The sequence below is a fragment of the Camellia sinensis genome, chromosome 12 (genome assembly GCF_055761805.1).
Source record: "Camellia sinensis isolate YWXY chromosome 12, ASM5576180v1, whole genome shotgun sequence".
Taxonomy (NCBI): domain Eukaryota; kingdom Viridiplantae; phylum Streptophyta; class Magnoliopsida; order Ericales; family Theaceae; genus Camellia; species Camellia sinensis.
In genome coordinates, this window is record NC_138972.1 from 157739414 (window position 1) to 157883592 (window position 144179).

The 144179-nt window shown below is 35.5% G+C and overlaps 6 protein-coding genes and 2 pseudogenes across 33 annotated transcripts; 4 read left to right on the forward strand and 4 right to left on the reverse strand.

Annotated features, from left to right (window-relative positions):
* Nucleotides 1–5972: 5972 nt before the first annotated feature.
* Nucleotides 5973–14834, forward strand: LOC145789344 (uncharacterized). Of its 5 annotated transcripts, none has more exons than XM_082897852.1 (13): nt 5973–6439; nt 7306–7602; nt 7731–7789; nt 7887–7985; nt 8083–8151; nt 8748–8850; nt 8940–9034; nt 9629–9731; nt 9830–9901; nt 10280–10344; nt 10986–11574; nt 12716–13029; nt 14101–14834. In XM_082897852.1, exons 1-13 carry the CDS (start codon nt 6152–6154, stop codon nt 14201–14203), a joined length of 2256 nt encoding a protein of 751 aa, XP_082753978.1. In that variant the 5' UTR covers nt 5973–6151; the 3' UTR covers nt 14204–14834. The 5 variants fall into 5 exon arrangements, with proteins under 5 accessions (XP_082753978.1, XP_082753982.1, XP_082753980.1 ...); XM_082897856.1 differs by having other exon boundaries at nt 10307–10344; XM_082897854.1 differs by having other exon boundaries at nt 8949–9034.
* A 2575-nt stretch (nt 14835–17409) lies between these two features.
* LOC145804126 (DNA mismatch repair protein MLH1-like) lies at nt 17410–32743 on the reverse strand (annotated as a pseudogene). Its single transcript, XR_014345739.1, has 18 exons — nt 32384–32743; nt 32055–32265; nt 31628–31776; nt 29592–29690; nt 29303–29372; nt 29050–29185; nt 27945–28039; nt 27741–27849; nt 27299–27464; nt 26366–26527; nt 25505–25679; nt 21630–22786; nt 20409–20534; nt 20169–20227; nt 19349–19565; nt 19067–19123; nt 17936–18010; nt 17410–17837 (listed from the first exon to the last, which is right to left on the reverse strand). The product of XR_014345739.1 is annotated as a DNA mismatch repair protein MLH1-like (transcript).
* A 5718-nt stretch (nt 32744–38461) lies between these two features.
* Nucleotides 38462–62170, forward strand: LOC114316774 (lysophospholipid acyltransferase LPEAT2-like). 11 transcript variants are annotated; one of them, XM_082897880.1, is made up of 7 exons: nt 38462–38629; nt 39658–39702; nt 45971–46041; nt 47019–47085; nt 59076–59195; nt 60182–61580; nt 61853–62170. In XM_082897880.1, exons 1-5 carry the CDS (start codon nt 38597–38599, stop codon nt 59112–59114), a joined length of 255 nt encoding a protein of 84 aa, XP_082754006.1. In that variant the 5' UTR covers nt 38462–38596; the 3' UTR covers nt 59115–59195; nt 60182–61580; nt 61853–62170. The 11 variants fall into 11 exon arrangements, 9 of the variants coding, with proteins under 9 accessions (XP_082754006.1, XP_082754004.1, XP_082754002.1 ...); XM_082897878.1 differs by having other exon boundaries at nt 38466–38629; nt 61491–61580; XM_082897876.1 differs by lacking the exons at nt 59076–59195; nt 60182–61580; nt 61853–62170 and adding exons at nt 49845–50113; nt 50213–50260; nt 50398–50759 and having other exon boundaries at nt 38467–38629.
* Nucleotides 62171–62558: 388 nt separating this feature from the next.
* LOC145804006 (two-component response regulator ORR26-like) lies at nt 62559–67035 on the reverse strand (annotated as a pseudogene).
* A 1557-nt stretch (nt 67036–68592) lies between these two features.
* LOC145789123 (small heat shock protein, chloroplastic-like) lies at nt 68593–69483 on the forward strand. The gene is made up of 2 exons (XM_082897415.1): nt 68593–68761; nt 68891–69483. Exons 1-2 carry the CDS (start codon nt 68593–68595, stop codon nt 69388–69390), a joined length of 669 nt encoding a protein of 222 aa, XP_082753541.1. The 3' UTR covers nt 69391–69483.
* An 8964-nt stretch (nt 69484–78447) lies between these two features.
* Nucleotides 78448–87107, forward strand: LOC114280029 (uncharacterized). Of its 9 annotated transcripts, none has more exons than XM_082897859.1 (12): nt 78448–78933; nt 79829–80125; nt 80254–80312; nt 80410–80478; nt 81075–81177; nt 81267–81361; nt 81993–82095; nt 82194–82265; nt 82644–82708; nt 83235–83823; nt 84971–85284; nt 86352–87107. In XM_082897859.1, the coding sequence occupies exons 1-12, from the start codon at nt 78859–78861 to the stop codon at nt 86560–86562; spliced, it is 2052 nt and encodes a 683-aa protein (XP_082753985.1). In that variant the 5' UTR covers nt 78448–78858; the 3' UTR covers nt 86563–87107. The 9 variants fall into 9 exon arrangements, with proteins under 9 accessions (XP_082753985.1, XP_082753991.1, XP_082753986.1 ...); XM_082897865.1 differs by having other exon boundaries at nt 83235–83790; XM_082897860.1 differs by having other exon boundaries at nt 82647–82708.
* A 2592-nt stretch (nt 87108–89699) lies between these two features.
* Nucleotides 89700–94951, reverse strand: LOC114280067 (K(+) efflux antiporter 2, chloroplastic-like). Of its 3 annotated transcripts, none has more exons than XM_082897869.1 (7): nt 93894–94951; nt 92682–92735; nt 92443–92501; nt 91624–91839; nt 91342–91398; nt 90208–90282; nt 89700–90109 (listed from the first exon to the last, which is right to left on the reverse strand). In XM_082897869.1, exons 4-7 carry the CDS (start codon nt 91768–91770, stop codon nt 89987–89989), a joined length of 402 nt encoding a protein of 133 aa, XP_082753995.1. In that variant the 5' UTR covers nt 91771–91839; nt 92443–92501; nt 92682–92735; nt 93894–94951; the 3' UTR covers nt 89700–89986. The 3 variants fall into 3 exon arrangements, with proteins under 3 accessions (XP_082753995.1, XP_082753996.1, XP_082753998.1); XM_082897870.1 differs by having other exon boundaries at nt 92322–92501; XM_082897872.1 differs by lacking the exon at nt 93894–94951 and having other exon boundaries at nt 92322–92501; nt 92682–93852.
* A 1416-nt stretch (nt 94952–96367) lies between these two features.
* On the reverse strand, nt 96368–113509 carry LOC114308655 (DNA mismatch repair protein MLH1). 3 transcript variants are annotated; one of them, XR_014345737.1, is made up of 20 exons: nt 113156–113509; nt 110913–111043; nt 109993–110279; nt 109753–109855; nt 107689–108036; nt 107367–107539; nt 106621–106693; nt 104785–104919; nt 104456–104666; nt 104033–104181; nt 101957–102055; nt 101668–101737; nt 101415–101550; nt 100303–100397; nt 100099–100207; nt 99657–99822; nt 98815–98887; nt 97854–98028; nt 97081–97241; nt 96368–96676 (listed from the first exon to the last, which is right to left on the reverse strand). XR_014345737.1 is itself a non-coding variant. In XM_082897858.1 (20 exons), exons 5-20 carry the CDS (start codon nt 107950–107952, stop codon nt 96632–96634), a joined length of 2223 nt encoding a protein of 740 aa, XP_082753984.1. In that variant the 5' UTR covers nt 107953–108036; nt 109753–109855; nt 109993–110279; nt 110913–111043; nt 113156–113509; the 3' UTR covers nt 96368–96631. The 3 variants fall into 3 exon arrangements, 1 of the variants encoding a protein (XP_082753984.1); XM_082897858.1 differs by having other exon boundaries at nt 98726–98887; XR_014345738.1 differs by lacking the exons at nt 109753–109855; nt 109993–110279; nt 110913–111043; nt 113156–113509 and having other exon boundaries at nt 107689–108071.
* Nucleotides 113510–144179: the final 30670 nt, after the last annotated feature.

Sequence of the window (144179 nt, forward strand, 5' to 3'; positions counted from 1 at the left end):
CCCCTTTTTGAAGCAGCTTTGGTAACTCTAGCAGGAGAGGGTGAGGCTGCAGGAGTAGTTTTGGCAGCTGTGTAAAGAGAGGGAATGTTCTCAACTGTTGTTAATTTAGCCTTCGAAGGCACTCCTAACCCTATTAGTAAATCATGAGGGTGTACGGATAAGCGCACTTCCATATTGGCTGTCCACCAGTTTTGAAATCTTTTCAGAGCCAAGCCAGAGGGAAGGAAGGGGACAAATTTGAACTCACTCAATTCTTTTAACGTTTAAATGTTGCCTCTTCCAGTTTTGATTTGGGTATTCTCAAGTCTCTGGCTGTAAAATGGACATTCGAGAGGCTGCAAAGTGGAATGGGAATCCCCTGAGTTAACCCAAATTGCCTGGCAAATTGAGAAGGGCAGTACACCTCAGCTAAACACTTATAAGCTCAAGGGTTTAAAGTGCCAATGAACAGCTCCCTCGGCAGCAAAATAGAAGCCCACATGTCTTTGTAGGGTGGGGTGGAGCACTCTTTATCAGCTAAGAATGTTTGCAGCCAAGTAGGTCCTTTGTTAACATCAAAGGGGCAAAAGAAGGTGGCAGATGAAAAAATAGGAAGTTGGTGAAAAAAAGTGAGGTAGTAGGCAAAGGAAGCAGGATAAAGAATAATTCTAGCATATTTCTCCCCATAAGTGCTAGGGTCCTAAACAAGGAATTTTAAGCATTTAGGATGCAAATCAGTGAAGTAAGCAAGGAGCCAGAGTTGGAGCACCCAAAGGGGACCCCCTTGGTTAACATCAAGAGGTTTCTCACAAAATTGGGAACATGCTCTATAAACATGGCCTAAGAGGTAAGGAGCCAGGGCTATGCATTTTTTCAAAACAAGTGCCTTCGCAAGTGGGGCGAATTCAGGCATAATCCTTTGAGATGATGTACAAAAGAGACACTTACACAGCCAGTATAAAATAAAGGAAAAAAGTTCTCTATCTCTCACGGGGCCTACCCTTTTGTTTTCAGCCTTTATAAAGTCACTATAGGAGGAATTTAAGGATGGAAGGGGAAACTTCACAAGAAGGTCCGGATAGCCGGGTGTAAAAAGAGTACTAAGGGGTGAAAGCCCTAGGAGATGGCAGATATCAAGAACGGTGGGGGCCATCATGCCACACCGAAACTGAAAAAAATTAAAAGCCATGTTCCAAAAGTAAAGAGCAGTAGGAATTAAAAAAGGGTCTTCAGGAATGCTAAACTTGGAAAAACGAAGGGCATCGAGAATACAAAGCTCTTGCAGGTCATCTTCTCTTGCAGGCACAACTCTCTCATACCATTCCTCCCATTCAGCTCTCAATGTCGGCCAGCAACGGTGAGGTCGGGTCATTCTCCAATTTCCCCAGTCGAGCCCTCCTTCGTAGAGAAGAAAGTGGTCCTCCAAGCGAGGGTATAAAGCTGGAAGTTGAGCAGGAGTTTCTCGAAAGATAGGACCGAGGACATATTCTTGTTTGTGGCTGTGACGAGGAACAAAGAGGCGTCCATCTATGGCACTTGACCCATCAATTGTTAACTTGGCGATTTCTTCATCGATACATCTTTTCAAAGCCATGGTTGGGCTTATACGATCGCCAGCAAGTACTTTCAGAGAAGAAGAATCCATTGGTAGCAAGCAGCGAGGAAGAGAGAGTTAATAGAGGAGAAGGGTTTATGTGTTAAGTGAGCGAGTGATTTCAGAACACGAAATAAAAGGGTTTTAAAGAACTTTTGTGTCTTGAAAATATATCGTGTAATTCGTAAAGTACTAAAGGTACAAATACGAAGAGTTTCCTTCAATATTGATACTTTTGGAGGGAAAAACACATCCCAGATGTTGATGTCAGCTTCGGAATAAAATATTTGGCTTCGAAACCAGATTTTGGTGCCAAAAGTCAAATAACAGCGGCTTCGAAACTGAGAAGCCGCCTTCGAAGCACATTCCATACCTAAAGATGTATGAATGCACAAGTATTTGTTTACTTCAAAGGGATTAAAAACCTGTTTTAGGCTTTTTAATGAGAGTAATGTCCTTCGAAGCAAAACTTGATACCCCTTAAGGATGGGAATTGGTGTTCGAAACATCAAAACCAATAGTTGGTTTATATATACTGAAAGGATTGTCTTTTCGGACTAAAACAGTGCAGCCCTCAAAAAAGGCTTCCATATTTTTGAAAGTATGGACTGTTGTTCGAAACAAAAATGGTCAATTTAAAACTGATTGATCGTATTAACCATGACCATATTTTGGTTATGATTAAAACAAGCTTTAAGGGGCAAGATTATTAAATTCGAAGCACTGATTCTAAATAAAAATCAGCAAAAACTGTCAACTATAATCCATAAATTGGAAAAGTTCATGTTGGTTTTTTAGTGTTTCATTAAAAGCGATTGAATCCAGATTCGAAGGATAAGATTGTTCAGTTTGAAGCCCTAAATTTGCTTTTAAAGACAAACGGAGACAAAATAAAACAATGCCAAACAACTTAGTTGTATTAAAGCAAAAACAATTATATCGAATGGCCCTCTTTGGGTACAAATTCGAGCTCATAAAAGTAAGGAATATAATAAATAACAAGATCATGGAATTTGGTCCAGCTATGGTCAATGAATTTCTGTTCTTTCTTTATTCTATCCTCTATTTCTTCCAAAATTGGCTGCTGAAGTTGATGTGCTCTCACTTGATAAAAGAGCTCTTCAGCCTTTTATTTCGAACGATGTTTCTTTCAATCCTTGTTCCAGCTCGTCCATATCCAAGTCATCCCAGTACGCAAAATCTTTATTCTTGAAGTTATCGAATTCTTCAATGAGGTTCACTGCTTCGTACTGGGCATGAACTCGAAGGGATGAGAGTTGGTCCAAAGATTGAGTGGTGGCCACAGAAGTTCGATACCAGTGAAGAAACAATGGGAGTTGGTCCAAAAACATGTGAAGCTCTGCTTAGGCGAGGGGGTTGAGGACGTGACCCCGAGTCAGAATGTCACAAGCCCATCGAAGGTTCTTGAGAGGGATGTCGTCCTCAAGAACATTGAAAGACAAGTGAGAGAAGGCCGCAAGCAGAAGTTGGGCTTGCTTCCTCTCAGCTGGAGTAGGGAAAGGTGGAGGCTTGTAAGAAGGAAAGACCTTATTCGCAGAGAGGGCAAGCCTCAGTCTCTCTGTCCAGCAAGGATTTGGCGGAGGAGGAGGTATGGAAGCTTCCACTTCAGGAGAAGGAGCAAGGCAGAAGAAACAAGGGCATTAATATAATCGAGCCAGTCAGAAGAGCAAAGTTTCACCTTCTGGGCTAAGAACGATGGATTGTACCCTTGTGCCTCTTTTGGGCGTCGGGTAGCGTGCACTATCTTTGTAGGCATGGGAGATGTGTACTATGCTACAAGCAGATTGTCCTCCAAATTGCGTCATCGGTCGATGGGTACGTAAGGGTAAACCACCGAGCTTCGCGCATAGGAAGGGAACTCCAAAGGATCAGTGAACTCGACAAAGTGATGGTTAATTCGCTCCCTTAAATCACAGGCCTCAGGTTCCGACCAGCTTGCCCAGTCAGAAGCCCCAGAGGAAGAAGAAGCCACAGCCTTATCCCATGCAGAGGATTGTGAAGAAGAACTTCCCATGTCCATATTTGCAACTTTCTGAATCAAAGGATTGAGGGCAGTTTGTTCGTAGTCTGAGGGTGAATCAGAAGAAGAACTTCCCATGTCCATATTTGTAACTTTCTGAATCAAAGGATTAAGGGCAATGTGTTCGTGGTCCAAGGGTTGATAGTTTGCAAAGGCTTCCATGACTTAAATATAGAAAGGTGGGTAAAGGTGGCTAATTAATGCATGGAGGTTCTTTCGAGGAGGAACAACATCATCAGATGACTCTTCGTGCGCTCGATCAATGGAGGAGAAAATTGATTCGGCCATAAAAAATGTATCAGTCTGTTCGAATACTAAGGTGGTGGGGGTGTTCAAAAGATTGAAGGAGAGTTTAATGCAAATGATGAATGACAGTTGCATTTCTAGAAGAATGCAAAGCCTATGCACGTTCTAAGACGTGGATAAAAGACCTTGATCCACTAATATCACAAAGTATTGGGTATATTAGTGCGGGGGGTAATGTTGGCTACATATTTTGTATAAGCCAATTGCAATTCGACGCGTGGCAGAATAAGGGTAATACAGGAAGACTATTCAAGTCTTCAATCATAATCGTACACGTGGCAGTTAGCATCGGTTATTACGAGATCTAAGTAGCATTAGATCAGCAAAGAGATGCGGAATGATGTGGCTTCAACGGTTACTCACATTCAAATTCCAAATTATGAGGGAAGCCTAACTGCAAGTGATGGCATAGTAGAGCTAATTATAAAGCAACATGATCAACGACCATGGAGGAGCAGTTCGACGGTTGGAAATGCAGTTCGATAGTCATCCTTGAGAAGTATAAATAGCAGAGAAGGCCCCAGAAAAAACCCCCAGACTCAGATCCAAAAAACCAGTCTTATTCTACTTTATTTCCTTTCCAGTTTTACATTTCATGTTCTTTACATTTCTGTACTTTAAAATTCCTGCACTGCACTTCATTCATAGGAGTAGTTTCAAGTAGATTGTTGCTGTAAACCTCTATGAGGCTGAGTTTGGATCATTGTAAGTTTTCATCTTAATGAAATGCTTCATTTGTTCTTCATTTAATTGTTATTTGCTTAATTCTCCTAAATCAAGTCACCAGTAAAAGTCTTTTTCATTGAAGTTGAAAGAACTAAAACACAATCGTCTGATAATTGGTTGGCAATTAATTTTCTGTAAGGACTGATTGATCATTGCTGGCATGCTCATAATTACAAAAGTTACCTTCGAAAGCCAAAAAAGCCAACAACTATGTAAGGATTGAAAGTCTAAAAACAATATAAAAAATAGATCCAATTGAAAAATAGATAAGTTTATTTTAAATAAGAGAGTTGCGCTATATTTATAAGTAAATAATCCTTTCAAAAATTAATCCAAGTTTTTCTCAGATCAGAAATTAATTCAAGTTAAAATTAATTTTTTTGCAATCCAACTAAAAAGCCATGGAACACCCAAAATAAAATTTTAACTAGAATGATATGAATCTCGTGTAAAACTCACACTCAAAAACTGACTTGTAAGGGGAGAATGTTTAAGAGCTTAGGTCTCGTTTTCGTTTGGAAAGTGTTTATTTTAGTTTAAGTTAAAAAGTTATTTAAAGATTAATAAATTATTAAAAAAAGTTAAATATTCTTTTTTTCTAAAATAAAAAAATATCATAAGTGTATCAATTTTTTTACCTCATATTTTAGCCCAAAAAAAATCAAAAAATTGCAAAAATAAAAAATTCACAAACGAGGTCTTATATGCACGAGTGATAATTCGGTAGTCCGGAAATACGGTCACGTGGTGTTTCATGGTAGTATAATTGGTAGAAAAGGTGGAATATTAATTATTTGTATTATGGTAGTATAATTAGTAGAAAAGGTGGAATATTGATTATTTGTATTGGATAATTGAAGAATATAAAGAAATATAATAAATGATGATTGGTAAAGGAATATAGATACGTGATACTTTAGGACTATTATATAATTTTCCTATATGGACATTGGCAAAGCCTATGTTAACCAATTTGAGATTGTAACAGAAATTAAAAATCCCATCCAAAAGAATTATTTGGTTTCTTTGCATTCTAAATTCAAATCTCCAAACAAAATTTTAAGAATTTTAAAATTAAATTGAAACAGATCAAATAAATTCTCACAAATCCTAATTTAAAGAAAATATATCAAAATCAAATTAATTTAAGGATAATTAATAAACAAAAAAATCAATAAGTATGCAATGTAAAAAAATGTTTTCACCAACTCCTCCCCCAATTTTTAAACTATTAATCAATTGACCTATCTTCTAAAATAAAACCCTCGTATTAATCAATTGACCTATCTTCTAAAATAAAACCCTCGTGAATGTGAAGGCAAACTAGTGACACTAGGCTATGAGGACTGCTGTGCAAGGAAAAGAATAAGAAGAGGAAAGAACAAGGTCAGGAGAGAATAAAGGCAAGGTTTGAACAAGGAAAAAAAAGAAGAAAAGGAAAGAATAAGCGAGGGAGAGAAGAAGGCAGGGTTTGAACATACCTGTTAGGAGCCTATAATCTAAATATGGAATATATTAACAAAGTGAATGAACTGCATTCTCGGAGATTCCAAGATTTAGAAGAGCAAAGAAGACCCCATAAGAGAATCAAAAAAAAGAAGACCCTATACGAAGAAGATACAGAGAGAAAGAAAGAGGATTCAGGGAATCATAGGGTAGGTTTCTTTGGGTTTCTTTGGGTTTCTTTGAGTTTCTCTCTCTTCACTGCAAAGACAGAAATGGGTGAATCGCCAACTTGTCTTGTTCGATCCTTCTCTCAACCTGCTGGCACTACTTCCACCGAACCCGAAGAGGTTTGTCCAAAAAACACAATCTTCTTCATTTTCACAGAAAACCCTAGTGGGTTTTGATTTTTCTGACATGGGATTGCTATTTCTTTGTCGTTGTTTTAATATTATTTTGACAATACTTGATTTGTTACTGTTCTCAGTATTTGGTTTTTCATTTGAGTTCTTGATTTGTCCCTTTTGCTAGTTATAGTTTCTTCTTCTTCTTCTTCTTCTTCTTCTTGTGCTCCTTTCTTTACTAATAACTGCAATCATCAACCAATTGCACGGGAATTTCATGTAATGCTTAGTCGATGTTGTTACAGCAAATTACACCCGTAGTCTTGTAGTTTGTTTCTTGTGTCAATTTCATTCTTATAGATAGTTCTAATTTGATCAATTCTACCCTTGAATTCTTCACATTTTGTGTCAGTTTAGTGTAATTGATAATGCCCATTTAGAAATTGAACTGAAATCAAAGGGCAAAATAGTCTATTTCAAAGTGATTGATGGATTAAAATGATTAATTCACTTTTTAAATGTACCATTTTCTCTTTGATTTTTGTCTAATTTCTTAGCAGATGTTTATCAATTGAACTAAATTTACACAATGTGAAAGGTTAAGAGGCAAAATTAATACAATGGGAACTACAATGACTAAATTGACTAAAGAGTCAAATTATAGACACAACTGGTATAATTTGCCCATGTTTTATTAGAATCACAAAATAATAGGGTACCTTGTTAAAATGTTTCTATCACGTGTTCTTGAAGTAGATTATATTTGGAGTTGGGTATGTATGTCTTTGCAATTCTATTTAAAATATATTAGTGGATACATGTGTAAGCTTTGATGATTTTACTAAGAAACACTTGAAAGAATCTCATTACAGGGAGATCCTTATTGTGCCCTGACAACATCAATCTCATTTCGGAGGTTCATGTTGGAATCATTGGCGTGTGAAAAACGGTCGTGTTTCTCTAACAATCAGTACTTGGAAGAAGCTAAGAAATCTTCTAAGCCAGGTTTAGTTGCCCAGAGGAAAGCTTATTTCGAAGCCCTTTACAACAGAAATGGTGCTAAGAAACCTGCAGCATTGCTTGAGGAGCAAAATGCAGCGTGTAATGAACCAAATGTTATGGAAGAGACATCCAGAGACAGCTCAAATCCTCCACGAATTCCAACTACGGTGCTTACTTTACTTCCTTGCCTTCACCTCATTCACCTTGTTTGCTGCTTTGTGCATGTGCAATAGCGTGCTAGTGCACACTGTAACACATAGCTGAGATAACGTTTTTGGTTTTTGGTAAACTGCAGGCATCAGCAAATGGGTTATCAGTGCATTCTTCAACAGCTCCTCAAGAAGAAAGAAGAAGGTTGTTTGTTTGCTTAACCCTTTAAAATTGTGCCATTTTTCTACGTGTATGTATATTCGTCTTCTTTCACTAAAATGTTTAATTTCATGGTTTACAGAAGTAAACCAGTGGATGATTGCTCAGTTCAAAAACTGCAGGCATCAGCAAATGGGTTATCAGTGCATTCTTCAACAGCTCCTCAAGAAGAAAGAAGAAGGTTGTTTGTTTGCTTAACCCTTTAAAATTGTGCCATTTTTCTACGTGTATGTATATTCGTCTTCTTTCACTAAAATGTTTAATTTCATGGTTTACAGAAGTAAACCAGTGGATGATTGCTCAGTTTCTAGAAGGAGGATAGCAGATGGGAAATCACATGGGATAGAGTAAGATCTTAGTTTGTCTATGTTGTGGATTGTAGAGTTTTGATTAGATGCTCATATCACTATCTACTGAGTGTAAAGATTTTGTATTGCATACTAGGAACAATAGCTCCAAGAAAGTTCCAAAAGTCCTGCTAGTATTGTGTTTCTGGCACAAGGTATTGATAAGACGTGGATGCAACCTAAAAAAAGTAATAATAATAGTAATAATAAAAAAGTACTCCCAGTTTAGCGCCCATAGGATTGGGGTCTAGGAGGCATAGATTGGATACAAGCCTAACTTTGGCATTATTTGCACAAAGTGGTTACTCTCATGGTTGAACCCACAAACTATCTATCCAAAATGAAGTAGCTTCCCTTGCACTTTCTGTTATGCTGCCTTCTGTTTGTTACTACTCATGCCTAATTTATTTCATATTAAATACATATGTCAATACCATCCTTGCCAGTTATACCATTACAGTTTATAGGAACCAATTTTGCAATTCAAGTATCACTCTTCCTCATCACATGTGAGAAAACCTAAACAAAATTTCGTGCAACACAATTACTCTAACGATGTTACGCAATAATTCTAAATTTTATTTAACACTATGCAGCCATTTGAAGACCTCAGGTGTATCTGGACCCAAAGCACGACGTCCCACAGTACCCTCCCCTTTTAGCTTGAGGTGTGAAGATAGAGCGGCAAAACGTAAAGAGGCAAGTCCAGATCCATTCACTCCATGTATATCTGCAGTTTTACTCATTTATTGTTATGCTAATGTTTTTTGCTATCTTTTTATCATTAGCTGTTTCAGTTCTTTCAAAAGCTAGAAGAGAAGACAAATGCCAAGATCTTAGTTTCTGGAAGGAGGATAGCAGATGGGAAATCACATGGGATAGAGTAAGATCTTAATTTGCCTATGTTGTGGATTGTAGAGTTCTCATTAGATGCTCATATCGCTATCTACTGAGTGTAGAGATTTTGTATTGCATACTAGGAACAATAGCTCCAAGAAAGTTCCAAAAGTCTTGCTAGTATTGTGTTTCTGGCACAAGGGATAGATAAGGCGTGGATGCAAACTAAAAAATGTAATAATAATAATAATAATAAAGTACTCCCAGTTTAGCGCCCATAGGATTGGGGTCTATTAGGGGTAGATTGGATACAAACCTAACCTTTGGCATTATTTACACAAAGTGGCTACTCTTATGGTTGAACCCACAAACTATCTTTCCAAAATGAAGTAGCATCTCTTACACTTTCTGTAATGCTGCCTTCTGTTTGTTACTATTCATACCTAATTTATTTCATATTAAATACATATTTCAATACCATCCATGCCAGTGATACCATTACAGTTTATAGGAACCAATTTTGCAATTCAAGTATCACTTTTCCTCAGCACATGTGAGAAAACCTAGACAAAATTTCGTGCAACACAATTACTCTAACAATGTTATGCAAGAATTCTAAATTTTATTTAACACTATGCAGCCATTTGAAGACTTCAGGTGTATCTGGACCCAAAGCACGACCTCCCACAGTACCCTCCTCTTTTAGCTTGAGGTGTGAAGAAAGAGCGGCAAAACGTAAAGAGGCAAGTCCAGATCCATTCACTCCATATATATTTGCAGTTTTACTCATTTATTGTTATGCTGATGTTTTTTACTGTCTTTTTATCATTTGCTGTTTCAGTTCTTTCAAAAGCTAGAAGAGAAGACAAATGCCAAGGAGGCAAATAAAGTGTATCTCCAAGCAAAAAATAAGGTCATCTCTCGACCTATATTTTAACGGTGATTGGATTAATTGGTTGAATTTTTTTTTCTTCTTTTTTGACACAAGCAATGCAAATGAAATGCATACCTCTCACAGACCTGAAGAACTAACAAGAGCAAGTGCCTAAATGTCTTGGTCCGGTTTCTAAGTAATTCATGGACGAAATAATTGAGAAACACAAATAGCCTCAGTTGATCTGAAGTTGTTGGGTTCAATAATTCATGAGAAATGTTTAACAGAATTTGAACCCCTTGGGTGTCATAGGGGTTCAATTTCTGTTAAACATTTCTCATGAATTCTTAAAACTATTTGCTTTTCTCTTGTACCTTCCCTGCCAGCACTGAACCTGTTAATGTAAATTCTTTGTAGCAGATCTCACTGACACAGCCTATGCAGGTTAAGATGAAGTTAGTTAACCTGGGACATGCTCAGAGGTAGAATCTCATGACATTCCGTCTTGTTATTTCGATTTTTGGTTCTGTTATTTTTCTTTCTATCATCGAATTTACAAGTACTTGGTTATTCATAAACTTTCTGGATATTCACTAACAAAAAAATCCTGGATATTCTGCTTGTCTTGTTAATTGATGTTCTGGTCTTTTAGATTGAATCTTAGATGGGTTCAGTCATTTGGGTTCAGTTAATTGATATTTGTTTTTCTCTTTTGTTGGTTCTTGGAGGCTGAAGCCAGAAAAAGACTAAACTATTTTAATTTTTTCCTCCTTCATTTTGTAATAATTTGTGCCTTGTTTACTGTTAATATTAGTCTGTTTTCTTCTTCAAATATGAGATTTTGGAAATTGAGAAGATTCAGTGAATTAGATGCTTGGCATTACCCTGGTTTTTGTAATAATTTGTGCCTTGTTTACTGTTAATATTAGTCTGTTTTCTTCTTCAAATATGAGATTTTGGAAATTGAGAAGATTCAGTGAATTAGATGCTTGGCATTACCCTGGATTTGTACTAGGGCCTTCTTTAAGTCTAACAGGAGTTTTGAGTTTTTGACCTTCAGTTTGTAATTTTCCACATACTGCTTTAATCACTTTATTTACCATGTTCTTTATTGATTGTGCAGCGAAGAAACAAGGATGAAAATTGGCAATGGAGTGCAAACGGGGTGGGAAAGGCGCCGTGAAAAACTGAAGCTGCAGGAAACTTGCTACTTTGAGTGGCAGAATTTGATAGCAGAAGCTTCTAGAAAGGGATTTGTTGGTGAGGAAGAGAAGCAGTGGGACTCCTATGAGATCTTGGATGAACAGCTCGAGCAAGAATGGTTGGAGAGTGTTGAACAAAGTAGAAAAATGGCAAGACCGAAAGGTAGCAAGAGAGCACCCAATTCTCTTGAGCAAAGGAGGAAAATTTCAGAGGCCATTTCTGCCAAATGGGCTGAAACTTGCTACTTTGAGTGGCAGAATTTGATAGCAGAAGCTTCTAGAAAGGGATTTGTTGGTGAGGAAGAGAAGCAGTGGGACTCCTATGAGATCTTGGATGAACAGCTCGAGCAGGAATGGTTGGAGAGTGTTGAACAAAGTAGAAAAATGGCAAGACCGAAAGGTAGCAAGAGAGCACCCAATTCTCTTGAGCAAAGGAGGAAAATTTCAGAGGCCATTTCTGCCAAATGGGCTGATCCTGCAAGGGCATATGTTGCATTTTCTGCTGAGAATGTATGCTGTTTATTTGGCCTAGTCCATCTTGTTTGCTTTTCATCAAGTGATCATTTAATTCACTTTGTCTAACCCTCCAAATGCGGAAAACATTTTCTGCTGATTTTTGGTGTTTGGTACAACAGGAAATGGAAAATGTTTTCCATGGTCAACGAAAAATAAAATTATTTGGGTAGAAAATATTTTCCACCACCATCACCACTAAAACCACCACGCCACGGCCACCACCACCACTAATTGCATAAGTTTGAAGAATGTAATGAAACATAGAAAAATGTTCTCTATGGAACATTTTCTGGAAAAAAAGGTTTCCGTGGAGAATATTTTCTGCTGAAACAAGCGAAGCATAAATGTTCTGAAAAAGGGGTGGTAGCCTAATCCTATCTAGCTCTGGGTTTTGCTGCCATTCCTAAATGGATGACTAACTTATTACTAGTACTAGCCATGCATATGCCCCTTAGACTACATTAGCACGAAAACGGTGTGCAAACAGCTAATTGATGGGTATTTGAATTGAATCCAAGTACACAGAAAAAAGTAGAATATTTGATGGACGAACGAGGGATCCTTTTGAGTGTGTTATAATAAGAAAAGCCTTATATCTTGAAATTAATTCATGAAGTTGATGATAAAAATCTATAACATATTATTGGAGCTTAACATTCCAAGATATCGATTTGTAGATGTTTCAACCTACTTTGTTTTTTGTCTTGTGATACACCATTGAATGTCCAATGAATAAATCCTTATACCCTCCGTTTTTTGATTTAAGACTTGAACTTCTATGCTACTTTTTACATAGAATTTCTCCAACTTCTTTTTTTTTTTTTTTTTTGCCCTCTCTTTTATCCTGTGTGTAAGTTCCCAACATCTACTGATTATTTGTGGAGAGAGAAGTATCAAACGATTGGTAAGTTGGACTGAATATAAGTTTTCCCTTTTGGGCCCAAGGCTCACTTGTGATTTGTGGTGATAATCTGTATATTTCATTGCAAAGTATCAGAAGAAAGATAGTAATATTTGTCCCACTATAATTGAGATAGTCATTATAAGTTAATAAACCCTTTTGACTTTTTTTTATATATCACATTAAATTTGCCAAAACATGGTTTGTTAAGCAAGTTTTATCTTTTCCCACTAGGCATACCGTGACAGGGTTTGCACTGCCCTTTATAAATATCATGGCACACCAGTTGGAGCAGAAAGGAAGCGAAAGAGAAGGCCAAGTAGTGAGAGACAACCCAGAACACAGAATCCCACAAAGAAGAAAGCTAATGACACTGATAATTCCACAGGGAATGTGACTGAAAGCCAAAAGCGTCGTACTAGGTTAAGAAGTAATATGCCCTTATTTAAGGATCCTTTGGCAAGTTCCAAACTAGAGATGATAAAGAACATTAGAGCAGAGAGAGCAGCTGCTGAAAATAAGAAGTCTGAAGCCATTGAACGAGCAAAGTAAGTGCCAATTCTTCTTCAATTATATTGTATTATATATTTAACAAGGAATTAAGAGAATATGGAAGCAATCCACTGCTTGTTTGGTGCAGCTTTTGGGGACTACTTATCAATTATTTTATTTTATTTTGGGAATCTATGTGAGAGTTTGGTATAGCTTCTACTTACAACTAAGAGGACCTCCAGTCTTTGATCTTTTTTTCATCGAATTTGAATGAAAATTTGATTAAAACCTTAGTGATTGTTTGGCATGTGCTAAAATAGCACATGCTATTTTAGCACATTATCCTATTTAGGTCACAATTATCATATTGAAGTCACATCATCTCTCTACCACATTACTTCAAACCCAACTCATATTTCACGTTTGTACGTAAAAGGTCAAAAAATATACTAATCTAGCACTTCCCAAACAACCGCTAATCTGACACAGAACACTATCATCCTTTCTCTTTTTTCATTTTTCATTTTTCATTTTTTGGTCAAATATTTTTGAAAATTTTCGATCTTCTCCTAAAACCTTGTTTTAACCATTTTTGGTGAAAGAAAATCATCTCCAATCCTTACTCTTTTCAAAATTTCATCAAATTTGAGTGAAAATATGACTGTTGGGAATTTGGTGAAAGATTTGGTTCGTCATTGATTTGTGAAAAAATAGCCTCTCACTTGAGATTTGATGAAGAAGTTGGAGCACACTTTTAACCATTATGTAAGATGCTCTAACAAGCCAAAAATATCTTAAATAAATTGAAAAAGCTGATTGTTGAGAAACTAAGGAAGGATGCATTTAATTTCTACTTTATGATTATTATCTTTTAGCTTATAAGAAATTGTACCAAACAAGCCTGACTCACTAACAATCGGTGGCTGGCTGAGTTATTGTTTGTACCTGTACATCTGTCACTACACATCATATGCAGAAGTGCAGAAGTCAGAAATGAATTGCAAACCACCACCCCCCCCCCCCCCCCCGCCCTCTCTCAGTTGACGTCGAGTCCCCGTTGATATGTTAGGCTGGTTTAGCTATGATTTATCTGAGGATTCTATTCATAGATTTATAACATTTTGCAGGTTATTGAAAGCTGAAGCTGAAAAGGCTGCAAAGGCTCTTGAGGCAGCTGCAACAAGGAGCCCTCTCGCTCAAGCTTCCTCATTGAAACTAGGAATCTCGTAGCCAAAGCAATTCAATCCATAGAAATTGGACAGATTGATTCTCATGGGAATGGTAGACACCCTTCAATCGCCTTAGCAGAACTGGTCAACCAGGCTGAGAGAAAATAATCCAAGTATTCAAGGTCTGAGCCAAACAGATCACGGAGAAATCAATCATTGTGTTTGGTTCCTATTTTCTAATTCATTGTTTTGAAAATTTTGGAGTTTTTGTTTGGTTATTTTGAAAACTAACATGGGAGTATTTTTTGATGTGACAATTTTTTTAAAAAAAAAAATTTATTTCTCTCCTTAAATTGTAGGGAAACTTGAATATGCAATAATGCATTTTTTTTAAAACCAAGCAAAGATTCTTTTTCAAAATAGAGTTTTAGGCATCTTTGCAGTTATTGCTGTAGTTATTGCTGGTTGGAAGGATGATATATTAGTGTAGTTATTGCTGTAATGCATCTTTGCAGTTACAATTGAATTAGGCACATCCATGTCATTGTAGACCTATATAATTTTATTTTATTTATTCTGGTTTTGTATACAATTTTATTGTATCATGTTTGAGTTACGGAAATAATGGCCTTGCAAAAAAACTCATTTTAGATTATATAATTTTATTCAAAATCTGACACAATTCTCTCTAATGACGTTTTGATACATTTGGTGGGTGAGTTTGGATTTGTTAAAGTTGAAAATCTTAATAATACATTGTCAATTTGAACGGTTTAGATGTTATTTGATCATATGATTACTTGTATATGATTAACTTAATTTTTTGCATTAGCTTGTCACATGAGATAAGCGGTTTAAATCACTAATATAGACATCCCGATTGGTCTTACAATGCACCAATTTCACAGGATCATCAATTTTAGCAAATCTAAATTCTTGGTTGATTTACTTCATATGACAAAGTTGTGTATAATTTTGTGACCAAATTACGTGAACTTAAATTTTTTTCTAATGTAATATTTGATTTATTTGAATGAATGTGGAATCGAATGATAATTCTATTAGATTGTTTATTTTCACGTTTGAATCACTAACTTTTATTTTTTACTTTTTAAAGGCATTCATCCAATAGCAAATGAAAAGTTATTATTTCATGAGGTAACAAGGAATGAGCATTTTTTTTTATTACACTTTCATTTTAAGAAACCAAAAAAAAAAAACATTTTTTTATATATATAACCCACAAATATCACAGAAAATACTTAATTTTTAAGAAAATATTACTCTTAAATGTGTGTCTGGTTAGGCTTGGCCGAACAAAATTTCCACCATTGTTAAGGCACGAGAGTCGTTGTTATTAAAGTTGATTGGGCAATATTTTCTTCCACCACTTGCATTATTCTTTGAAATCGCGCCAAATTTATGCATGTTTTTGTTAGTCTTACTAGAATCTATAACTTGTTTGCTTAGAAATATAAGTGTCTATATTTTTTCACCACAACGTACATTTTATATCATTAATTTTATAATAATGTGAGTTATTACATATCAATTATTAATTTATTTAAAAATTAATATATGAGACTCAATTCCTGTCCCTATATGAATATAATTAATTTCTTTTCGTGTGTGTATATTAACTTACATATCTTATTATATATGTACATGTGTGCTTATATATATATATATATATGACAAAAAAATTTATTCAAATTTTGACTTTTCTAATGATAAAATTTTGATTTCGTCCATACTATGTAAGAAGGATTACTTGAAATATAAGAAACACTTATCAATGTTTTAATGGATTAAGGATTAAAGTTACCTGATATGTAAGAGACACTTATTAATACTTTAATGGATTAATGTCATTCTTAGTCATCAAAAGTAGGGGTGAATTCAAAATTCAAATGTTATTCTTATTAATACTTTAATGGATTAATGTTTTAATGGATTAAGGATCAAAGCTACCTGAGCACTTTCCACATCATTAGAGCTATATTAGAACTTTCAAATATTATTTTTTTAAATATATTAATAATTACTTTACAAGGGATAATTTTGAAAATTTTTAAATTTAAAATTTTGACTTTCAAAGTGGACATACATTTTGGGACAACAAAAAATGTAATAATGGACCAATAAAATAGGATGGAGAGAGTATCATCGGAAGAGTCAAAATTTGAATAAATTTTTTTTATCATATATACAAGTATCCTTGTACATATACAATAAGATAAGTAAATTATATATATACACACGCGCAAAAAAAAAAAAATATATATATATATATATATATAAGGGTTAATTACAAAAAAACTTCAAAATTTCCTGCATTTTTCACTTTAAATTGCAAAACAATTTTTTGTTACTTTACACAGACAAAGATGAACAGAAGAAGCACGTTGAGACACAAATGAAAATCTGAACTTTAACTTGTCTAAATTGAAATACTGGGTTTCAAAACAAAAAATACGTAAAACCTTAGATTTTTTTTTTTTTTTTGGAAATTAATTCATTTTTTTTTAGGTGTTCAAGATTTGGGCCTAGTTTGGGTAAAAGACCAACAAATTTGGGCCGGAATAGGTTTCAAAGACAAAAAACTATATGCCTTACTTTTTCGTCTTTCTCATAATTTTTAAAATTGAAAATTTAAGATTTATTTAATCCTCTTAAAAATAAGATTTATCTGAAAGAAGTGATTTCATGAAAGAGGATTGATTATATATATATATTTCCTTTGGATTTTTTTTGAAAAAAATATTTATATATGATTTTTTTTAGGTTAAACATATTGTTTTGGAAAATATATTTTGGCCTACTACTCATTTATTTGTATTAAAAAATAATTTCAAGTAAGAATATCGAATTTTGTTATAGCTACAATTGGGAGGACAAAACTCAAATCTCCACATTATCAGTGGGCATCTTCAACTAATTGATGTGTCATCAATGTACTGATTTAATAAATCTCACCTTTGATGTCTTATAACAAATACATTAGTAACACAAATAATCTAAAATTTAGTCACCGCAACATAACTAAAATTGAAATTATCCAAACAAGCAATTATTAATACAATAGACAAACAAAAAGGAATCCAAATATGCAACAAATTCCTGCTGATGAACATCCAATGCAATCAACCAATCCATAAATCTACACATTCTCACAAAAACAATTTCTCTATATGTAGCATCATATCATTTTGAACATTTGCATTATACAACATGATCAAAACTAACAGCTAAGAAAGTACTGTAAGATTATGGAATGCAATGTGATTAGTGAGATAAGAAAGTCCTTTTAGACAGTTTTACGAGGGCCTACCAAAATTTATCAGATCAAAATACAATTGAAGAAAGAAAAAGAACAGCCGCCCCTTTCATGCAGGGGGCATTATTAGAACAAAAATGTCCATGTGACTAATCAACAAATGCGTTTGCTACTGCCACTAATTCAACTATATTTCTATACAATTTATACCAAAGGGTTCAAGTAAACCACTGTACAGTTCTTTGTGATCTGTTTTTTGATATTATTATGTCAGTTCTTATCTTCGGGTGATGGGTTATATTACCAGTGTTCCTTCAGTGATTTGATTATCATCTGAAGAATCAAAGGGTTGAGATTTGGGTTTACTCATGATCCGAGAGTATCCATAACCGAGAGAGCCTCCACTTGCTTCAGAGAGCTACATGCAATATTTGATTGTGGTACCTCAGTCAAAATCCAGCATGATCAAAAGTAACAAGACTAACCGAATTACGAAAACCAAACATTAATAAGTACCTCAGTAAGCTCAGAAAGATGGTGGGACCTAAACTTGTTGATAATAGCTTTTATTTCTGACATGGGCAGTTTAGCCTAACAAGGAAAAACAAGATAAAGTAAGAACATTCGAAAGATGCCAAACCAAAATAACCAAACTTCTGTAATGTTTTTGACTTTCCATAGCACACGCTAACAATTTCACAAGCAAGCATCAACCAACAGTAGTAACTAAGGCTGCAATCGAGCCGAGCCAAGCCGAGCTTTAGTATGTTAAGGCTTGTTTATCAAGATTTTAAGGAACTCAAACTCGAGCTCAATAAAAATTTAACGAACCGAGCTCGAGCTCTTAGGCTTGACTCGAGCTTGAGCCTGTCATGAGCCTTAATGAGCCAAAAAATTTATAAATTCATACTTACGTATGAGACTAAAGTTACAATTAAAACTTTGATTATACAATTTTATATACAATATATATAAACATTCTAAAAAAAGTCAATATTTTACCAAAATAATAATATCTACTACCACTATTATATAAATGTACCATCTATAATTAAATATTATTTATATTTATATTTATATTTTTTAAATATATAAATAACATATTTATCTTATTTTTTATACATATTTTTATATTATTTAATATATAAATAATAAATATTAAACGAACCAGCTAACGAGCCGAACTTTAGAATGTTTGGGCTTGTTTATTAAAAATTTAACGAGCTCGAACGCAAAAAAAAATTAACAAACCGAGTTCGAACGAGCTCCTACCGAGCTGAGCTTGTTCACGAACAGCTCTGTTCATTTGCAGCCCTAGCAAGAACAAGAGTTTGAGTTGCTGCATTGCAGCTGGCGGATCCACAAGATCAGATCCAAATGCCTTCAGTTTTCAATGCGTTAACTGAGTCAAATGCGTTTGTGTGTGTGTGTGTCTCGTGAAAGTGAAATTATATCATATAAATCACAAAACACTTTGGAGAAGCAACAGCCGCTTCTACTTTACGATCAAAGAACCAGCATGGACATAAAACAGGTGCTCAACAATGAAGACGATGTACACAAATAGTTAAATTGAGACTTAAAGGTAAGCACGTAGCAAGTCACTAATTCAAATTAAAATATCCAATAAGATGCACTGTTTTTTACCTGTGCAAGAACAGCAGCAGCTAGTTGGAGACTAGGTTCCAAGGTCTCGGGGACAACCTATAAGAGTTTCAACTAAAACTCAAGATATGATGTAATTTGAACAAAAATTTGATCTTTATATAGATAATGCAAGATATATTAGTACTGATAAAAGATTTATACACAAGTCAAACAAGAATAATGAGATCCTCAAACATAATCCTAAAATAAAATTGTAAGATTAATCTATATAGGCAATTAGGAAGAGTGAAATAACTAATGAAAATAGCAACAGAAATGTACCGCTGTTGCTTCCGCCTTTTCCAAAATGAGGCCATGATCAACGTCATGAGCACAGACAAATGTCTTGACATTTGGGAAATACTTGCTCAAAGCCCACACTGTTCTATAGTTTGCACCGGGGTTATCTAAAGTTATTGCTGCTACACATGCACTTTCAGCACCAACTTTATGGAGCACCTCATGGCCAGGAATACAAGCAGCATGTCAGACAATGAACCTGCACAAAGCATATTTAAGTTTGAGCAGGATCATCTATCCCTCTCGACTACCAGCATCACCAAAATACACAGGAAGATCAAGTGCACAACCAACTACTACTCAGTCACTGAAATGATGGAAAATCTAAAATCAGTTATCTGGATACTGTTGTAAAATATTCTCATAACCATTTAACACATTCTCAGTAAGTCATGGACACGGTACCTTTTCTTTTTTGCCAATTTGCATTTATGTTAAAATGTTCACAGAGATTCAGGGAATATAAGTAAATATAGGAAAATATGGAACCAAAGGCTGGATAATCCTGGATATTCACTTCATAGACTTGAAATCCCCATGTTGTCCTTGGCAAGTAATACTAGATTTTATCATAAAAAATGGACGTCATAAAAAGACAAAGAAGGCATACCCCCAGAACAGAACTACATGAAATAGTCATCAAACTGGCATAGATTACCCAAAAGGAACTAGAAAACTCACACAGCCCACACTCATATGACTAAGATTTTCAGCAGAATATTCAATCAGCAATCCCTTCTCTCTCTCAGCCCCAAAATTGACTTTATTCCAGGAATATCAATTCATTGTGAAGGAAGCATACCTCCTCACATCAAGAGCAACAAATGGAATAAGTCGTTCTGAAAGAAACTGCGCAATGATCTGAAAGAACAACAGAAGGAAATACTACTCTTAGACAAAACATGATACATACATCCATACATGAACTACATTATTTTTTGGGGTACGAATCTATAAATAAACTACATTAAAAATAGATCCACCACAACAAATGATTTAAAACAAATTCATCAAAAAAAAAAAATGCAAATAGTGACAATACCTGGCCAACACGTCCAAATCCACAGATAATGATATGGTCCTGCAAATCATCTGTCTGGAAACAAGCCAAAGGAAATCAACGATCAATACATTCAGTGAATATTTCGGTGTAATAGCAACATCAACCCTATATCAAAAACAGACAATTCATCCCATGGTCAGATGTATGGCTGCACCAAACATTAAAAACGATTTAAATTATTGAATAAAAATTTAGTAGATCCTAGGTACAGTTGGACATACTATATTCAGGAGTTTGAATAGATTTAATAACGGATCATATCTTATACAAATATTGCAAGACCAAACTTAGTTTAGTGCACAGGCTTTATGGCAGCCAGTGGTTCTTCACCACCTTCATCCATCATCATCAAATATTTTTGCATGAACTCAAAATGGCAAGACTTCGAGAAGTAATATAAACACAAAATACCAAATGCAAGCGAGTAAGTGTTTACCAAAAATTTCTCAAATGCATAAGCGCAGTGAGTTTATTGAAACCTAAGATCAAAACAAAATTCATACACATACATGGTTCAACATTAAAAAAGGCTTCATGATGTTGACAAAGAGACTTTTGAGAGCACATCATAAATATTTCCCCACATTCTAGTGCAATAACTAATAAAAATTCTTATAATACTTTTTTCTTTTCTTTTTTCTTTTTTCTTGGGTACAAAAATAGATATGCAGATAGGCTACTCCAACATATCCGCCAGGGAGTATTGCCCTTAGCACCTACATCATATCTGCAGGGAACTCCATTGCACCTACGTTGGGGCTGAAGCTTAGGCCCCCCGCGTGCTCCAGCGCTAAAGAGTATGTTTAGTCCCAACAAGGGACTATGGAGACGCGAACCCAAGCCTTGAGCGAGAGATTCGAAGGTCTTATCTACTGAACCAACCCCTTGTTAGTCATACAACAAAAAAAAAAAAAAAAAAAAATACAAAGTTTTTTTTTTTTCTTTTTGATTTGCGCCTCCCATGATATAGTTAGAATGATCACTAGAAAATCTATGCTCCATTTTCCTAACCATGCTGAGTTTGAAAAGCTAAGCTACCTAGTAAGCCAATCCTGATTGACAAATCATATCCATAACTAACATAGTACCAATGAACTACAAATTATTATCTAGTGGAAATAAATAAATGAATTGAATTCTGTAAACCACCAATATAAATGCTTACTCAAATATCATCAAACTTGAAATTATGAATTCTACCTCACTCTCTAGAGGCTATGAAGCATGGACACTCCAAAATTGGTGCCGTGGCGGTGTCTGACACGCGGACACGCCAGGGACACGAGGACACATACGGGACACGCCATTTGGCGTGTCCCTTTAATTTAATGAATTTTTTTGTAAGGGACATGGCGGGGACACGCATGTCCATATCAGGACATGGCATGGGACACAACGGAGCTGAATTTTAATTTTGTTATATTTATTTGGGGTCCAAGTGTAATATTTAAAAAGTAAAAATAAATTAATTAATTAATTAATTAAAAAAAAATCAACTTGCCCTAATATAGTCTATCAGTGTTGCTGAATTGAAGAGTAATCAATCGATTGAAGAGTATCATCAGTGCCCTAAACCAGTCGATCCACCACCTCCTTGAACCAGTCGATCCAGTCGAAGCTTCATCCAATCGAAGATCGAAGACCTCCAGTCGAAGCTCCATCCAGTCGAAGATCGAAGCTCCATCAATCGATCGAACAGTCGAAGACCCTAGACGACTTCGAAGGTAAACCCCTCTCTCTCTCTCTCTCTCCTTGTCGAAGCTGAACGAAGCTAAAGACTTTTTTTTTTTTTTAAATTAGATTTATATATATACAGACTATTTTCAACCTTCGAAGACTTTTTTTTTAAAAAAAATTATAGGTTTATATATATATATAGACTCTTTTCAAATTGAAGAGTGTTTATAGGTTTATATATATATATATATAATTTGAACTATAGGAAAAATATATAATACATATTATAAGATGATATATACTTATACATATTAATTAAAAAAAATAAAATAAACACATAGGTAAAATAAAATAAAATAAATTAATTAGAACACATTATTTAAAAAATATAATAATAAATAAAATAATTAATGTGTGTTAAAATAAAAAAAAATTATAAAAAAATTAAAAAATTTGTCGTGTCCCCATTTTTCAGAAATTGCCGTGTCCCGTGTCCGTATGCGTGTCCGTGTCCGTGTCCGTACTTGTGCTTCATAGTCTACAGGTAACAAACTCCACACATCATGCAGCTCAAAACGAGAGGCTAGTAACTGGCCTCTGGCAGCTAACCATGGGGTGAGGGCAATTGATACCCCTACCACAAGAAACAGCAAAGACAACATCTGACAAGACATTATACCCTGCAAAAAAGGCCAATTAGCAAACAATTAGTTGTGCTAGCAATACTAATGGCAATAGTTACCATTTATATTGTTTTGTTTTATTTATCTAGTGTGGGAATACCAGTCCTACACAGTTTATTTATCTACTGTTATGTATTGAAGTTCACAAAAACATATATATGTGTGTGTGTGTGTTGAAAAATAGGAATCAAAAGGGGGAAAAAAAGACCTAAAATAATAAAGGGATAGCATGAATTTCAGTCAATAATACTGGCTTCCATTCAATGCACCACCACAGATTTGCTTAGACTCCCATTCAAAAAATCAAACTCTCAACACCAATCCAGTCCTATGATCCTTTAAACATAAAATAACCTAAGGTTCACCCAATCTTGGTGGCCTATGTAACTTTGTCTAAATAAAGCCCACATCATTTTCAGACCTTGCAATGCTAAACTGACCTAAATTTAGTACTATATCACTTTCATATACTTTTGAGCAAGTATTAAGTACTTATGCTGGTGCATTCTACTAATCAAAGACAAATGATATGGCATATCATCAGTGCATAATGGATAACTCGGATATGGGTGTAAGGTGCAGGTATGTGTCTAGGTGTTGGATTAATCTAATTCTCATGTCCAAGGACACCACAACATCACTAGATTTCATATTTCTTAAACATTTGTTTGTTTTGAATTTTTTTAGTATAGAATGGTATTTGCAACCAAAAATTGTTATGAATGAAATGAAGGTCTAATGCATAGTGATATAGTAAACTCAAACCATTTAGACATCCTTGTTTGGTGCATGTCCAACTATACATGTTGGATGCATTTCTCATATGGAACCCTTACCCTTACACACGTGGCATGTCTATGTATCAAACACATCATATGGCTTGTCAAATTATTAATTATTATTTTTTGCAAGACATGTTGAGAATACTTCATGGACACACGTCCTATGTCTAGACAAGTCTCTTAGAAAACTGATTTGGGGTCAAAGTAAATATATGGAAATCGATGCTTCTCATATCTCTGTTAATATTCATATACATAGCAGATAAAAATATATATAAAATAAATAAATAATTTGTATCCCCCATGTTCATGTCTTAATTTTTTTGAAAATTCCATGTCCCATGTCTGTACTCGTGTCCAGGTCTCTTAGGCTGCCACTATGAAACCTAAAAGATAAGCGAAAGCACTTCACTTTCACACTCAAAGATGGTAGGAGACTATCTAGAATAATAATAATAATAATAATAATAATAATAATAATAATAATAATAATAATAATAATGTGTCACAAACTCAATCGAGATATCAAATCCATTCATACATTAGCACCTTCTTAATAAGCCAACCAAATGGAAAACCACAAATATAAATTTTTTACTTTAAGCTCATATGACGGAAATCCATCTCGTGGACTATGTTTAGATCATGGATTTGGGTTTTCAATCTCCACCCAAATCCATGATCCAAACAGAGTCTTAGTCGATGCATAATACACATGGAAAATCATGGGTGCCTAAAATTTTGGATTTTAAGTTTTAGGAGACCTAAACCTCCAAGATTGTCCTAAAATGAGTTTTCCTTCAGTATCAACTTTAAGGTGAATATACAATTCACACACCTTTTAGCTATGACATGTATGCACATATATGCACATTTAAACAAGTAATTTATGTCTCACCAACTATGAACCCTATTATATGGATCACAAACCCCAATGCATTTGTAACCACAATATGCACACACCTTTTAGCTATGAATCCTATTATATGTGATTCTCATGTTCGCCTAGTTACAAACCAAATATTCATATTAAGTAATGCTCACTCACTAAAAATAAATAAAGTCAAGTTTTTATTATGTGGGCCCACAGACATGCTTGAATGCAATACCCAGGAATTAGTAAAATTAAACAAATAAACAAATAAATAAAACAAAACAAAAAAAGTAAGGCTGTGTTTGGAATGATTTCCAAACTGTAATTCTATCCAATGTTTTCAAACCCGGACCAGACCGGCCGGTCGAACGGGTTGAACCGGGAACCGGGCCTCGTTCCGGTCCGGTCAACCCCCTAAACCAGGAGTGGGGCCAAAACTGGGAAAAACCGGTGACTCAGTGGTCGAACCGGCAAAACCGGTGACCCGGACCGGGTCGAGAGGGTCAGACCGGTCCTTTTTTTTATTTATTTATTTTCTTTCTTTTATTTATTTTCTTTCTTTCTTTCTTATATATATATATATATATATTTCAAAAGTTTGACTAAAAATTCTTATTTTCAGAGCATCCACTGGACTAAGCATGCATGTTTGAGTGGTGTGTTAAGAATCCAGATAAGAAAACTGGGAAATCTTAATGGCTCATCTCATGCTTTGAATGCAAACAATCTTTGTGCAGCAAACGACAAAGCAAAAACATGGGTATACCACACAAAAAATCTCTTGGGCACATCACACACACAAAACGCCAAAATAAAATAAACAAAGTGATCTTAGAAGAAAAAATTTACTACTATAGACTATAGGGTACATCATCGAGGAAAACCTTGATGTTCACAAAAATAATCTATCAGCAATTAAAAAAGAAGATCCTGGTTATATAGTCAGCAAGGTTTCTCCATGGTCCAAAGAACACAAGGTAGGTGGTCAAACCATTCAAGTTAGTCAGCAAATATAACCAATATAAAATGGATAGGATCTGCAGAAGGAAACACCCATACCAGTATTCTTCATGGAATTTTCTTCTGCTTGGGGACTTCTGAATGGTTTCCTCCTCTTGTAAATTTGCAAACCATCACCTGATGGATTGGGCAACAAAGGTGGATGCATGGCATAAAAGTTTCCAAGAGCAGCAGCAATTGATTGGAAGCAACTTTTCTCGTCCTCCCAGTCAACCTACAAATATGAGAAAAATTCACAATACGGATCAAATAATTCATAAGACAGTAAGAATGAAGAATAAGAGCTTGAATTGACAGATGTTACATGCATTGTTGATCATCATGATTTTACTACCACAATTGAAATTATGAAAAAGACATTTACAGCTGTCTTAGTTAAGTAAACAAGCAGGAAAGATGGTTCAATTAAAAGCACCAAAAGGAGCAGGTGTGAATCTTCGGTGTTTGAAGTTCGTTCACAAACTACAAGATGCAATACCCAAAGTATACAACTAATTAAAAAATAAATATGACTTTTTATAGATATAGAATAAAGATAAGCAAATTACATCAGAAGACAGAAAATGAAACCAAGACCCAACTCGTACCTTTTAGAGGGGGATGGAGACGAGGATATAAAACATGTGTCATGATTAAAATGGGTGAAATTCATTTCAATTTTGCGCATGTCTTAGTGGTACAATCTCTAGCACAGAAGAGAACATAATCTCTCTTGAAAAAAAAAAGGAGCCAAAAATCTATGTATGGGTTTCTCTACTGTTGGAATGGAATTGTCAAAAAAAATGAGTAATGTAAAATCAATAATTGAATACAACCTTTGGTACTACCATATTGCTATAAACATAGACAAAGATAAAAAGAAAGAAAAGGATGTTAGAAAAAATAGATATCAGAACTTACATCATTTCCCAAACAAAGTACAAATTCTGGGACCCGGTCCATATCAGGTGTGTACTGGTCAAGTATGACAGGAAGCCTAGACAAGTTACCTTGTGAATCAACATAGATGCAAAAATATTCCTCTAGCATCTCAGATTTATTCTTGAGCAGCTCTGTGTTCATCTGAAGAAGAACAAAAATTTAACTTTAGTCATATAGTACAAATGAAGACCAGCCATTGTGAAAGAACCCATTTTACACCACTTGACAAAATTTTACATAAGGTTTGCCTTTTATGAATAATAAGATTTTTTCCAGTTTCTGCCAGATGGAAGAAAAAAGGATCACCAGTGCCAAATCTCAAGTATCAAAAGAAAGAAAAGAACATATAATCAATACATGTATGTAGAAGTATTGTCGACTGAGTGTTTCCTCAACTATGGGACAAACTTTTTTTTGTGATAAATCAAAAGTGAATCGCACGATTCATAATTCGATTCATGTTTTATGATTCATGCAACTTCTGAAATTATCGGGATCAATAGATTCTGACCCCATTCTGACTCTTTTTGGTGAAAATATCAAGATACAACTTCTAAAGTGTTTAGTATGAAAAGTAACCAATATATATACATGCTTTGTTGTTATTTTGGGATAAAATAGTTTAACAGGATCCAATCAGATTGCCCTACAAGTGAAACTTGATCAATACGAATCATGTGACAAATGTATAGTATACATAAAGTTGATCAGCATTTGCGAACAAAACCAAAATAATACTAGCAATGGAGAGAGAGAGAGAGAGCACTTAAACATTATAGAAATACTAAACAATCATACACGAATTAAACAAAAAAGGATCCATGAACTCAACAGCAGAGGCAAAACAGGATGACAGGAGCAAAATTAAGTGCAAACTGAAGCAATTAATCTGCTTGGGTTAAGATCAGTTACTTCTGCAATCTTTTCTTTCAGTTCATCCTTTTCATTGCATTCTGGGTCTACATCCTCCTCTTTCAGTGCCAGCATAATCAACTCAGGCAGTGGGGCTGGGTCACTTAGTTGTATTGCATTAAAATGAGCAAACCGACGTAGGACTTGCTGATACATGAGCTCTTTGCTGATACATGGAGGCATAAAAGCAAATGATAAAAAAGAATCAATAACTGAAGACATAGAAGTGGAGCATTGAGTAATCAGTGCCCCCAAGACCAATTTGAACTAGACAAGAAGCAAGACAAGCTCAAATAGTTTACTCTTCAGAACCTGCAAGTGGGTCAGTCCTACAAAAAATTATATGACAACAAAATTCATCATGGTATCATTGTTTTCCAGAAAGATCGATAAGTAGAAATTTAAGTCCATCATTTTAAGAAGCATCGAAGAGCATTATTACCTCAAAGTCACCATATTGGCAAGAAATAAGTGAGTATTATGCTGAAGCAGAGCAAACACATCGTCTGCCATCCCAATATAGGTGCAGTGTCTTACAATGTCCAGCAGAGCTACAGAGATACATTATTGGAAAGAATTATCCAAATTTATTCAACTTTAAGAAAACTTTCCAATGTCAACGATGGTGAATTTGGTAAAAACATACCAGAATGGCATTTGTTATCAATGTCATCAATAAGCTCCTGAATACTAGTTAGATCGGCAGCCTCCTTTGGGTTCCTCCTTTGTCGGATAGAAGACCTGCAGTTGGAGTGAGGTCATAAATCATAAATCATAAAATAACTAAATATGCATCTACAACTTATTCATGGATCATGACCAGTGTAGATACCTCCTAACCTACCAAACGTCACAGGCAAGTAATCAATGGCATGTACCTTACACATCATTAATTATACACACTTGCACGTGTCAGCCTTCAAGGGACGTGTATTGTTCATGTATGTGGTCAGACAAACAAGCTTAAAGGACCAACAGCACTTCTTGTAGTTAAAAATAAACATTAAAAAGGGAAAAATAATAAGAGAGAAAAGAGGCACAACGTTATGCTGACATCAGCATAATTCAGCATTTGTATGAATGCCGTGATCGGGCAAACACACAATCTAATTTGTCTTGCCCTCCTGGTAATCATGGTGATTTTTGTAGATTTTTTTTTTGAAGTTGTTTGATTTAAGTTTTCATTTTTTGTATTATTTTTGGAATATAAGGGGTCATTTTTTAAATATGTGATTTGTAGCACTGCCCAGCGAAATATTTGTTGGAATCAAGTCTATGGGTACGAACCAGGCTATAGGAGGACACCTTTGAGGTTCATTTTTATTTGTCGCATTTGCAATGACTATTGGGCCTAAAGATAGTTCGGCTGAACTGTAGCAGTCCACTTCTGGTTTGAGCAATCAGCTTTTTGGTGTCATAGACTTGAGTTTGTTCTGTTTCACTGGTTTGCATCCTCATTGGTTTCTCGTGGTTGAGGCAAAACCTCCATTACTTAAGGATGATGATTTGCCCAAATTGATTACTATGAAGAAACTGAATGGTGATGATTCTGAGAAAAATTTATAATTAATTCTTGTGTGCACGTTAGAGAACATGACACTCATCCTTGCCTGCATATTTTGCATATTTGTTATGTGGCAAGATTTAGAAGTACTTCAGTTTCAGTTACCAAAGTAAATGGATGCACTTGGACTGTTTATCCCAAAAAAAGAAAAAAAAAGGGATGAACTTGGACTAAATACAAGTCCTACCTCACAGATGTCAAACTGGAATTATTTTCATGATGGCTAGAAGGTTTAACTTGCAAGTAGGCATGCAACCTCCCTGCAGGATCCAGTGAATCTGTTCATACCATTTTGTGGACTGGAACTTTTTGCAATTTTGTCCCTGTAGTAAGGCAACAAAATTGGACAATTCAATCGAGCAAATCCAAAATGACAATACATTTAATAGATCTGCCAATAGATGAGACCAGCCAAATGCGAAAGAAAATGTTCTTCATACCAGAAGCTGAGGGATTAATTGGGGAATCTTTGCTCCTAAGCATAGGACTAGACGGAGAGGGATCTACCACCTGTCTCAATTGACATAAAGTGAAAAATTCAGGGATAAAATTGATGCAATTAGAACTACAAGGACCAAATTAACACAAGAGACAAACAAAAACAACAGGGACTAAGATTGTAATTTGCCCAAACTCCCAATTAAATCATAAATACAAATGACATGACCACTAATAATATTTGTTTACCATCACTAAACTATAAGCTACCAAGTTTGCAGAAAAATATACCTGTTCTTGAAATGTCCTTGCCTCATTGGAGTTTCTCAATTTTGACTCCACTGCAGATTGTATCTTCTCAATAACAACTTCCTGATTCAAAAGGCTTACCTGCATTTATATAATGCGCTAATGAGGTTGAAAAGTTTAAACCAACATTTTAGTACAGATAAAACTGAACAAGAAAAAAGAGCAGCTCAGAGTGTTTCCAACAACGAGGTTGTAAGTGTGAAAAATGGTCATCTTAGCTACAGGAAAAAAATCACCTCATAGTCAATCCCGTACTCTTGAGAAAACCACATTGGATTGCACTTTATAACACTCCACATAACCATGAGTGGATTTGAATTTCATATACCCACTTACTAGCAAGGGAATTTTTATTGGCAGACAAGGAAACCAACTCCCATGTTCTAGTCTTCTCAATAGACGCTAACTCATTTATAAAGCTTACTTCCCCAGAAACAGGAATCCATTATACTTTTTTCCTCTTTTTTGTCTTTTATTGTGGTTTGCTTATGTTTCAATTGGGGGTTTCTTCTCTTCAGCCTGAGTAAGGGTTCCATCTTGATGCTCCATTGTTTATCTTTATTTTGCCTCTTCTTGGTATTGTTGGGCTTTGTTCTACAGAGACTCGATGGTGAACAATGACGACAGTGAGTAGAGGAGAGGAGACGATCCGCAAAGGAAATGTCAAAGAAGAGGTTAGTTCAATAGGGATGGTCTGTTATTTTGGTGGGTTGATATCAGGTCAGATCATTTGGTGGGTTGGACACTGGGGGGCTGGTTGAACAGAGGGCCCAATTCACCAAAAGAGGGGAGGGACCTGTATTTCAAGCTCACAACAATTATAATAAAATGTTGGTGGCCTGGGCCAATAGATTCATGGGATGGATTTGGGTGGATTAGAGGTGAAGAGATCTCAAGAGGCCTACACGACTTGGCGAAGGTTTATATTTAAGTGTGGGCCTCCGATTGATGAAGTTGTTAAGCTAAGGTCAACAGGACAGTTAATTGAAGGAAATGCGCAAGACAACATTTACATTGAGGAGGGTGCCCTCCATGGATGTAGGGGAAGCTTACAAAGACTATCCAATCTATCGAAGAATTGACAAATGATGGTGAGAGAAAGTTGAATCCAACAAAAAGGGAGCAATTATGAAAGAAATGAAGTGCTTCATGGGGGCAAAATTCTGACGGTATCTAGTTGTTCAAGGTGTTTTGGCGAAGAAGAGATCATTTGAAGGTAAAGAGCACCTCTCTAGGGTGATGGAAAATTTTGGTCTACTGCATTGCTTAGGGTTAGAAGAAGGGGATTTACAATTGGTAGAGAGCATAATGATGGAAGTACTTATCAAAACCAAGTGATGGAGGTTGTGGTGGTGGAAGAGTAGCAAAGTCGGTGTTGATGGTGGACAAGGGAGGTAGAAAGTATTGCTACTAGTAACTCTTTGGGTGAAGGAAACTATGAAACCTAGTAGTGCCTTCATGGTGTTCATGGAGGAGTTTAAGAAAAAGTACAAACAAAACACCCGAGCAAAAATTCAAAGAAATGGAATTCGATGACTAATGATGACAAAGCTCCATGGTAATTGGTAACGAAAAGGAATGGCAAGGATGGGGAAATGAAAGATGATGTCAAAAGTCAGGGAAGGACCCTTCAAGATTTTGGCATTTTATTGACGCATTATGGAATAGAGAGCAAATGGTTTTTTTTTTATTTTACAAAGATGGTCTACCTTTTAAAAAAATATTTATTTAATTTTCTTTTTGTTCAGTTGTGTATAGCTTGTGCCTCCTTGACACTTTCTCCAAGCAATTTCCTTTGTTGTTGATGGTTAGATCGTCAACTATCACAAAAGCATAAACTATTAGGAAATCGATCCAACATTTAAAATTGGTTAGATAGCCATCTTAATGGATTTCAACCACATCATTCTGCACAAAAATTATGCACACCTTTCTATTTGTGTAGCATTAGTCTTATCTACAATGATAATTATTTTTAGCAATAATAATCATCAATTTTTGAGAAGAAACATTCATACCTCTCGCTTTGTTGGGTGTACATTCACATCAACATGTTCAGGTGGCAATAAAACTAACATATATATGAAAGGTTTTGATGCTTTCGGCAAGGTTGCAGCATAAACAATTTCAATAGCTCTCTTTAAAGCACTGCACTCAACCAATCTATCTAGATAATAAAATAGAGGAAAAGAAAAAAAAAAAAAATGAATGAATACAATACCGATTGCTATTTGTTTGCTTTCCCTCATAGTAATCTATGTTAAGGGGTAGCCAGAAAAGATTAGTGAGCATATCAGTAATGAATAACCAAATAAGATCATAGATGTAACTAAGAATGATAAACCTCCATTTGTTATTTTTGTGGGTAATGATAAATCTCAATGGATTACAATAATTAGACAGTTACTCATTAATTCCAATATACAATAGAATATTCATACGTACCATTTATAAAAAGCACCATTGTGATCTTCTTAGCAACGTAATTAGAATTGGAGATAAAACCATCCATCTCAAAAACTGAACTAGATGGGTCATCGTCTGAAACTTCTATTTTCATCAGATTGCGCGCAACTGACACTCCGTAAACAGATCTGACTGCATCAAGCCTTGAAGCTGTCGCAACTGAATGAACATCTGCCCTAGCAGCTCCATGCTAAGTACAGTGGAAGTTTAATGTGGGAAATTGTTAATCATCACATATGAAGAATTGAGAGAGGGAAAATATTGTTCACAAAATGGAAAAATTAAGAATCAAGGGTCAACAGACCAACCTTTCTACAAGAGAAGCCCACATTTATGTGATGAATGGCAAACCGGCTTAATAAGTCTACTATTTTTGGGTAATCATCAGCAGAGTTCTGAAGTGTTTTTCTCCGAGCAGTCATGTTATAAAACAAATTCTCAATCTGAAGAAATACATGAACAAAAAGAAGAAAAAATAGAAAATAAAAATATCAAAAGATTGGATTACTTAGATATGCACAACAACATTTTTATGAAACGCCCAAGTTATAACTCATCAATTATAAACTGCTTTTTTGTGTCCTGAAACCCATTGTGCCTCATACAATTTAAATTACAGAACAAATCTTTAATTTGTCTTACAATGAAAATAACTCCCATATTCAATCTAGTGAAATTTTATCCCAAATAATTCTAGAATTTATGGCATTTGATTTTGTTCCCTCAATATGCTTTTGTTTCCACGTGCTCAGGGAAATTTAAAGCCAAGCCCTTTTGAAAGCCCTTTTGAAAGGTTTAATTTTTCTCATACTGTCAGGGAAATTTAAAGCCAAGCCCTTTTAAATAACTCCCATACTGTCATGGGTTACTATTCATTGCCCCAGAACAGCCTTAATTTTTCCACATAAATTCTTTTCTCCTAAGCCCAAAAACAAATCCTAGCAGCCTGACAAACTTGCATTACATCTACTAGAGTTGCATCAGTTTTGGTATTAGAGCTTAAGGTTTTCCCACTATATTCTTACAAAGTGGGAGATCCTATTTGCCACAATAGATCAAACAATGTAAGATAGAAGTTCAAATTTTGAAAGAAGGGATGATCCTTTAGTGTTCTCCAATTAGCTTGTTTCAATTGAGTAGTTCTTTTTTTTATCATGATAGGATAAATGATTGAAGGTGAGATTTGTTAAGATGAAACTTGTAGGTTTGGCACAAATGTAGTGGTATGTGTTGAAGAAAATACAAGAGGATTGGAAGTGCAACCAATAAGCACATGGAAAGAGATGAAATTTAAGCTTCAAAAGAAGTATATTCCTATCAAGTAAATTCATGCAAACCGATGGTGTTAAGAGGAAGGGACTATGGGAAACTTTGAAGAATTTAAAGAGAAATTTTATTAATCCTTGGTGCTTGGGGGGTGATTTTAATGAGATTCGGTTCTATTCTGAGAGGGTCGGTTGTTCCCAAAGATGTGGCGGTATGAAGGATTTTAACGAGCTAATCGAAAACCTAGAAGTGTGTGACTTACCAATGTTGGGGAGAAAGTTTACTTGGTGTAATTCTCAAAATGGTGTCAAATGGAGTAGGCTGGACAGATTTTTACTCAGCCCAGATTGGTTGCAAAAATTTAATTTTAAATTGTGGGGTTTACCAAGAAGGCTCTCGGACCATTGTCCTATTTTAATGATGGAAGATGAAAGAGATTGGGGTCCAAAGCCTTTTAGGTCTCTAAATGCCTGGTGTCTTCATCCGAAGTTTAAGAAAGTTGTGCAGAAAGTTTGGTCTGAATCTCATGTCAGTGGTTGGGCTGGATTCAAATGCCTACAGAAATTGAGATTACTTAAAGCAGCATTGAAAAGATGGAACCTGGAGGTGTTTGGTAAGGTGGATTCAAAGCTAAAGCAACTGGAGGAGGAGATACATGACTTGGATTTGTTAGCTGAGCAAAGAGTACTCACTGAGTCAGAGAGATCTAAATTTAGGGAATTAAAAGGCGAAGCATGGAATTTGAGTAAAATGGTTGAATGGGTATGGTTACAAAAGTCTAGAGCTAACTGGTCATTAAAAGGCGATAGAAATACTAAATTTTTCCATATCATGGCCTCCACGAGAAGGAATCGGAATGCACTTTGCTCAATTGAGGTTAATGGGGTCTCCACTGAAGATCCTAAGGAAATTAGAACAGAAGTGCTTAATCACTTTCAGAGGCAGTTTTCAGAATCATGGTTTGATAGGCCAAGTTTAAATGGTCCTTTTAAGTCTATTGGGGAAGAAGAGGAGCGTGTTGTTTTGGAAGCTGAGTTCACAGAAGATGAAGTTATGGCAGCTATTAAGAGTTGTGATGGAAATAAGGCCCCTGGCCCGGATGGATTTAACCTTTTGATGTTCCAGAAATGTTGGCATATAATTAAAGGGGATGTGATGAAGTTCATGAGTGAGTTCCATACTAACTCTAAGCTGGTCTCTGGTATTAATAGCTCCTTTGTTGCCTTGATTCCTAAGAATGAAAATCCCTATTCTCTTAGTGATTTCAGGCCAATCAGTCTTATTGGATCATTGTACAAAGTGCTCTCCAAAGTGTTATCTAGTAGACTCAAAACTGTTTTACCAAGGATCATTAGTGAGTCTCAATCAGCTTTTATTGGGGGTAGAAGCATCCTTGATGGTATTCTGATTGCTAATGAGATTGTTGATGATTGGAAGAAGAAGCAAAAGAAAGGTGTTGTACTAAAACTTGACTTCGAGAAAGCATATGATTCAATAAATTGGGGGTTTCTATTTTCCATGTTATCAAATTTTGGTTTTGGTGCAAAATGGATCAGATGGATGAAGGAATGTGTCTCAACTGCCAAAATTTCTATTCTGGTGAATGGATCACCTACAGCTGAGTTTAGTCCTCAAAGGGGTCTCAGACAAGGTGATCCTTTATCCCCCTTTTTATTTAACATTGTAGCTGAGGGTCTTAATATTCTGTTGCATAGAGCTGTCCAGGCTGGACTAATCAAGGGTGCATCAGTTGGTTCTAATGATCTTACTATTACCCACCTACAATTTGCCGATGACACAATCTTGTTTTGTGAGGCAAGGAGGGAGGAGGTGCTTAATATCAAAAGAATATTGAGATGCTTTGAAATCTTGTCTGGGTTGAAGATAAACTATCACAAAAGTGTGGTGAGTGGTGTTGGTATTAATGAAGACCTTACCAAAGAATTTGCTGCCATACTGAATTGTCTGCATCAAAAACTACCTTTGAAGTATTTAGGGATGCCATTGGGGGCTAACCCAAGGAGGAGAAGGTCTTGGCAACCTGTCATCGATCAATTCAAATCAAAGCTTGCTTCATGGAAGCGTAGGCTTCTTTCCTTCGCTGGTCGGTTGACAATGATCAAGTCTGTGCTATCTTCACTACCAGTGTTTTATTTATCCTTGTTTAGAATGCCTGAAGGGGTAGCCAAAGAAATTGATAAAATTCAGTCCAGATTTTTGTGGGGGGGTGATGAACTTAGAAGGAAAATTCATATGGTAAAATGGGAAGAAATTACTCAAAGCAAGAGTAACGGGGGTCTAGGTATTAGAAAGGTGAGAACCATGAATGAATGTCTCCTTCTTAAATGGTGGTGGAGGTTTGGGAGTGAATCTGAATCTATTTGGAAAAAAGTGATTATCAGCAAGTACCCACATAATGGTGGATCTAGGTGGCCAGATCAAGATGAAAATTCCAGATATTCTATGGTATGGAGGGATATTTTGAAGGTGGCTCTTAAGTGTCCACAGCTGATGGAGGTACTTAAGGCCAACTCAAAGATCACCATTGGGGATGGGAGGCTCATAAGTTTTTGGCTGGATCAATGGGTTGGTGGTGACTGTTTAAAGAACCTATTCCCTAGATTATACTCTGTGTCTATGCAGCAAGGTGTATCAGTGGCAGTGATTAAGAGTACAAGTAATGGTAGTGGGGGGTGGGACTTGTCTTTCAGAAGAGTACTGTTTCAATGGGAAGTTGAAGAATTGAGGAAAATGAAGGAGTTGTTACAAACTGCTCCAGAGCTCAGGTACGGGGTGGTAGATGGGTTGTCCTGGGCTGCGGACAGATCTGGAATATTTACCGTTTCGTCTGCTTACAAGTGGAGTGAGTTAACAACTACCATGCCTACACAAGTGGTGGAGCTCATTTGGAAGAATGCAGCACCTCCGAAAGCGCAATTTTTTGCTTGGCTAGCATGGAAAGGGAGGATCAAGACTTCTACATATTTGCAAAGAATTGGAATCCTAAGCCCCAACTCTGATGTTAATTGTGTATTCTGCAGAGAGGAAAAGGAAACTGTACCCCATGTGCTACTGTGTTGTTCATTTAGTTGGAGAGTTTGGTCTAATATTATTGGATGGTGGGGCATATCATGGGTACAGCCAGGGTCAGTGGTGGGTCTTATTCAATGGTGGGCTGGGTTTAGATGCAAAAACAGATTGAAGGTAATTTGGAAGATAACTCCACTGGCAGTGCTTTGGTCGTTATGGAAGCTACGGAATGAAATCATCTTTAACGAGTCACAGTTGGATTTTGGAAAGCTGTGTGATCTTATCAAAACACGGGTTGCAATGTGGTTCAGGGCCTTTAGTCCTTCCTTTTGCTATTCTGTTGATGATCTGGTGTATAATCTGCAAAATGTGAAATTCTGCCTAATGCACTGAGGTTATAACCTGTGTACTGCTGTTTCTGAGTGTTTCTGTGTTGGTGCAACTGATGCAGAGGATGACCTGTTTAATAGGGCCGTAGTAGTGAACTGCAGATGTGTTGGGCTAACAATCTTGGTGGGTGAACTGCTGTTGCTGCTGTATTTAATTAGTTTGTAGGAATGCTGGCTATCTGTTCTGTCTTGGTGCCTAACTAACTGCAGGACCTGATCTGTTTGGTGCTTCAACTGTGGGCTATCTGTTCTGTTTGCCTGCTCTGGTTTTGGTGTTATTGGTGCTTCAAATGTTCAAATGTGTTCTTCCTTTGTTTTGTTTGGCTCGTTGGTTTCTCACCAACTTGGAGGTTGGAGCTTGTTTTAAGCTCCAAGCTCCCCTTTATTGATGTAATCTTTGTTTTTCCATCAATAAAGTATTCTTTTTGCCGATCAAAAAAAAAAAAGTAAATTCATGCAAACAATTTGTTTCTTCAAGACATGCCAATATGTTGTTTGAAGAATATATGAAAAGACTTAGGGCACTTGACACTTGAAGTCCAGCACCAAAAATTCGTTGAATTTAAAGATGGTTTTAAGCCTACTACAAGATCATAATTCATGTAGCATCCAAAGAATTGTGTTAAGCATGCACTACAAGTAGCACAAATAATGAAAATTGTTGTTAAAGATCATAACCTCACACGATTGGAGTTATAAGCAAAGGAAAACAAACAAGATATGCCCAAGGTGAACGATGACAAGATTATGAAGGTTGAGAAAGCCTCCAATTGAAGTTACATGTATTGTCCCTGAAGTAGCAAAAGTTGAAAGCAAAGAATTGGATGATATTTATCGTTAAAGTAACTACAAGTTTGGAAAATTCCTGTCAGCCCTGCTTAAAATTTGCACCTTGAGGTGGCTAACTTGTTGCCTATGTCCTCTGATGAACCATTAAAGGCAATCAGCATTGTTGAACATCAAAGTTTGAAGCCCTTTGATTAACCATTTAGCCCTGAAACAATCTGTAAAATCTTGTGTTTTCATTCTTCAAACCCTACCCTTTTGTTACCCCAAATAAATTTTTGAAAAACCTCTTATGTTTTGCTAACCATTTAGCCAAAAAACACAATTAAAATCAGCCCCAAAAGCCCAAGTTTTCTCGCTAGCATATATTAATTTTAGGCTTATTGCTAGTAGGAGAGTGCAATGTTTTGGTGTGTTTCACTATGTTTTGATGTGTTTCAATGAAAACACTAGAATTTTATTATTCCACTAGTGTTTCGTTTCGACCTCTTGGGAATTGGAAACACTTTGACCATTTCAACGGAAACAAACGAAAATTTTGTTCCTCATATAGATTAAAGATAAATCCATTTCAAAAAGTTTTCATTCATGTATTGTCCACGTTTTCATGTTATTTGGTTCTAAACAAATGGCATATGGTACCTATTAAAATTGGGTGTAACTGCACATGCAACAGCCCTCGTGTCTTCTACATGCACTATGTTAACTTAATACAATTGGAGGAATAGTTTCCTATTGTCCGTCTTTAGTTTGGGAAATTTTTCCCTTTTGTATTCTTTTAGTAGCTGTTGGTGTATTGCCATGATTCCTAGGGCAGAGCCATGTATAACAAAGTTTCCACTGGAAATTTGAAGATCTGAAATTATATACACTCCACATGTTTACAAAATATCTACCTAACTAACTTTGTTACAACAAGTTGAACTAACACTTGACTTGTTTGGTTTGCAGAACAACATATCTCTAGTCTAGTCTTAGATTGAATCCTGGATTGCTGAGTCTTGCTTGGTTACACTAACTGTACAAACATTTCATTCCTATGGGGACATCATGTTGCTTGCAAAAGCTTCCGAGTCCAAACAGGTCACTTTTCGTGCTCCATGTGTTTTGGCTTTTATAGTTAATCTTTCTTTTAGCTCGGCAAAAATGATCTTGTACTTCATTCAAACATTCTATGAAGTGCTAGATTTCAGCTCTTAAACTTAATTTGAAGGCCTTTTTTGCGATGGACCAAGAATATTTGATGCAGCTGCAATGATGGAATTTACATTGTCTCCTTGGGATCTCATAATATGTTAGGTGTAGGCCTTGAAGCACACCATTTAACGCTTGTAATTCTTGTTTTCCAAAATAAATAACTTCAACTCTCTTTCACATGCATTACTAAAAATATTTTAGTGTACTCTGGTTTGCCAAGTTTGATTTCTTTCAAATTGGGTATTTCAGTATTCATTTCTCCGTTGTATGTTTCCACTTTGATGGAAGAGTATTTTTTTTTTTTGGCCAAATTCTAGGGAGTATATATGTTGTTTGGAAACATTGTATTTGTTCATAGTGTTTATTGCCTAGCCTTAGAAAACTGTCCAGGAACTTTCCCGGATGCAACTTTAGCTTCATTGGTTTCTTTAATATTTTTTCATATTTACTTGGAAAACTTTTTGTAAATTTCTCATCTTGTCTACTAACTTCTATACAAGCCTTTTTCTAATAAATAATAATGCTAAATTATTTAAAGAGTCATGCTAATGACAGCCCAATGGGCTGCCAATAAGGGGAAGAAAACGCCAAAAAACTCTCAATGTATTTTTTACACATCCCAAAGCATTTTCACAAATTTGGACACACTTTTTACACGTCCCCTGGTACTGTTGACAGCCCAAAGGCTGTCTTTAGCATTTTTCCTTATTTAAATTATGCAAATGTATTCCATGTCCAAGAGATATGCTGGAAGACTCATAGGAATGATGGAAACAACCGTAGAATACCACATGTTTTATAAAATTAAGTTGCATCTCTCTCTCTCTCTCTCTCTCTCTCTCTCTCTCTCTGGGGGAGTTTGAAGTCCTCTATGGAGTCCACCCTAATTTTTTTGTCATTTGTATGCTTTGCAGGAAAATCCCTCACTACATACTGTTGAAATGGCAAATGTGGAATCAGTGAGTTTTTAATTGAATGATTTATATATGAATACTTTAGTTGTGTTATAATATGGTGAAAATACAAATAGATTCATATCATATCTTCAGGGGTTGTGTTGGTAATTGTGTTGGGCTAAATAATCACAAAAGGACAAAAAAAAGTCAAAAAATCACAAAAAGCCAAAAATCACAAAAACACGAAAAAAAATCCACCATTCCAAAGCTAAAAAGCTAAAAAGCCAAAAAAGCCAATCAAGAATACCAAACGAACAAAAAAATCCCAGGCTAAAAAAGTCAAAAAAAACCAAAAAGTCAACTAAAAAAGTTATTGCCAAACGAAGGCTCAGTATCTTTTGGTTTTGTTTTTTTTGGTGTGTGTGTATATTTAATATAAATGTATAACACATTTTAGAAGAAAAGAACGAAGCATGCTTTTGTATCTATTGGTTAAAATGATGAAAAATTGAAAATGAGCTTTATAGACTTGTTATTTACATATGGCTCTAGAGAATTATTTTTGGGTGCTTCGAATGCATGTTGTTGTGTGTTCCTATAGTCAAGAGCACTCTATCGAGCTTGCCCATTTATTTTTTGTCCATGACCCATTTTTGGCGTTTTATCCTTTCAAAACGTTACTCACCCAAGGTTTTAGTTCAATTGTGAATTTTATTTTCCTCCCAAGGAAACCTTCGAGGAAATAACTTAGAAAATATGAAGAAGAAGAACTCCGAAAATATGAGGAAGAAGGAATATATTTCTGTTATATTCAAAACTTCTTATCTTACAAGACCAAATGACACTCCTTATATAGGAGATATTACAAACATCATCATAACCCATTATATGCCACTTACATATTATATATTACCACTATCTACCACTATCTTATTATATACATGCCACTATCTACCACCAACACCACTATCATATTCTATACATGCCACTATCTACAACCAACACCACTATCATATTCTATACATACCACTATCTACCACCAACACCACTATCATATTCTATACATGCCACTATCTACCACCAACACCACTATCATATTATATGCATGAACACAATTTCCAGCACTCCCCCTCAAGCTGGTTTGAAGATATCTTCCATAGCCAGCTTGCTAGTCAGCTTATCAAATTGCTTCTTGTGTAGTCCCTTCGTTAGCACATCAGCTAATTGTTCACCTGTTGGAAGGTAGGTCATACAGATTATGCCAGCATTGATTTTCTCCTTGATGAAATGTTTATCCACTTCTATATGTTTTGTGCGATCATGTAGAACTGGATTATGAGCTATAGATATAGCTGCTTTGTTGTCACAATAGACCTTCATAGGTGTCGGGTGAGAAAGCTTTAATTCTTCAAGAATTCTTTTAATCCACATTACTTCACAGATTCCATGGGCAACAGCTCTGAACTCTGCTTCTGCACTACTTCTAGCTACCACATTCTGTTTTTTACTCCGCCATGTAACTAGGTTCCCACCTACAAAGGAGCAGTATCCGGATGTTGATCTCCTGTCTGTAACACTTCCTGCCCAGTCTGCATCTGTGTATACTTCAACTTGAAGATGTCCATGTTTCTTGAATAGTAAGCCTCTCCCTGGAGTTCCTTTCAAATATCTTAAGATCTTATAAACGGCCTCAAAGTGCTCTGCCCCTGGTGAGTGCATGAACTGACTTACCATGCTGACTGCAAAGGCAATATCAGGCCGCGTATGAGACAAGTAAATCAATTTCCCTACAAGTCGCTGATATTGTTCTCTCTCTTTGACTTCTTCAGCCTTAGCAGCTTGTAACTTCAAGTTAGGCTCGATCGGAGTCTCCGCCATCTTACAACCAAGCATACCTGTTTCTCCAAGGAGATCAAGAACATATTTTCTCTGATTAACGAATATACCTTCCTTGGATCTTGCAAATTCCATTCCGAGGAAATACTTGAGGGCTCCCAGATCCTTAATGTGAAATTCTTTTGCGAGTTTCTCTTTGAGGGCTGCTAACTCTGCTTCATCATTACCAGTTAAAATGATGTCATCAACATAAACAATCAAAATTGCAATTTTACTGTTTTTTGAATGTTTATAAAATATTGTGTGATCTGCTTGACTCTGCGAGAAGCCACAACTGATAACTGCCTTCCCAAAGCGTTCAAACCACGCTCTTGGTGATTGTTTGAGTCCGTATAATGACTTGTTCAATCTGCATACTCTGTCACTTCCAAGTCTCTGCTCAAATCCCGGCGGTAGGCTCATGTACACCTCCTCTTCAAGATCACCATTGAGAAATGCATTTTTAATGTCAAGTTGATGTAGAGGCCAATCTGAATTTACTGCAAGAGATAACAGTACTCTGATGGAATTTATTTTAGCAACAGGAGCAAACGTCTCCTGATAGTCAATCCCATAAGTTTGAGTGAAGCCTTTAGCTACCAGTCTCGCCTTGTATCTCTCAACGCTTCCATCTGCGTTACATTTTATCGTAAACACCCATTTACACCCAACTGTTTTCTTGTCTTTGGGTAGATCAACTATCTCCCAAGTACCACTTCTCCTTAAAGCATTCATCTCCTCCATGACTGCTAATTTCCAATTTGGATCATCCAATGCTTCCTGTATATTCCTTGGAACAAACAAGTGTGAAATCCTAGATGTGAAAGCTCTATGGTTTTTAGACAGTCTTTGATAGGAGAGGTAATTTGCAATAGGATGTTTAATGCAATTTCGGACACCTTTCCTAATTGCTATAGGTACATCAAGGTCGGAAATAGAAGGAATAGGATTACCTAAAATTTCGATGCCAGAACTCGGGTGGACATTCGGGTCATTAGGATGGACATTCGGGTCATTATTCCTCAGATGAAATCGCTTCCTAGTATAAACCTGAAGCTCAGGATTTAGATCATTTTGTAGTACTTCTCCCCCTAAACAAGAATCTTCTTGACTAGGCACCATAGAACTTGGTTCTCCTAAGTGATCATTATCAGACAGATGTGGTTTTTGTGTAGGATAAATGACATTGGGGAGCGGGATAGAAATATCCCAAAAACGGTCTTCTACTCCACTTGTCTCCCCCTGAAGAGAAGTGTTGGGGAAATAGGATTTTGTTTCCACAAATGACACATCCATACTCACATGAAATTTCTTGTTTTGAGGATCGAAGCACTTATACCCCTTTTTGTTTGAGGAATAACCCAAAAAAACACATTTTATAGCACGGGGGTCAAGTTTTGAACGAAATTGACTGGGAACATGAACATAGGCAGTACATCCAAAAACTTTGGCGGGTAAATCAGAAAACAACCTCGTGTCAGGAAAAAAAGTTTTGAGACAATCAAAAGGTGTTTTGTATGTTAACACCTTTGTAGGCATCCTGTTTATCAAATACGAGGCTGTTAAAATTGCTTCACCCCATAAATATTTAGGAACATGCATGTAAAACATTATAGCACGTGCTACTTCAAGTAGATGTTTATTTTTTCGTTCTGCAATGCCATTTTGTTGAGGGGTATCCCGACATGTAGATTGATGAAAAATCCCCTTTTTTTCCAAAAACTCACCCAACTGCTCATTGAAATATTCTGTTCCATTATCAGAATGTAAAATACCAATTTTGGTTTGAAATTGGTTTTCAATCATATTGTAAAAATTTGTGAATAAATTTTTCACGTCAGATTTTTTATTCATCAAATAAATCCAACATAAGCGGGTATGGTCATCAATAAATGTAACAAACCATCTTTTACCAGAAAGAGTAGTGATTTTAGAAGGGCCCCAAACATCACTATGAATCAAATAAAAAGGTTTTGAAGCCTGGTAACGTTTTGGCAAATAAGTAGAGCGATGAAATTTTGCAAAAATGCAACTTTCACAATGAAAAGAAGAACAATCAATCCCTTTAAATAATTCTGGAAATAAATGTTTCAGATAAAGAAAACTAGGATGTCCTAGCCTATAGTGCCATAGCATTATTTTTTCTCGAACAGAGATTGAACTGGTACTATTAAAGCTCTGAGCTTTTTTATTACTAACAGGTACTTCATCAAAGTAGTAAAGACCTTCAAGCATCCTAGCACGCCCAATCATCATCCCCGAGTTCTGGTCCTGAAATTCACAATGGGATTCAAAAAATGTAACACGACAATTAGAATCCTTAGATAGTTTACTGACAGACAAAAGGTTACAGGCTAAGTTGGGGACGTGAAGAACAGCATTGAGATTAATTTTCTCAGTTAGTTTAATAAGTCCTTTTCCTGCAATAGGTGAAAAACTACCATCGGCTATTCTGATTTTGTCATGACCAGAACAAGGGAAATAGGTACTAAATAAATGGGAAAAACTAGTCATGTGATCGGAGGCACCGGAATCTATGATCCACGGAGAGAAGTTTAGGCAAGAGAAGGCTTTAGGATTTCTACCTGTTTGTGCCAACAAAACACTAGGAGTACCGGTTGAGGAGTTGGATTTTATCAGCTTTAAGAGTTGATCAATCTGCTCTTTGTTGAAGGGACCTGAATCGGCTTCATTAGCGGTAGGAAAGCCACGATTCTTCTCTCCTTGTTTGCTGCTTTTCCAGTTGACAGGTTTGCCATGAATCTTCCAACACGTTTCGCGTGTATGGCGAGGCTTGTTGCAAAAATCACACCAGACCCGTGGCTTATCATCAAACCTGCGCTGGTAATTTGCAGCCTTGTTGGCCGCAGCATCGCTAATTAAAGCAGAAATTTCAATTGATTCACCATTACCTTTTTTCTTAAGCATGACGCTCCTTCGGCTCTCTTCCCTTCTGACTTCGGCAAATACTTCGCCAATGGATGGGAGAGGAGGTCTGCCAATAATTCTTCCTCGCACTTCATCGAACTCAATGTTGAGGCCGGCAAGAAACTTGTAAATACGACTGTCTTCCACAGTTTTCTTGTGGTGGTTGCAGTCGTCAACTGATTTCCATTCGTATGTGTTGAAGATGTCAAGATCCTGCCACAACCTTTTCAACGAATTGAAATATTTGGTGACGGAATCATCTCCTTGACGAATCTCTCCCAACTTCAAAGTTAATTCGAAAACTTGAGATTGATTTCCTAGGTCAGAATACATCTGACTAACATTATCCCACAATTCTTGTGCAGTAGTATAGCACATGTAATTAGAGCTTATATCCTCCTCCATGGAATTGACCAACCATGTCATAACCATGGAGTTTTCAGCGTCCCAATTGTCGAACAGCGGATCATTAACCGCAGGAGCCTTCTTGTCACCAGTGATGTAACCGATCTTTCCTTGCCCACGGATATACATCCGGACAGATTGTGACCAGCGGAGAAAATTATCACCATTTAGGCGGATGGTGGTGATTTGGACAGAGTGAGAGTTGGACGTTTTCACCGGAATGGCAGCGGCAGGGGTTGTAGTGGTTCCGGACGTGACTTCCGACATGGCTATGACGGTTTTAGGGCTGCTGTGTTTTTTGTTGCTCTGATACCAACTTAGAAAATATGAAGAAGAAGAACTCCGAAAATATGAGGAAGAAGGAATATATTTCTGTTATATTCAAAACTTCTTATCTTACAAGACCAAATGACACTCCTTATATAGGAGATATTACAAACATCATCATAACCCATTATATGCCACTTACATATTATATATTACCACTATCTACCACTATCTTATTATATACATGCCACTATCTACCACCAACACCACTATCATATTCTATACATGCCACTATCTACAACCAACACCACTATCATATTCTATACATACCACTATCTACCACCAACACCACTATCATATTCTATACATGCCACTATCTACCACCAACACCACTATCATATTATATGCATGAACACAATTTCCAGCAAAATATATTTGAAAACCTTTTGAGATCATTAAATTTACGATTTTGGAACAAAAATTTACCATGTTTTGGAACGTGCTTTCCAAAATCTAATTCGTTTGGGTGTTAATGTTTTGTGGTAACACTTTGGTTTTATGGATTTTGTAGAGAGCTTATTTCCATTGGTTTTTTAATTGGGGTGCATTCTGCACATAGCGCATGCCTATTGTCTCTGTTGGTTTGCAATAAATTATCCTTGTTTTTTTTAAATGCAGAGGAAGATTCAAGTAATTTGATTACCATCAATTATTCTAAATACATTGATCCCTCTCTAAACCAAATTTCTCTCTTCTTATTCAGTATTCTAGTTCATCATTAATGGATTACTCTCAATTTTATATTAATTGGTCAATTGGAAAGAAGATGAAATGGATTATATCTCTTCTTTGCCAGACATTCGATTTAAGCAGTTCAAAAGCTATGGACTTTCTGGATACATTTCTATCCATGAATCCAAATTCCAGGTATGACGACAAGAAATTTTAATTTTAGTGATATTTCTATAATACAATAATTATCATGTATGGCTTCATTTTCCTGTAAGGAGCTATTTATAATATACTTTTGATCAAAACTACTTGAGTTGTTCATCTAGAACTTCATGCCACCTTACCTACATGCAAGTCCCTAAATGTGATCAATTTTCCTTCATTCTGTCGCACAAGATTATTGAACAGGGTATTTGAATCATGGATGAGTGATCTACTTGTTTTTTTATTTTTTATTTTATCCTTCATTTCATGTGCTCTTTCTGTCCTGTTTGTTTTTCCTTTCTTTCACTTGTAGATGTGATTTTTATTTGAGTTTATTAAAAAGTATATTTTCATTGAACTAAAGCTGCATCCATGCCAATGATGCAAATGAAGGATTTTTTGGTGGCTAAATGAAATTATTCTTGATATTTCATTATTTGATTTAAAAGCATATTTAAATTGCTTCTTCCCATTTTTCTCTGATATATCAAATCCTTGGTAGGGTTATAATTAACGTTGATCATGAGTATTTCTGTGAATATATATTTTTGCCCTCATCAGTATGCTGTGTCTTAGTTGTGCACTGGATAACCCTACTGTTGCACTGAAATTCATTAATCATTATCATATCAGGCTTTTCTTTTCTCTTTATTTTTTCTTTTATGCATGATTTTAAAACAAGTGAGCTCAATTTTCTTCCAATAACTGGGTTTCGAAATTGACACTTTTTTTTATATTGTGATTTGTGACTATTATAACATACTGTAGTGCTTCACTGAACTGAAGATGTAGACCATATGTATCTAAATATGCTTAACTCTGTCCTAGTTGCAACATGCAGCACTAAAATGCTTTCTTTTCTCTCTTGAGTTTGTCTAATTGCATTTAAGTTTATGTTAATAACAATAGCCCTTAAGTTGACGGTGATGCAAGAATTGTTTATCTCACTATTTGCATCCTGCTCATAGCAGACAGGTTAGAATCCACGATTTCTTCAGGGTCCTGAGATTGAAGGCTTGTAATCTTTCTGAAAAGGTTAGTTACCAAGTATTTTTCACTTTTTATGTAACCTGCTGATCTTTAATATGAATATCTTGTTTGTGTCTCTATGCTTGAAAGGCCTCTTTTAAGTATGCTATCTCTGTCTAGTTCTTTTTCAATTTTTGACATTTGAACTGCAAACTCATTTGTTACATATATATATTTTAAAAATTAATTTGCCATAGAGTGAAGGTCGATATACATTTGAACAATAAAATTGTCACAAGACAGGCATGACAATTTTTAACAAGGATTTGTGTTTGTGTCAAATGCCAATACTTTTCACACTTCCGGAGTTATGTAGAACACATTTTAAAGCTGTTCTTTATTCAAAAATTAAACTTCATGATTTATGACACTTGGGCAACATGTCCTCACACTGGCCAATGTGTAACCCGCAGAACTCATTTGTTGTGTTACTAATTTCATCTAGTTTAGAGAAAAATTTTAATCATGAAGAAATATCAAGTCAAAGGCTCATACAAAAATTTTCAATTTGACCATATTTTAAAAGAGGATAAATTACCTGTAAGGAGTGGGGTGTGGAAGGAGAGAGGGTGTGGGAGGAGAGAGAAGTCATTATAGTAATCTGCACTTCTGTGCTTGACACAAATTCTGCTCTATCTGTCTCTGTCACCATCAATGATTATATCAATATAATTCACTACTAGAAAGTTCAATTACAACTTAAACGATCCCATTACAAGGGTGAGGACACTCTAAATACACATATTGCCCAATTAGAAGCAAATCAATTAGGAAATTGAAAGATGATTGATTATTATCCGTGGATTGATATGACTACTTTCAGTATGTATACATAACCAAGTAGGACTAGTTTAGTTGACCAGAATTCTTGCATCGCTCATGTAGGTCAAGGGTTCTTGTCTTGCCATGGACAAGGTTCCCCTCCTCGCAAGGCTATGATTGCAAATGTCCAAAAATAAAAAATAAAATAAAGAAAGATATTACCACTTGGAACTTGCAGACTGGGGACCCTGACATTCCAAAGTTGTATAACAGAATGCTCAGCTCCTGATTGGATTCCAAAGCTGCAATGGCTTGTCACACTTGATTAAAACTTGTGTTAAGTATCAAATGAAAAAAATACTAGAAGCATGTTTTTCCTTTATTTTTCTTATCAACCTGTACAGAATTGAGTGCAGCAAGTATTGAACGATGTTCTCCAGGAACTTTGCACCAGTGACTGCAAGGCTATGACAATTATCATGGTCATTAATTCCTCTGATTTACTTGAACAAAAATACTTAAGCATTAAGTTGCACAGATGATAGTTAATTAAAGGAGAAGACAATATACGTTAAGACGACAATATATTAGATTTGTGAATCGTATACTATGCGATTTGCTATGTAATAGTACTCTTATTTGCTGTTGTGTATCTATTTTCTTATGATTTGATGAGTCACTATCTAACTTTCAATGTTGGACTGTGGTGATGTCCCATGTCTGTTCGTACTTCTTAGATGTTGACCCATGTTATGTCTTTGTGATGACTTGAACATAGTTGCTGGTGACACAAAATGGATGTGAAATTATGGTTACTACTAGGAAAATGCAATATTGTATAATTATGAAGCACGGGTACAGATACTAATACGATACGAGTATGTCGATATGGCAAAATCTAAAAAAATTAGAGTACGGATAACGCTTGGTATGTTTGTAAAAAAAATATTTATTTTTAATTTGGAATAATACAAAAATTGATTAAATGATTTAATTTGTTAAGATTCAATCCACAATTAACATTGAATGCCAAAAGTAAATGTATAAACCAAAATTAAATGTCATTACATTAAATAATTTACAAATCACAGCTTAATTGTATTTATAAGGGTAAACTATCAGTAGGTCCTAATAATTAGACTTAATTCTCATCAAATCCTATTGAAAATAAGACCTAGTACAATGTGACAATTTTTTGCATATGTCGCTAAAAATTGACAATTAGTGACCTTTTTTTGTCATGGTTTTTTATAAATTGTTACTAAAACTTACAATTAGTGACTTTTTTATGATAAATTTTTCAAACTGTCATTAAAAGTTAAAAATTAATAACATTTTTTTAAACTGTTGCTAAAACTTATAATTAGTAACATTTTTTGTGACAATTTTTAATCTATCACTAAAAATTAACAATTAGTAGCATTTTTTAATAGTGTATGATAAAAAATGTCATAAATTATCATATAACCTATTAGACAATAAGTCCACTTAGTAGGACCTACACGTAAGTCTCCCATTTTATAATCATGCTAAGCATAAAATTAAAAATAAAAATAAAAAGTCTAGAGAAAGAAATTTTATCTTTGTAGTAAAGAAAATAGTGTTTCGACTAAGGTACGGTATAACTTAGGTATATATTAGGTACGTTTGAATATTCCAAAAATTTGAATACGTGTTTCGTGTATCCAGTAGGTGTGCAGAAGTACACCATACGAAGTACCATTCGCCAGTGAGTACCCGGTACTGGTATGGCTTGTTTGCCAAAATACCCATGCATCATAGTTGTATAACTATGTAGACAATACTAGGCCTTAGTCTTGAATGGATGGATATGAGGCCTTTGCTGGGGAAATAAATTAGATGCGTGACTAAATTTTGTTGTCCATGAAATGTGAAACAACATTACAATTTACAGCTACTTGATTTGAGAAAGTTTTCATATTTAAGAAGTTATTTTTTCTTGATTTCATCACCTATCTCATGGCAATTATTCTATGTTGTAGATATTTGGAGTCCTTGATGTGGAGAAAAAAAGGGTAAAATAGCATTCAAGCAAGGGATAATCTCTCTCTTAGTTATACATGCGATCCCCAATTGCTCCCAACTGTGTCTGCACAAAGCCAATACAGAGCCTCTCATAGATGGAAAATCTATTGTTTGCAGTTCCTATATGGGTCAGCTCATGTCCTACAGCAACCATTTTCAGACGAGCCGTGAATTGGCCTTCGCTGAGTGTCACACTGGTGGAAACCATTACATTTCCGAGCAAGAAGTATGTCTCATACTCTTTTCCTTGGTATTCCCTTTTATTTATTATACGTTTGGATAAGGTTTAAGTTATGTACTCTTCGTTGGTAAATGGATGGCTCAGTTGGGAGATTCCATTAAGCTGGCTATTCCAAACATGGACGAGTTTGAGGTGAGTAATTAACATCCTCATGGGTTCAATAGACATGTCAGTCTAATCCATACAATAACCTTAGAAAAGTAACCACAACGATATATTTTTCTTGAAATTCTTTCGAACTGAAGCTTTGTTTTACTTTACATTTGTAGATCCATGAACTATTCAAATCATTTGATACCGATAGCGATGGGAGGATCAACAAGGATGATTTTATCGCCTGTTTAAGAAGAAATCCGTTGCTTGTTGCACTTTTCTCTCCCCAGTTAATGCACAAGAACTTGTCTAGAGTCGATACATAGGAGGTTAAAGGAGATGGTGTGATGGATGATGGGTTGATGAGTCTTCTTGTAGATTTGGCTCTATGAAACATTTTAGCTCTTTCACAAAGGGCTTAAGTGAGGGATAGGTCATTTGCATATAATTCTTTTTCTTTTGAAAATAGTCACTTAACTTCTTGTGGTTTGTTGAATAAAATATACCATCTTCATCAAAATTAACAATGTATTACACATGTCTACGTTTTCAAATAGTAGGGGATTATGTGTATATATAGGGGTACAGTGAAGTGTTTAGTTTAGGGGATTTTGTGTTTATTTCAAATGACATGGGTATTATGTGCACATAACTTGTACTATAAAGGGATAAAGTGAAATATTGGTTTTTTTTTTTTTTCTTTTTTTTGGAGGGGAGAGGGGATAAATTATAGATATGTTACTTGAAATTTGTCTAGAAATATAGTTTACTTCTTGTGATTTTAGAAATTACAATTTTTCCCTCGTCAAAATTAGTTTATTAACAGAGTTGACAAAAAAAATAAAATTAACCCTTTTTTTTCCCCATAATTAACATTACCGTATTACCTATCTCCCTTTCCTTTGTTGTTAAACTTGTTCTTATTTTTCTTTCATTTCAACCACTTTCTATCCTTGTCCCCCACTCTAGCACCCGACCCTCTCTCTTTCTGCTTCACAGCTACCATTGTAATTTCTTTAAATGGTTGGTGTACACTTTCTTTCCTAGTCACCTCCACTCCCTTCCCTACTTTCGCTGCTTACTCTCACTCCCACTTGTACAATCCTTTCTTGAAACACTTTATTAGTGCTCTTGTATTAAAATCTAATCAGAATATACCTGGAGCCATCTCCTTATTAATATAACCTTACCCACCACTCCTACTCCCAGTTGTACTTGAAAAAGAAAATAATAATAAACAAATAATTATCAATCCCTCAGCCAAATAAATATTGGTTTAACATTCAGAATTGACACCATTGTTGTGTGATTTCAAAGAAAGAGACTTGCATATTTTTTTCTTTATTTTTTTGTATTTTAGTAAATGCTTTTGTGACTACTTTCTTCTTTCTTTGTGGGACCTACCATTATTGGGTTCACACTCTCTTCTTTTCTGTTTGTCATTTTTTTTTTTTGGGTTAATTAAAAAAAAAATCTAAGGTTTCACACCATTTTCATTTTAAATCTTAGTATTTCAATTTTAACAAATTAAACTTTGGAGTTCCATCTGTATTTTAATGCGTCCTCTTCTCCGTTCATTTTCGTCTCTATAAGATAATGGAGAATCGTTTTGAGGTTTAAAGTAAAAAGCACTAGAGTTTAAAGTGAAAAACGCATGAAACTTTAAAAAAAAATTGTAATTAACCCTTATATTTAGGGGTTGTTTGGCGTGTTCTATATAAGTGCAATTTTTATCTTTTTGGACTAAAAAGTTGAGGAAAAAAATATGGATGTTCGAGTTAACTTTTTGTCTTTTTACGAAAAAATGTGTAATAAAAAATTGTATAAATAAAATGTATAGGGGAAGAAAGTTGAGTAGGTAGTATGGCTGCCTTGCTGGGGGCAATGTGTCTTACACAGTAAATTATTACCTCCTTCGGGGCAAAGCGTTTGGACAATGATGGTCGATCCATGGGGGCCACCACAAGTCCCATTTTAATAATCTGAACCGTTCAACATGTACAACTCGTCGAGTATCATATTCCTGTAAAAAATCACGTTGATCGGATATCGATAGCTATATGACCGGATTAGTTTTTTTTTTCAACAGTTAACTATCACACCATCCGTTTTGTTTATACAAAACTAATTTGATCATATCGTTAACGATATTCGATTAACGTGATTTTTTACAGGCATATAGTCTCGACGAGTTCTACATATTGCACGGTTCAGATTATCAAAATGGAACCCTTAGTGGGCCCGTAAGGGCCTAATGTTACCATCAAACTTTGTGGCTTTACATATGTAATTTTTTTTTTGCCCAAAAAATGTATGACCTACCTTCTTGCTAGGACAGTACGGCTGACAGTGTAATGAAACTTTTGTATTACAAAAATGTATAAAAATATTTTTTTAATATTTTTTATTTATAAATAATAATGGCTTTTTTTCTTTTTGTATAACTTTTTAACTTTTTAAATTTTTTAGGACTTGCCAAATCTAGTCTTAATATTCTCACCTAATATTTACATAATTTTTTAAAACTAATAAATTTGGTTGCTAATATATTATTATCTTTAGGACCAAATATTTTCGTCATTATCCATTAAAAATATTTTGAGACCAAATATTTTTATTATTTTAACAATTAAAAAGTTGGGCCCTAACTTGCTCATTCTCACTTCAACGGTTTGCTCAATCTTCAACCCTAAAGTTGGGATCTCCAAGGCAGATTGGGAGCTCAATCTTCTTCAAATGTTGGCGCTTCTCTCTCTCTCTAATCGATCTCCGTAATCGACCTGTAAGAGCTCCAATTCGAACTTTCAATTTCTTATTATTTCATAGATTGAACTTTTTGTGTGTGTATATATGTATATATCTTAATGCGTGTTGGAATTGAAGAATTCTTTACATAGATTGAACTTGTGTGTGTATATATGTATTGTATATCCAATCTAATGCGTGTTGGAGATGAAGAATTGTTTTCTCGCATAGTTCGATCAATACTGTATTTCGTATGCTGTTAATTTGTTGTTTCAGTGAGTTTTCAGGTGTTACACTATCATTTTTCTTTTTTTGATTTCCAATTTCTGATTATTACATGGATTGAACTTGTGTGTGTGTGTATATATATATATACGGCCTTCTTCTCTGTTTTCTCTCACTAAGAATAAGAATGATGAATGAATCGTCTCTCAGTTGGCCTTATGTATCAAACTCTCCATATGTTGTCAGATTGGGTTTATCTCTGTTTTCTCTCATTAAATCATCCTCTTCTTCGTCGATGGATTGAACTTGTGTGTGTATATTATCAAACTCTTGAGATCTTAATGACAGTAAATTGCCTACTACTCAACTAATGACAGTAAATTGCCTACTACAAGAAATATTTAGGGACTAGTTAGATTTGGTCCCTAAAAATAATCTTTTAGAGACAAATCTAAACTTATGATAATTTACTTATAAAAATCTTCATAACTTTTGGGAATTCTTATGAGTTTACTCGCAAATTTAATTACCTAAGTATATGTTTTTTTTGGGTCCCTCACCTCCCGCACGTGTACGCCTCTTCTTCATTTTTCAAAATAAAAATAAAATTACCTAAGTACATTTTTTTTGGGGGGGGTCCTGACTCAGTTTTCTGAGTCGGTACCGAGTAGTAGTTCCCAGGTGATATGATTTCGGGAAGCTGTGCTGTGTGTGGAGATTGTTTAGCTGATTTAATATTATTACTATGTTTATAAATAAAATTACCTAGAGATTTTGGGTTGTTGATATTATTAGATCTAAAGTAGTAGTTGACAACTTGACACAACACAAGTATATGTTTGTAAACATTTAGTCTACAACAATTCTAGAAATTAAACGTCCAAATATGGAATAGAGACTACTATGGCAAATAAAATTTTTGGATGAATGTAATTTGAAAATGTATTGGTGAATGATTACTCATGAGTAATAATGGTGAATCATTAGGATATGCTTGTTTTGAATTACCAGTGAAGGAAAGTAACAAATTTTTATTTTGTTTTTAATGACATTAACTAAAGTAGCAACTTAACCATGTCCCTTGTGTATGAGGTGCAGTTTTTTTGGTGATGCAAAGAGTTGAAGGATTCTTTTTCTATACTTCTTCCACAAATTGTTTCCTATAAGACTTTTGAGAAAGTCAAGAATATCATTTTACCTGACTATTTGCATCAAGGTAGCATTAGCTAAAAAGCTTTTAATCATTCTGAGGAATTTTGTTTCTTATACATGATAATGCCTGATTTTGTAGCAATTAATCAGTATACTTTCAATGTTAGGATGGATTTCTTGATTTTCATGACCAAAAAATTAAAAATAGGCATAATTAAAGTTGAAAGATATATTTAGACATATCTACATGAATTCAGGGACTTGGTGTTTTACGTAATGGAAGGTAAAGTAGATCTCCAACTTTATAAACTCCACAATAAGTGAAATCTAACAGAGTTTGCAATTTTTATTTATTAATTGTAAATGCTTACTGCTTTTTAATCTGGGTTAGACATTAATTCAATTTTTTCTATAGGATGAAGAGGTTCTAGATGAGGTGTATGCTTCTAATGGAAGCAAACCGGCTCCAGATTATTCTAGGCCAAAGAGGAGTAAGCGATCAAAGCGGAAGCGTGCGGTATGAAAATGTATACTTAATTGAGTGTAGTTTAAGTGAGTTCTGTATATGTAAACAAATTGTATCTTAGTCAATATATAGTGGGCATTTTTTTTCTTTACAGCTTATTCATTTAAGGTTTACTTACAAATGATGAAAATCATTCTTTTTTGTCTGATTGAAAAGACTTGCACATCCATCATGATGTTTGAAACTAATATTTATGTCAAAAGTTTTTGAGTGCTCTTTAGGGAACCTTCTACACCATATTCTTTCAAAAATTAGAAATTGTTGAACCATAAATCCCATCAATGGATCAAAGCAGCAAAGCAGGCTGTTTTACAGATATAGAATGCTAGCTTTTGAATATTTTGATAATTTTATGCCCACCAATCCCAATATTTGAGGGTTGTGTTACATGGACTTGGCACTTTGGAGTGAAGTACCCGTGTTGACACGACACGACACGGGTGCGGGTGTGGGATCTGTGTCGGATTCGTCTATTCTCTCTCGGACACGGCTTTTTACAGACAATAAAAGAAATGAAAGAGGAAAGAGCAAGAGAGAACTTGGTCGAAGCTCCATCCAGTCGAAGATCGAAGACCTCCAATCGAACACCCAGACGACTTCGAAAAGCCTCTCTTTCGCCTTCCCTCTCTCCCTTGCGATCGCGATCCATCGATCGCTTTGCTTTTCTCTCCCTCTTTCTGTTGTTTTATCTTCTTGACTTTTCATATCTCTGTTGATTCATATCTATTTGTATCTATCTATACATAATAATAATAATAGTTAATAACTATTATTATAATAACTATAATAATAACTATTATTATTATATATTATATAATAATTATTATATAACATATAATATATTTATAAGATAATATATATTTATATATATTAATAAAAAAATAAATACATGTATGTAAAATCTTAGTAGCAGGAATCGTTCATGCTGCTTACGATTCTTCCTCAGAAGCGCTTCTGACTCAAATTCGTTGAAGAATCGCGATTTTGATGCAAAAGAAACGTGAATCTGATCACGAATCTGTCTTCTTCTCAATCGGAGCTCCATCGCTGGCCATCGCAAGACCTACACAGGCCATCGCAGACTTCTCCCTTTCTCCTTGCTGGTCTTCGCGAGTCGCACACAAGCCATCGCGACTTCTCTCTCCTCTTCGCTGGTCTTCACACGACGCCGCTCTCTGTGATCTTCTCTTCTCAGATTAAAGATATATATATATATATATAATACGTATTATGTATATATATTTGTTTTTATAAATATATGTTTTTATTTATATATTATATATAACTTTTATAAATTATATATATATCTGTTTTAATTTATATATTATATATTATCTTTATAAATTTATGTGTATTTATTTATATATTATATTTATTGAATTAATGTTATTATGCTATTTTTTTAAGAAAATAATATAAAACAAAAAAAAAAATTAACAAAAAAATTTTAGAATAAATAGATAAAATTAACAAAAAAAAATTTAGAATAAATAGATAAAAAAGTAATAAAAATATTTTAGAATAAATTAAAAAAATTCTAATAAAAGCATGTAATTAGAATATTTTAACATATAATTTTTATACTCCCTCCGTCCCAAAATATTAGTCCCTTATTCCATTTTTCATTGTCCCAAAATATTAGTCCCTCTTCAAAAATCAAGTACAAAAATAATATAAATTTCTTATTTTGTCCTTTTTTTAAATTAATAAATAATATAAAAAGTACAATTATGACATTGATATTCCCAAAAAATGTATTATCAAAAGGATAATTTTGGAAAATCAACTTTTTTCAAATGCAATAATTGTACTACCAAAAAAAGTTAGATTCCCCAAAAGGGACCATTATTTTGGGACGAATGGAGTAATTCTTATTTATTTATAACATATAGAGTCCCATAAAAAATATAATCTTACAATATATTTTTATATATTATTTGAAATATATACAAACGCTCCCAACTAACGATTCTTGAAATGTCTACAATTCCACGCTCCCGTTCCCGCTCCCGCTCCCACTTCGTGCAACTGTGTAAGATAAAATAAAAAAATTAATTGAAGCACATTATTTAAAAAATATAATAAATAAATAAAATAATTAATGTATATTAAAATTAAAAAATTTATAAAAAAATTAAAAAATTTGCTGTGTCCCCTGCCATGTCATTGTTCCCATTTTTTGGAAATTGTCATGTCCCGTACTTAGTTGCAGGAATCATGCAACCAGGTGACGAATCTTCGTAAGAAATGCGATTCCGCGTTTCTTAGAAAGAAACGTGTAAGAATCGCGTTTCCATAGAGAGAGAAACGCGATCCTGTCCCAGATGGAATCGTTGGTGGCTATGAACAAAAACCCTAGCTTGTTGGTCAACAAAGAGACAGAGGAGAAAGAAGGTGAAGAAGAACTTGAACGTCATCTCTGGGTATGCCCTCCTTTGCTTCATTTTTCTTCTTCTTTCATCAGTTCGAAGGTCGTCTCTCTCTGTGTGTTTTTGGTCTGTGTCGCAGTTCGTCTCTCTCTGGCAGATCATCTTTCTCTCTCTCTCTCTCTCTCTCTCTCTCTCTCTCTCGCGCGCGCTCGCGCAAATTGTCTCCTTGCTGATCGTCGTCTCCTCTGCCTTCGTCTTTGCCTTCTGTCTTTGTCTCACTCACGCTCTCTCTCTTTCTGGCCTTCTGTCACGATATATATCTAATATAAGTAATATATATATATATATATATAAAAGATGAAACATATATAATCTTTATATAAATACATATATATTTAAAAAATAAAAAAAAAATCAATACATTATTATTTAATAGATATCATATATATACATATAAATATATAATAACATATAAATATATAATAAAAAAACATTAATAAAAAAAATAAAAATATTAATATATATAATCTTTATAATATATATGCATAAAAAAAAACATTAAAATATATAAATATAATATATATATATATATGAGTATATATTATACATATTAATAAAAAAGCACAAACACATATATGTAAAATAAAATTAAAAAAAATTAACAATAACACATTATTTAAAAAATATAATAAATAAATAAAATAATTAATGTATATTAAAATAAAAATATTTATAAAAAAACTTCTAATGTGTATTAAATATATATATATATATATATATATTGTCACTCCCCGAGACGCTCCCTACCTAAGAAACTTCTATCAGTTCACGCTTCTCCGCTCCTGCTCCCGCTTCGTGCAACTAAGGTCCTGTATCTGTGTCCATGTTCGTATGTGTGTCCGTGCTTTATAGATTTTTGTTTGTTATTTATATAATATAACTTATCTTCATATAATAAATATATTTTTTAAAAAAAAACTATTTAACGTATTCTCGTACCCGTATCCGAATTTGGATACATATCCACGTATTCTTAATTTTTAATTTTGAAGTGTCCGACCCCTAGATACACACCCGCACCCGATATCCGTACCCGAGTCCGTATAACTTAGTTTGAGGGTGTTGGCAGGGGTGTAGATTTGATACAGACCTAGCATTTGGCATCCTTGAGCTATGACAAAGGACAATTAAATAAAAGGAAGAAATAGATTATATTAAAGGACATTGCAGCTAAGTCTGCACGATGAACTTTCCCATGCCTTCCAAATCAGCTGCAACATATAAGTCTAGCTTATGCAAAACCGTTATACATGTTGACAAATCACCCCGAATAATATTTGCTTTTCTAATGAATTTATTGTTTGAATATAGTTTCAGAAGCTAGGTACTGAATTTTCCTTGGCTGCATTGAAAAAAATATTAGGAGCCAATATATGTTTTGTTTTAAATCATGTCACGAGCCATTTAAAAATGATGTAGGGGTTTTCACCAACAAATGTGCTAATTTACTATTTTAAAAAGGTCATAGAATTCAGAACGTCAAATATATTGCATCTTTATACAAACATAACACCCTAGACACAAGATCTTTCTAACTTAACGCAAATATGTCTAACCTCCATAAACTCCAAAGAAATATTCTAATAATCTGTTCCACTCATTACGTGACACAATTGCATTCATTGATTCATGGCCTTGATGGGGGACGATCATTTCCGACAGGGTTAGGTCCAGATGGTCTTTTATGATTCTTCTTCCCTTCAACCTGCTTGACATTATTCATCTGTTCAATTACATATTTATTCATGTAGAATATATTTTGCACTACATGAAACAGAAAGGGAGAGAATACTCTTTATACTTACCCAAGCGGTGAAAATTTGTCCATTGGTCTGCCTTGATCCGAGTTTGCAAGTCTGAGCTTGAAATCAACTATACATGGATCGCAATTGCAAAGGTAAGCTTCATTAGCATTTTTGCTTCTTTAAAGCAATTCATATATTATGTTTATATTTGTTTTCTTCCCTCTTATTTTGGTTTAAACTAAAAAGACGTTATAATGTACTTTGCAAATGAAAAGCATTACATTCGATAATGAGTAGGAAGAGAAGATAGGGGTGTCTTGTCTGATCGTGTAGCTTGAACCTTGGTATGGTATTGATATGCTGTAAGTAGAAGCCATAGTAAGAGAAGATGGATTAGGGTCTGTGCTCTCCTCATCTGGGGCTTGAGCTTGAGCTTTGGTTTCAATGTCAAAATGGGATATAGATATTGAGAGTCTTTGGTCATAGTGGCTCAAAAAAGAGAAGTTGGAACATGTATATGTTAGGTAATGATGACTAAACTTGAAAAAGCATGGAATGTTTGTTAATGGTGCTTGGGATACTACTTCAATGAAAATTTTGAAAGTTAGTTGAGTTTGGAACTTGGTTGTGCCAAAATAGAATGTCACCATTGGCGTGGTATAGCAAAAAAATGTCTTATTTTATTATTTATTTATTTTTGCACTATAGCAAGCCAAAAAATGGTTTTTGCCTTGCGCCATTGAAGATGCTCTAATGGCAAAGTGATAAATTTGAGATGCCATGGATGCTCTGCTTTTCTATTAAAACTAACTATTGTTTTATTTTTATTTATTTGTTCTATTCTTTTTCTTGCAATTTTAGCAATCTGATTCATAAAATTGAATTCCCAATCCAAGTAAAAGAAATCTGATTATTATTTTTAGATAACTATGAATGGCAATATATTAGATATAACAACCACAACTAGCTGAGTCCTATTTAATGAATTAGGAATCATTTAGAAACACAAATATCATGAATACATATATAAGTAATCATGAATGCAAGGGCGTCATCTATGGTTTACTTTTCATTTGGATTGTATTTCTAAATATGATCTTACAATATAACTTGATTTTGATGTATTGGTTACCTCCAGCTATTATGCTCCCAAAAAGACAGATTTGGGAATTGGGGACCATCTTTTGGTTTGCATTCTTTTTGCTCCAGATAAGTACACTAAAGTTTGATCAATTTAATAGTTCATCATGACTCAAGCTGGTTCTCTTTGAGATACTCAACATAATATTGACTTAACCTAAAATCTTGTTTTCTATATCCTTGTCCATAACAGTTCTTATGGGAACTTAACTTTAATAGAAACCATATTTATGCAATTTTATGGAGGTTGTTGACTAAAAATGGGCCGACGAACAACACACAGCTTTGTTGTGACCTAAATTGGTTTTTGCACAAATGCATTTGTTTAGGTTGTCAATTTTGTGTATTTTTTGTTTTGGGAAAGTTTTCACTTATCAATTACAGATTTCCTGATTTATATGCTGCTGTTTGTTATGGTAAGTTTCTACTCCTTTCTGGTATCTAAATTTGAGCTGAACTCAAATTTGCTATCTTTGGCAATTGCATATTTTTCTTTATTAATTTCGTGTTTTACAAGGAATTAAATTTGATTACATAACTTCCTAGTGGTGCAAGTCACCTTGTACAATAGATAGACCTACCATGTTACACCTTCTTGGTGCTTTTAGCAGATTGCCTTCCCTACGAAAAGCAAAAACTACAATGTTGGATTAGATTTATAAACATAATTTTCTAGAAGCTTGAAGACATCATAAAACAACATATGCAAATATTTTTGTTTTATTTACTTGTTATTATCATTATTTTTTTATATAGCTCTGGTATCTATCTCTGTGATCCATGGTTCAAGAAATTGGCCAGTACATACCAGTTTGTGGGCCCTCCAATTTGAATACACCCCGGTTTACTGTTGGGATAAAAATTGCAAGTGAATCAGCTGATTTGCAATACGTATCACTCTGAATTGGAATTTGATAGTGGATCATAGCCAAATCCGTCCGGTTCATTAGACATCTTCCCTACCATAGTTAAAAATGACCATGGATATGGCTATTTTGTTATGTAACTTTGTGAACAATACAGGTGATAGGGTGTCATATAAAAACATTGATTCATAATTTTGAAAACATGATTCATTTTATGGTTTGGTTTAGTTTGCAAACTTCTAAGAGTGTCTTAATTGTTTCCCTCATTCCTGCTACAATTCATGCACACACAAATTGGTCTTCCTTTTCATTTTAGTTTGATATTTTAACATTGTAATCCTGACCTGGCTTGTTGATCCAGATCCTTACAAATAATTATCGTTCTGTGCTTTTGATCCTTCCACAGACATATACCTAACAGTTGTTTTGATTGATTGGCAGAATAGAATGCATTCTCTTTGTCCAGATGTATGGTCTGAGCATAGAAGGTGGCTGTTGATGTCAATGATTTGTCTCAATCCGTTAGCGTGTGTAAGTTTGAAACAATGATCATACACAAATACACTGTTAGGATGTGGTTGGTGTCTCATTAGTTCTCCTTGAACAGATTATGTACCATTTTTACTTTTAGTCACCTATATGAATGAGTATTGAGATGAAGCCTTGAAATCATTGTAGCCAGAATAGATGTATGATAATATTGAGATTTTACTAAGCGATTGACAAATCGTGATGAGTATTGTGCAGTAGAGCTCTTCATGACTAGGTAACTCTCTAATGTTTATCACATTTTTCTTCTCTAGTGTCAATGAAGATGAAGGAATGCCAGGCAGAAGTAGATTGGGCAGAAAGGGAAATTTTGGTTTTAAATAATTGTGTCCCTTTCTACCTTAGGGAGCTTTGGTGTTTGTGATGCTGACGAGGAGTCCTTTGATGAAAAGTATAAGAAGCTTCGCTGTGACATTGCCCTGCTTCCTCATAATAGCAACAATTATCTGTTGATAAGAATTACTTGATATGTCAATTTTTGGAAATTTTGAATTTGAAAACTTTGAATATACTCAGAGCTATGTACTCATTATGATTTGGTAATAGAGTGTCTTTGATTTGTGGATGTCAAATTTTTTCTTTTTTTATTTATTTTATGATTGGATGACATTTAATTTTTGTGCATTTTTAGCTATCCCAACTTTGATTTTTAGCGACGAAAATGTGTTGTAGAGAAAGTTATTTGTCTTTTAGGGACCAAATATCATTGTCATTAAAAATGTCATCATTTTGTTTTTCGCGACCAAATTGAGACATTTTATGACGGAAGTATTAGCGACCAAATGTTTAGTCTTGTAAAATCAAATATTTTGTGACAATATAAAATTGGTCGCTAATTGTCATTTTCAGCGCATTTTCAAAAATTAGCGCTAAAGACTTTACTAGGCGCATTTTTAGTGATTTTTTTAGTGTTGAATTTTATTTTGTCACAAAAATCATTTAGAGACCAAAATAATGGTTTTAGTTTGGTTGCAAAAGTCTTATATGTTGTAATGGAGGATCGGGAATATCATGAACCGGAGCTTTCTTGGGTTCTGCCATTGGCAATGAAACAATACCTTTTAGATCACCTTCGTGGATTTTGGGATCGACATTCTGGACAAGAGCCTTATTGCTAGATATTTCATAGATCTCGCTAGCAGCATCACTTTGTTTCATATTGATCGAATTCTAAAGGCCAAGACTTGCAGCAGCGTCTCTTGAAGATAAATCCAATTGCTTTACCCCACCAAACAAAGCCTTTAGCCCGTTTTCCTTCTGTAACCTACTCAAGTAGAGGCGGTATTTTTGTACAATGAAAATATCTCTGTCAAATTTCCAGTGAGTATCAAATAGATAGCATATTTCCCTTCAATCTTCAGAGCTATCATTCAAACACATGTACTTAATTTTAATTTTAATGGAAGAAGGTATCATTCACAGAATGAGTGCGGTCTATCATAGATGGTGAGCTTAGTAATAGAATCTACTTAAGAAAGGCACAAGTGGAATTAGGTAGACATTTATATAAAATATGAGAACCCATAATATCAGATAATTAGGATGAAGCACAATACTACTCTCCAAAGACAACCAATGTAAAAAGTTAACCAACAAAACGTAAATAGGTTCTTAAACCCACTCCCCAACAGCACTCAAAACCCGCTAGCCCCTAATCACGAATGTAAAAATATATGAAACAAACCAATGCGATTGTCAATATATATATTTTCATCACTAACACCTCCCCACGTCGATAGTTAATTCCAGCTAATATTTGAGCAAGAGTTACGAGTATCACCTGCAAGTGGCTAGCAACATTTTCTCTTGTCAACCATGGTATGTTCATCAAGTCAAGAATTTTTTTAGGACCAACTCCTGCCAAACAAAGATGAAAATCATCACCTTCTAGAACACAACAGCCGAATAACAGAAAACCAATTAGATTGCAAACAACTGTAACTACAGAGTTGCACCTAGGAGGTCAAGGGTTCGAATTCCCTTCACCTGCATGTGGGTCTTCTCTCCCACTTAGTTGTAATAATTTACCAAAAACAAAAACAAAAAGAAAAAAAACAAAATAGAATCAGTAGGACTTCTGATTCCCACTTTAAAGGAAAGGTCATAATAAACTCACTATCGAATCCAATCTGATTTACAGCTTTGACAAATTTCTGATGCAGATCGACAGTCCAAACTACTCTAGCTTTCTTCACTGAAGAAGGATCAACAAAGTCTTTGTCGTCATGCCTGTTTTCAGCATCTTTTCTTTTTTTTTCTGAAGTCAAGTCACCTCCACCGAACAACTTCCCATCATCAGATTGGTCTAATCCATGTCTCATCATCTAAGTTTCTTTATAGCCTTTGTTAGAATAGTAGAGAGAGAGAGAATAAAATGTATTGTATTGAATGATATGTCTTATACAATAGAAGGCTTGTGTATATAGGCTGAGAAAGAGTATCCTACTAGAAATCTAACTATGAGAAAGAGTATTCTATAAAAGACCTAACTATGGCAATACCTAATATATCTAGGAAATCAATACCTAATAAATGTAAGAATATATACCATATATACGTTAACATCCCCCCTCAAACTCAAGGAAGATAAACATCTTGAGTTTGGAGAGAGAAACTAAAACATGAAATAAAACTAAATAAAATAAAAGGCAAATAGATTGCAAAATCCGAACGGGAGCACAAGGGCGTTTGAAATAGATCAGAGGCTGGAACTAAAGCCGGGAGACAGTTTATGGTCGTGTCGAACCATTGTAGGAACTGGTTGAAACTAATGCCGGGACAATTTAAGGTAATGCCAAACCGATATAGAAACTGGCTAGAACTAATGCCGAGAGACAGTTTATGGTTGTGTTGGACCATTGTAGGAACTGGCTGGAACTAATGCCAGGACAGTTTAAAGGGGTCATGCCGAACCAATGTAAGAGCCAACCGGAATAATTGTCGACACAGTTTAAAAGGGTCATGTTGGACCAATGTAGGATTTAACCGTAATCAATGTCGGGACAGTTTAAAGGGGTCATGCCAGACAGACGTAGGAGCTAACCGGAATCAATGTCAGGACAGTTTAAAAGGGTCATGTCGGACCGATGTAGGATCTAACCGAAATCAATGTCGGGACAGTTTAAAGGGGTCATGCCGAACTGATGTAGGAGCTTACCAGAATCAATGTCGAGACAGTTTAAAGGGGTCATGCCGGATCGATGTAGAAGCTAACCAGAATCAATGCCAGGACAGTTTAAACGGGTCATGTTGGACCGATGTAGAGAACTGATGTTGAACTAGCAAGCGTGGCACACACGTAACTTATGACATAGTGCTGAATGATAATGGCAACAAATGACTGGGTGTGCCAGGAGACAGCTTGGATGATACACCAGGGAGCGAGTTTGGTGGTACACCAAAGAAAGCGGCTTAGATTGTGCGCCAAAGAGGGGCGGCTCGGGTTGTGGGCCAGAAAGTGCAGCTTGGATTGTGCGCCAAAGGAGGCGGCTTGGGTGGTGCGCCAAGGGACGACTTAAGTTGTGCGCCACAAGGGGCGACTTAAGTTGTGTGCCATAGGAGACGGCTTAGGTGGTTTGTATGGTGTATAACCATACTCACCATGATACAGTAATATCCCCCATCAAACTCAAATAGGCTGGAAGAGAGAAACCAATTTGAGGGTGAAGTAGAGGAAAAGATAGAGTGAAGAAAAAACTGTATTGCGAGTAAAAAATTATGATAGAGATATTTGGAGTAGGAATAAACAGCAGACAAAAGGAAGAGATCACCACGAATCGATACTAACAGGAAAATATGACAGCGGAATAGGTTGAGGTCCGGCAGTCCGCCAAGGCAAGGCTGCTGCCCGCCGGTGAAGCGAAGAATACTAAGAGCTTAACCTATAGCTTTGATACCATGTTAGAATAGCAGAGAGTGAGAGAATAATATGTATTGTATTGAATGAATTATATTATACAATAGAAGGCCTGTATATATAAGCTGAGAAAGAGTATCCTACTAGAAATCTAACTACAAGCAAGAGTATCCTATAAGAGACCTAATTATGGCAATACCTAATATATATAAGAAATCAATACCTAATATATGTAGGAATATATACCATATATACGTGCCTTCATGACCTTCAATATCTCTCACTTCATGTATCCTCTTTCTAAAGACGTGTTGCCATATATGACGTAGTTCTTTCATTCTTATAGGCTTGAGAAGATAATCACATGCCCCATGTTGGACACCTCTCATTACTTTGCTTGTTTCCCTGTCAACAGACATCACTGCAAAGATTAAGAATGTAAAAGCGTTAGAAATAAAAGTTTCAATAGACATGAATGGAAGAGAACAAGAAAATCTAGCAATCACAACAAAGCTTCAAATATTAATCACAAGTACTGACTGATGACAAGAAGATCCATCTCAAGACCAACATGCTCAAGAAGCTTAAACCCATCCATGTCAGGCATGTTGACATCACTGATTACGATGTCAAATCCATCTTTTCTTTCACGAAGTGAGTTCAAGCCCTCTCTTGCCAAACAACATGTAGTCACTGAAACACAAAAAAAAGTAGCATAGAAAAATTATAAAATGTCAGCAAGTACAGACATTAAGCATTTTCATCACCAAAGAAATGATGAAAGAAGAATGAAAGAAAGAAAGATGTCCGGTCAATAAAGATCATTCATTGAACAAAATGAAATATGTGGAGGACATGGTAAGTAAATCCACATCTTTTGAGATCAAGGATGCTTCAGTGTTCATCCACGATCAAGCATTTCCACACCAAAGACAGGTTGTGATAGTTTGATCGATATGTTAGATGCTCTGCCCAGCTCCCACCGGGAAATATGGTCCAATATGGCCCACCCCAACAGTCGGTGTCCCCTTGGGCTCCAACCCAAAGGGCACCTCCAAGTTAGAAGTGTCAAGTGCCTTCTTATAGACTTCAAATCTAGTTTACATAATTAACATGTTTTCAAAAATCATAAATTTTAACTATTAACTTAAATGAAATAATGAAATTGAAACTGAATTAAAAATATAAAGACCAACATTATTTAAATTGAAATTATAGTGATTAAAGTACATCTAAGTAAAATTATAATTGTAAAAAGTATAATTTATCTAATCGAAACCATAGTGATAAAAATACATTGAAGCAAAACTACAATGGTAAAAAGTATAATTTTATTATTTAATTATTAGGAATGCATTAATATCTAGGGGATTTTTTTTTTAAGATCCCTGGTATTAAGATTTTATAGCATAAAGGACACCCAACATTGTCATAATGTCTATGGTCTTTCAACATCGATCTAGAGAAAATTCGACCCAAGAGAAATTCTGGAAATTTTTCTGGACCTCCCAGAGATTTTCTCTCCAAAGAAATTCTGGGAATTCCTCTGCACTTCCTAGAGAATTTCTCTGGACCTCCCATAGATTTTCTCTCTAGAGAAATTCTCTCCAGAGAAAAACCAGACTGTAAGCCATTTAGACAACAACAAACTAGAGAAAATTGAACAACCACCATTTTGACCAATTTTCTCTGAGTACCAAAGAAATCCAAAGAAAATTGTGTAGAGAAAATTTGTGTAGCTTTGTGTGGTTCTATCTAGAGAAAATTGTGTTAGAGACAATTTGTGTGGCTTTGTGTGGCTCTATCCAGAGAAAATTGTGTAGAGAAAATTTTTGTGACTTTGTGTGGCTCTATCCAAAGAAAATTGTGTTAGAGAAAATTTGTGTGGCTTTGTGTGGCTCTATCCAGGGAAAAATGCGTGGCTTTATGTGCCTTTATCCAGAGAAAATTGTGTAAAGAAAAATTGTGTGGCTTTGTGTGGCTCTATCCAGAGAAAATTGTGTAGAGAATTTGTGTGGCTCTATCCAGAGAAAATTGTGTAGAGAAAGGTGTGCGGCTTTGTGTGGCTTTATCCAGAGAAAATTGTGTAGAGAAAATTTGTGGATAGAGTCAAAGAAAATTTCTCTGAGTTCACAAATTTCTCTAGCTCTATTCACAACGAACTTCTCTGACTTTGTGTAATATGTAAGCCAATAATGCAATCTTTACTAACAAACCCACAAAATAATACTGAAGCAGTCAACAATCACAAATTTCAAATAAAGTTTTCTCCACTTAAATTTAGTTCTAACAAGAAATTCTCCATGAATAGAATAGTTTGTCCCTACTCCAAATTCCAAAACTTACCAGATATTTGTGTGCTACAGCTACAATTTCTTTTGCAAAATGTAAACATCGGCCTCTTCATAGGCATATTCAGGGTGCAAATGCTCGTGTGGAACCTTCTAGATGTTGAGAAGAAGATGCCCGTTCAATTCAGAGAATTTCTCTGGTCTAAACCAGAGAAATTCTCTGGATTGAAACTAGAGATATTGTCTCTATTTGCAGCAGAGTTGTATTTTTATGAATAGTCCTTGGTGATCGTACATTGATCCAAGAAACCCTAGCCTTGGATGTGTCTTCACAATCTTAAATCAGATCTCATAATTGAGTTCATGGGAGTGAGATGCCAGTTCGCAATGACTCTGGCCAGCCAAGATCAAGTTCATTGAAGCCTAGCCAATTGTGATCTGAGTTCACAATCAAGCTCATCCAATCTAATAAGAATTTCAGAAATAAACAGGGGTGGTGTTTGGGTCAGAAGAAAAAAAAAATACACATTTCTCAGATTTCTTAGCACTACATGAAAAATTGAATTACGGATATCAATTGAAGACTCAATAAAATAACAAGTACAAAGAATGAAACATTTTTAGATCAGAAAATTCAAATCTTCAATGGATCTACGAATATATAGAAAACCATATAGCAAAAAATTCACATAGATACAGATCTAAGCAACCACAAACATATACATATATATATATATATATAGATATAGACATAGATATAGATAGATGGATAGAGTGAAAAGGCACTTACTCCTCTCCGTGGCGAAAGAGGTTTGGGCTCGAAATCTTTGAAAACCTTAGAAAATGGATGGAGGAGGAGTTTGTGTATGTATATATAGTGGTCGTTCCGAAGCTGGACGCCTTTGTCAAATTATCCGACGAGGAAGAAAACCAAACTTTAAAATCTCGAATTCAAAGATCAGTCTCTGCGTTCTTTTCTCCAGGAAGATTAGATATGGAGGGAGATGTATGGGAATGTGTGATGGACCTTAGACATCACAAAATATTATTGTGGATCTCTCTCATTACTAAAAATGAGAGAGAGACTTTAAACTAATTTTTCCTAATATCTATATAGTGTAGTTTTGACCCTTCATTATATGCAGGGTTGTGGGATAGATTTTCAACAGCAAGGACAGTGCAACAAATGATGGAAACCATAGAGAGGATGATGGAAGACCCTTTTGTCTACACCAACGGGTGGCCGTCGCCGACATTAACTGAGACCGGCGAGTACAGCAGGGGAAGGACTCCATGGGAGATAAAGGAAGGAGAGGGAGAGTACAAGATGAGATTCGACATGCCCGGTATGACCAAAGATGATGTGAAGGTCTATGTTGAAGAGAAAATGTTGGTTGTCATGGCTGAGAAAATGGCCAAGGACATAAATGGCCAAGAAAGCGAGGTAGAAAATGAAGAGTGGTCTGTAAAGAGCCAAGGTAGGTATAGTAGTAGAGTTGCTTTAACTGAGAATGTTGAGTTTGAGAAGATTAAAGCTGAGGTTAAAGATGGGGTTTTGTATATAACTATACCTAAAGCTAGTGGCACTTCCAAGGTTTTGGACATTAATGTTCAACGAGTAGTTGAATGTATAATCAATTATTAGGGTTAATTTAGTGGTTAGATTTCCATGTTAGTGAGTTTAATATTTTCTCTCCTCCAATGTAGTGAAAAAGAGAGTAGTCTTTTCAATTTAGTATTTTATTCTCTTTAAATATTTTGTGTTGGTTTCATTTTTATTTTGTTTTTCTAATTTTGTTTCTCATTGATTGTTTAGGATGTTCATGCCTTATTTTATAATGAGTCCATGAAATTAACATTTTCAATGTATGAATGTGTACAAACTCTTTTTATATATATATATAAATTTTGTGCAACAATTTTATATTATGCCTCATGGAATGTTCTGTTTTTGTTGTTATTACTTATATTTTTACTCAAGTTGAGTAGAAGTTTTGGTAAAAAGTTTCATATTCAATGAATAAACTTAAATGTGAGTAAGACTGATGAGTGTTGTAGTTTGAGTGGAAGCTATAAATTAGGGCTGCAACTTGGGCGGGCTCAACCCGAGCAACCCGTGCCCAACCCAAGTTTTTTTAGGGCTTGGGCAACAATATTTTGTAATCTGGACGAGGTTGGGCAGATTTTTGATGCCCGAATTGTAATTCGGGCCGGGCCTGGGCAAAATCAGTGGCTAACCTGAGCAACCTGAACCCGAATTGCATTTAATATATTATAGAAATTATATGATCTATATAAATTAAATTAAATAGATGTCCTTAATGTTTTTTTTTTTTGGCTGGCTTGAGTGTCCCATCCCAATGGCAATGGCTAACTTTGTTTCTTAAAAGTGTGATCTGTGTCTTCAACTCAAACAAGCTAGTGCCACCAAACTCCAGCAGCTTCTTCAAACAGAGTAGGCACTCTAGAGGGCTTGTTTGGAGAAGCACCATTGCAGAAGCTTTTTGTTGTCTAGTGCAATTCGGGCTAACCCGAGTTCAAATTATAAAGCTTGGTCCGGGTTTGGGCAGCCATGCTCGGGTTGATGGTCGGGCTTGGGCGGGCTTGGGCACTGCCAAACACAATTCGGGTTGGGCTTGGGTAAACCCCTAACCCGACCGAACCCGCCCGAGTTGCACCCCTACTATAAATTAGAGAAAAGCATGATAGTGGAAAGATTGGATAAAAGCGTTCAATTTTTTAGTTTTTAAGTAATGAGTGAAGAAATTTAAGAGATTGCAATCACCAAAGTCTTCAAAAATAGTTTTAAAAATTTTTAATTTTTATTTTTAAATTTTTTTAAATATTTTAATTCACTTAAGTTTAATATACTTAAAATTAAAAAATATATACAAAAATCTTTAAATATAACAAAATATAAAAATGTATAAATTTTTATATTTTTTGTATTTGATAAATTTTTTTAGTTTTTTTTTTATTACAAATATTATATTTTTAAGTATATTTAAATTAGATAATATTTAAAAAATAATAAAAAAAATTGTGTAAAATATTAAAAAAAATTATTAAAAAAATATATAAAAAAATAAAAAATTTAATTTTTTGAAAAGTGGACTCAAATTTATGGAATCAAATGACTTTTTATTCAAATTTGAATTTTAGTAAGGATTAGAGATGTCCATGTAGTGTTCATCTGCCACAAAATTCGTAGGGTTTATCTGGATTTTTTTTCAAAATTTTCCCTACACTAATGTCAAACAAAGAACAAATCTTGCAACACTATGTAAGGATTGAAAGTCTAAAAAGAATATTAAAAATAGATCCAATTAAAAAATAGAGAAGTTTATTTTAAAAAAGAGAGTTACGCTATATTTATAAGTAAATAATCCTTTCAAAAATTAATCCAAGTTTTTCTCAGATCAGAAATTAATTCAAGTTAAAATTAATTTTTTTGCAATCTAACTAAAAAGCCATGGAACACCCAAAATAAAATTTTAATTAGAACAATATGAATCTCGTGTAAAACTCACACTCAAAAACTGACTTGGAAGGGGAGAGTGTTTAAGAGACTTAGGTCTCGTTTTCTTTCGGAAAGTGTTTATTTTAGTTTAAGTTAAAAAGTTATTAAAAGATTAATAAATTATTAAAAAAAGTTAAATATTCTTTTTTTCTAAAATAAAAAAATATCATAAGTATATCAATTTTTTTACCTCATATTTTAGCCCAAAAAAAATCAAAAATTACAAAAATAAAATATTCACAAACGAGGTCTTATATGCATGGGTGATAATTCGATAGTCCGGAAATACAGTCACGTAGTGTTTCATGGTAGTATAATTGGTAAAAAATGTGGAATATTAATTATTTGCATTATGGTAGTATAATTAGTAGAAAAGGTAGAATATTGATTATTTGTATTAGATAATTGAGGAATATAAAGAAGTATAATAAATATTGATTATTTGTATTGGATAATTTTGCAATTGATCAACTTCAACTGAAACTGAGGGAGTCCTTATTGGAAGAATAAGCTCAGTAGTTGTTGCTGCAAAAGAAGAAGTACAAAGTAATGTCAAGTCTCAATACCAAAAATTTGACAAGGAAAAACAGCAGAGGCATGAAAGAAGTTACTTGTTTCAGAAGTGATAGCAACAATGGGAGAGCTACGAAGGGAATAGTGCTCATCAATATGTTGCCTTCTTGCAGTTTCCCTTTGGATTGCATCAGCAGCAGCTGCTTCATCTCTTAAGAATTGCTGCTGCCGTCTCTTCTCAGCTCTTTGAAAAACAATTATTTCTCTGGAATATTCCTCATCTACTGCTTTGGCAGCCGCCTCATGACTGGGGTCTTCGACCAAATCAGAAGGAGAAACAGTCATCTTCTTTCTCTTTCTTCTTGGTAATGGTATTTCCTGTTCTTTCTTAGTCTCCCTCTCTTCAATCTGGGATTCAGACCTTTCAGGGGTAAGTTCCTTTTCTGCTGCTTTGACAGTTGTCTCATGAGAAGGGTCTTCGACCAAGTTAGAAGGAGAGACAATCATCTTTTTCCTTTTTGTTCTCTGTAATGGTATTTCTTGCTCTTCCTCCATCTCTTTCTCTTCAGTCTGAGATTCAGATTCTTTAAGAGGGAGTATTAGCTTCCTTTTTTTTTCTGTTGTTGTTTGTCTTTGAGAGTAGCTAAAGTTTCAGCTCTTTTAGGAGACTCTTCTTGTGGAGACCCTGAACCAAGAGATATGAATGTAAAGGAAACAAACAAAAGAGTCTAAGGAAAAAGAAACCTGAAAATACTTACCCCTTTTTGAAGCAGCTCTGGTAACTCTAGCAGGAGAGGGTGAGGCTGCATGAGTAGTTTTGGCAGCTGTGTAAAGAGAGGGAATGTTCTCAACTGTTGTTAATTAAGCCTTCGAAGGCACTCCTAACCCTATTAGTAAATCATGAGGGTGTACAGATAAGCGCACTTCCATATTGGCTGTCCACCAGTTTTGAAATCTTTTCAGAGCCAAGCTAGAGGGAAGGAAGGGGACAAATTTGAACTCACTCAATTCTTTTAACGTTTAAATGTTGCCTCTTCCAGTTTTGATTTGGGTATTCTCAAGTCTCTGGCTGTAAAATGGACATTCGAGAGGCTGCAAAGTGGAATGGGAATCCCCTGAGTTAACCCAAATTGCCTGGCAAATTGAGAAGGGCAGTACACCTCAGCTAAACACTTATAAGCTCAAGGGTTTAAAGTGCCAATGAACAGCTCCCTCGGCAGCAAAATAGAAGCCCACATGTCTTTGTAGGGTGGGGTGGAGCACTCTTTATCAGCTAAGAATGTTTGCAGCCAAGTAGGTCCTTTGTTAACATCAAAGGGGCAAAAGAAGGTGGCAGATGAAAAAATAGGAAGTTGGTGAAAAAAAAGTGAGGTAGTAGGCAAAGGAAGCAGGATAAAGAATAATTCTAGCATATTTCTCCCCATAAGTGCTAGGGTCCTAAACAAGGAATTTTAAGCATTTAGGATGCAAATCAGTGAAGTAAGCAAGGAGCCAGAGTTGGAGCACTCAAAGGGGACCCCCTTGGTTAACATCAAGAGGTTTCTCACAAAATTGGGAACATGCTCTATAAACATGGCCTAAGAGGTAAGGAGCCAGGGCTATGCATTTTTTCAAAACAAGTGCCTTCGCAAGTGGGGCGAATTCAGGCATAATCCTTTGAGATGATGTACAAAAGAGAAACTTACACAGCTAGTATAAAATAAAGGAAAAAAGTTCTCTATCTCTCACGGGGCCTACCCTTTTGTTTTCAGCCTTTATAAAGTCACTATAGGAGGAATTTAAGGATGGAAGGGGAAACTTCACAAGAAGGTCCGGATAGCCAGGTGTAAAAAGAGTACTAAGGGGTGAAAGCCCTAGGAGATGGCAGATATCAAGAACGGTGGGGGCCATCATGCCACACCGAAACTGAAAAAAATTAAAAGCCATGTTCCAAAAGTAAAGAGCAGTAGGAATTAAAAAAGGGTCTTCAGGAATGCTAAACTTGAAAAAACGAAGGGCATCGAGAATACAAAGCTCTTGCATGTCATCTTCTCTTGCAGGCACAACTCTCTCATACCATTCCTCCCATTCAGCTCTCAATGTCGGCCAGCAACGGTGAGGTCGGGTCATTCTCCAATTTCCCCAGTCGAGCCCTCCTTCGTAGAGAAGAAAGTGGTCCTCCAAGCGAGGGTATAAAGCTGGAAGTTGAGCAGGAGCTTCTCGAAAGATAGGATCGAGGACATATTCTTGTTTGTGGCTGTGACGAGGAACAAAGAGGCGTCCATCTATGGCACTTGACCCATCAATTGTTAACTTGGCGATTTCTTCATCGATACATCTTTTCAAAGCCATGGTTGGGCTTATACGATCGCCAGCAAGTTCTTTCAGAGAAGAAGAATACATTAGTAGCAAGCAGCGAGGAAGAGAGAGTTAATAGAGGAGAAGGGTTTATGTGTTAAGTGAGCGAGTGATTTCAGAACACGAAATAAAAGGGTTTTAAAGAACTTTTGTGTCTTGAAAATATATCGTGTAATTCGTAAAGTACTAAAGGTACAAATACGAAGAGTTTCCTTCAATATTGATACTTTTGGAGGGAAAAACACATCCCAGATGTTGATGTCAGCTTCGGAATAAAATATTTGGCTTCGAAACCAGATTTTGGTGCCAAAAGTCAAATAACAGCGGCTTCGAAACTGAGAAGCCGCCTTTGAAGCACATTCCATACCTAAAGATGTATGAATGCACAAGTATTTGTTTACTTCAAAGGGATTAAAAACCTGTTTTAGGCTTTTTAATGAGAGTAATGTCCTTCAAAGCAAAACTTGATACCCCTTAAGGATGGGAATTGGTGTTCGAAACATCAAAACCAATAGTTGGTTTATATATACCGAAAGGATTGTCTTTTCGGACTAAAACAGTGCAGCCCTCAAAAAAGGCTTCCATATTTTTGAAAGTATGGACTGTTGTTCGAAACAAAAATGGTCAATTTAAAACTGATTGATCGTATTAACCATGACCATATTTTGGTTATGATTAAAACAAGCTTTAAGGGGCAAGATTATTAAATTCGAAGCACTGATTCTAAATAAAAATCAGCAAAAACTGTCAACTATAATCCATAAATTGGAAAAGTTCAAGTTGGTTTTTTAGTGTTTCATTTAAAGCGATTGAATCCAGATTCGAAGGATAAGATTGTTCAGTTTGAAGCCCTAAATTTGCTTTTAAAGACAAACGGAGACAAAATAAAACAATGCCAAACAACTTAGTTGTATTAATGCAAAAACAATTACATCGAATGGCCCTCTTTGGGTACAAATTCGAGCTCATAAAAGTAAGGAATATAATAAATAACAAGATCATGGAATTTGGTCCAGCTATGGTCAATGAATTTCTGTTCTTTCTTTATTCTATCCTCTATTTCTTCCAAAATTGGCTGCTGAAGTTGATGTGCTCTCACTTGATAAAAGAGCTCTTCAGCCTTTTATTTCGAACGATGTTTCTTTCAATCCTTGTTCCAGCTCGTCCATATCCAAGTCATCCCAGTACGCAAAATCTTTATTCTTGAAGTTATCGAATTCTTCAATGAGGTTCACTGCTTCGTACTGGGCATGAACTCGAAGGGATGAGAGTTGGTCCAAAGATTGAGTGGTGGCCACAGAAGTTCGATACCAGTGAAGAAACAATGGGAATTGGTCCAAAAACATGTGAAGCTCTGCTTGGGCGAGGGGGTTGAGGACGTGACCCCGAGTCAGAATGTCACAAGCCCATCGAAGGTTCTTGAGAGGGATGTCGTCCTCAAGAACATTGAAAGACAAGTAAGAGAAGGCCGCAAGCAGAAGTTGGGCTTGCTTCCGCTCAGCTGGAGTAGGGAAAGGTGGAGGCTTGTAAGAAGGAAAGACCTTATTCGCAGAGAGGGCAAGCCTCAGTCTCTCTGTCCAGCAAGGATTTGGCGGAGGAGGAGGTATGGAAGCTTCCACTTCAGGAGAAGGAGCAAGGGCAGAAGAAACAAGGGCATTAATATAATCGAGCCAGTCAGAAGAGCAAAGCTTCACCTTCTGGGCTAAGAACGATGGATTGTACCCTTGTGCCTCTTTTGGGCGTCGGGTAGCGTGCACTATCTTTGTAGGCATGGGAGATGTGTACTATGCTACAAGCAGATTGTCCTCCAAATTGCGTCATCGGTCGATGGGCACGTAAGGGTAAACCACCGAGCTTCGCGCATAGGAAGGGAACTCTAAAGGATCAGTGAACTCAACAAAGTGATGGTTAATTCGCTCCCTTAAATCACAGGCCTCAGGTTCCGACCAGCTTGCCCAGTCAGAAGCCCCAGAGGAAGAAGAAGCCACAGCCTTATCCCATGCAGAGGATTGTGAAGAAGAACTTCCCATGTCCATATTTGTAACTTTCTGAATCAAAGGATTGAGGGTAGTTTGTTCGTAGTCTGAGGGTGAATCAGAAGAAGAACTTCCCATGTCCATATTTGTAACTTTCTGAATCAAAGGATTAAGGGCAATGTGTTCGTGGTCCAAGGGTTGATAGTTTGCAAAGGCTTCCATGACTTAAATATAGAAAGGTGGGTAAAGGTGGCTAATTAATGCATGGAGGTTCTTTCGAGGAGGAACAACATCATCAGATGACTCTTCGTGTGCTCGATCAATGGAGGAGAAAATTGATTCGGCCATAAAAAATGTATCAGTCTGTTCGAATACTAAGGTGGTGGGGGTGTTCAAAAGATTGAAGGAGAGTTTAATGCAAATGATGAATGACAGTTGCATTTCTAGAAGAATGCAAAACCCATGCACGTTCTAAGACGTGGATAAAAGACCTTGATCCACTAATATCACCAAGTATTGGGTATATTAGTGCGGGGGGTAATGATGGCTACATATTTTGTATAAGCCAATTACAATTCGACGCGTGGCAGAATAAGGGTAATACAGGAAGACTATTCAAGTCTTCAATCATAATCGTACACGTGGCAGTTAGCATCGGTTATTACGAGATCTGAGTAGCATTAGATCAGCAAAGAGATGCAGAATGATGTGGCTTCAACGGTTACTCACATTCAAATTCCAAATTATGAGGGAAGCCTAACTGCAAGTGATGGCATAGTAGAGCTAATTATAAGGCAACATGATCAACGATCATGGAGGAGCAGTTCGACGGTTGGAAATGCAGTTCGATAGTCATCCTTGAGAAGTATAAATAACAGAGAAAGCCCCAGAAAAAACCCCCAGACTCAGATCCAAAAAACCAGTCTTATTCTACTTTATTTCCTTTCCAGTTTTACATTTCATGTTCTTTACATTTCTGCACTTTAAAATTCTTGCACTACACTTCATTCATAGGAGTAGTTTCAAGTAGATTGTTGCTGTAAACCTCTATGAGGCTGAGTTTGGATCATTGTAAGTTTTCATCTTAATGAAATGCTTCAATTGTTCTTCATTTAATTGTTATTTGCTTAATTCTCCTAAATCAAGTCACCAGTAAAAGTCTTTTTCATTGAAGTTGAAAGAACTAAAACACAATCGTCTGATAATTGGTTGGCAATTAATTTTCTGTAAGGACTGATTGATCATTGCTGGCATGCTCATAATTACAAAAGTTACCTTCGAAAGCCAAAAAAGCCAACAACTATGTAAGGATTGAAAGTCTAAAAACAATATAAAAAATAGATCCAATTGAAAAATAGATAAGTTTATTTTAAATAAGAGAGTTGCGCTATATTTATAAGTAAATAATCCTTTCAAAAATTAATCCAAGTTTTTCTCAGATCAGAAATTAATTCAAGTTAAAATTAATTTTTTTGCAATCCAACTAAAAAGCCATGGAACACCCAAAATAAAATTTTAACTAGAATGATATGAATCTCGTGTAAAACTCACACTCAAAAACTGACTTGCAAGGGGAGAATGTTTAAGAGCTTAGGTCTCGTTTTCGTTTGGAAAGTGTTTATTTTAGTTTAAGTTAAAAAGTTATTAAAAGATTAATAAATTATTAAAAAAAGTTAAATATTCTTTTTTTCTAAAATAAAAAAATATCATAAGTGTATCAATTTTTTTACCTCATATTTTAGCCCCAAAAAAATCAAAAATTGCAAAAATAAAAAATTCACAAACGAGGTCTTATATGCACGGGTGATAATTCGGTAGTCCGGAAATACGGTCACGTGGTGTTTCATGGTAGTATAATTGGTAGAAAAGGTGGAATATTAATTATTTGTATTATGGTAGTATAATTAGTAGAAAAGGTGGAATATTGATTATTTGTATTGGATAATTGAAGAATATAAAGAAATATAATAAATGATGATTGGTAAAGGAATATAGTTACGTGATACTTTAGGACTATTATATAATTTTCCTATATGGACATTGGCAAAGCCTATGTTAACCAATTTGAGATTGTAACAGAAATTAAAAATCCCATCCAAGAAGAATTATTTGGTTTCTTTGCATTCTAAATTCAAATCTCCAAACAAAATTTTAAGAATTTTAAAATTAAGTTGAAACAGATCAAATAAATTCTCACAAATCCTAATTTAAAGAAAATATATCAAAATCAAATTAATTTAAGGGTAATTAATAAACAAAAAAATCAATAAGTATGCAATGTAAAAAAATGTTTTCACCAACTCCTCCCCCAATTTTTAAACTATTAATCAATTGACCTATCTTTTAAAATAAAACCATCGTGAATGTGAAGGCAAACTAGTGACACTAGGCTATGAGGACTGCTGTGCAAGGAAAAGAATAAGAAGAGGAAAGAACAAGGTCAGGAGAGAATAAAGGCAAGGTTTGAACAAGGAAAAGAAGAAAAGGAAAGAATAAGCGAGGGAGAGAAGAAGGCAGGGTTTGAACATACCTGTTAGGAGCCTATAATCTAAATATGGAATATATTAACAAAGTGAATGAACTGCATTCTCGGAGATTCCAAGATTTAGAAGAGCAAAGAAGACCCCATAAGAGAATCAAAAAAAAGAAGACCCTATACGAAGAAGATACAGAGAGAAAGAAAGAGGATTCAGGGAATCATAGGGTAGGTTTCTTTGGGTTTCTTTGAGTTTCTTTGAGTTTCTCTCTCTTCACTGCAAAGACAGAAATGGGTGAATCGCCAACTTGTCTTGTTCGATCCTTCTCTCAACCTGCTGGCACTACTTCCACTGAACCCGAAGAGGTTTGTCCAAAAAACACAATCTTCTTCATTTTCACAGAAAACCCTAGTGGGTTTTGATTTTTCTGACATGGGATTGCTATTTCTTTGTCGTTGTTTTAATATTATTTTGACAATACTTGATTTGTTACTGTTCTCAGTATTTGGTTTTTCATTTGAGTTCTTGATTTGTCCCTTTTGCTAGTTATAGTTTCTTCTTCTTCTTCTTCTTCTTCTTCTTCTTCTTCTTCTTCTTCTTCCGATTCTTGTGCTCCTTTCTTTACTAATAACTGCAATCATCAACCAATTGCACGGGAATTTCATGTAATGCTTAGTCGATGTTGTTACAGCAAATTACACCCGTAGTCTTGTAGTTTGTTTCTTGTGTCAATTTCATTCTTATAGATAGTTCTAATTTGATCAATTCTACCCTTGAATTCTTCACATTTTGTGTCAGTTTAGTGTAATTGATAATGCCCATTTAGAAATTGAACTGAAATCAAAGGGCAAAATAGTCTATTTCGAAGTGATTGATGGATTAAAATGATTAATTCACTTTTTAAATGTACCATTTTCTCTTTGATTTTTGTCTAATTTCTTAGCAGATGTTTATCAATTGAACTAAATTTACACAATGTGAAAGGTTAAGAGGCAAAATTAATACAATGGGAACTACAATGACTAAATTGACTAAAGAGTCAAATTATAGACACAACTGTTATAATTTGCCCATGTTTTATTAGAATCACAAAATAATAGGGTACCTTGTTAAAATGTTTCTATCACATGTGTTCTTGAAGTAGATTATATTTGGAGTTGGGTATGTATGTCTTTGCAATTCTATTTAAAATATATTAGTGGATACATGTGTGAGCTTTGATGATTTTACTAAGAAACACTTGAAAGAATCTCATTACAGGGAGATCCTTATTGTGCCCTGACAACATCAATCTCATTTCGGAGGTTCATGTTGGAATCATTGGCGTGTGAAAAACGGCCGTGTTTCTCTAACAATCAGTACTTGGAAGAAGCTAAGAAATCTTCTAAGCCAGGTTTAGTTGCCCAGAGGAAAGCTTATTTCGAAGCCCTTTACAACAGAAATGGTGCTAAGAAACCTGCAGCATTGCTTGAGGAGCAAAATGCAGCGTGTAATGAACCAAATGTTATGGAAGAGACATCCAGAGACAGCTCAAATCCTCCACGAATTCCAACTAGGGTGCTTACTTTACTTCCTTGCCTTCACCTCATTCACCTTGTTTGCTGCTTTGTGCATGTGCAATAGCGTGCTAGTGCACACTGTAACACATAGCTGAGATAACGTTTTTGGTATTTGGTAAACTGCAGGCATCAGCAAATGGGTTATCAGTGCATTCTTCAACAGCTCCTCAAGAAGAAAGAAGAAGGTTGTTTGTTTGCTTAACCCTTTAAAATTGTGCCATTTTTCTACGTGTATGTATATTCGTCTTCTTTCACTAAAATGTTTAATTTCATGGTTTACAGAAGTAAACCAGTGGATGATTGCTCAGTTTCTAGAAGGAGGATAGCAGATGGGAAATCACATGGGATAGAGTAAGATCTTAGTTTGTCTATGTTGTGGATTGTAGAGTTTTGATTAGATGCTCATATCACTATCTACTGAGTGTAAAGATTTTGTATTGCATACTAGGAACAATAGCTCCAAGAAAGTTCCAAAAGTCCTGCTAGTATTGTGTTTCTGGCACAAGGTATTGATAAGACGTGGATGCAACCTAAAAAAAGTAATAATAATAGTAATAATAAAAAAGTACTCCCAGTTTAGCGCCCATAGGATTGGGGTCTAGGAGGCATAGATTGGATACAAGCCTAACTTTGGCATTATTTGCACAAAGTGGTTACTCTCATGGTTGAACCCACAAACTATCTATCCAAAATGAAGTAGCTTCCCTTGCACTTTCTGTTATGCTGCCTTCTGTTTGTTACTACTCATGCCTAATTTATTTCATATTAAATACATATGTCAATACCATCCTTGCCAGTTATACCATTACAGTTTATAGGAACCAATTTTGCAATTCAAGTATCACTCTTCCTCATCACATGTGAGAAAACCTAAAAAAAATTTCGTGCAACACAATTACTCTAACGATGTTACGCAATAATTCTAAATTTTATTTAACACTATGCAGCCATTTGAAGACCTCAGGTGTATCTGGACCCAAAGCACGACGTCCCACAGTACCCTCCCCTTTTAGCTTGAGGTGTGAAGATAGAGCGGCAAAACGTAAAGAGGCAAGTCCAGATCCATTCACTCCATGTATATCTGCAGTTTTACTCATTTATTGTTATGCTAATGTTTTTTGCTATCTTTTTATCATTAGCTGTTTCAGTTCTTTCAAAAGCTAGAAGAGAAGACAAATGCCAAGATCTTAGTTTCTGGAAGGAGGATAGCAGATGGGAAATCACATGGGATAGAGTAAGATCTTAATTTGCCTATGTTGTGGATTGTAGAGTTCTCATTAGATGCTCATATCGCTATCTACTGAGTGTAGAGATTTTGTATTGCATACTAGGAACAATAGCTCCAAGAAAGTTCCAAAAGTCTTGCTAGTATTGTGTTTCTGGCACAAGGGATAGATAAGGCGTGGATGCAAACTAAAAAATGTAATAATAATAATAATAATAATAATAATAATAATAATAATAATAATAATAATAATAAAGTACTCCCAGTTTAGCGCCCATAGGATTGGGGTCTATTAGGGGTAGATTGGATACAAACCTAACCTTTGGCATTATTTACACAAAGTGGCTACTCTTATGGTCGAACCCACAAACTATCTTTCCAAAATGAAGTAGCATCTCTTACACTTTCTGTAATGCTGCCTTCTGTTTGTTACTATTCATACCTAATTTATTTCATATTAAAATACATATTTCAATACCATCCATGCCAGTGATACCATTACAGTTTATAGGAACCAATTTTTCAATTCAAGTATCACTTTTCCTCAGCACATGTGAGAAAACCTAGACAAAATTTCATGCAACACAATTACTCTAACAATGTTATGCAAGAATTCTAAATTTTATTTAACACTATGCAGCCATTTGAAGACTTCAGGTGTATCTGGACCCAAAGTACGACCTCCCACAGTACCCTCCTCTTTTAGCTTGAGGTGTGAAGAAAGAGCGGCAAAACGTAAAGAGGCAAGTCCAGATCCATTCACTCCATTTATATTTGCAGTTTTACTCATTTATTGTTATGCTGATGTTTTTTACTGTCTTTTTATCATTTGCTGTTTCAGTTCTTTCAAAAGCTAGAAGAGAAGACAAATGCCAAGGAGGCAAATAAAGTGTATCTCCAAGCAAAAAATAAGGTCATCTCTCGACCTATATTTTAACGGTGATTGGATTAATTGACTGAATTTTTTTTTCTTCTTTTTTGACACAAGCAATGCAAATGAAATGCATACCTCTCACAGACCTGAAGAACTAACAAGAGCAAGTGCCTAAATGTCTTGGTCCGGTTTCTAAGTAATTCATGGACGAAATAATTGAGAAACACAAATAGCCTTAGTTGATCTGAAGTTGTTGGGTTCAATAATTCATGAGAAATGTTTAACAGAATTTGAACCCCTTGGGTGTCATAGGGGTTCAATTTCTGTTAAACATTTCTCATGAATTCTTAAAACTATTTGCTTTTCTCTTGTACCTTCCCTGCCAGCACTGAACCTGTTAATGTAAATTCTTTGTAGCAGATCTCACTGACACAGCCTATGCAGGTTAAGATGAAGTTAGTTAACCTGGGACATGCTCAGAGGTAGAATCTCATGACATTCCGTCTTGTTATTTCGATTTTTGGTTCTGCTATTTTTCTTTCTATCATCGAATTTACAAGTACTTGGTTATTCATAAACTTTCTGGACATTCACTAACAAAAAAATCCTGGATATTCTGCTTGTCTTGTTAATTGATGTTCTGGTCTTTTAGATTGAATCTTAGATGGGTTCAGTCATTTGGGTTCAGTTAATTGATATTTGTTTTTCTCTTTTGTTGGTTCTTGGAGGCTGAAGCCAGAAAAAGACTAAACTATTTTAATTTTTTCCTCCTTCATTTTGTAATAATTTGTGCCTTGTTTATTGTTAATATTAGTCTGTTTTCTTCTTCAAATATGAGATTTTGGAAATTGAGAAGATTCAGTGAATTAGATGCTTGGCATTACCCTGGATTTGTACTAGGGCCTTCTTTAAGTCTAACAGGAGTTTTGAGTTTTTGACCTTCAGTTTGTAATTTTCCACATACTGCTTTAATCACTTTATTTACCATGTTCTTTATTGATTGTGCAGCGAAGAAACAAGGATGAAAATTGGCAATGGAGTGCAAATGGGGTGGGAAAGGCGCCGTGAAAAACTGAAGCTGCAGGAAACTTGCTACTTTGAGTGGCAGAATTTGATAGCAGAAGCTTCTAGAAAGGGATTTGTTGGTGAGGAAGAGAAGCAGTGGGACTCCTATGAGATCTTGGATGAACAGCTCGAGCAGGAATGGTTGGAGAGTGTTGAACAAAGTAGAAAAATGGCAAGACCGAAAGGTAGCAAGAGAGCACCCAATTCTCTTGAGCAAAGGAGGAAAATTTCAGAGGCCATTTCTGCCAAATGGGCTGAAACTTGCTACTTTGAGTGGCAGAATTTGATAGCAGAAGCTTCTAGAAAGGGATTTGTTGGTGAGGAAGAGAAGCAGTGGGACTCCTATGAGATCTTGGATGAACAGCTCGAGCAGGAATGGTTGGAGAGTGTTGAACAAAGTAGAAAAATGGCAAGACCGAAAGGTAGCAAGAGAGCACCCAATTCTCTTGAGCAAAGGAGGAAAATTTCAGAGGCCATTTCTGCCAAATGGGCTGATCCTGCAAGGGCATATGTTGCATTTTCTGCTGAGAATGTATGCTGTTTATTTGGCCTAGTCCATCTTGTTTGCTTTTCATCAAGTGATCATTTAATTCACTTTGTCTAACCCTCCAAATGCGGAAAACATTTTCTGCTGATTTTTGGTGTTTGGTACAACAGGAAATGGAAAATGTTTTCCATGGTCAACGAAAAATAAAATTATTTGGGTAGAAAATATTTTCCACCACCATCACCACTAAAACCACCACGCCACGGCCACCACCACCACTAATTACATAAGTTTGAAGAATGTAATGAAACATAGAAAAATGTTCTCTATGGAACATTTTCTGGAAAAAAAGGTTTCCGTGGAGAATATTTTCTGCTGAAACAAGCGAAGCATAAATGTTCTGAAAAAGGGGTGGTAGCCTAATCCTATCAAGCTCTGGGTTTTGCTGCCATTCCTAAATGGATGACTAACTTATTACTAGTACTAGCCATGCATATGCCCCTTAGACTACATTAGCACGAAAACGGTGTGCAAACAGCTAATTGATGGGTATTTGAATTGAATCCAAGTACACAGAAAAAAGTAGAATATTTGATGGACGAACGAGGGATCCTTTTGAGCGTGTTATAATAAGAAAAGCCTTATATCTTGAAATTAATTCATGAAGTTGATGATAAAAATCTATAACATATTATTGGAGCTTAACATTCCAAGATATCGATTTGTAGATGTTTCAACCTACTTTGTTTTTTGTCTTGTGATACACCATTGAATGTCCAATGAATAAATCCTTATACCCTCCGTTTTCTGATTTAAGACTTGAACTTCTATGCTACTTTTTACATAGAATTTCTCCAACTTCTTTTTTTTTTTTTTTTTTTTTTTTGCCCTCTCTTTTATCCTGTGTGTAAGTTCCCAACATCTACTGATTATTTGTGGAGAGAGAAGTATCAAACGATTGGTAAGTTGGACTGAATATAAGTTTTCCCTTTTGGGCCCAAGGCTCACTTGTGATTTGTGGTGATAATCTGTATATTTCATTGCAAAGTATCAGAAGAAAGATAGTAATATTTGTCCCACTGTAATTGAGATAGTCATTATAAGTTAATGAACCCTTTTGACTTTTTTTTATATATCACATTAAATTTGCCAAAACATGGTTTGTTAAGCAAGTTTTATCTTTTCCCACTAGGCATACCGTGACAGGGTTTGCACTGCCCTTTATAAATATCATGGCACACCAGTTGGAGCAGAAAGGAAGCGAAAGAGAAGGCCAAGTAGTGAGAGACAACCCAGAACACAGAATCCCACAAAGAAGAAAGCTAATGACACTGATTATTCCACAGGGAATGTGACTGAAAGCCAAAAGCGTCGTACTAGGTTAAGAAGTAATATGCCCTTATTTAAGGATCCTTTGGCAAGCTCCAAACTAGAGATGATAAAGAACATTAGAGCAGAGAGAGCAGCTGCTGAAAATAAGAAGACTGAAGCCATTGAACGAGCAAAGTAAGTGCCAATTCTTCTTCAATTATATTGTATTATATATTTAACAAGGAATTAAGAGAATATGGAAGCAATCCACTGCTTGTTTGGTGCAGCTTATGGGGACTACTTATCAATTATTTTATTTTATTTTGGGAATCTATGTGAGAGTTTGGTATAGCTTCTACTTACAACTAAGAGGACCTCCAGTCTTTGATCTTTTTTTCATCGAATTTGAATGAAAATTTGATTAAAAGCTTAGTGGTTGTTTGGCATGTGCTAAAATAGCACATGCTATTTTAGCACATTATCCTATTTAGGTCACAATTATCATATTGAAGTCACATCATCTCTCTACCACATTATTTCAAACCCAACTCATATTTCACGTTTGTACGTAAAAGGTCAAAAAATATACTAATCTAGCACTTCCCAAACAACCGCTAATCTGACACAGAACACTATCATCCTTTCTCTTTTTTCATTTTTCATTTTTCATTTTTTGGTCAAATATTTTTGAAAATTTTCGATCTTCTCCTAAAAACTTGTTTTAACCATTTTTGGTGAAAGAAAATCATCTCCAATCCTTACTCTTTTCAAAATTTCATCAAATTTGAGTGAAAATATGACTGTTGGGAATTTGGTGAAAGATTTGGTTCGTCATTGATTTGTGAAAAAATAGCCTCTCACTTGAGATTTGATGAAGAAGTTGGAGCACACTTTTAACCATTATGTAAGATGCTCTAACAAGCCAAAAATATCTTAAATAAACTGAAAAAGCTGATTGTTGAGAAACTGAGGAAGGATGCATTTAATTTCTACTTTATGATTATTATCTTTTAGCTTATAATAAATTGTACCAAACAAGCCTGAGTCACTAACAATCGGTGGCTGGCTGAGTTATTGTTTGTACCTGTACATCTGTCACTACACATATGCAGAAGTGCAGAAGTCAAATGAATTGCAAACCACCCCCCCCCCCCCCCCCCCCCGCCCTCTCTCAGTTGACGTCGAGTCCCCGTTGATATGTTAGGCTGGTTTAGCTATGATTTATCTGAGGATTCTATTCATAGATTTATAACATTTTACAGGTTATTGAAAGCTGAAGCTGAAAAGGCTGCAAAGGCTCTTGAGGCAGCTGCAACAAGGAGCCCTCTCGCTCAAGCTTCCCTCATTGAAACTAGGAATCTCGTAGCCAAAGCAATTCAATCCATAGAAATTGGACAGATTGATTCTCATGGGAATGGTAGACACCCTTCAATCGCCTTAGCAGAACTGATCAACCAGGCTGAGAGAAAATAATCCAGGTATTCAAGGTCTGAGCCAAACAGATCACGGAGAAATCAATCATTGTGTTTGGTTCCTATTTTCTAATTCATTGTTTTGAAAATTTTGGAGTTTTTGTTTGGTTATTTTGAAAACCAGACAAAGTTTTTTGAAAACTAACATGGGAGTATTTTTTGATGTGACAATTTTTTTTTTAAAAAAAATTTATTTCTCTCCTTAAATTGTAGGGAAACTTGAATATGCAATAATGCATTTTTTTTAAAACCAAGCAAAGATTCTTTTTCAAAATAGAGTTTTAGGCATCTTTGCAGTTATTGCTGTAGTTATTGCTGGTTGGAAGGATGATATATTAGTGTAGTTATTGCTGTAATGCATCTTTGCAGTTACAATTGAATTAGGCACATCCATGTCATTGTAGACCTATATAATTTTATTTTATTTATTCTGGTTTTGTATACAATTTTATTGTATCATGTTTGAGTTACGGAAATAATGGCCTTGCCAAAAAACTCATTTTAGATTATATAATTTTATTCAAAATCTGACACAATTCTCTCTAATGACGTTTTGATACATTTGGTGGGTGAGTTTGGATTTGTTAAAGTTGAAAATCTTAATAATACATTGTCAATTTGAACGGTTTAGATGTTATTTGATCATATGATTACTTGTATATGATTAACTTAATTTTTTGCATTAGCTTGTCACATGAGATAAACGGTTTAAATCACTAATATAGACATCCCAATTGGTCTTACAATGCACCAATTTCACAGGATCATCAATTTTAGCAAATCTAAATTCTTGGTTGATTTACTTCATATGACAAAGTTGTGTATAATTTTGTGACCAAATTACGTGAACTTAAATTTTTTTCTAATGTAATATTTGATTTATTTGAATGAATGTGGAGTCGAATGATAATTCTATTAGATTGTTTATTTTCACGTTTGAATCACTAACTTTTATTTTTTACTTTTTAAAGGCATTCATCCAATAGCAAATGAAAAGTTATTATTTCATAAGGTAGTAAGGAATGAGCATTTTTTTTTATTACACTTTCATTTTAAGAAACCAAAAAAAAAAACATTTTTTTATAGATATAACCCACAAATATCACAGAAAATGCTTAATTTTTAAGAAAATATTACTCTTAAATGTGTGTCTGGTTAGGCTTGGCCGAACAAAATTTTCACCATTGTTAAGGCACGAGAGTCGTTGTTATTAAAGTTGATTGGGCAATATTTTCTTCCACCACTTGCGTTATTCTCTGAAATCGCGCCAAATTTATGCATGTTTATGTTAGTCTTACTAGAATCTATAACTTGTTTGCTTAGAAATATAAGTGTCTATATTTTTTCACCACAACGTACATTTTATATCATTAATTTTATAATAATGTGAGTTATTACATATCAATTATTAATTTATTTAAAAATTAATATATGAGACTCAATTCCTGTCCCTATATGAATATAATTAATTTCTTTTTGTGTGTGTATATTAACTTACATATCTTATTATATATGTACATGTGTGCTTATATATATATATATATATATGATAAAAAAAATTTATTCAAATTTTGACTTTTCTAATGATAAAATTTTGATTTTGTCCATACTATGTAAGAAGGATTACTTGAAATGTAAGAAACACTTATCAATGTTTTAATGGATTAAGGATTAAAGTTACTTGATACGTAAGAGATACTTATTAATACTTTAATGGATTAATGTCATTCTTAGTCATCAAAAGTAGGGGTGAATTCAAAATTCAAATGTTATTCTTATTAATACTTTAATGGATTAATGTTTTAATGGATTAAGGATCAAAACTACCTGAGTACTTTCCACATCATTAGAGCTGTATTAGAACTTTCAAATATTATTTTTTAAAATATATTAATAATTAATTTACAAGGGATAATTTTGAAAATTTTTAAATTTAAAATTTTGACTTTCAAAGTGGACATACATTTTGGGACAACAAAAAATGTAATAATGGACCAATAAAATAGGATGGAGAGAGTATCATCGGAAGAGTCAAAATTTGAATAAATTTTTTTTATCATATATACAAATATCCTTGTACATATACAATAAGATACGTAAATTATATATATACACACGCGCAAAAAAAAAAAAAATTTATATATATATATATAAGGGTTAATTACAAAAAAACTTCAAAATTTCCCGCATTTTTCACTTTAAACTGCAAAACAATTTTTTGTTACTTTACACAGACAAAGATGAACAGAAGAAGCACGTTGAGACACAAATGAAACTCTGAACTTTAACTTGTCTAAATTGAAATACTGGGTTTCAAAATAAAAAATACGTAAAACCTTAGATTTTTTTTTTTTTTTGGAAATTAATTCATTTTTTTTAGGTGTTCAAGATTTGGGCCTAGTTTGGGTAAAAGACCAACAAATTTGGGCCGGAATAGGTTTCGAAGACAAAAAACTATATGCCTTACTTTTTCGTCTTTCTCATAATTTTTAAAATTGAAAATTTAAGATTTATTTAATCCTCTTAAAAATAAGATTTATCTGAAAGAAGTGATTTCATGAAAGAGGATTGATTATATATATATATATATTTCCTTTGGACTTTTTTTGAAAAAAATATTTATATATGATTTTTTTTAGGTTAAACATATTGTTTTGGAAAATATATTTTGGCCTACTACTCATTTATTTGTATTAAAAAATAATTTCAAGTAAGAATATCGAATTTTGTTATAGCTATAATTGGGAGGACGAAACTCAAATCTCCACATTATCAGTGGGCATCTTCAACTAATTGATGTGTTATCAATGTACTGATTTAATAAATCTCACCTTTGATGTCTTATAACAAATACATTAGTAACACAAATAATCTAAAATTTAGTCACCGCAACATAACTAAAATTGAAATTATCCAAACAAGCAATTATTAATACAATAGACAAACAAAAAGGAATCCAAACATGCAACAAGTTCCTGCTGATGAACATCCAATGCAATCAACCAATCCATAAATCTACACATTCTCACAAAAACAATCTCTATATGTAGCATCATATCATTTTGACCATTTGCATTATACAACATGATCAAAACTAACAGCTAAGAAAGTACTGTAAGATTATGGAATGCAATGTGATTAGTGAGATAAGAAAGTCCTTTTAGATAGTTTTACGAGGGCCTACCAAAATTTATCAGATCAAAATACAATTGAAGAAAGAAAAAGAACAGCCGCCCCTTTCATGCAGGGGGCATTATTAGAACAAAAATGTCCATGTGACTAATCAACAAATGCGTTTGCTACTGCCACTAATTCAACTATATTTCTATACAATTTATACCAAAGGGTTCAAGTAAACCACTGTACAGTTCTTTGTGATCTGTTTTTTTATATTATTATGTCAGTTCTTATCTTCGGGTGATGGGTTATATTACCAGTGTTCCTTCAGTGATTTGATTATCATCTGAAGAATCAAAGGGTTGAGATTTGGGTTTACTCATGATCCGAGAGTATCCATAACCGAGAGAGCCTCCACTTGCTTCAGAGAGCTACATGCAATATTTGATTGTGGTACCTCAGTCAAAATCCAGCATGATCAAAAGTAACAAGACTAACCGAATTACGAAAACCAAACATTAATAAGTACCTCAGTAAGCTCAGAAAGATGGTGGGACCTAAACTTGTTGATAATAGCTTTTATTTCTGACATGGGCAGTTTAGCCTAACAAGGAAAAACAAGATAAAGTAAGAACATTCGAAAGATGCCAAACCAAAATAACCAAACTTCTGTAATGTTTTTGACTTTCCATAGCACACGCTAACAATTTCACAAGCAAGCATCAACCAACAGTAGTAACTAAGGCTGCAATCGAGCCGAGTCAAGCCGAGCTTTAGTATGTTTAGGTTTGTTTATCAAGATTTTAACGAATTCGAACTCGAGCTCAATAAAAATTTAACGAACCGAGCTCGAGCTCTTAGGCTTGACTCGAGCTTGAGCCTGTCATGAGCCTTAATGAGCCAAAAAATTTATAAATTCATACTTACGTATGAGACTAAAGTTACAATTAAAACTTTGATTATACAATTTTATATACAATATATATAAACATTCTAAAAAAAAGTCAATATTTTACCAAAATAATAATATCTACTGCCACTATTATATAAATGTACCATCTATAATTAAATATTATTTATATTTATATTTATATTTTTTAAATATGTAAATAACATATTTATCTTATTTTTTATACATATTTTTATATTATTTAATATATAAATAATAAATATTAAACGAACCAGCTAACGAGCCGAGCTTTAGAATGTTTGGGCTTGTTTATTAAAAATTTAACGAGCTCGAACGCAAAAAAAAAAATTAACGAACCGAGTTCGAACGAGCTCCTACCGAGCCGAGCTTGTTCACGAACAGCTCTGTTCATTTGCAGCCCTAGCAATAACAAGAGTTTGAGTTGCTGCATTGCAGCTGGCGGATCCACAAGATCAGATCCAAATGCCTTCAGTTTTCAATGCGTTAACTGAGTCAAATGCGTTTGTGTGTGTGTGTGTCTCGTGAAAGTGAAATTATATCATATAAATCACAAAACACTTTGGAGAAGCAACAGCCGCTTCTACTTTACGATCAAAGAACCAGCATGGACATAAAACAGGTGCTCAACAATGAAGACGATGTACACAAATAGTTAAATTGAGACTTAAAGGTAAGCACGTAGCAAGTCACTAATTCAAATTAAAATATCCAATAAGATGCACTGTTTTTTACCTGTGCAAGAACAGCAGCAGCTAGTTGGAGACTAGGTTCCAAGGTCTCGGGGACAACCTATAAGAGTTTCAACTAAAACTCAAGATATGATGTAATTTGAACAAAAATTTGATCTTTATATAGATAATGCAAGATATATTAGTACTGATAAAAGATTTATACACAAGTCAAACAAGAATAATGAGATCCTCAAACATAATCCTAAAATAAAATTGTAAGATTAACCTATATAGGCAATTAGGAAGAGTGAAATAACTAATGAAAATAGCAACAGAAATGTACCGTTGTTGCTTCCGCCTTTTCCAAAATGAGGCCATGATCAACGTCATGAGCACAGACAGATGTCTTGACATTTGGGAAATACTTGCTCAAAGCCCACACTGTTCTATAGTTTGCACCGGGGTATCTAAAGTTATTGCTGCTGCACATGCTCTTTCAGCACCAACTTTATGGAGCACCTCATGGCCAGGAATACAAGCAGCATGTCAGACAATGAACCTGCACAAAGCATATTTAAGTTTGAGCAGGATCATCTATACCTCTCGACTACCAGCATCACCAAAATACACAGGAAGATCAAGTGCACAGCCAACTACTACTCAGTCACTGAAATGATGGAAAATCTAAAATCAGTTATCTGGATACTGTTGTAAAATATTCTCATAACCATTTAACACATTCTCAGTAAGTCATGGACACGGTACCTTTTCTTTTTTGCCAATTTGCATTGATGTTAAAATGTTCACAGAGATTCAGGGAATATAAGTAAATATAGGAAAATATGGAACCAAAGGCTGGATAATCCTGGATATTCACTTCATAGACTTGAAATCCCCATGTTGTCCTTGGCAAGTAATACTAGATTTTATCATAAAAAATGGACATCATAAAAAGACAAAAAAGGCATACCCCCAGAACAGAACTACATGAAATAGTCATCAAACTGGCATAGATTACCCAAAAGGAACTAGAAAACTCACACAGCCCACACTCATATGACTAAGATTTTCAGCAGAATATTCAATCAGCAATCCCTTCTCTCTCTCAGCCCCAAAATTGACTTTATTCCAGGAATATCAATTCATTGTGATGGAAGCATACCTCCTCACATCAAGAGCAACAAATGGAATAAGTCGTTCTGAAAGAAGCTGCGCAATGATCTGAAAGAACAACAGAAGGAAATACTACTCTTAGACAAAACATGATACATACATCCATACATGAACTACATTATTTTTTGGGGTACGAATCTATAAATAAACTACATTAAAAATAGATCCACCACAACAAATGATTTAAAACAAATTCATCAAAAAAAAAAATGCAAATAGTGACAATACCTGGCCAACACGTCCAAATCCACAGATAATGATATGGTCCTGCAAATCATCTGTCTGGAAACAAGCCAAAGGAAATCAACGATCAATACATTCAGTGAATATTTCGGTGTAATAGCAACATCAACCCTATATCAAAAACAGACAATTCATCCCATGGTCAGATGTATGGCTGCACCAGACATTAAAAACGATTTAAATTATTGAATAAAAATTTAGTAGATCCTAGGTACAGTTGGACATACTATATTCAGGAGTTTGAATAGATTTAATAACGGATCATATCTTATACAAATATTGCAAGACCAAACTTAGTTTAGTGCACAGACTTTATGGCAGCCAGTGGTTCTTCACCACCTTCATCCATCATCATCAAATATTTTTGCATGAACTCAAAATGGCAAGACTTCGAGAAGTAATATAAACACAAAATACCAAATGCAAGCGAGTAAGTGTTTACCAAAGATTTCTCAAATGCATAAGCGCAGTGAGTTTATTGAAACCTAAGATCAAAACAAAATTCATACACATACATGGTTCAACATTAAAAAAGGCTTCATGATGTTGACAAAGAGACTTTTGAGAGCACATCATAAATATTTCCCCACATTCTAGTGCAATAACTAATAAAAATTCTTATAATACTTTTTTCTTTTCTTTTTTCTTTTTTCTTGGGTACAAAAATAGATATGCAGATAGGCTACTCCAACATATCCGCCAGGGAGTATTGCCCTTAGCACCTACATCATATCTGCAGGGAACTCCATTGCACCTACGTTGGGGCTGAAGCTTAGGCCCTCCGCGTGCTCCAGCCCTAAAGAGTATGTTTAGTCCCAACAAGGGACTATGGAGACTCGAACCCAAGCCTTGAGCGAGAGATTCGAAGGTCTTATCTACTGAACCAACCCCTTGTTAGTCATACAACAAAAAAAAAAAATACAAAGTTTTTTTTTTTTCTTTTTGATTTGCGCCTCCCATGATATAGTTAGAATGATCACTAGAAAATCTATGCTCCATTTTCCTAACCATGCTGAGTTTGAAAAGCTAAGCTACCTAGTAAGCCAATCCTGATTGACAAATCATATCCATAACTAACATAGTACCAATGAACTACAAATTATTATCTAGTGGAAATAAATAAATGAATTGAATTCTGTAAACCACCAATATAAATGCTTACTCAAATATCATCAAACTTGAAATTATGAATTCTACCTCACTCTCTAGAGGCTATGAAGCATGGACACTCCAAAATCGGTGCCGTGGCGGTGTCTGACACGCGGACACGCTAGGGACACGAGGACACATACGAGACACGCCATTTGGCGTGTCCCTTTAATTTAATGAATTGTTTTTGTAAGGGACATGGCGGGGACACGCATGTCCATATCAGGACATGGCATGGGACACAACGGAGCTGAATTTTAATTTTGTTATATTTATTTGGGGTCCAAGTGTAATATTTAAAAAGTAAAAATAAATTAATTAATTAATTAAAAAAAAAATCAACTTGCCCTAATATAGTCTATCAGTGTTGCTGAATTGAAGAGTAATCAATCGATTGAAGAGTATCATCAGTGCCCTAAACCAGTCGATCCACCACCTCCTTGAACCAGTCGATCCAGTCGAAGCTTCATCCAGTCGAAGATCGAAGACCTCCAGTTGAAGATCGAAGCTCCATCAATCGATCGAACAGTCGAAGACCCTAGACGACTTCGAAGGTAAACCTCTCTCTCTCTCTCGCTCTCCTTGTCGAAGCTGAACGAAGCTGAAGACTTTTTTTTTTTTAAAAAAAATTAGATTTATATATATACAGACTATTTTCAACCTTCGAAGACTCTTTTTTTTTAAAAAATTATAGGTTTATATATATATATATATACAGACTCTTTTCAAATTGAAGAGTGTTTATAGGTTTATATATATATATATATATAATTTGAACTATAGGAAAAATATATAGTACATATTATAAGATGATATATACTTATACATATTAATTAAAAAAAATAAAATAAACACATAGGTAAAATAAAATAAAATAAATTAATTAGAACACATTATTTAAAAAATATAATAATAAATAAAATAATTAATGTGTGTTAAAATAAAAAAAAATTATAAAAAAATTAAAAAATTTGTCGTGTCCCCATTTTTCAGAAATTGCCGTGTCCCGTGTCCGTATGCGTGTCCGTGTCCGTACTTGTGCTTCATAGTCTACAGGTAACAAACTCCACACATCATGCAGCTCAAAACGAGAGGCTAGTAACTGGCCTCTGGCAGCTAACCATGGGGTGAGGGCAATTGATACCCCTACCACAAGAAACAGCAAAGACGACATCTGACAAGACATTATACCCTGCAAAAAAGGCCAATTAGCAAACAATTAGTTGTGCTAGCAATACTAATGGCAATAGTTACCATTTATATTGTTTTGTTTTATTTATCTAGTGTGGGAATACCAGTCCTACACAGTTTATTTATCTACTGTTATGTATTGAAGTTCACAAAAACATATATATGTGTGTGTGTGTGTTGAAAAATAGGAATCAAAAGGGGAAAAAAAAGACCTAAAATAATAAAGGGATAGCATGAATTTCAGTCAATAATACTGGCTTCCATTCAATGCACCACCACAGATTTGCTTAGACTCCCATTCAAAAAATCAAACTCTCAACACCAATCCAGTCCTATGATCCTTTAAACATAAAATAACCTAAGGTTCACCCAATCTTGGTGGCCTATGTAACTTTGTCTAAATAAAGCCCACATCATTTTCAGACCTTGCAATGCTAAACTGACCTAAATTTAGTACTATATCACTTTCATATACTTTTGAGCAAGTATTAAGTACTTATGCTGGTGCATTCTACTAATCAAAGACAAATGATATGGCATATCATCAGTGCATAATGGATAACTCGGATATGGGTGTAAGGTGCAGGTATGTGTCTAGGTGTTGGATTAATCTAATTCTCATGTCCAAGGACACCACAACATCACTAGATTTCATATTTCTTAAACATTTGTTTGTTTTGAATTTTTTTAGTATAGAATGGTATTTGCAACCAAAAATTGTTATGAATGAAATGAAGGTCTAATGCATAGTGATATAGTAAACTCAAACCATTTAGACATCCTTGTTTGGTGCATGTCCAACTATACATGTTGGATGCATTTCTCATATGGAACCCTTACCCTTACACACGTGGCATGTCTATGTATCAAACACATCATATGGCTTGTCAAATTATTAATTATTATTTTTTGCAAGACATGTTGAGAATACTTCATGGACACACGTCCTATGTCTAGACAAGTCTCTTAGAAAACTGATTTGGGGTCAAAGTAAATATATGGAAATCGATGCTTCTCATATCTCTGTGCCCTAACTTAATATTCATATACATAGCAGATAAAAATATATATAAAATAAATAAATAATTTGTATCCCCCATGTTCATGTCTTAATTTTTTTGAAAATTCCATGTCCCATGTCTGTACTCGTGTCCAGGTCTCTTAGGCTGCCACTATGAAACCTAAAAGATAAGTTGAGAGTATTCAGTCTCTCTCTGTTCTCTCCCTCCTTACCAATCTTTCACTTCTAAACCATTCAGTTTACAAAAACACCGTTGTACAGCTAATATTCACACAACAGTAATTATAGTAGTCCGCAACAACAAAAGAAATTGGCACAAACTTTAATATTTGCATAAACAGTCATTAAGAAAGTATTAGCTTGACCTCTGACAGATTATCCTTGGGAATCTCCACGGTATCATCAATAGTTGAGAGAGAGAGAGAGTGAGAGAGAGAGAGGTATATTTACTGACACCTAACATGCTTACTAACACAATTTTCTCCACCAGCCTTCAGGGATGCTGGCTGCTCCTAGAAGATATGTTGCATCAACAACTGTCTGTGTCATGAGGTCTGGAACCGAACTATTCTTGTTAGCATCTTTCAAAAATCTTGTAAAGTTTCTCCAGTGAAGCAACCTGTGGGAGAAGGATCAACACATTATTCCATAATCACAAGCAAAAAATGCAATGCATAACTTTACAATAAATATATATAAAAAAAAAAGGATGTCAAACTCCTATAAGTCGAGCAAATTGCTGAACAATACAAGGAGTGAAAACCTGCACCAATGCAAGCTACAGCCATATACACTTTAATAACTATTAGAAGCTTCAAAAATCTAGTACCAATCAGTCGAAAAAGACCAAGGTAGATAGTACCTGACAAACTCTTTATTTAGCATGAGTGACACAATACACTGGATGGTAAAGTATCCATTTAATTTTCATTGGATTACAAAATTTAAAAATACTCAAGATCCAAGGCAATTGCACACCAGAGTAACATTTGGTATCGTTCCAGAGGGAATCCACAAAAATACCTGGACAAATGTTCCATTTGTGGCCATTGCAGTTGGTGGCTTGAAGAAAAGTCTCAAGGAGGGAAACAAGACATGCTGGATTGACCATTCACGCTGGGCCCAGGCAGTCTCTGCCTCGGAAATTAGTTCATGCTCATTTTCGTCCTCCATTATGCGATCCTCTGAGAGAAATCAGGATTCTTTCATTAGATCTAATCATCAGTTTAACAAAAGACAAGGAAAGAGGCCTCAAAACTAAGAAATCATCAAGGAAAAGGCAAATGATCGTGCTTTAAATGCAAACAATCCACAGGACCAAGACATCTTTCATTAGATCTATTCAATGCATCAGTACACAGCATCCACTGGACTAAGCATGCATGTTTGAGTGGTGTGTTCAGAATCCAGATAAGAAAACTGGGAAATCTTAATGGCTCATCTCATGCTTTGAATGCAAACAATCTTTGTGCAGCAAACGACAAAGCAAAAACATGGGTATACCACACAAAAAATCTCTTGGGCACATCACACACACAAAACGCCAAAATAAAATAAACAAAGTGATCTTAGAAGAAAAAACTTACTACTATAGACTATAGGGTACATCATCGAGGAAAACCTTGATGTTCACAAAAATAATCTATCAGCAATTAAAAAAGAAGATCCTGGTTATATAGTCAGCAAGGTTTCTCCATGGTCCAAAGAACACAAGGTAGGTGGTCAAACCATTCAAGTTAGTCAGCAAATATAACCAATATAAAATGGATAGGATCTGCAGAAGGAAACACCCATACCAGTATTCTTCATGGAATTTTCTTCTGCTTGGGGACTTCTGAATGGTTTCCTCCTCTTGTAAATTTGCAAACCATCACCTGATGGATTGGGCAACAAAGGTGGATGCATGGCATAAAAGTTTCCAAGAGCAGCAGCAATTGATTGGAAGCAACTTTTCTCGTCCTCCCAGTCAACCTATAAATATGAGAAAAATTCGCAATACGGATCAAATAATTCATAAGACAGTAAGAATGAAGAATAAGAGCTTGAATTGACAGATGTTACATGCATTGTTGATCATCATGATTTTACTACCACAATTGAAATTATGAAAAAGACATTTACAGCTGTCTTAGTTAAGTAAACAAGCAGGAAAGATGGTTCAATTAAAAGCACCAAAAGGAGCAGGTGTGAATCTTCTGTGTTTGAAGTTCGTTCACAAACTACAAGATGCAATACCCAAAGTACACAAATAATTAAAAAATAAATATGACTTTTTATAGATATAGAATAAAGATAAGCGAATTACATCAGAAGACAGAAAATGAAACCAAGACCCAACTCGTACCTTTTAGAGGGGGATGGAGAGGAGGCTATAAAACATGTGTCATGATTAAAATGGGTGAAATTCATTTCAATTTTGCGCATGTCTTAGTGGTACAATCTCTAGCACAGAAGAGAACATAATCTCTCTTGAAAAAAAAAATGAAAAAAAAAGGAGCCAAAAATCTATGTATGGGTTTCTCTACCGTTGGAATGGAATTGTCAAAAAATATGAGTAATGCAAAATCAATAATTGAATACAACCTTTGGTACTACCATATTGCCATAAACATAGACAAAGATAAAAAGAAAGAAAATGATGTTAGAAAAAATAGATATCAGAACTTACATCATTTCCCAAACAAAGCACAAATTCTGGGACCCGGTCCATATCAGGTGTGTACTGGTCAAGTATGACAGGAAGCCTAGACAAGTTACCTTGTGAATCAACATAGATGCAAAAATATTCCTCTAGCATCTCAGATTTATTCTTGAGCAGCTCTGTGTTCATCTGAAGAAGAACAAAAATTTAACTTTAGTCATATAGTACAAATGAAGACCAGCCATTGTGAAAGAACCCATTTTACACCACTTCATAAAATTTTATATAAGGTCTGCCTTTTATGAATAATGAGATTTTTTCTAGTTTCTGCCAGATGGAAGAAAAAAGAATCACCAGTGCCAAATCTCAAGTATCAAAAGAAAGAAAAGAACATATAATCAATGCATGTATGTAGAAGTATTGTCGACTGAGTGTTTCCTCAACTATGGGACAAACTTTTTTTTGTGATAAATCAAAAGTGAATCGCACGATTCATAATTCAATTCATGTTTTATGATTCATGCAACTTCTGAAATTATCGGGATCAATAGATTCTGACCCCATTTTGACTCTTTTTGGTGAAAATATCAAGATACAACTTCTAAAGTGTTTAGTATGAAAAGTAACCAATATATATACATGCTTTGTTGTTATTTTGGGATCAAATAGTTTAACAGGATCCAATCAGATTGCCCTACAAGTGAAACTTGATCAATACGAATCATGTGACAAATGTATAGTATACATAAAGTTGATCAGCATTTGCCAACAAAACCAAAATAATACCAACACTGGAGAGAGAGAGAGAGCACTTAAACATTATAGAAATACTAAACAATCATACACGAATTAAACAAAAAAGGATCCATGAACTCAACAGCAGAGGCAAAACAGGATGACAGGAGCAAAATTAAGTGCAAACTGAAGCAATTAATCTGCTTGGATTAAGATCAGTTACTTCTGCAATCTTTTCTTTCAGTTCATCCTTTTCATTGCATTCTGGGTCTACATCCTCCTCTTTCAGTGCCAGCATAATCAACTCAGGCAGTGGGGCTGGGTCACTTAGTTGTATTGCATTAAAATGAGCAAACCGACGAAGGACTTGCTGATACATGAGCTCTTTGCTGATACATGGAGGCATAAAAGCAAATGATAAAAAAGAATCAATAACTGAAGACATAGAAGTGGAGCATTGAGTAATCAGTGCCCCCAAGACCAATTTGAACTAGACAAGAAGCAAGACAAGCTCAAATAGTTTACTCTTCAGAACCTGCAAGTGGGTCAGTCCTACAAAAAATTATATGGCAACAAAATTCATCATGGTATCATTGTTTTCCAGAAAGATCGATAAGTAGAAATTTAAGTCCATCATTTTAAGAAGCATCAAAGAGCATTATTACCTCAAAGTCACTATATTGGCAAGAAATAAGTGAGTATTATGCTGAAGCAGAGCAAACACATCGTCTGCCATCCCAATATAGGTGCAGTGTCTTACAATGTCCAGCAGAGCTACAGAGATACATTATTGGAAAGAATTATCCAAATTTATTCAACTTTAAGAAAACATTCCAGTGTCAACGATGGTGAATTTGGTAAAAACATACCAGAATGGCATTTGTTATCAATGTCATCAATAAGCTCCTGAATACTAGTTAGATCGGCAGCTTCCTTTGGGTTCCTCCTTTGTTGGATAGAAGACCTGCAGTTGGAGTTCTTTCATAAATCATAAATCATAAAATAACTAAATATGCATCTACAACTTATTCATGGATCATGACCAGTGTAGATACCTCCTAACCTACCAAACGTCACAGGCAAGTAATCAATGGCATGTACCTTACACATCATTAATTATACACACTTACACGTGTCAGCCTTCAAGGGACGTGTATTGTTCATGTATGTGGTCATAACAAACAAGCTTAAAGGACCAACAGCACTTCTTGTAGTTAAAAATAAACATTAAAAAGTGAAAAATAATAAGAGAGAAAGAGAGAAAAGAGGCACAACGTTATGCTGACATCAGCATAATTCAGCATTTGTATGAATGCCGTGATCGGGCAAACACACAATCTAATTTGTCTTGCCCTCCTGGTAATTATGGTGATTTTTGTAGATTTTTTTTTTGAAGTTGTTTGATTTAAGTTTTCATTTTTTGTATTATTTTTGGAATATAAGGGGTCATTTTTTAAATATGTGATTTGTAGCATTGCCCAGCAAAATATTTGTTGGAATCAAGTCTATGGGTACCAACCAGGCTATAGGAGGACATCTTTGAGGTTCATTTTTATTTGTTGCATTTGCAATGACTATTGGGTCTAAAGATAGTTTGGCTGAACTGTAGCAGTCCACTTCTGGTTTGAACAATCAGCTGTTTGGTGTAGACTTGAGTTTGTTCTGTTTCACTGGTTTGCATCCTTATTGGTTTCTTGTGGTTGAGGCAAAACCTCCATTACTTAAGGATGATGATTTGCCCAAATCGATTACTATGAAGAAACTGAATGGTGATGATTCTGAGAATAATTTATAATTAATTCTTGTGTGCATGTTAGAGAACGTGACACTCATCCTTGCCTGCATATTTTGCATATTTATTACGTGGCAAGATTTAGAAGTACTTCAGTTTCAGTTACCAAAGTAAATGGATGCACTTGGACTATTTATCCCAAAAAAAGAAAAAAAAAAGGGATGCACTTGGACTAAATACAAGTCCTACCTCACAGATGTCAAACTGGAATTATTTTCATGATGGCTAGGAGGTTTAACTTGCAAGTAGGCATGCAACCTCCCTGCAGGATCCAGTGAATCTGTTCGTACCATTTTGTGGACTGGAACTTTTTGCAATTTTGTCCCTGTAGTAAGGCAACAAAATTGGACAATTCAATGGAGCAAATCCAAAATGACAATACATTTAATAGATCTGCCAATAGATGAGACCAGCCAAATGCGAAAGAAAATGTTCTTCATACCAGAAGCTGAGGGATTAATTGGGGAATCTTTGCTCCTAAGCATAGAACTAGACGGAGAGGGATCTACCACCTGTCTCAATTGACATAAAGTGAAAAATTCAGGGATAAAATCGATGCAATTAGAACTACAAGGACCAAATTAACACAAGAGACAAACAAAAACAACAGGGACTAAGATTGTAATTTGCCCAAACTTCCAATTAAATCATAAATACAAATGACATGACCACTAATAATATTTGTTTACCATCACTAAACTATAAGCTACCAAGTTTGCAGAAAAATATACCTGTTCTTGAAATGTCCTTGCCTCATTGGAGTTTCTCAATTTTGACTCCACTGCAGATTGTATCTTCTCAATAACAACTTCCTGATTCAAAAGGCTTACCTGCATTTATATAATGCGCTAATGAGGTTGAAAAGTTTAAACCAACATTTTAGGACAGATAAAACTGAACAAGAAAAAAGAGCAGCTCAGAGTGTTTCCAACAACGAAGTTGTAAGTGTGAAAAATGGTCATCTTAGCTACAGGAAAAAAAACACCTCATAGTCAATCCTGTCCTCTTGAGAAAACCACATTGGATTGCACTTTATAACACTCCACATAACCATGAGTGGATTTGAATTTCATATACCCACTTACCAGCAAGGGGATTTTTATTGGCAGACAAGGACACCAACTCCCATGTTCTAGTCTTCTCAATAGAAGCTAACTCATTTATAAAGCTTACTTCCCCAGAAACAGGAATCCATTATACTTTTTTCCTCTTTTTTGTCTTTTATTGTGGTTTGCTTCTGTTTCAATTGGGGGTTTCTTCTCTTCAGTCCGAGTAAGGGTTCCATCTTGATGCTCCATTGTTTATCTTTATTTTGCCTCTTCTTGGTATTGTTGGGCTTTGTTCTACAGAGACTCATATTCCTTATCTTGTGAGCCATGGCGATGGTGAACAATGACGACAGTTAGTAGAGGAGAGGAGACGATCCGCAAAGGAAATGTCAAAGAAGAGGTTAGTTCAATAGGGATGGTCTATTATTTTGGTGGGTTGATATCAGGTCAGATCATTTGGTGGGTTGGACACTGGGGGGCTGGTTGAACAGAGGGCCCAATTCACCAAAAGAGGGGAGGGACCTATGTTTCAAGCTCACAACAATTATAATAAAATGTTGGTGGCCTGGGCCAATAGATTCATGGGATGGATTTGGGTGGATTAGAGGTGAAGAGATCTCAAGAGGCCTACACGACTTGGCGAAGGTTTATATTTAAGTGTGGGCCTCCAATTGATGAAGTTGTTAAGCTAAGGTCAACAGGACAGTTAATTGAAGGAAATGCGCAAGACAACATTCACATTGAGGAGGGTGCCCTCCATGGATGTAGGGGAAGCTTACAAAGACTATCCAATCTATCGAAGAATTGACAAATGATGGTGAGAGAAAGTTGAATCCAACAAAAAGGGAGCAATTATGAAAGAAATGAAGTGCTTCATGGGGGCAAAATTCTGACGGTATCTAGTTGTTCAAGGTGTTCTGGCGAAGAAGAGATCATTTGAAGGTAAAGTGCACCTCTCTAGGGTGATGGAAAATTTTGGTCTACTGCATTGCTTAGGGTTAGAAGAGGGGGATTTATAATTGGTAGAGAGCATAATGATGGAAGTACTTATCAAAACCAAGTGATGGAGGTTGTGGTGGTGGAAGAGTAGCAAAGTCGGTGTTGATGGTGGACAAGGGAGGTAGAAAGTATTGCTACTAGTAACTCTTTGGGTGAAGGAAACTATGAAACCTAGTAGTGCCTGCCTTCATGGTGTTCATGGAGGAGTTTAAGAAAAAGTACAAACAAAACACCCGAGCAAAAATTCAAAGAAATGGAATTCGATGACTAATGATGACAAAGCTCCATGGTAATGGGTAACGAAAAGGAATGGCAAGGATGGAGAAATGAAAGATGATGTCAAAAGTCAGGGAAGGACCCTTCAAGATTTTGGCATTTTATTGACACATTATGGAATAGAGAGCAAATGTTTTTTTTTATTATTTTTTTTATTTTACAAAGATGGTCTACCTTTTAAAAAAATATTTATTTAATTTTCTTTTTGTTCAGTTGTGTATAGCTTGTGCCTCCTTGACACTTTCTCCAAGCAATTTCCTTTGTTGTTGATGGTTAGATCGTCAACTATCACAAAAGCATAAACTATTAGGAAATCGGCCCAACATTTAAAATTGGTTAGATAGCCATCTTAATGGATTTCAACCACATCATTCTGCACAAAAATTATGCACACCTTTCTATTTGTGTAGCATTAGTCTTATCTACAATGATAATTATTTTTAGCAATAATAATCATCAATTTTTGAGAAGAAACATTCATACCTCTCGCTTTGTTGGGTGTACATTCACATCAACATGTTCAGGTGGCAATAAAACTGACATATATATGAAAGGTTTTGATGCTTTCGGCAAGGTTGCAGCATAAACAATTTCAATAGCTCTCTTTAAGGCACTGCACTCAACTAATCTATCTGGATAATAAAATAGAGGAAAAGAAAAAAAAAATGAATGAATACAATACCAATTGCTATTTGTTTGCTTTCCCTCATAGTAATCTATGTTAAGGGGTAGCCAGAAAAGATTAGTGAGCATATCAGTAATGAATAACCAAATAAGATCATAGATGTAACTAAGAATGATAAACCTCCATTTTTTATTTTTGTGGGTAATGATAAATCTCAATGGATTACAATAATTAGACAGTTACTTATTAATTCCAATATACAATAGAATATTCATACGTACCATTTATAAAAAGCACCATTGTGATCTTCTTAGCAACGTAATTAGAATTGGAGATAAAACCATCCATCTCAAAAACTGAACTAGATGGGTCATCGTCTGAAACTTCTATTTTCATCAGATTGCGCGCAACTGACACTCCGTAAACAGATCTGATTGCATCAAGCCTTGAAGCTGTCGCAACTGAATGAACATCTGCCCTAGCAGCTCCATGCTAAGTACAGTGGAAGTTTAATGTGGGAAATTGTTAATCATCACATATGAAGAATTGAGAGAGGGAAAATATTGTTCACAAAATGGAAAAATTAGGAATCAAGGGTCAACGGACCAACCTTTCTACAAGAGAAGCTCACATTTATGTGATGAATGGCAAACCGGCTTAATAAGTCTACTATTTTTGGGTAATCATCAGCAGAGTTCTGAAGTGTTTTTCTCTGAGCAGTCATGTTATAAAACAAATTCTCAATCTGAAGCAATACATGAACAAAAAGAAGAAAAAATAGAAAATAAAAATATCAAAAGATTGGATTACTTAGATATGCACAACAACATTTTTATGAAATGCCCAAGTTATAACTCATCAATTATAAACTGCTTTTTTGTGTCCTGAAACCCATTGTGCCTCATAAAATTTAAATTACAGAACAAATCTTTAATTTGTCTTACAATGAAAATAACTCCCATATTCAATCTAGTGAAATTTTATTCCAAATAATTCTAGAATTTATGGCATTTGATTTTGTTCCCTCAATATGCTTTTGTTTCCACGTGCTCAGGGAAATTTAAAGCCAAGCCCTTTTGAAAGGTTTAATTTTTCCCATACTGTCAGGGAAATTTAAAGCCAAGCCCTTTTAAATAACTCCCATACTGTCATGGGTTACTATTCATTGCCCCAGAACAGCCTTAATTTTTCCACATAAATTCTTTTCTCCTAAGCCCAAAAACAAATCCTAACAGCCTGACAAACTTGCACTACATCTACCAGAGTTGCATCAGTTTTGGTATTAGAGCTTAAGGTTTTCCCACTATATTCTTACAAAGTGGGAGATCCTATTTGCCACAATAGATCAAACAATGTAAGATAGAAGTTCAAATTTTGAAAGAAGGGATGATCCTTTAGTGTTCTCCGATTGGCTTGTTTCAATTGAGTAGTTCTTTTTATATCATGATAGGATAAATGATCGAAGGTGAGATTTGTTAAGATGAAACTTGTAGGTTTGGCACAAATGTAGTGGTATGTGTTGAAGAAAATACAAGAGGATTGGAAATGCAACCAATAAGCACATGGAAAGAGATGAAAGTTAAGCTTCAAAAGAAGTATATTCCTATCAAGTAAATTCATGCAAACAATTTGTTTCTTCAAGACATGCCAATATGTTGTTTGAAGAATATATGAAAAGACTTGGGGCACTTGACACTTGAAGTCCAGCACCAAAAATTCGTTGAATTTAAAGATGGTTTTAAGCCTACTCCAAGATCATAATTCATGTAGCATCCAAAGAATTGTGTTAAGCATGCGCTACAAGTAGCACAAATAATGAAAATTGTTGTTAAAGATCATAACCTCACACGATTGGAGTTATAAGCGAAGGAAAACAAACAAAATATGCCCAAGGTGAACGATGACAAGATTATGAAGGTTGAGAAAGCCTCCACTTGAAGTTACATGTATTGTCCCTGAAGTAGCAAAAGTTGAAAGCAAAGAATTGGATGATATTTATCGTTAAAGTAACTACAATTTTGGAAAATTCCTCTGTCAGCCCTGCTTAAAATTTGCACCTTGAGGTGGCTAACTTGTTGCCTATGTCCTCTGATGAACCATTAAAGGCAATCAGCATTGTTGAACATCAAAGTTTGAAGCCCTTTGATTAACCATTTAGCCCTGAAACAATCTGTAAAATCTTGTGTTGTCATTCTTCAAACCCTACCCTTTTGTTACCCCAAATAAATCTTTGAAAAACCTCTTATGTTTTGCTAACCATTTAGCCATAAAACACAATTAAAATCAGCCCCAAAAGCCCAAGTTTTCTTGCTAGCATATATTAATTTTAGGCTTATTGCCAGTAGGAGAGTGCAACCCCCTACTTGTCCTACATCACCATGATACTCAAATCATAAAGGTGTACCTAAGAAGAAGCACAAGCCAAGGTCAAAGGTCCAAATCCTACCATTATCTGTGTCCCCTTTACAGCAGCGCAAGCTTTGGGCTCATGCTCCATTACACCATCTCTGTATGACACCCTGAACAAGAAGCCCAAAAATAATAATAATAATAATCAATAATCAAAAATAGGGATAAAACCTCAAATTAAAAAGATTTTTCATTTCCTAAGCCTGTTTGGATTGGGTGATTTGGGAAGAAAAGGGTTGGTTCATATCACTTTTTTTTTTTTTTTTAAGATTGAATTTTCAAATCACTTGTTTGAATAAGTAAAGTGAGGAGAAGTGGGGTGAAATGGAGAGAAACCTATTTCTCTCATCACCCTCATTCTGAATCTCCAAACCAAAATAGAGAGTTTGGGAGAGAAAAAAACCAACTAATCACTATTTTTTTTATAACACAAAAATTTCCCTTTAGATATATAGAAGAAATAAAAAAACTCACACGTATAAAAAATTGTTTTAATAATATAATATGAAAAAATTTCTTCTTCTTTTTTTTAATTTTATTTTATATAGTTTAACCAATAAAATATGAGAGAAATTATTATTTTATATTTATATTTTTTCTATACATTGTCTAAATAAGAGGAAGAGAAACACAATTCTTTTAATTCTTTTATTTTCTCTCCTAACTTTTATATTATATAATTTTTTTTTTCTCTCTCCTAGGTTCCCAAACAGCGTGAGGGGAAAGGCAAGAATAGAAGACATTTGGTGGGTGATAGATATGGTGATGGTGAGACATACATACCTGTAACCATGCAATAGGCCTTTGGTAATGGTGGTGACGGTAACGTGACCAACATAGGTCATGCTAGCCAGGGCCTCACCTCTGAAACCCATCGACTTAATCGATTGCAAATCTTCAAACTTACGCAACTTGGATGTCGTGTGCCTCTCGCATAGTATTGGCAAGTCCTCATACTACAAAATATATACATATCACAAACAACAACAACAACAACAATGGCAATATCAAAAAATTCAACAGAAATAAATACACAATAGAGTAGAGTAGAGTAGAGAAATTGAATTTGAATTGAGACGTAAATAAGGGAGGGAGGTAGGTATACTCGGATGCCGTGGCCGTCGTCGGAGACTTGAATGAGTTTAAGACCGCCGTCCTTGACGACGACGTTGATGGAGGTGGAGTCGGCGTCGAGGCTGTTCTCGATGAGTTCTTTGACGGCGGAGACAGGCCGCTGGATCACTTCACCGGCGGCGATTCGGTTCACCACCGACTCATCGAGGCGGTGTATCATGGGAGGCTCTTTTACTACTACTGGTAATGGAGATGGTTCTTCTAGTTGGACTTCTTGTATTTCTTCGATTTCCATGGTTTGATTGAGAATCGAATGATGAATGAGATGAGAGAGAGACAGAGAGAGAGAGAGAGAGCGCGAGCTTCTTCACTTGGCTTGCTATCAAGTGAAGTGGAATTTCTGTTAGACTCTCCCTTACTTTACTTTTGGCTTTTTTGTTTTTTTTTTTTAAAAGCCAAATAAGATAAAATAAACTCATTTTGTTTTTTTTCCACGTTTAAAAATTAAAATAAAGTCAAAAATGAAAAAGTTAAAAAAATATATTTTATTTTAATTAAAAGACTTGCCAAAAATTCAAAAGAATAAATTATGCTAACTTATATTGAGTTATTTTTAAATTTTTAAATTACATAATATTTAATCTCATTTTTATTAACCATTCATTACTTATATTCATAATAAAATTAATATTATCTTCTCTTTTACATTGAATGTATTTTTTACTATTATTTCGATGGCCTTAATATTACTAAAAATGAATTCAATTTAATTATACTAAACTTATAATGCTTATTGTATTATTTATTAGAAAACTTTAAAGGCCCCCAGTTATATCAAATTTACAAAACTATTGAACAGCATGACTTATAAAATTTTAACTCAATTTGAAAACTAGCTATTTTAGGGTTGTTTGGCAACTTAGTTAAAAGTTAACTTTTAACTTTTAACTTATTTTGGATCACATCACTTCTCACATTTTTTTACTTATAAAGTAACAAAGTAGTCACACAAAAAAAACTAAAAAGTTAACTTTTAATCAATTTCTCAAAACACCCCTTAATTACAATTGACTTTTTTTTAAAAAAACTTTTGGTTAGATTGTCAAATTTTCCTAAACTCTTTGAAAAGAGTAATATTATAGACATCAAAAATCTATTAAAAATTTTATTAAATGTCTTATATGGGTGTGAGACTACACAATATGAGTCATAAGTGAATCTTACACTTATATAAAATATTTGATAAAATTTTTAATAATTTTTTTGAGATTTCTATCATTTTTCTTTGAAAATAACCACACAAAAAAAGAAAGGGAAAACTCTTTGCTTAGTTTGCGTTAATTAAGTTATCTCTCCGAACTAGAACATATATATACTTGCCATGTTTGTAAAAATAAATAAATAAATAAATAAGTGTATGACTAAAACCTGTGTGTTAGTGTTGGTGCTAGAAGTTGGATTCCTCTGTCAGTAGGGTGCAAACAAGACATAAGGGATGACACGGTATAGGTGAAGTGGAAAGAACATCAAGTATTGGTCAAGATGGCACGAACAAATGCTGGGATAAGAGATAAAAGAAGAAGCAGATCAAAGAGAAATTTGAAATTCAAATACAACTCCTGGAATGAAGGGATAAGCATGCAGAGAATTCGAGAATCTAGGAAGATCAAGATCAAGAGCCTGATCAAGAAACAAATATAAAAGAAGGCTAAAGGCAGAAGAAAAAAGATATCAACAACCACCAATCACACTTGCAAACGAGTTTATCTAAAAATTATTTAACTTAACATTTTTGGAATAATTTAAACCAATAGCTTTTTTTCAACCCCCACTTCTTTTCCTTCTGTCTCTTGTTGTATTTCTTCAATTTTTTATCTTGTTTTAAGTTTTTGAAACTAGTGACAAGTGACAATTTATTCGAATTAATACATATTCTTTTTATCTCTTTTTTGCCTAATTACCTTTAAAAAAGCCCTTAATCTGTTTAAGGCATAGAGCTCAACCACAAAGCTTAATTTTTATTTGTGTTTACTTAAAGATTGATTTAAGTCTATTGATCAAATCATTGTCGATTAGGTTTGAACTAGATTTTTACCAACGGTTAATCGTCCATGCCGCCGTTTTGCTGTAACCTTGTTTTTCCTTGCTCCAACATTATTGTCAGTTCTCCCAAACCCTAACTGAAGGGAGTTGGCACACTGCAACATTACTCAATAGAAGAAGCCAATGAAAATCCATATACTTGTCACCAAAGTAAATCAAGAAGTTAAATAAGAACAAAAATAAAGCTCTCCATACTTGTAAAGTCACCAAAACTCAAATCTGCATATCATACCTTACATTTAGCCCAACGCTTCAATAAAAGCTGTAATTCCTTTTTTCTTTTTTTCATCTACGAAACCCCAAATTGATATTAAGTTACATAGTGAAAGGAAATAAGGGTTTCATATGAAATTTCCACTACATTGGGTTAAATGATTAACAATCCAGAACAATCTTGGCAATACATGGACAAAAGCTGAAACAGAAAAACGGTAACACCCAATCTAATTGTATGAAGAATTCTGATTTGGGACCAAAAACTTGAAGGTACTTCAAATTCTAATCTCAGTCCTGTCCATCCTGAAAACAACAAAAAAAAAAAAGCCATCATTCTTCCTTCAATGTATTTGTGCTTCATAAAAACCATACAACTGTGAACAATTTTTTTTCAAAAATAAATAATAAAAACAAAAGTATCCACACATCACAACCGCCATGCAGGCATCACAACTGCATTGAACTATTGTATCTTACCATTTTTTGACATCGGTAAACACCAATGGAAAATGACAAGATAAATAACTTAATGGCGCAACCCTTGACTGGCTAGAAGCCCATTACTATCAGATTTAGAACGGCAAAGCCTGTGGGTTCAAAGAATTTTCGGTCCAATAAATGTAATTAATAGTTTTTATTATTACTATTATTTAGTTAGTAGTTACTAATTATTAATTTAGTTTTTTTTATTATGTTTCCAAATATCATTAAGATCCGTTTCCTGATTCGTTTAGGGTTTTGGCCTATAAATGTTAGGCTTTTAGCATTATAATATTCAGTTTTCGGATTAATAATATTGAGTGCGTTTCAATTGAATGTAGAAAGAAAGGCTGCTCCTCAATTTGGCATGGCTATAGGAGTATAATTGGATGAAGTGTTAATCTTAATTAAACATTAAATAGATCATATAAAGTAAGTGAAGAACATGAGAACTACCTGAGAAGCAGGATCTGAAATCTTAGAGGTGGTCAACTTCTCATCAAACTTGTAAGAACACTCTGTGTATGCAGATCCAATACCCACTCCAGCACCCAAAGCCATTAATGCCCAGCGCGTCACAGGACTCCCTAACACGACAAACCAGAGTAAATCCATTAAGGCATCAATTTCATGCACAAAATTTTTTTCCTCACAAATGCAGCTGGCAAGAGAAGACCAAACAAATTAACCTAGAAATACAATACTATTATAACATATTTTTGTTTCTTTCTTTCCTTTCTATTCGTTAAGAACTTAAGATAGACTTTATTTCCCAACATGGGTCCAGCCAAATATGAGGTTGGTTGACATGATCATCTACATGGTAAATTTTGATATCATTAATGACACAACACCAAATGAAGACCTTGATTGATTTTCTAGTTTAGTCCAGATGTTGGTCAAAGAAAGGCAAAACTTTAGCATCTATGGAAGTGTGAAAAATAATATAACTTGAACAAGAAGCCTGATTGAGGGTCTCTCAATGCAAAACAGGGTCCACTGACACTGCAGAACACCAAATACAACAAAACTAAAAACACCTTATATTTCTTTAGACCCTCCTTTTACAATGCAAGATTTTATAATCAGAAAATAATACACACAATTGAAAAGACCAAGGAACAGCGCACATGAAGAAACCAATGAGCCTAGGAATTTCATAATATTGATGGAAATTACATATTAATTCAAATCAAGCATTTGCATGGTCTTTTTTTATTTTTTATTTTTTGGTGTGTGTGTGTGTTGGTGGTTAATTACCATATCCTGGGGTAGCATTTCCTTCCATTGCACCCATTTGTAAAATTAGACCAAAATGTAATGCTAAAAAAAATTGAAGTTTGAATCACCCATTAAAGAGTAATAAAAATAATAATGATACTAATAGACCAGTTTGAAAAACCAATTAGCTGTAAAAATGAGAAACAGGAAAAGTAATTGCAAATCAATGGAGTGTAAGTGAGACATGTGTCCTTAGCAAATGAGAAATGTGCAAAAATGGCACAATTCTCACTTGCACCCACTCAATCTATAATTTAAAACTGTACTCAATCTATATTAAGTACAATTTTATCAATCATCAACCATCCTTAATATTAGAAATTGTGGGTGTGCTACTAGCACAAGAAGAAAAAGACAAGTTTTCCTATAACCACTACAAGTAAAAAAAGCAAACATTAGCAATCAACAACCAAACTCTGGTTTAAAATGGTAATTCAATATCCAACAATCAAACACTAATTCAAAAATTAAGAGAGAGAATGCTCTACTTAGTTGTATTGTTTAAGGAGTAAGCAATGATTAACAAAAACATCATGTTTACATAGTGGTGGTGATTATGACTTTATGAGACCCTTCTTAGAGCTCATAGCAAGATAACTGTGTCTTGGCCATGTCCGGCACAGTATGAGATTAACAACATTGCCTGTAACACAGAATTCAAAATTTCAAAATTTGGCTCAAGCCAAACACACAACTTCTACTATGCTCCCTCCACACCCTAGTATAGAAAATGGCCATATAGCAACTCCAATGGTAAAAGCTAAAATGGCTTTGCTCAAGCCATTTTTTTGCTTGCTACAGTGCAAAAAAAGCTATTTTTTGGCTATACTATACCACTCCAATGGTTCATATGCTATTTTGAAGCAATCAATTCCCATATCAATTTTCGGCAATTAGGTCCACTCATAAAATCTCTTGTGCCCATTATTTAGTTTTGTTGACGTAGAAAAAAGGGCTTTGCCATTTTTTGGCAAGAAATTTGGTTCACCATCGGAGAACAATTTTTGAGATATCTAGGGAAAAAAATGGCTTTGGCAGGTCTTATAGCTTTGCCATTGGAGTTGCTCAACGTTTACATTTACGAAGAAACACTCAAATTAGAAAAATTCCAATTATCTGGATTCTTATAAGTAGGTATTGTACTTCTGCAGAGACTCGTTTTCTCAAAAAATCATACACAAATGTAAATCATGCGTAGATACACATTCCAATATGAATCATATCCCTGAAAATTGAAGAACAAAGAAACCCTATAAATAATCATTGAATGATACCCGTTTGGAATCAATGGCTATCCATATTTCTCGAAACTTAAACTACACAGACAGGAAGGTGTATTCAAAACTTTCTATTACCCATTTCTTTTTCTGCAGTTTTCTCGGGAAACAGACAGAAAAGGGGGGGGGGGGGGAACTTACTGAAGAGAAGGAAACCACCGACGGCACCGGCCAGGGTGGAGTAAACGAATCGGCGGATACCCAAATCGAGACAGGCGTCCCACTTTGCATTCGGATCGAACTGCGGAGAAGGGATTTGCTTGTTTTCACCCATTTTTTTCTTCAGATTTTTTTAGCTCTCTTTAATTTTTTTTCTTATCTTTCTTGGAATATCTCGTTTGGTTTTCTTGCTTGTGGGCTTTGCATTGTAAAAGTGAACCTTTGGTGAGTGAGGCGTTCAAATTAGGGTGTTCAATAAAATGTGGTGGTTCAGTGGAGGGCGCAGTTCTCACCACAGAGGTGACCAGGTTCGAATCCTGAGTGCGAAAAATAACTGAATTTCAGCTTCTTTTATTTTATTTTATTTTATTTTTGTTGAGACCTCACATTGTATTTTGATCGATTATGCCCTCTTCTTTGAGGCATGACTCAGCTCCATTAATGTCTTGATGGTCGATCATTTTTTATAGATTAGATTAAATCTGACAAGCAATTATTTATTCCGAGTCAGGACTGACAGATATAATGACGACATAAAATATCTTTTTTGTTGTTCAAAATAACAATAATAATAACAAAACTGATACAAACCTCCACTTGGAGTGACCCCCACAAACACGTGGGGGTCAACGAGAGGAGGACAAAAAAAAAATTTGAACCAATCAGCATTCACTGAGAGTGGTGAGGGTCTCACTCATTTTTGTAATAATAAAATAACATAAAATGGGGTCAAATCGAAATCAATTCAAATCATATAATTCTGGCTATGTTTGGCAAATTGGTACGTGCGTTAGAGGTTATTTTAATCATAAAAGATAAAAGTTAATAAAATAAATTGTCATATTTAAATTATAATCTTTTTTTTTTTTCTCACAAAAATTAAAAAACCTATTTCAAACGAGATTTTTTAACCTAGGCTAAAATAATAATAAAAAAAAACTAATGAAGGCTATGTTTAATTGTTTTAAAAGACGGTTTGATAGTTTTTAAAATTTTTAATTAGTATTTTTTTTTTATTAATTTTTTTTAATATTTTCATTTGTCTTTTTTAATATTTTAATATACTTAAAAAGTGTTTAAAAAAATTTATATAAATTCTTCGGATGGTAAATTATCAATATTGTTTTTGTTTTTTTATGAAAGATGACCCACACTAATTTTCAATTCTATATAAATAAATAAAAAATACATGGCCTGCACGGTAGTAGTTTTCTTAAAACAGATTTCGTCGCCTCACGGGTCGAGTGCTTGAGGAAACCCGGCGTCTGTCTCCCAGGATACGACGGTCAAAACCAGCTATAGCAGAAGCACTTTTTGTCTAGCTTAGCGAACAAAAACAGTGGCAGCACTCTCTCACAATAGGAACTTTCTGGCAAACTAATTTATAAAATGGAAGCAAAAATTTCTATATTAAAACTTGATAGGAGGGTCTCAATTTATACATGTATAGAGGAGAGAGGAAGAGCCTCCAGCCTTTAAGGTTGGTCATTAAAATACCAAGCATCCATAGCCCCTTTCCAAAATATGAAAAGTTTGGATACCCAAAGGATTCACACCCTTTAGCCAAGAAAAATGATTTAAATACTCTTTAAAATCTTATTCATGAATCTAACATCATGATGCAATTTCTTGGCAATTTCTTATTCAAAACCCAATGGTTTTTGACCCACTTGGACCCAACACAATAAATGGTTGGGACCTACTTTAATATTAAATTAAAGTCACCACACTTTAATATTAAATTAAAGTCATCAAAAAACATTTTTTCTAACAATCCCCCACATGAATAAAAATTGACTGAAAGACTCAACAAACGGACATCGTTCAACAATAATGACTCGGAGAGAGAATACAACGAACTAACCCCGACATCAGAGAAGGTAGCTTTTGGCCTTGAACCTCTCCCAGTGAAAACCTATCGAGTTTACTGGCTGATCAGTGAATAAGACATCTTGAACTGCTCTGCCGTTTATGTAAACTGAGACAATAGATCTCACACGGGAATTACTCTTACCACCATTCTGTTCTCACTGGTGTGCCATGTGTGGCCCTGGACACTAGCCTGGTTCAGCGAGTGGTTTCAAAGAATCTTGGCCTGTCCAATTTTTCTAGAAGCGGCCCCACTTTCACACTCACATAAGTGACTCTACTTGAGTATCTTGCAATACTCAGCTCAACAGCTTAACACACAAGAGTCATTAAAAACTCAGCTTAACCTCTACACTTGCAGGTATCACTGATAGAAGGAATGGCTGGAGGTTTAACCTCCTCACTGACATACCACCGTTACACGCAATTAGGTTGTCCCATTGAACCTAGATATTGGGATCTCTAGTCAACTAGGTTGGGTTTCAATTCCGGTAACTTCCAAAGGCCTTAACCCTATTCCTTTTAACGACGTTTCGACTAACACTCGATTTAACCCTTTGGTTAGCGGATCCGCAATGTTGTCCTTAAACTTTACAAAGTCTAAAGAGACAACTCCATTCGAGAGTAGTTGTCGTATGGAATTATGTCTACGAGGGATATGTCTAGACTTTCCATTATACATATTACCAAGTGCCCTACCAATTGCAGATTGACTATCACAATGAATACAAATAGTTAGCACAGGTTTAGACCAACGTGGAATATCTTCAATGAAATGGCGAAGCCATTCAGCTTTTTCCGTTGCTTTATCAAAAGCAATAGACTCTGATTCCATCGTTGATCTAGATATACACATTTGCTTGGAAGATTTCCAAGACACGGCTGCCCCACCAAGAGTGAACACATATCCACTAGTGGACTTTGAGTCCTTTATATCTGATATCCAATTCGCGTCACTACATCCTTCAAGCACCGCTGGATATCGAGTATAATGCAGCCCATAATCCCGAGTGTAACGTAAATACCTTACCACCCGCACAATACCCATATCCTTCATGTTAAACTTAGAGTTTAACAACTTCTTGGTAATTTTGATCATTTCATCATTACTACCTATAATGAGCATATCATCAACATATAGACACAAAATGACATAACCTTTGTCAGTGTCTTTGACATAAACACACTTGTCATATTCGTTGATTCTAATCCCACTTGACAACATTACGTTGTCAAACTTCTCATGCCATTGTTTAGGCGCTTGCTTCAAACCATACAATGATTTGACAAGTTTATAGACTTTCTTGCTTTGCCCTGGAGCTGAAAACCCTACAGGTTGCTCCATGTAGATTTCTTCATTCAAATCCCCATTTAAGAAAGCTGCCTTTACATCCATCTGGTGTATTTCCAGATTGCGTAAAGCTGCTAACGCAATCACCCTGTGAATGGATGTTGTCCTAGTTACAGGTGAGTACGTATCAAAGTAATCCAGGCCTTCTCATTGCATGTATCCTTTGATAACGAGATTCGCCTTATACTTGTCAATCGACCCATCGGCCTTCATCTTTCTTTTAAAAATCCATTTGCAGCCTCAAGGCTTATAACCTGGAGGTAAATCTACTAACTCCCAGGTGTGGTTCTGTAAGATGGAGTCAATCTTACTTTTGATCGCTTCTTTCCATCCAGGACTCTCAGGAGAAGTCACAGCTTCATGGAAAATTTGAGGTTCGTTCTCAACCATATAAGTTAAGAAGTCTGGACCAAAATATTTGGATATCCTAGCCCTTTTACTCCTTCTAGGCTGATCATCACCTTGATTCTCAACTTGATCATCAAAATGATCATCATCACTAGCAAGCTCACCAAATTGCTCTAAAAACCTCAGAACCCCTTCTTAGGTTTGGCAAGGAAAAATGTCTTCAAAGAAACATGCATTCCTTGACTCCATGATCGTATTCCTGTGTATGTCTGAAGTTTCAAACTTATGTACAAGACACCGATATGCACTACTATTAAGTGCATAACCAATGAATATACAATTCACGGATTTCGGGCCTATCCTAACCCGTTTGGGTGTAGGAATCGCCACTATAGCAAGACACCCCCACATTCGTAAGAATTTATGAGAAGGCTTAATGCCTTTCCATAACTCATACGGGATCTTGTCCACTTTGCTTCAACACAAGTTTCACACTTGTGTTTCGTCAGAACGACCTTGTTGGACTAAAAAAATCATGCGAAAAACATGTTTACTGAGAAAAGACCTTGAGACAAGATTCTTACAAATGTCCAAATGTCACGACCCAAACCCGGCCCTATGGGTTTAGCACCGTAACCGGCCAGTAATCCGAGATTACCGAAGGCCTGCAGAACGGTAGTACAGTAAAACAGAGTACAGGGCCTGGCGGAAGCCAATACAGTAAATGAATAATGTCCATTGAGCTGTGTCAATCTGTATGCCAAAAAGATTTTTCATGCATTCACATATACAAACAGTACAGTCTATACAAAATTTACAGTCACACAGTACAGGGACCTAATCCCTTGATAACAATACGGTTAGCAGTTAACAGTCTATACAGTAATCCAAACAATATGGAGACAGACGGGGGAAAAACAAGACACCCCAAAGCCATAGCATGGCAACTCGGAACCTCTCAGTGAGGCACAAAGGCTGGCTTGACAAAACTGGAGTCTAACCCACGCTCCTAGCTCCGATCTGGTGGCTGAGCACCTACATATGTATATAAACAGTGAGCTAAAGCCCAGTGAATAACATAATGCGTAAAGGGGTTAAGAATGAAATGTCCTTACAGTATTGAAATCAGTTCATTAAACAATACTTCAGTCTTTCAGTCAGTACAGTCATATGTGGTACACCCATTAGCATAACAGTACAGTAAGCAGTAGGTCTTAAAGACCGAACAGTAATGATGGCCATCAATCAGTAAACAGTAGTGGTCCCACGAGGGAACCGACAGAGATCTCTGTAACAGTAACAGTAAACAGTAGGTGCTAAGGATGCCATAGTACAATTCAGAAATAAAGGACATACATTCATTCAGTAAACAATATTAGTTCAGTAAACAGTTCAGTTCAATATTCAGAAGATAATCATTTGAACATATCTTTACACAATTGTTACTCACAGAGTTTGGGCTACAGTATGCTAGAGCGTGTCTCCCCAGTCGCCAGCCCTACACAGTTCACAGGTTGAACACACACTAAGCTACACAGTTGGGAAAGATAACAACTTAATCCCTAATTTGCCTCGGTATGTTCTACATCTATATTCTCAAGAAGATGTCTTAAACTAGGCCTAGGAATGCCTAGAATGGGATGAGGATGCAAAGATGTACTCAAAAAGCAGTTTCAGAATTTAGCAGAAAAACAGAGTCCCGTTCGAGCGCAGGTTTCCCCGCTCGAGCAGTCATGCAACAAAGGTACACGCTCGAGCGTCAACTTTCCCGCTCGAGCGTACTGTAAAAGTACTGGATGGGTGAAATCTCCGCTCGACGCCCGCTCGAGCTTGAGACATAATCCTCCGCTCGAGCGCCCAATCCTCCGCTCGAGCGTACTGTAAAACAGTGCAGAGATACTGGATGCTCGGATTCCACGCTCGAGCGCCACTTTCCCCCGCTCGAGCGGAAGTGCAAAGTCTGGGAATTCCAGATTGCACCTCCAAGCCAAAAACCAAGTTTAAATGTATCGAAACCGATCCTCTTGGGCTGAATTTTCAGAAAACAGTTGTAAACATATAGAATGTCATAGTTCAAAACTCAATTTGAGAAATCAAAGCCCAAGGGTGTTTAATTAAAACCCAATTTCAAACCATTTTTCAAGAACAATATGAACATGCACACATGCATGAATTCAAATCATTTTGAAGTTCCAAATTGATGCTCTAAGGAGCCAAGTGTTTCCAAAACATGATGAAATCATGGACTTGAACATAATTGTGAACATGCATGCAATAGTTTGCCATGAACTCAACTCAAACTCCAACAACACTAACATGCATGCATGAGTTATGCTCTATATCAACAACAATGAACCAATTCTATACTTAATTCACTAGAGGCTCAAGAATCTTGCATGAATAAGCTTAAACACAACAAAGAGGGGTTGAAATCCTTACCTAGAGCTTCAATTACAAGGTGAGAAAGCTTAATTTGCAACCTATACTCCAATTCCTTCAATTACCAAGCAATTTACAAGCAAATGAGATGAAATTCACTCCTCTAGTTCCTCTCTCTCTCTCTAAGGTCGGCAATGCAAGGAAGAAGGCCGAGGAAAACATTTGATTTAATGAACTCAAAGGTGTATAGGTAGTGGCCCACTCAAGGGCAAGGTTGTAAATAAGTCCAATTCATATAATTAACTCATTTTAATCTAATTTAATCATACCTAATCAGTTTTAAGATAATTATACCATAAAATTACATTAATTATGAGGGTCATAAAACCTCAATCACTTCCGGATTCGGCCGCCGATAAGGCCTTCCATTAACGGTTTAAACATAAAACACAAGCAGATCAAATAATCAATCCACAGATAGAATGCAAATTAACATACATACTCAGTCAATTCAGTTCCGGTTTTCAGTCAGTCAGTTCAGTACGTTAAGCAGATTATTATCAGTTCAGTTATATCAGTCATAATCAGTTCAGTTTAACGGTAATCAGTGTTTATCGGTAAGCAGTGGTGAGGGTTATTACACCAAAACATACAGGATTTCGTTCAAGGTTAGCTCTTTCCTGAGATTAACTTCAGGACCACCTTTTCCTTAATAAATGAGGTAGTAGAGTTTCCCATAAACAACTTCTCACCGTTTGTAACCGGTTCGAAAGTTGTAAATAGCTCCTTCCCAAAGAACCGATAACCAAGTTCCCACGACTTGTATGCCAGCTTCTTTGCAACACCACCCCTTGGCCTATACTGAGGAGGTACTCCCTTCTTTCTTTCTATTGTCTTCCTCAATACGAAGTCGGATAATTAAGTCTTCTTTGTAGAATTTATACAAAGTTTTAAACAAATCCTTGTGTCACAATGATTATGAAACTCTCAAAATCATATCACAATAAATACGTTCCTAGAATGTCATCAACGGAATTAGGCACCCAAATATATTAGGTCCGACCTATCACTCTGAAGCCAATAGTCTTACTATTAGGAAACACAAATCCAGTGTTCAATAGTCTACTATTCGGAACTTCATAACATGGCCAGTAATCTTATCACTAGGAATCACTAATTTCTCAGCATGTGGTCAGTAGACTTTCTACTACTAGGAATCACAATGTCTTAACTTGTGATCAGTAGTCGTTTTACTACTAGTAATCACAACATCCTGACTAAGGATCAATTACTAGGAATCATCATGTCTTGACATATGACCAATAGCCTCTCCACTACTAGGAACTATGATGTCTTGATATGTGATCAGTAATCTATTCACTACTAGGAACCACAATGTCTTAACCTGTGATCAGTAGTCATTTTACTACTAGGAATCATAATCTCATAACTGTGTAGCCAGTGATCTAACACCCCCTAGGAACCACCAGTTTTCTATCTATGTGATCAGTGATCTTGAACTCACTAGGAGCCACCAATTTAAGAATATATTTGGAATTTAAAAATCTAAAAAATATTCACCCACTATAACAGGTTGTCTCAACTTTGCTTTCAAGCAAAATTACATAGCAATCATAAATGCTATAAATAACACAAGGATACCATACTAATTGCCTCTAATCCATCAGAGATATTTTAATGCAATTTTATTATTTTCTTTAATCATACTTGATCTCTCAAGATCTTCTTTTAAGAATCTCGTGAGGCAAAGGTTGTCAGGTGGAACAACATTTCTGTTTGTCATCTTTTGAAGCCATTTTTGAAACATCACAATTGAATTTCACTTCTGTGATTTTAGAAATTAAACTTAACCCTTAGAAAATCCCTCAGATGGAAATTTAATTCAAAACTAGTCTCACCATTTAACCTAGAATCGAACATGGTCAGGAATGTTCCCAGGAAGACTGGAGGAGTCACATCGGTCCCACTTAAAACCCAGTAACCTTTTGACAAAACATTCAAGAGTATGTTGATTCCTAATCCATAGGAAACAATTTTAAAATTAAAATTTCCAAGGGATAAACCAGGTTATAACAAACTGATTTCCAAGCAAATAAAATTTGCTACCATAATTACACCACTCATAAAAGTTAACCGGTACTCCCGGAACTAAGCCCATTTTTTCTGAACAAAATCAGAAATATTTTAGCTAATGCTAAAATTTGGTTTCCTTTCTCAAAACCAAAACACTTTGGACATAATCAGATTATAACCAAAGACTTTCTCCAAACACGATTTTCTAACTTTTTGGGAATAAAATGATTAAACCCAAAGACTTTCTCAAACTCCAAAGGTTTGAAACCAAATCCGTCTTAGTTGTCATTTTTGAACAAATAAGAACTACTTTTTAGCCAAAGCTAAAACTTTGGTTTCTATCACAGAAAACCAAACCAAGTTCCAAACTTACAAGCAATTTAAAAATTGTTACTCCCTCCATCCCAAAATAATGGTCCCTTTTGGGGAATCCAACTTTTTTTGGTAGTACAATTATTGTATTTTAAAAAAGTTAGTTTTCTAAAATTACCTTTTGATAGTACATTTTTTTGGGAATATCAATGTCATAATTGTACTTTTTATATTATTTATGAATTTAAAATAAAGGTAAAATAGGAAATTTATATTATTTTGTACTTGATTTTTGAAGAGGGACTAATATTTTGGGACAATGAAAAATAGAATAAGGGACTAATATTATGAGACGGAGGGAGTATAACAATTACACGTATATAAAATGCTTCTAACAAAACAAGCAAATAAAACTTGCTACCACAAATTGGTAAACAAACCAACTAAATCTCAAGCAAAACATGCTTCAAACATTTAAATAAAATAGCCAATTCATAAGAATTCTATTTAGTCCAAAAGCCTTTCCACGCTTGGATATTCCTATTCAACACAAAGTTAGTAGTCCAAACATTTTTTGTTTTTTACATCCCAAATACTATTCATTTGGTTTTGTATTTGTTTTTCCATTCCCTTTCGCATTGGTATGCCTACAAAGAAAGTTAGTAGCAAACCACAACAAAATACAAACAAATAATCTAAGCAAAAAATAAATATAATAAATAATAGAAACCATCTAGCCAACTATTTATAAAATTAACCAATGAATTAAAATGTCAATTTAATTAAAACTTTAAAATAAAGTTCAATACTCATGAGTTATGAATGAAATTAATTCATAATAAACATTTAAACTAATAACTCCAAATAAATAAGTTAAATTCAAAGTTAATGCACCAAATTAAATAATTCAGATTAATGCTCCCAATTAGATAATTTAGGTTAATGCACCTAATTAAATAATTCACATGAATGCACCCAATTAGGTAATTTAGATTAATGCTCCCAATTAGATAATTTAGATTAATGCACCTAATTAAATAATTCACATTAATGCACCCAATTAGATAATTTAGATTAATGTACCCAATTAATTCAAATTAATCATGTAAACAATTCATAAAAACTCTATAACTCCAAATACATTAAATTATGTAATCTAGTCTAGAAAAAAAAAAAAAGCATGTAACAAATTAAAAACTAGATTAGAATTAGCATGTCAAAATTGCAACATCCATAAATTATATTTTATAACCTTAAAATTCATGCAAAACATGGTAAGGGAATGATGAACCATACACATAAAATAAGATCATACTAATACAATTAAGTATGTAAATTATGATAGAGCATTATAATTAAACTAAGCAATTAAAGAATAACATTGCATAATTTACAATCATTGAAATAGTGAGCAATACGGTAACAGTTCCTAGTAACATTATACAAAGCTAGCCTAACAGTCTACATAAATCTATTCGATCAATTTCATAGAAAATATATATAAATTTGTTTTAAGCTTGTTGTTCAAATTGTGAAATTAAATAAATAGATTTATGAAGAAATCAAATTATATACCAAGAACACATGCAGATAATTATAACTAAATTTCAACAAAAATACGCAAAACAATAAAAGGGTAAAGAAACGAAACCGAAGCCTACACGGTAGCAATTTCCTTAAAACAGATTTCGCCGCCTCACAGGTCGAGTGCTTGAGGAAACCCGGCGTCTGTCTCCCAGGATACGACGGTCAAAACCAGCTACGGCAGAAGCACTTTCTATCTATCTTAGAGAACAAAAACAGTAGCAGCACTCTCTCACAATAGGAACTTTCTGGCAAACTGACTTGTAAAATGGAAGCAAAAATTTCTATATTAAAACTTGATGGGAGGGTCTCAATTTATACATGTATAGAGGAGAGAGGAAGAGCCTCCAGCCTTTAAGGCTGGTCATTAAAACACCAAGCATCTATAGCCCCTTTCCAAAATATGAAAAGTTTGGATGCCCAAAGGATTCACACCCTTTAGCCAAGAAAAAGGATTTAAATACTCTTTAAAATTCTATTCATGAATCTAACATCATGAAGCAATTTCTTGGCAATTTCTTATTCAAAACCCAATGATTTTTTGGCCCACTTGGACCCAACACAATAAATGGTTAGGACCTACTTTAATATTAAAATATTAAATTAAAGTCACCACACTTTAATATTAAATTAAAGTCATCAAAAAAACATTTTTTCCAACATAGTTAACATCCACAACCACAATTCCTAACATTACTTAGAAAATTAAAGCAATTAAACACTAACAACATGGTGAAAACGGTGAAGGACATCCTAGCAATTAAGAGCATTTTAACAAACTCCAAATAGTGTCAAGGTGCTCTTATTAGTTAGCCTCAATGCTGTCCAATCAGGAGCATTTTTAACTATAGGTCCGGACGGTCTCCAGTCTAGATCTAGGATAGTTTGGTCTAATTTGGCTTATTGAGTTTACTTTTGAACATTTTTTTGATAATCAAAACCGTTTATATTTTAAGATTTGTAAAGCATATTATTCTTGTAAAAAATCACGTCGATCAGATAACAGATATTATATATTCAGATCACTTTTGTTTGAAAAAAATAGATGGTTAGAAAATTGACGATTCATAAAAAAGTTATCCAAATACATAATATCCGTTATTCGATCGACGTGATTTTTTTATAGGGATAATATACTCAACATACTTTAAAATGTGAACGGTTCAAATTATCAAAAAGAAACCAAAAAATAGGCCTAATGGGCCAAACTGGACCCCCCAATCCAAATGGTGGACTGAAGGCAAGCCCCAGCCTTTAACAATTGTATACACAAAAAGAAAAAAATTTGTTTACATATTTTTTTCAATGTATAAATGACACACAAAATATAATTAGTTAAAAAATATGGATTTCATATTCAAAATGTATATAATAATTCCACTTAAAATGATAGTTTTACCATTCTATATCAATTAAAATTGTTGTTTGATAACCTAATTGAATACTTTAAATTAAATGAATTACATAAAAATCAAGTAAATTCATTAATAATCACAATTAATAGCACTTAAAAATTTATATAATTTTAAAATGTAAACTAACAATTAACAAAATGTTACATGAAAGGAAATTTACTTATTACTAATTGAATTTATAATTGTTGGCTTTTTGGCTTTCGAAGGTTATTATTGTAATTGTGAGCGTGCCATCAAGGATCAATCAGTCTTTACAGAATATTAATTGCTAACTAATTATTAGATGATTGCGTTTTAGTTCTTTCAGCCTCAATGAAGAGGACTTTTACTGGTGACTTTGTTTAGAAGAATTAAGCAAACAATGATTAAATGAAGAACAATTGTAACATTTCATTAAGCAAAATGAAAGACTTACAAAGATCCAAATCAGCCTCGTAGAGGTTTACAGCAACAAGCTACTTGAAAACTACTCCTATGAACGAAATGCAGTGCAGGAATTTGAAGTACAGAAATATAAAGAACAAGAAATGTAAAAACTGGAAGGAAAAATAAAGTAGATAAAACTGGTTTTTTGGATCTAAGTCTAGGGGCACTTTCTGGGACCTTCTGTCACGACCCAAACCCGCCCCTATAGGTTTAGCACCGTAATCGGCCAGTAATCTGTGGATTACCAAAGGCCTCTGAACAGATTAACAAATATTAAGGGGCTGCGGAAGCAATAATACAAAATAGGTAAGGTCGAATGAGCTGTGATAACGTACATGGGACAGAACATTTCAAAACTGATTTATATATATAAACATGCCAATCCAGATACACAATATTTACAAGGTATACACAGATTGTACTTCCTAAGACCTGACTATACAGTGCTTACACAAAGACTAGCATGAAATGCAAAAACAGCCTTGGCGTTAGACTAGATCGGAACCTCCTCGAGAGGCACAGCGGTTGGCTGACAAAAACGAAATAGAAGGCCGTTAACTCTGGCCCTGGTCACATGCCGGCTCACCTACATATATAATATAAGCTGTGAGCAAATGCCCAGTGAATAATAACAGAGTAAAGGGGTTATATGAATAATGTCCAGCACAAGTTAGAATCCATCATTTAAATTAGAGCATAATTAGACTTCAAAACAGAAACAGATTCATATACATTATCATATTCAGATTTTGCATAAGATCATACGTGGTACACCCATTAGCTGTCAGATCAGATTGGTCCAGAGACCCACATATATAGTTGGTACCAACGACCATAAAGGTCCATATCTTGCGCGCAATTAGCCATGGTATTGTTACCCCCAGGCAAGGGCCACGTGCAGATTGGCCGCGATATTGTTACCCCCGAACGAGGGCCACATGCAGATTGGCCACGGTATTGTTACCCTCGGGCGAGGGCCACGTGAACTAAGGGTGCCACAATTACTTTTTAGAAAATTGGACATTCATTCATAATTCGTAAGATAGCATTTCAGAAAACAGATTATACAATACCAGTCAGAAAATACTTAAGTTGAACATAACTTTACAGACTTATTACTCACAGTGGGCTTGGAGATAGACAGACAGAGCAGATTGATCAGATAGGACGTGGCATGTGACCTACACGACACATAACAGATGCACACTTGAAACACACGTTCTAATTGTACAAAACTAATTTCATTGGCTCTTAGTGTGTTTCTAATTTCTTACTCTCACTATAGAGTCTAAAACATGGCCTAGGAATGCCTAGGATGGAATGTGGATGCAAAGATATGCTTTAAAACACTTTTCAAAATTTTGCTGAAACAAGGGTCCCGCTCGAGCGTGGCCTTATACGCTCGAGCGGACATGCAGATAAAAGGAATATGCTCGAGCGTGGATTACTCCGCTCGAGCGGACTGCAAGCTACAGTAAAAGTACTGGATGTGTGAAATTCACGCTAGATGGGCGCTCGATGCCCGCTCGAGCGTGAGACACAAGTCCTCGCTCGAGCGTGCATTACCCCGCTCGAGTGGACTGTAAACACAGGAAAAGTACTGGATACACGAAATTCCCGCTCGAGCGCCATTTTCCTCGCTTGAGCGTACTGCACGAACTCAGTATGTACGCTCGAGCGTGGAGTTTTCCGCTCGAGCATGAGTCCAAAATCTGGAATTTCCAAATTTGAACCTCAAGCTCAAAACTCAACTACAATGAATCAACTTCGGTCCTTTTGGGCTAATTTTCTGGGAAATACTTGTAAACTCATAATATGATATGTTTTGAAGATCAATTTGAGAAATCAAAGCCCAAATGTAGTTCAATTAAACACAATTTTCAAATAGGCTTCAAGAACATGAAGAACAATGCAAATTCAACGCATGCATGGGTTCCTGGAAACTCCAAAGTTCTAAAACAAGATCAAATGCAAGATTTAACTTCAAAACATGGTGAGTTCATGGACTATAATAAAAATGTGGACATGCATGCAAGAATTTCTATGAAAACAACCTCAAACTTCATGATATACACATGCATGCAAGAATTCCTACTCAATTCAACATTTAGAACCAAAACTTGACTCTAAACTCTAATTCACCATGAACCATGCAAGAAGTAACTCAAAATCACAATGGAGAAGATGAATTCTCTACCTTAAACCTTGAATTCCAAGTCTAGGAGTTCAAATTTGCAAAGCCTCTTCAATTCTCTTAAGTTCCAAGCCAAATCTCTTGTTGAAGCTAAGTTTTCTCCTCTCTCACTCTCCTACGTTTTTTTTCTTAGTCCCAAAAATGGCTGAGGAAATGTTATGAAGTGTATGCAATTGAGTTCCAAGCAATGGTACCTAAGTGGCCCACTAATGGCAATGTCATAAATAATTGAACTAATGTAATTTAACGTTATTTAATCTAATTTAATCGCTCTGAACCGAATTTTAATTAAACCTACCATAAAATTCTATAATCCTAACTAGCACATAAATCAAGTCGATTTCTGATTTGGACGCTGATAAGGCTTTCAATTCGCAATTTAAAGTCAAAGACATGAACAGATCATTTTATCGCAAACAGATAGAAACACATAAATAATGCAATACACATGCAAATAAATCCCAAATCCTTCCTAAATTACTAGTAAGCATAATTAATCATGAATTAGCGTTAATCGGAGGTCGGGGTCATTACACCTTCTCTGCTATTTATTCTTCTCAATGACAACCGTCGAACTGCATTTCTAACCGTCGAACCGCCCCTCCATGATCGCTGATCATGTTGCCTTATAGTTAGCTCCACTATGCCAATATCTGCAGTTAGGTTTCCCTCATGATTTTGAATTTAAATATGAGTAACCGTTAAAGTCACATCATTTTGTATCTCTTTGCTGATCTAGTGCTACGCAGATCTTATAAAAACCAATACTAACTGCCACGTGTACGATTACGATTGAAGATTTGAATTGTCTTCCCGTATTGCCCTTATCTTGCCACGTGTCGAACTGTAACTAGTTTATACAAAATATGTAGCCAGCATTACCCTCCGCACTAATATACCCAATACTTGGTGATATTAGTGGATCAAGGCATTTTACCCACGTCTTAGAACGTGCATGGGCTCTGCATTTTCCAGAAATGCAACCGCCATTCCTCAATGAAACATTTGCATTAAATTCTCTTCTAACCCTTGAACACTCCCACTATCTCAGTATTCGAAAGATTAGTTTAGCTCTCATGGCCAAGCAGACTCTTTCTTACTTCGATCAAGCATATGAAGAGTTGTTTGATAATGTTGTTCATCCTCAAAAGAATCTACATGCATTGATTAGCCACCTTTACCCACCTTCTTATATTCAAGTCATGGAAGCTTTCGCAAATTATCAACCTTTGGACTACGAACCTGTTATTTACAATTCTTTAACCCAAAATTTTGCAAACATGGATATTAGAAGCTCTTCTTTTGACCCAAAACCTTCTGTGTGGGATGAAACTGCTGCTTCTTCTTCTTCTGGTGCTTCTGGTTGGAGAAGCTGGCCAGAACCTGAGAAGTCTAAGTTAAGGGAACGAATTAATCACCATTTTGTCAAATTTGTTGATCCTCTAACTTTCCCTCCCTTTGCTCGGAGCTCGGTGGTTTACCCATATGTACCCATCGATTGCAGACGCCGTTTAGAAGATAACTTACTCGTAGCATGGTACACGTCTTCCATGCCTACGAAGAAAGTACAAGCCGCTCATTATCTAGAAGAGGCCTAAGGATACAGCCCGTCATTTTTAGCTCAAAGGGCAAAACTTTGCTTCTCTGACTGGCTTGATATTGTCAACAACCCCCAATTTCCTCCTTCTTTCGAGATGGAAGCTCCTACGCCTCATTTTCCTCAAAACCCTCACTGGGAGAAACTGAGACTTACTCTCTTTGAGGACCAGTTTCTCGCCCTATCACCCTCCATCTCCTCCTTCTAAAAATCAGCGACAGCAAGCCCAACTTCTTCTTACGGCCTTTTCTCACTTGCCCTTCAATGTTCTCGAGGACGATGTTCCTCTCAAGAACTTTCGGTGGGCTTGTGATGTTATGACCCGGGGTCACGTCCTCAACCCTATTGCCCAAGCAGAGCTTCAAATGTTTTTGGACCAACTCCCATTGCTTCTCCATTAGCACCACATTTCTGTGACTACCACTCGATCTTTGGATCAAATCTCAGCCCGTTGAGTTCTTAACCAGTATGAAGCAGAGAACCTCATCGATGAATATAATGATTTCAAAAATAAGGATTCTGCATATTGGGATGACTTAGACATAGATGAAATGGAACAAGGGTTGAAAGAAACAGAATTCGAAATAAAGGCCGAAAAACTCTTTTATCAAGTTAGAGCATATCAACTTCAGCAGCCTAGCCTGGAAAAGATAGAAGATAGAATAAAGAAGGAACAGAAGTTCATTGACTGTAGTTGGAGCAAATTTCATGACCTTGTTATTTATTCTATTCCTTATTTTTATAAGCTTGAATATGTAGCCAAAGAAGGCCTCTGATGTAATTTGCTTTTGTTCTAATAAAGCTAAGATGTTTTCTTTTATTTGGCATGGTCTAATTTTAACCCATTTGTCAAAGTCAAACAAACTTAGGGCTTCAAAATCGACAATTTCATCATTCGAATCTCGATTCAATTATACACAATGAAATACCGAAAACCCGATGTGAATTTTTCCAACTTACGAAGTGTAATTGACAACTTTTGCCGGTTTCCTTTTAGAATTAGAGCTTCGAATTCACCAAATTTTCCTTTCGAGGCTTGATTTGATCATATTCAATTTCCCATCGTATGGTTAATACAATCAAGTGATTTCAAATCAACTAACTTTGTTTCGAACAAACAGTCTATATTTTCCAAAATATGGAAACCTTTCTTATGGACTACACTGTTTTAAGTAATTTCTTCTATATAATATCAACCCAACCATTGGTTTGAAACTTAGAACAAACAATTTCTAGTCGTAAGGTGTTTCAAGTTTGGCTTCGAAGGATTTTACTCTCATTTAGAAACCTACAAACATGTCCTTAATCCTTTTGAAGTAAACAAATACCTAAGCATTCTTCCACCGTGACGTGTGGAATGTGCTTCGAAGTCGGCCTTCTACTTTCGAAGCCATTTGTCATTTGATTTTGGCGCCAAAATTTGGCTTCGAAGCCAAATATTTTATTTCGAAGCTGACATCAGTATTTTATTTCGAAGCTGACATCAGTATTTGAGATGTGTTTCCCTCCATAACTATCAATATAGAAAGAAACTTTTCGCATCCGTACCTTTAGTACTTCTTTGTGAATTTCGTTCGTGCAAAACGATTAGGTGTATTTTTCAGGCACAAAAGTTTTAAAACCTTCTTATTTCGTGCTTTGAATTCACCTATTTGCCTATCACACAAACCCTTCATCTCTACTGACCTTCATTTTCCTCTACTCTCTTTCCTGACTTCGTCTTTTGAGAAAACTCTCTATCAATGGCTTCTTCTTCTTTGAAAATACCGGTCGTGGAGCGTGCGAGTCCATCTGTAACCTTGAAAAGGATTATTGATGCAGAGTGTGAGAAATACAAGGCCGGTGAGAAAAGCGCCATTGACGGACGCATCTTTGTTCCTTGTCGTCATGAGCAGCAAGAGTATGTGCTTGGGCCCATCTTCAGGGAGATTCCTACTGAGCTTCCAGCTCTATATCCACGTCTACAAAACCATTGTCTCTTTTACGAAGGTGGTCTTGACTGGTGAAACTGGAGGATGAACCGCCCCCATCGCTGCTGGCCCATGGTGAGACCAGAGTGGCAAGAATGGTATGATCGGGTTGTCCCTGATAGGACTCTGGATCTTCAAGAGCTCTGCCTTTTCGACGCCCTCTAATTATCCAGGTTCACCATTTCAGAGGATCCTTTTCTTAATACCTGCTGCTCTTTGCTTTTGGAATTCTGCTTTTAATTTCTTTCAATTCAGATGTGGGATGATGGCACCTACTATTCTTGATATCTGCCATCTATTAGGATTGTCCCCTATTGGAACCCCCATTGGTCCAGATTATCCTAACCTCGAAACCCTTTTTTCCTTCCCCTCTCTTAACTCATCCTATAGTGACTTTGTCAAGGCTGAGAATAAAAGAGAGGGCCTTGTGACAGATAGGGAATTCTTTTCTTTTTTATTGTATTGGCTTTGCAAGTTTCTTTTCTGCACCTCTTCTCAGAGGATCATGCCTGAATTCGCCCCTCTTGCCAAAGCCCTCGTCTTACAAAGAAAGGTGGCCTTAGCTCCATATGTTTTAGGTTATGTATATAGAGCTTCTTCCCTTTTTTGTGAGAAACCCTTAGATGCCAATCAAGGAGGTCCATTTTGGATACTTCAGCTTTCGCTTTTTGGATATTTTACTGAGCTACAATCTAAATCCCTAAAGTTTTTGGAGCCAAACTCTACTCCTCATGGCATGAGGTTAGCCAATGTTTCACTCTATCCTTCCACCTTCGTTTTTTACTTTTCTTTCTTCCACCAATTCCCAGCTTCCCTTTCTTTCCACAGCTTCCCTCCCTTCGAACCTACCAACATTGGCCCATCCTGGTTGAGGACCTTTCTGAGTGATAGGTTCTGCTCTTCACCCCAACACAAGAACATATAGGCCTCTATTCTGATCCCTAGAGAGTTATTCATTGGGACTATGAACCCCAGAGCTTACAAATGCATTACTGAGCCTTATTGTCCTGTCCAATTTGCTAGGCAATTTGGCTTCTCACAAGGGGTCCCAATACCTCTCTGCAGCCAGACCAATTTAAGCCTTACCAGTAGGGACTTAAAGGTTCGAAGATCCAGATTAGAAGAAGCAACTTCTAAATTTGTCCAGGACTTTATTGACTTTGAGTGTTTCCTTTTCATTCCTCAAAGTAACATATTGAAAAGGTGCCAAAATTAGTGGATGGCCAATATGGAGGTACATTTGGACATTCTTCCCTAAGACCTATTAATGGTACTGGACGTACCTCAAGCCAAATCGAAAAGGGCTGGAGTTGTTACTTCTCCCACTGCTCCTGCTACTACAGTTCTTGCACCTGTCACTAGAGAGCCTATTCCTGCTGCCTCAACTCCTCCTAGAGTTACTCGAGCTGCCTAAAAGAAATGTATGTATTCCTGTTTCTTTCTTTTCTTCACCTTTATGATACTCTTGTCCTTACTTATAACTCTTCCTTTGGTGTAGGTGGTGCGGGTGCCTCTCAAGGAGATTCTCCAAAAAAGGCTCAAGCTTTAAATCTTCTGAAAATGAAACAACAACAAAAGAAGAAGAGAAGGCTCTTATTCGACCTTGAAGAAGAAATACCTGAGATTCATATAAGAGAAACGGAAACAGAACAAGAAGAGATAGAAAAAGAGCAAGAGACACCCTTGAAGAGAAAGAAGAAAATGACTGTCTCTCTATCTGATTGCACTGAAGATCCCATTCATGAAGCATCTGCTAAAGTAGTGGCAGCAGAGCATTCAAAAGAGCTTATTGTATTTCAAAAGGCTGAGAAGAGGAAACAACAGCAAATGCTAAGGGATGAAGCTGCCGCCGCTGATGCACTCCAAAAAGAAGTTACAAGAAAACAACAAGCTGCTAGACACTATGCTCTTCGCAGCTCTCCAATCATAGCCACTACTTCTGAAACCAGTAAGTCCTTTCGTACTTCTATTCATCTTTCTCAAATTCTCAATACTGAGGCTTGACATTGTTTTGTATTTCTTCTTTTGCAGCAACAACTAATCTGCCTCCTTCAACAAGAACCCCTTCAATCTCACTTGAAGTTGAAAGACTTCGAATTGTACAGCCAATTCCAACAATACTTCCACCTCTTGATCCCATATTTTCCATACCCTTCTTGAGGCCAAGTATTCCTGCATCTCTTTTTTTTGGCTTAACTCCATACTTTCCTCATTTATCTTTCAATTCCACTCAATTTACTCCCTCTTTAAGTCTTGCTGCCTCCTCTCCTCCTGAGAAAATTCCAGCTAATACATCATCTCCAATGATAGCTGATTTCCATAGAGAAGACACTGGTAGCTCTCCAATTCCTTGCTCATTATCTCTGTCTAGCTCCAGTCCCTCTTCTCTCGATTTACTGGTGGCCAAAACCATAGAAACTGCTAAGGATACTCCACCTTCTCCTCCTATTCCTATGTAGTCATTTCTTTCTTCTACTAGAGCTCTTTCTTCACCTTCCATGTCAATGGATGATGTGGATATCTTTGAAGCTAGGCTAGCTAATCTCTTTGACATACCTTCCACCTCTCCAACAGCTAGCAGTGAGACTGAGCCATTAATTCGTGCTGATTCTTTATTAGAAATGTTTGAGAGCTCTTCCTCCAATGGTAAGACTTCCTTGCCTCCAATAGACTTGGACAGCTGCCTGGAGCTGCTAACATCCTTTTCGAGGATTCTTTTCGAAGCCTTACAGAGGCCTATAATAAAAAATGGCTTCCTTCAGTGCTGCAAGATTGTTGAGTAATCCGGCATGACTGTTTCAAGTCATTTATCTTAGGCAGCAGCCACCATCGATTTTTACATCAACATCTGTCATACTGCCAAGGCTTCAGAGGAGAAATTGTTGAGAGATCAGAGTTTTGTTTCCAAAATACATGCTGAAGTGTCAGAACTGAAAGAGCAACATTCCTCTATCTCCCAATTTCAAGCTCAACTGTTGGAATAGAAAGCTCAACTTGAGGAAGAGTTATCAATAGTCAACCAAACTTTAGATCGAACTGCCACAAAGCTGCAAATTACTAATCAAGAGCTGGCTGATCGAAAGCAGGAGATGACCACGACCATTCAGTTGTTCTCATCTCTCAAGAATAAAGCATCTATTGTAAAAGAATAACTGAAACACTGTATTGACTTTTGGGCCAATCTATGGCTACATGTACTCAACTCTTTATGAAATAAAGTTCTTGTTCATCATTTGAGTGTTCTCCTGTTCTTTTTACTTAGCATTTATTCTATTCCTTGTGTTTCCCATATGGTTAGAAAATAAGGCTTCAAATATCTGCCATTAATCTTCTTGAGATGTACATATCCATTCAAAATTTTCAAATGATATGCTCCCGAAGGCAAGACTCTATGAATTTGATATGGTCCTTCCCAATTAGGTGACCATTTGCCAAACTTGTGGCTTTTAGTCCCTATTGGGAGTATTGTCTTCCATACCAAATCAACTTCATCAAAGCTAATGTACTTGACCTTCTTATTATAGTTTTTGGCTGCTTTATTCTTTTGGAAAAGAATGCTATTTAATGCCAGAATTCTAGTTTCATCGATGCTTTCTAATTCTAAGCACATACTTTGATGGTACTGCTCAGGAATTAACTGATCCTGGCCTCTCACCCTCAAGGACTTAACATTAATTTCCACAGGTAGCACTGCATTATGCCCATATACTAAGGCATAAGGAGTTATTCATGTACTTGATCTTGGAGAAGTCCTATAAGCCCACAATACATCTAACAGCAAGTTATGCCAATCCCTGGGATTATTTTCCACAACTTTTTGTATTCCTTTCTTCAAGACTTATTTGATAATTCAGCTTGACCATTGGCTTGTGCATAATAGGAGGTGGAATTAACAAGGCTAATTCCAAACTCTGCCACAAATGACTTTACCATTTTCCCATCAAATACAATCTCATTATCAGCAGTTATAGTCAGTGGGATGCCAAATCTGTGGATCAGATCTTTAATGAATCCAATAACTTCGATCTGGTCTACAGCCTTGTATGGCTTAGCTTCAACCCACTTAGTGAAATAGTCTGTGGCCACTAAGATGAAGCAATGATGCTTTGAAGAGGGTGGGTGTATTTTTCCCATCATATCCATGGCCCATCCTCTAAATGACCAAGGCTTCACAACTGCATGCAGATCAGTTATAGGTACATGCCTTATTGTGCCATGCTTTTGGCATGCCTGGCAACCTCTAGCATATTCTATGCAGTCTTTAAGGCTGGTTGGCCAACAATAGGAATGTCTTCGAAGCAGCCATCTCATTTTCACACCAGGCTGATGAGCACCACAGATGCCTTCATGAACCTCAGCCATAGCTGTCAATGCTTCTTTTGGACCTAAACATTCCATCAATAACCCATCTGCCCCTCTTTTGTAGAGAGCATTACCATATATGATGTATTGCATAGATTGCGGTTTGATTTTTCTGCTGGCTTTCGAAGATGGACCAGCTAGATACTGCATTATTGGATGCCTCTAATCTTGTTCTTATAAGTTATTATGATTAACTTCCATGACCACATTCCTTTTATTTAAGGGTGGTATTTGTAACAGCTCCGATCCGTAATCAGCCACTAATCAGTAATTAAGGATGCTAATTAAGCGAATAAGATAAATTATGGGTATATTATGTGATTTGCTTGACCTTTGGCTTCCTATCTATTACTGGTGGAAATATCTGTCTAGAAATCTGCTTTAATATAAAGATTGAAAGCCTTATCGGCATCTAAAATCAGAATTAGTTACATTAGTGTGTTATTTGGAGTTTTTAGAATAACATGGCAAATTTTATTAAAAATTAATTCGGTTTAAAAAAAATAAAAATAAATATATCGTATGTGATTAAATCAAGCCTTGGTGGGGATCATTTTGGATTAATTGAATTTCGTGTTAATCTGAATAAATTAAGGTTACTTATGTTTGATTTAAATAATGCATGATTGGTGCCTAATCTAATCCTACTATTGATCCAAGATGTGATTTAGTGTATAATGTGTTGAGGTATTTTTGTAGTATTGAGTGTAGGGAATTAAAACCCTTGTGTGTGTGTGTGTTGGAAGGTTGCATGTGTGTGCACGTGTATTTGTGCTCAAAGTGAGAAGTGTGTCATGTATTTTCGACTGAGTAAAGGAGTGTAAGAATTTGGTCATTTGGTCCCTTGTGTTAGAGAGAGGGAGTATAGCTAGAGAGTGAGAGAGTGAGCTCAAGAAGTTGAAAAAGAGGACGGAAACTAGGAAGATTCACCCCACACTTCTGAAATCAAGCTCTAGGTAAGAGTCCTTAGCATTATCCTCTGCAAGTTAACTTCCATGCATCACGATTTCAACTCATCTTGGAACCAATTTCATGAAATTAGCAAGAGAAGTGGGTCTTTGGGCATGTACCTGATTTGCGTATGTATTCATGGTAGATCACCTCTGATTTTACTATCTTAAGTTTGGGTTTTGAAGTCCTTGCATGCATGTAAGTTTTAGGCATGTTCATAGTTTCAGAATTCATGAGGTTGTTGATCATCATTTGCATGTTTTGAGAAAATCAAGAACATAGTTTGAAAATCTTCCATGCAAAAGTTTTTGAGTTCAAATTGGTAAATTCATGAGCTTTGAGCAAAAGAATTTGTAAACAACCAAGTGTTCATGTTTTAGAAAGGTTTTCGAGCATTAAAAACAAGCCATGCATGAGTATAGCCATGGAAATCACATTTTTAAGCTCAAGCTCTGTTTTGAAAAACCCAAAATTTTACAGTCCGCTCGAGCGAGGAAACCTGTGCTCGAGCGGAGAATGCGAGCTCTAGGTATTTTTTTTTCAAACATGAGCTCTCTGCTCAAGCGACCACTTTGATGCTCGAGCGAACCCTTTGCATGTTGTCGATCCGCTCGAGCGTGGGAGTTGTAGCTCGAGCATGGATTATAACCAACTAGTACTTTTTCCAAGTTTGCAGGTCGCTCGAGCGAAGGAAGTCACACTCGAACGATCCCTCTCATTTTGTATGTCCGCTCGAGCGAGGAAAGATACGCTCGAGCGGGGACCTCATTTTCAGAAATTTTGCCTAAGTGTCCCAATGCATGTTTTGGCATCCTCAATGCATCTTAGGCATTCTTAAGCCTTACTTAAGTCATAGTAATGAGGTTATGGATTAGAAACACACTAAGAAAAGAATGTACTAAGTTCCGAGACTGCAAATGTGTGTGTGTTTTAAGCATTGTGATAAGAAATAACATGAACCAACGTAATGAAAGCTAAGCCATGTTGGCCACATGAATGTGTAATGACTAGATGTGCTTGTGTTATGTATTTTGTGGTTGTAGGTTAAGACTCGAGGACTGATTGACCGTTTACTAGAACCACTGTGAGTAACGTTATTGTAAAGATATGTTCATATGAATTACGTTCAAAATGAAATATGATAAGTTTTGATTTCTGAAATGATATCTGTTTTCATGAACGAATATTCCATGTTTGAAATCTATTATGGCATCCATAGATAGTCCCAAGTCATGGGGGACGGCATGAAAATGCGGGTCCATGACATATAAGTAATTATGAGATCTCGTTAGCCACTTCATTGTGGTGATATGTGTTTAATCAGTATCCGGAACCGACTACTCTAGTCGGAAGACGTTCTGTGATGTGTTCTATGGGATGTACCATTATTATGTTCTGATATGAGAATGATTATGCTCTGGTCTATTTTCTGCTTATGACATATTCGGATTTCGTTCATTAACCTCTTTACCTTAATGTTATTCATTGGGCTTTAGCTCATTGTGTGTATATATATGTATAGGTGAGCATTCTGGAGCCCGAGCCTGAAGGCTTTTGTCTGGATCTGTGTCCTGTTGTCAGCCAACCATTGTGCCTCACGTGGAGGTTCCCGAAGCATACTGTGTTTAAGTTCTGTTATTTCTGTTTATATAAGACTTAATTTGATGTCGTTGGTTGTACTTAAAATACTGTAATGTATGTGGGTATAATGTATGGTTGACTACCGATTATGTATATAAAGTTTTAAATATTCTGTTTCATATAAGTCAGCACAGCTCATTGGACAACTATATTTATGTATTAGCTTTCGCTAGCCCCTTAATTTTGTTAATCTGTTCAGAGGCCTTCGGTAATCCAAGGATTACTGGCCGGTTACGATGCTAAACCTATAGGGGTAGGTTTGAGTCGTGACAGAGTGGTATCAAAGCACGAGTTATACCGCGCACACGTGTCCATATGAGCTATAGGATGTCCTAGAAATGAAATAGGGGCATTGCATTATCATGTGTAAGTATGTGAACTATTATGAACACATCCTTATTGAAAATGAATTGAAATGAAACCTTTGTGCATGATCAAAGAAGTTAAGTGGAATAACATGTAATGTTAATTTCAATACCGAATGTGGAATCTATATGAACATGAACGTTTGAAAGTAAGGGATCATGTGACTGTATCTGAATTGAAATGAAAGTATAAATGCATCTGATATGAAATGAAATGTGAGAACGGTGAGAACTTTCCTTATATTAATAAGCACCCTGTTTGTGTGTAGCCAATGGAAAGGACAAGGAATATATACGAATTTGAATCTTCTGACGCTAGAATTAGTCGGTTAAAAAGAATGGTTGAAGCCTTAACCGAAAATCTGAAACAACAGCAACAAGGGCAAATACATGTACCTGAACCAGCTAATTATGATATGGTAACACTGACACAGAAATACAATAAGATGAAACCGCCGGAATTTCTGGGGGGTATTGAACCGTTAAAAGCTGAGACTTGGGTTTTAGAAACTGAGAAAATATTTGAGGTATTTTCGTGTACTGAGGTGCACAAGGTTTTGTTTGCAACATTCACACTAAAGAAGAAGCTAGGAGATGGTGGATATTAGTACGAAATGATAATGAGGGTATGACATGGGATAGATTTAAAGAAATTTTCTTTGAAAAATATTTTCCCCAATGCATCGGAGATAGGAAAGTATTTGAATTTGAACAACTAAAACAAAGCAATATGACTGTGGCCGAATATGAAACAAAATTCACCGAACTGGCCCGATATGCACCCAGCATGATAGACACTGACTACAAAAAGGCTAGAAAATTTGAAGGTGGGCTTGACTTAGATGTGTTTGATCGAGTTGGCGTCTTAAAATTGCCAAAATACGTGGATGTTCTTGATAGGGCCTTAATGTCCGAGGCAAACATAACAGCCTTGAGAATATCAAAATCAACATCATCAACTGAATCAGAAAGAGCGAAACAGAAAAAACAAAAGGTTGAAATGACTAGTAATTCGATAACTTCTGCGAATGAAAAATCTAGGGCTAAAACAGTGAACAAAGAAAATCAGGAAAGCAATGTGAACAAGTAATTTCATCTACTCTGAAACCATGTATGGCTTCTACCCCTTGTGGTGACTTAATCACCACACCAATTCCAGTCAGACCATTGGCTTTTGATCCATCGAACCACATTTGCCATGGTTCAATACTAACCATACTAAGTTCCATTATCTCTTGGCTTTCTGTTTGACATGGATGGTTTGCCAAAAAATTAGCTAAAATTTGTCATTTTACTGCCTTTTGGGGGACATATTCTAGATGAAATTCTGATGAAGTTAGTATCCATTTGCCAATTTTTTCCCTCAACATAGGTCTAGATAACATATATTTAACCAAATCTATGGTTGCAATTACCAAGACAGTTGTAGGCAACAGATAGTATCTTAATTTCATCGCAGCGAAATACAATGCAAGGCACAACTTTTCTATAGCTGAATATTTACATTCACAAGAATTTAGAAACCTACTAAGGTAATAAACAGCTTGCTCCTTGCTTTCTTCATTATCTTGGGCTAGGACAACTCCCAGTGAATCTTCTACTGCAACTATATACAACTTCAAGGGCTTATCATTCTTTGATGGCATCATCACTGGAGGGTTGGCCAAATAGGCTTTGATTCATTCGAAAGTAGTTTGATGCTCTACTGTCCACGCAAATTCCTCTTTATCTCAACCTTAATAGGGAAGAAAATACTTTAGTTTTCCCTGCAGTATTAGAAATAAATATTCGAAGAAAATTAACCTACCCAAGGAATTTTTGTACTTCTTTCTTACTTGATGGAGGTCTGACTTCGATGATAGCTTTGGTTTTGTTCTGATCAATCTATATTCCCTTCTTGTGTACTACATAACCCAAGAAGTTTCCAGCTGATACACCAAAAGCACATTTGAGAGGATTAAGTTTCAACTTACACATTCTCATTCTTTCAAAAGCTGCTTCCAAGTGTGTAATAACCCTCACCACTGCTTACCGATAAACATTGATTACCGTTAAACTGAACTGATCATGACTGATAACTGAACTGATTAAAGTACTGAACTGACTGATTGAAAACTGGAACTGAATTGACTGAGTATGTATGTTAATCTGTATTCTATCTGTTTGATTGTTTACTTGATCTGTTCATGTTTTACGTTTAAACTGCTAATTGAAGGCCTTATCGGTGGCCGAACCGGGAATTGATTAATGTTTCTCAATCATCATGATTTATGTGATTTTATGGTATATCTATCTGAAATTTGATTTAGTATGATTAAATTAGATTAAATATTGATGGATTGCAAGTTTTGGACTTAATTACCATTAGACCACTTAGTGGCCACTACTTCACACATGTTGAGCCTTGTATACACTTAAATCAAAACATTTCACCAGCTCTTGCATTGCTTTGCCGACTTAGAAGGTGAGAGGGAGAGAATTGATTTGTCTTTGAGGGATTGGCTTAGTCTTCTAATTCAAGACCAAAGGAAGAGTAATTACCCTCTTGTTTGTGAATTGAGCTTGTTCTTACATGATTCATGTCAAATTTAGTAGATTGAGTCATGAAATAACCTTATATGTTTATTTGAGTTAGAATTCATGCATGTCATGTTTGAGGATTGTTCTTGAAAAATGGTTTGAAATTGGATTTGAATTAAACACCCTTGGGCTTTGATTTCTCAAAATTGAGCTTTGAACCATGTTATTCTATGTGTTTACAAATGTTTTCTGGAAATTCATCCCAAGAGGTCGAGTTTTGAGTTGTTAAAACTTGGTTTGAGCTTGGAGGTGCAATCTGGGTTTTCCAGATTCTGCACTTCCGCTCGAGCGGGGGCTAGTGACGCTCGAGCGGGGAATCCGAGCATCCAGTATCTCTGCACTGTTTTACAGTCTGCTCGAGCGAAGGATTGGGCGCTCAAGCGGAGTCATGTGTCTCAAGCTCGAGCGGGCGTCGAGCGTCCGTCGAGCGGAGATTTCACCCATCCAGTACTTTTACAGTACGCTCGAGCGGGATATTTGACGCTCGAGCGTGTACCTTTGTTGCATGACCGCTCGAGCGGGGAAACCTGAGCTCGAGCGGGACTCTATTTTTCTGAAAACTCCTGAAACTGTTTTCTGATCACATCTTTGCATCCTCATCTCATCCTAGGCATTCTTAGGCCTAGTTTAAGACATCTTATTGAGGGCATAGATGTAGAACACACCGAGGCAAATTAGGGATTAAGTTATTATCTTTCCCAACTGTGTAGCTTAGTGTGTGTTCAATCTGTTAACTGTGTAGGGTTGGCGACTGGGGAGACACGCTCTAGCATACTGTAGCCCAAACTCTGTGAGTAACAACTGTGTAAAGATATGTTCAAAATGATTATCTTCTGAACAACTGAACTACACTGCTTTCTGAACTGATACTGTTAATTGAATGGATGTATGTCCTATATTCTGAACTGTATTGTGGCATCCTTAGCACCTACTGTTTACTGTTACTATTACAGAGATCTCTGTCGGTTCCCTTGTTGGAACCACTACTGTTACTGACTGATGGCCATCATTTACTGCTCAGTCTTTTAAGACCTACTGTTTACTGTACTGTTATGCTAATGGATGTACCACATATGACTGTACTGACTGAACGACTGAAATACTGATTTAATGAACTGTTTTCATTACTGTAAGGACATTCATTCTTAACCTCTTTACGCATTATGTTATTCACTGGGCTTTAGCTCACTGCTCATATATATATGTAGGTGTACAGGCACCAGACCGCGGCTAGGAGGGTCAGGGTTACTCCAGTTTTGTCAAGCCAACTACCGTGCCTCACTGCAAGGTTCCAAGCCTATCATACTAAGGCTTAGGGGTGTTTTAGGACTCCCCCTTCTGCACTGTCTTGCTGTTTTGTAATAACTGAATGGATTGTATGGACTAAATATTTACTGTACTGTTCCATAGGGATTGGGTCCCTATTCTGAATGATTGTATATACTGTGTATACCTTTCCACTGAATGTAAATATGTTTGGAAAGTCTTTTTGAATGCAGACTATCACAGCTCATTGGGCATTGTTTATTTACTGTTTTGGCTTCCGCCAGGCCCTGTACTTTGTTTTACTGTACTACTATTAAGCAGGCCTTCGGTAATCTCGGATTACTGGCCGGTTACGGTGCTAAACCCATAGGGCCGGGTTTGGGTCGTGACAAAGTAAAACAAACGTTCCTCCATAGATTGGGATTTTACTACAATGTCGTCAATGTAGTACTCTAAGTATCCTCCAATAAGATCATAAAAGACAGTGTTCATAGCCCTTTGATATGTATCCCCAGCATTCTTCAGACCAAATGGCATTTTAACCTATTTGAAGGTACCAATGTTCCCAGGACATCAGAATGCTGTTTTATGGATATCCTCTTTTGCAATACAGATTTGGTTATAACCAGAGTGCCTATCCATCATTGATAAAATTTGATGCCCTGTTGAACTGTCCACCAATAAATCTACTATGGGCATAAGGTATTCATCTTTTGGAGTTGCTAAATTCAGATTTCTGAAATCGATGCATACCCTCATTTTATCATTCTTCTTAACTACAAGCACAATATTGGATAACCATTCAACATACCTGGCTTTCCTAATAAAGCCTGCCTTGAGGAGCCTAAGAATTTCTTTATTGACCTTCTAGATCACTTCAGGACTCATTCTTCTTGATTTTTGCTTGTATGGCTTAAAATTAGGCCTCATAGGGAGCCTATGTTCTACTAATGACCTATCCAATCGTGGTAGTTCATTATAAGACCATGCAAAACAATCTTTATAGCTCTTCAAGACCACCAACAACTGGTCCCTATCAAGAGCATTCAACCAGGCACTTATATAGGTGGGCTGCTGCATAGAACCTTCCCCTAAGTTCACTTCTTCCAAAGGGTCTTGCATCTGAGGACTCATTGATGCTTCTTTTTTTATTTCTTTTATCTTCAAAGCAATCTCCTTGCTCTGTCCTGCTCCCAATTTCTTTGATTCAACATCTTTGCCCTCCTCTTCATAGACAAAGTCTGTCCATAAGGCTTCTTCTTCTTGTATCTCCTGGACTTTTGTTTCGATGTCTAATGCACAGTATTTTCCCAAGGCCAAAACCATAACCTGTTGCTGCTCCTGCTTACAGCCAATTGCCATGGCTTCTTCCTCTTGCTCTTGCATCTTCTGGACTATTGATTTTATGTCCAATATTGAGAACTTAATTAAAGCCAAAGACCTGACCTCCTAGGTTCCATCTTTTTGCCTATAACCAGGCATCATTGTCATCTTTGGCGACAAACTCCTCATCAACACTTTCTCGGACTAAGTGCTTCAGGTGTACTAATTCTTCATCAGCCGTCACTTCGGCTGATCCATCAGGTTTCCTCAGTACACTGAGTGGTGCCACTTATTCAGTATACAATTTGGCCTCTGCAAAATTTGCACAAGCTATGAAGGGTTGAGGATCTGTATTGATCTCCTCTATCTCTCCATTGCCCAAGGCTATCATTATTTTCTGATGTAAAGAGGAAGTCACACACTTGTTGGTGTGAATCTAATCCCTACCAAGTAGAGCATTGTATTTAGCATTACTGTCGATAACAAAGAATGCAGTCATATAGTCCCTAGTTCCCACACTCAAGTTGATGGGCAAAATGCCTTGAGCTATCTGTTTGTCTCCAGCGAAACTAGCAATGGTTATACTGGTTGAGATTAGTCTGGGGTTCCTTTTTCTTAGTTTCTTCAAAGAAGATTTCAGAAGCATATTTACTACTGCCCCATCATCCATCAACACTCGGTTCATCTGTATCCCATCGAAGAAGGCCTTGATATACAAGGGTTTGACATGCTGTGTCATGGATGTCGTGGGATACTCAAAAGGGTATGAGAGGTTAATACTCACATCTTCCTCACTCTCATATCCAGTTTCCATTGGTATGGTCACTTTGGATTCATCTTGCACCATGCTCATTTGTGAGTCTTCACTGAAAACTGGAATTGGGTCAATTTCTTGTCCTTCTTGGTTCTCATCTTCAGTTTGAAATTCTTATGGTAGTATATGTATCATATTTACTGATACTGGAGGAAACAAGCCAAA

Coding starts and splice junctions, on each gene's coding strand:
- LOC145789344 (XM_082897852.1), top strand. CDS start 6,152: ATGGAATATATTAACAAAGTGAATGAACTGCATTCTCGGAGATTCCAA. Junction 7,603..7,730: donor CTCCACGAATTCCAACTACG/GTGCTTACTTTA, acceptor GGTAAACTGCAG/GCATCAGCAAATGGGTTATC. Junction 11,575..12,715: donor TTGCATTTTCTGCTGAGAAT/GTATGCTGTTTA, acceptor TTTTCCCACTAG/GCATACCGTGACAGGGTTTG.
- LOC114316774 (XM_082897874.1), top strand. CDS start 50,012: ATGGGTCAGCTCATGTCCTACAGCAACCATTTTCAGACGAGCCGTGAA. Junction 50,114..50,212: donor ATTACATTTCCGAGCAAGAA/GTATGTCTCATA, acceptor TGGATGGCTCAG/TTGGGAGATTCCATTAAGCT. Junction 50,261..50,397: donor CAAACATGGACGAGTTTGAG/GTGAGTAATTAA, acceptor TTACATTTGTAG/ATCCATGAACTATTCAAATC.
- LOC145789123 (XM_082897415.1), top strand. CDS start 68,593: ATGGAGGAGGAGTTTGTGTATGTATATATAGTGGTCGTTCCGAAGCTG. Junction 68,762..68,890: donor GGAGGGAGATGTATGGGAAT/GTGTGATGGACC, acceptor CATTATATGCAG/GGTTGTGGGATAGATTTTCA.
- LOC114280029 (XM_082897859.1), top strand. CDS start 78,859: ATGGGTGAATCGCCAACTTGTCTTGTTCGATCCTTCTCTCAACCTGCT. Junction 80,479..81,074: donor GGGAAATCACATGGGATAGA/GTAAGATCTTAG, acceptor AACACTATGCAG/CCATTTGAAGACCTCAGGTG. Junction 83,824..84,970: donor TTGCATTTTCTGCTGAGAAT/GTATGCTGTTTA, acceptor TTTTCCCACTAG/GCATACCGTGACAGGGTTTG.
- LOC114280067 (XM_082897869.1), bottom strand. CDS start 91,770: ATGTGCAGCAGCAATAACTTTAGATACCCCGGTGCAAACTATAGAACA. Junction 91,399..91,623: donor AAAAGGCGGAAGCAACAACG/GTACATTTCTGT, acceptor AAACTCTTATAG/GTTGTCCCCGAGACCTTGGA. Junction 90,283..91,341: donor CTGCTGCTGTTCTTGCACAG/GTAAAAAACAGT, acceptor TTTCCTTGTTAG/GCTAAACTGCCCATGTCAGA.
- LOC114308655 (XM_082897858.1), bottom strand. CDS start 107,952: ATGGAAATCGAAGAAATACAAGAAGTCCAACTAGAAGAACCATCTCCA. Junction 104,667..104,784: donor TGAGCTTCTCTTGTAGAAAG/GTTGGTCCGTTG, acceptor CACTGTACTTAG/CATGGAGCTGCTAGGGCAGA. Junction 98,029..98,725: donor TGCTTTGTTTGGGAAATGAT/GTAAGTTCTGAT, acceptor TCATATTTATAG/GTTGACTGGGAGGACGAGAA.